A 136,306-nucleotide genomic window follows, 5' to 3' on the forward strand; every position below is an offset into this window, starting at 1 on the left:
TGCTGATGGGAAGTAGCGAATGAATTCCTTTTGCTTTGCTTCTGTGCACAGCTTTTTCTGTTTTTTATTAAATTGTGTCTATCTCAACCCATGAGCTTTTCCATCTTGTTTTCTCTCCTTGTCCTGTGGGGGAGTGGGAGAGAGAGAGGGCAGCTGGGTGGGCGTCTGGCAGCCAGTCAAGGTCAACCCACCAGAAGGTTCCGGACGCAGATTAATTTTCCTGGCTGCTTCTCTCCATTTCAGTTACTGCTGATCATAAAGAAAACAGATGATGTAAACTTCAAAGGCACTTTCATATGAGAATTCTCAATTTGATTCAATGCTGCCAACCTCAAACATTCAATAACAAGTGGTCCTGACTAAAAAGAAAGAAAACACTTCAGTTCTAACCTTTAAAGTCTTGATGTTTGAGTGCACAAGGATGTGATTTTAAGACCAGCATATTCTAGTTCAAGCCTGTGGCCCCACTCTCACTAGTGCCTGTTTTACATTCCTGCGTTTTGACAGGTCAACACTAGCCACTGTGCAGTCAGGAGGAGAGTCAAATGAGCTTCTTGATCTGACAGGCAAAAACAGGGACAATTTGTTCATTCTTGCAGAATATTTTGTTTCAAAGGTGTTTTGCAGCGTGTTTTGAATCTGTCATATGGTGGCTAAGAATGAGTGGATGATGAGGAGGTCTGCACAGGAGTCCAGTTTGTCACTGCAGCATTTCACACTGTGTGCAGCCATTCCTGTCAGCAGGAAAAAACACAGTCACTGATTTCTGTCAAGGACTTTGACCCTAGTACTTGTTTTTTTTTTTTTGCTTTACATTGTTTTATGCAAGTTTTAGACCCTTATTGTTGGTATCTCGGGCTTTTGCTGAATGATGATATTTTGAAGTTAGAGACACGGCTTTTGTTAAAAAAGAAAATGCACAAAATCGCCTCTGGACGAGTGAAAGCAACAAACTGCAATGCACAGGCTCGAGTGTCAGAGAATATGCATCTCTAGAAGCAATTTAGTTATTTTCTTACCCCATAAAATAAGTGACATCACTCAGAAAAGACTCCCTGTAGGGAACTTGATCCTTTGGGAAAGAGGATGAGTTAGTGATTAAAGATGAAATGCAAAGGTGTTTTCAGCATAGTGGCTGGTTGTTCAATTTTCTAATACAGTACATTACACTGTTAATGGAAACGTTGCTTTGCACCTTCTGTTTTTCTCCCAGAAGAATTAATTTCAGCACTGTTTGCATGCCAAGCATGCACACTCACAGCTGTGAGCTCTGGAGAGAGGGAGAAGGCACAGCTTGGACCTGTGGAGATAAGATCACATAGAGTCTATAACAAGGCTGGGAACGGAACCCACTGCCTTTGCCAAGTGACTTCACCACAAGATCATCTTTGCTCCTGCCCACAGCAACTGTCCCACACCATTGCAGATAGACCTCAGAAGCCAACAGACTGGGGGAAAAGCATATGGTTGTTCCGGTGTCCTTTGGGATATCTGCAGGGACAGGAGTTTTCTGTTCCATTCTGTGATCCAGCAAAGAGGGAAAAAACACTCAGCATTTCCTACAGAGCAGCTATCACTTCCAGTATGCTAATCTTCATTCCTAGCTGCAACCTGCACCCCCATACCTGGCAGGGTTCCCTCTGTTTCAAGGCTGCGTGTGTCAATTTTTCAGAAATAACACAGAGCAGGGAGGAACAGCTTTTAAATTTCAGAGAAAGAAGCAGGCCATGCATGGACATGGAAACACAGGCTGCTAAGTGTTTGGAAGCCCTTGGAGATAAAAGTACCACAGGAGTGCCACATGGCAGGGCTGCTGGAATACATACTGTGCTGCTGAAGTAGCTCACCATACATGCCAGTTATGGAGAGAGAAAATCGTGGAGCTAGAGACAATCACAGAGCTCATTAAATCTGATGGCCCTGGTATGTAATGAAAGGGGAAAGTAAAGGGAGTGAATTTTCCCACATAATAGAAACCATGATCCCAAGTACTGGCCATGCTGAAAGACCTGGGAAAAAATGCAACAAGGCATGTAAGAAGGACATCCTTTGGAGATCACTGCAAATGAAGCAGCTGCAGTTTTCACTTGGATTAGCAGTTGTGTCTTTGTGAAGAAAACAAGGGTGGAAAAGCCAGAGGAACACTGAGAGAGAGTTTCTGAAAGGACTGTAGGCTTGTACTTGAGAGAGGGAAAAGTGCCTCCTGCTGTGCTGGTATGTGCAAGGTACACAAACTGAAGGAATATCCAGCTCATATTTCTTCCTGTTGGAAGCAAACCACAGAGCTCCAGCTCCTAATTAAGTGCTCAGACCAAAAGGAGATCATCTATTTTCTGAGCACTTGGGTAAAAGTAGAGGGAAATCATATGACGTGAGGAACGTGTTATAAATGACTGAGTCCCAAATAGGATTACAATCAGAGTTTACAATTTATTAAACGAATAGAGGCAAGCAAACAGCGCTGGGTGCGCCGGGAGTCTCTGCTCCACCGGGACGCACACCCGTTACGTAAGGCATCTACTTTTTTATACTCCTAGGCTAATACATATTTATTACTACTTCTAAAAGAGGCAAGGTTATTATAATTGGTTTCCCGAATCCGATGTCGCCTGCTTATCAGTCTCTGTTACTTTCTCAGGGGCCGCTCGAACAGGGAGACAGGGAGGCTCATATTTTCCTCCTTATCTAGTGGTCCAGGGAGACAGGGAGACAGGAAGGCTCTTATTCTTCCTCCTTATCTAGTGGTCTCTTGGCCGGCTATCAGAAGTTACTGCACATCCGTGCAAAGTCAGCAGTTTTTCTCCGAAGAAATCCCTTTGTTCTTTTCTCGCCTAAACCCAGGCCTCAATGTTAACCCTTCAAAACCCCTTAGTGGCACGAATTGCTGGACCATTTCTTACAATTCCTCCCTTTTTTTTTTTTTTTAATCATCAATTCGTGTCTCTCCTTCAACCTTTGTCAGTAACAATTGGATTTCATCAGTCAGTTCTCGGGGTGTCCACTTCTTAAGCATCATTATCGACACGTCACCTTTTCTCTCCACTGAAGTCATCACAAATTGGGTGCTATTTATTACTCGCCGTATCAACAACGTAAAGCAAGGTATCATACAAGGTATAAACAATAATGTCATTACACCACATAAAAATAAAAACAGCATCCTTTTAACCCATGGTTCACCAGGCAACCATGAAAAGAAATCCCAATCCATACCCTTCCAAGTTTGTACTGGGACGTGGGCTAGCTTTCTAATTTCCTTTGTTATCTGCTTGACCACTTTTCCATTATCATCAATCTGTAGACAACAATTAGAATCGTTCAGTTTTCCACATACTCCCCCTTCTTCTGCTAGTAAATAGTCTAAGACCATTCTATGTTGGAATATAGCATTTCTCATTTGAGTGGATTGGTCAGCCAAAAGATCCAAGGCTGTCGCTGTTTGATTTGTTACAACTTCGAGGATAGCTTGCAACCTAATTATTCGGTTCAAATTATAAATAGGTTCTCGGGCTCCTGATATCAACTCATTTGGGTTCCAGGTAGCTGGCCCATAATGCTGTATGATTCTTTCAGGAGGCCATTCATCCTTTCCCCATTTTTGGGCACTATCCCCGGATAAGGAAGTATCAATAGATCGTTTTACTCTGTTCAGGTCATCATATAATCTTATTCCTAAATGATTTCCTTGTGTTTGTGACAATAAAAAGAACAAGGGTCTTATGTACCCCACATAGCATATTCCCGACCAGTTTCCGGGTAGCCTCTTGTAAGCATGTTTGCCACACACCCAATAATGTCTCTTTAGGGCCCACGTCCCGTTTGGAAAATGACCATCCCATCCATCTTTACCCTTTGGGGCGTGATAATACAGAGTGTCCTTGTTACCGAGTGGTCCTGTTACAATGTCTGCCCCGTTTGTACTCGTATATGCACGCTTCCAAGCTCCCACGTTGGGTTTCCACTTACAGTCACAATTCAGTTCTCTTTGGCGACCTGTCATATTATAAGCCTTTTTCGCCGTCCAATCTTGAGAGTGTGGGAAGCGCCTTCAATCATGGGGTTGGGCCCGCTTTCAGAGCTTGTGTTACCATTCAGCCCTTCAGGGTGATCCAGCTCCTGGAAAAACTAATCACAATTTTATTATGGGTTTAAAAGGTTCTCATGTTATTTTTCTCAGGACAAACTGATCTTGGTGTAGGAGAAGTCCGGTCGAGGCACTCTCACTCGGCGGTCAATACCCATAGGGGTTGCCTCCCTCGGTAGACCATACACGCCGCAGTGGAGGGTCCTACCCCGGTCTTGCCTTCTCCCTTTCCTCCCTTCAGCCTTGTCCTCTTTATCCAGTGCCCTTAATTCATGCAGAACCTCATTGCTGGGATATCAGTTCCTCTTTAGTCTCAGTTTCAGTTCCCCAGGAGTGGACTCAACCCTCCAGGCTTCGGTAGTTATTGGTCCTTTTATTCTGGATGCGTGGGTCCAACCCCTTTCTGCTGTTCTCACAGCTGTTTCAGTAGTAAGTAAAACAAGGTACAGTCCCTCCCATCGGGGGTTCAATGATTCTTCTCTCCAGGTTTTTATTAAGACCTTGTCTCCTGGTTGTATTTTATGAATAGCAAATCCTAAAGGTGGTGTCTGAGTCATCATCCCAATTTCTCTTATCTCCTGTAATCTCCTTCCAATGGTAATTATGTATTTCTGGATACTATGATCCTCAACTACATTGTTCCCTAGGGGCATCCCTTGAGAATAAGGCATACCATATAACATTTCATATGATGATAATCCAGTCTCACTGTGTGGTTTAGTTCTTATGTTTAAAAGTGCCAATGGTAAGCATTTCGTCCAGGGCAGCTGTGTCTCGATCATTAACTTAGCCAATTGTTGTTTTATTGTTTGATTCATCCTTTCTACTTTCCCTGAGCTTTGTGGGTGCCACGGAGTGTGGTATTCCCACTGAATACCTTTCAAGGGGTACATCCTTCAAATCTTTGTGGCTGGCTTATGTTCGATTATTTCCACACAATTGTGTTCCAACGGTCCTTCTTCTGGAACGGTTCCTAGAAATACTGCTGGATATAACAGGTTAGTCGTTTTCAAGGTTATGTCATCTTGTTCAGTTAGGATTGCCTGATATTTCATCATCCGGCTGGGTGATAAAGAGTGCCCCCCCCCTTTGTTCCAAAACGGTTGTTACCATATGTGGTCCAAAAACTTCAATACGTTTTCCCATTTGAAGGCAAATAATTTTCTACTATCTTTATCAAGAGGTATGCAAAAGAAGGCATCCTTTAAATCTATCACGGTAAACCATTTATATTTCTCTTTCACAGATGTTAACAATGTGTAAGGATTAGCTACTACCGGGTGAATATCCTTTGTTATTTCATTTACTGCTCTAAGATCTTGTACAGATCTATACTCGCCATTCGGCTTCTTTACTGGAAAAATTGGAGTATTGTATTCCGATTTACATTCTTCCAGAATCTGATATTTGAGAAATTTGTCAATAATTTTCACTATTCCCGTGCCTAGCTTCTATCTTAAGTGGATATTGTTTGATTCAAACAGGTTTGGCTCCTTCCTTTAATTCCACCTTTACCAGTTGTGCCAGTTTCGACTTCCCTGGTACATCTGTTTCCCGTACTGTTGCTATAACTGCATTTTCTACTTCTCTTGGAATATTAACAAAGGGTTTATCTTTGATCATTAGGATTTGGCCTACTTTGGACTCAGGTACCTTCATTATTAATTCTCCATCCTCAAAGGTTATTGTTGCATCTAATTTGGCTAATAAATCCCGTCCCAAGAGTGGCATCGGGCATTCTGGTACATACTAAAATTTATGGGTTAGTTCCTCACCCCCAAAACGCAAATCAAGGGGTCGTAAGAATGACCATTCTTCCTCTTTCCCTGTGGCTCCAATTATTGTAGTTGTCTTAGTTCCTAATCGTCCTTTTAAACTATTTAACACTGAATATGTTGCTCCTATTACATTTACAGCCTAATTAACACAGAGAAAGAAGCTCCCATAACCAACAAAAAATTCAAGCCTCTGTCTTCGTTTCCTAGCTTTATTTCAACTAGTGGACCTGCTAGGGTAGATGCCCCAGGTCCCCATCATTCCTGACTGTTGTAAGTTTGTCCTGCAGCCTAAGACAATTTCTTTCTGATATCAGGGGCTGATTGCCCTGGAAAGAGGCTAGCCAGTTGCCTCTCTCTCTCTTTTTTTTTTTTTTTAAGCCAGGTCCATTTTTTTTTTTTTTTTCATTGCATTTCAAAGTTGGTCCAGAAATTCAAAAATTCCATAAATTCCATAGGGGTTTCTTTTGGACCTTGTTGGAACAGATTCTCAACTCCCAATAGCCAATTTAACCAGATTTTAGTATTTACATAATTTCCGGGGTGATTAGGGTCTCAGTGAGGGGGTCGGTCAGGGGAATGCAATCGTTGAAAGTTCCCTGAGCGGTCCCATTGGCAATCTGAGCTCACACAGGAACTCAGGTTGTTTCAAGAGTTAGCTGCTTTTCTGTTTCCACGACAACTCTCTCGGACCCATCACGGTCCCCCTGCCCCAGAGGGCTCACACCCGCGATTTAGAGATCTCAGCCTCGGGTTGAGACGGAACTATTAACATTCCTACATCCTCCTTCCCTGCTCATTCAACTTCAAACAGCTCTGTTAAATACTACATGCCACACAACCTTTAACACCTTCAACAATCCTTTTAACACTTCCTTTATCTTTCTCCAGCCCGTACTTTTCTAATGCCAACACCAAAGTCTCAGTCAGGGGCCAACTTAATTCCAAACCTTTTCCCTCCAACATGCTGAAACAACATATCACTATACAACATTTCATCCTATTTTCCTTCTCTCCTCAAAAACATTAATTGCAAGACACTGTTATAGTCGATTGATCCATAAAGTGGCCATTTAGTTTATATAGTGGCCACCATTGATTGCAATACTTAGTGGAAGTCCTCTTGCTTTCTGTGCCCCCATTTCTAACAATATCCTTCCAATGTGCCAATATGCACCCAAGGAGGCTTTTCTTTTTTTTTTTTTTTTTAGGACGCCTTTTTTTTTGGATTTTCCCCTTTTCCTTGATTTCCCATTCCCTTTTATTTATTTATATTAGTTACTGTCCCTTGTTTCAATTTCCACGCAAACCTTTTTATTGCAGGTTTTTACTATCTTTTCCTAATCTTCTTCCCAAATGTCCCAATTCTCTGGGATTAAACTCTTCTTTCCACATACAAACTTTACTATTTCAGATTATTAATGAGCCCCATTCCAATCATAAATCCGCAGGACTTCGGAAAAACACCTGAAGCACTCAGCCTTCTGTCTTCTAGACAAACAATAACACCTTTTCCACAAAATTTACATTTCAATAAGACCGAATTTCAAGCCAAATGCTAATTTTTCTCATGCACTTTGTTAGTAAGCCTACACAAAACAAGGAATCACTCCTGTGTATCCGTCAAGATGGGGGTTTAAAAAGGTATTGAGGCCTAAATAAATTCGCTCTCCCCCTTTTTACCAAATTCCCAGGGCTCAGGCCCGAACCACCAAAGAAGTGACTCTCCGTTCTACCACTTTGATAATCAGTCAGCCCCCCTCCCCCGATACTTGGGAAACTGACCGAACACCACCGCGAATATACCCAAACTTCTAAACTGTTACTTAGATAATGCTCCCACCTTCCTCCTTGACACAGTCAAAACATTTAAGAACAAAACAGGATTACAAGATGCACCACCGGGGGTGGATTGTTAGGATATAGAGGTGGTAGGTTATCCAATGACTCCCATTCATCATCTTTTTCTTTTTCCTTTTTTTTTTATTTTTTATTTTTTTGTTCTCTTCTTCGTCAAACTTCTCGTCTGCTTTTAGTGTAAATATTGAGGCTGGAAAAGGACGTGAGATCCTGATCCATAATCCTGCATAATCACTTTCCTCCTGGCTAAAAGGTTCCTTTGAATTAACATGTATATTTAAGGCCTGGCAAACCCAGTCTTCAAAGGATCCGAAAACGGGCCAAAAGACATGTGGTCTTAAAGGCTCCTTTGGCCATTCTGTCATACAATACTGAACCATTTTTAATTTACTTTTTCCCTTTTCTGGGGCCCCTATCGTTCCAATTTCTAATCATTATCCCTAATGGACTTTCTGGTGGTATGTCTGGTAATTTGCTCCCTTTTCTCTGGTCCCGGGTCTTCAATTTTGTCTGACCCATCTAGGAATTTTACTGTGGCAATTCCTACAGCCCTTGGTTGCCTTAGTGAGAGTGTCTTGCAGGGGGTTTAGGACCTATCACCCACCCACGAATCCTATAGGAATCGCTTCGGTCCTTCACCGGCCAAGTCCCTCGCGGGAGATTGGAACCGCGGTTAGAAGACCTCCACAATCGCTTCGGAACTACGTTCCGTCTCAATCACACTCTCACGCACACAGGCAACCGAATCCCACCCAACCGAACGGTATACACATTAAATACTTACGACTCCGTCGTCTTCGTTCGGATCTTCGCGCGCAGAATTACGGGCAAAATATAGTGCTGCAGCCGGCAAAGGGAGCTCATAAAAAAATCTAAATCTTTGCTTGCCCTTATTCAGGTTCAGGATGGTGTTAGCCCCGACCTGACTCGAACAGGAGCCACCAAATGGTGGGGGCGCCCCTCCTAGATCAAGTCAGAATTCAGGAACCAAGACCATCCCGGACGAGCCCCCAATTGTTATAAATGACTGAGTCCCAAATAGGATTACAATCAGAGTTTACAATTTATTAAACGAATAGAGGCAAGCAAACAGCGCTGGGTGCGCCGGGAGTCTCTGCTCCACCGGGACGCACACCCGTTACGTAAGGCATCTACTTTTTTATACTCCTAGGCTAATACATATTTATTACTACTTCTAAAAGAGGCAAGGTTATTATAATTGGTTTCCCGAATCCGATGTCGCCTGCTTATCAGTCTCTGTTACTTTCTCAGGGGCCGCTCGAACAGGGAGACAGGGAGGCTCATATTTTCCTCCTTATCTAGTGGTCCAGGGAGACAGGGAGACAGGAAGGCTCTTATTCTTCCTCCTTATCTAGTGGTCTCTTGGCCGGCTATCAGAAGTTACTGCACATCCGTGCAAAGTCAGCAGTTTTTCTCCGAAGAAATCCCTTTGTTCTTTTCTCGCCTAAACCCAGGCCTCAATGTTAACCCTTCAAAACCCCTTAGTGGCACGAATTGCTGGACCATTTCTTACAAACGCTTCTGCTCTTTTCTTGCATTGCCAAAGTACAGCGTCCTAAATAAAGTCAGCAATTTTATTTTGTATATGCTCAGGACCAAACTGTAATCCCTCACCCAACATTACCTAAGTCTGTAGAGTTACCCCAGTGTAAATGAGATCATAACTACATATATATACAGCCATAATCCTACTTGGTTCCCATCAGCATAGCCACTATCATTGCTTTGTATAATGAAGAAAGAAAAAACATAAGAAAACTTGTTTACTGGCAAGTTTGTTTCCAGAAAGGCAATTTGCACATAGTTTTTACTTCTCTGTAGGACAAAGCTCTTAACACTGACAAATCAGAAACTTCCTGAAGTCAAAACCTACAGGCCAGAGCTTGCTCTCTTCACCTTGTATTAATCAGCAGATGTTGACTTGTGAACCCATCGATAAAGGTGATCAAAGCAGTGAGTCACCACCAGATGATTCTGAAGGTTATCTGGCAGCTTATCTAAGCAGCCTGGCCTTGGTGTGAGAATCAAAGAGATGATTTGAAGCTGAAATCAATGACAGAGGGATTGTGCAACTTCCAGCATGCCTGCGATACATCACTGATGTAACAAGAAATTGAATATTTTGCTTAAACGTGCAAAGTCTGCTGCTGTGAAAGATACAATGATAACAGTGTGGTCTGATCTGGTGCCCGGGTTCAGGAGCACATCACCACAAATCTCCTTACACCTCCACTCTGCCCTGCAGGTCCTTTTTTCAGAGCCACAGCCCATTTAACCTGCTGAGGCTGTTACCAACAAGGGATCGACTTCCTTTTGCTGTGAGCACCTAAAAAAGTAAAAATAAAGAATAAAAATTCACGTGAGCCCTCCAGAATTACCCCACGAGAAAATGATTAGGTGGGCAGCAGCTTGTGAGAGGAAGGCACAACGATCCTGTTCCCCCCAACCCGCCCTCTGCCGCCCCCCTCCCTGCTCCAGCACGCCTCCAACTGCTGCGTGGCGATGTTTCAGCAGCCTTTCTGCTTTCCACCACAACGCAGCCAGCCCGTTTTCGAGCAGCCCCGAACGTGAAACCCCAAGACACCCTAACGCAGCCCCTCCAGGCCGGGGGGCGGCAGCAGGGAGCGCCGTCCCCTCATGGCGGCCCCGCCCGCCGCGGCTGCGCGCTGCTGCCGAGCGAGGGCTGCTCAAAATGGCGGCCGGGCCGCCCCCGACCGCGGCCAAAGGGTACGGGCCCAGCCAGTTCGTCTCGCTGCCGGCCGAGCTCGACCCCGCCGACTACGACGCGTCGCTGGAGAAGCGGCGTGCCGAGGCCGAGCGCTTGGCCATCCGCGCCCAGCTCAAGCGGCAGTACCAGCTGCAGCTCAACAGCCCGAGCCCGCCGGCCGTCATCGTGAGTGTGGGGCGAGGGGCGCCGGGCATGGCCGCCCGGCCCCGGGTCTCGCAGCGGGGTCGTTCCTCGGGGTGCGGGCTGGTGCGGGCGGTGCGGTGCCTTCCCCTCCTCGCGGTGACCTTGGTGTCCTCCCTGGCTTCGGGACGGGGATTTGTAGGCCGCGGTGCTGCGGCGGGGGCAAATGGGGTTGTGCGACATGGGGTGCCCACCGCTGGACCCCTGGTCTGTGAGGGCAGGGGTTCAGTGTTGTCCTCCCGACACAGGAAGATCCTTCCTTGCTCCGCTGGGCCCATGCGAAGACGCAGAACGTCTACCCTACTTTCCGCCCGACGCCCAAGACGTCCTTTATGGGAGCTTTGTTTGCAGTAGGACCGATCCTCTTCTGGATAGCTGTCTTTAAGACTGACAGGGTGAGTCTGTTGATGGCACCGAGTGCAAGTGAACAGCAGGTTGTAAAACAAAGACTTTTCTGGGGATTTAATTAGTGGGGTCTCCTTGTGTCTAAGAATGCTTTATGCCAGTAAAGTAACAAGGGAGGGCAAGCTAGTGCTGAACCTACAATCCCAGAGGTGCCTAATAGATTGCAAATTCCTCATGTGGTAAGAATTCTGTATTGTACCCACAGATACAGGCAGTCAGTTTCTCTGTTCAAGATACTTTGTTATAATAAAGCTTTTCATACCACTGACTGTGTAGATTAATCATAAGAGACTACTATTTTCCGCTGTTGGCACGCTTTAGGTGTGTTCACGACCTAAACGAAGTATTAGGTACTACGATTAGCTACTACGATGGGGAGCTTATGGGTGGCAGGCCTAGCAAGGTCTCTGAATTGTGTGGCCATTTGTCCAGCCCCATGAAGCAAATGGGGAGGAGTACTTATGCTGAATACAGGGTCGGACCTCACCCAGATTTTTGAGCTTTTGGAAGGCATATCTTGCTTCTGTTCTGAATCCTGAAAGGTGGGTGTCAGAATCTGAGCAATAGTAGATCATTCTGAAGATACTTAGCTATATATGTAAGAAAATGGTAGGCAACTGGCAGACAGTGGCTGTTTAGATCAAATCGTAAACCAGGAAGCACCGATGTCAATTGAAATTAATAGAATACTTGTAATTAATATTATTTTATAGGATAAACCTGAAATACAGGTTCTAACAGACTTACCAAACATGTTAATACAGTTGCTTTTCAGACTTCAGTGTTCCTGCAGTATTTTGTTGCAGTGGTTTTGTTACGTATGCTAAACCACGTAAACCACGCTTGCGCTTAGCTAAAAAGTGTGGATTAGTATGTGAGTACTTGAAAATAAACCTGAATGTGTGTGAGGGACATCTAGATATACTTGCCAGGGAATACTTAAGCTGGAGTCTTTGATATAGTCTTCGGGATAATGCATCTTGCTCTATTCCAGTTCCTTTACTGATGTTTGGGGATTTTTCTTTGTTTTACAGTGGAATATAAAGCACGGTAGTAGTCACGCTTCTCTCTGAGGAGTGATTGTTGTGTGTCTGGGAAGGCAGCAGAGAAATTTAAACTGCTAAGTCTTGAGCATTTCTTCTGGATTATTCCAGCAGAAGTAGTTTGGACAATACCTTCTGTGTGCCATAACAGTATTCTTCTGTGGAATGGTACTTGACTGCAAAGTGAGATACAAATGGGCTGAAAGTGAACACGAGAACATTTAGGCAAGTTGCTAAGAAGTTTCTCCATAATTGGGTTTTTAAACCAGATTATTCAGCCAGAAGGAGGAGGTAGAGACTAAGTGTATAAGTTAACTGGAACACAGCTGGTTTGGTGAAAAGTACATCAGAGCACTTGGTCTGTGCTGGCCAATGAGAGGAGACTGATCTGCAGAGATCAGTCTGAGCATCTTTCCTAGCAGATAGGCGAAGGTAAATGCCTTATTTGTTTTTATTTTTGAATTATGACTGTTAGCAGAATTTGCGCTTATGTGATGCAATCTTCCCGTATTCCAGGCTGAAACATTAGAATAGCTTTTCTGTTAGCCTAGGCTGATTGAAGCTTCTTCTAATAGAATAATGATGTGTTCTCTCTTCCACAGGATCGTAAAGAGAAGCTTATCCAAGAAGGTAAATACGAGCGACCGTTCAGTGTTTTTTAAGTTGCTGGAATCGCAGTGCTGCTCTTGGGACATGAATAAGATGTACTGTATGCTGACACTTCTCCTTCATAAGAATAAATCTTAATTGCTCATTGGTTGGCTTGCATCTTTAATAATTACGGAAAGTACAACAGTGTGGGATCTCTATATCTAATACAAATAGATATGGAGAGGATGTCCTGAGCTCACCAGTTAAGTTCTTTGGTCTACATACAAAGGCTCCTTTTAAGCTGTGGAAGTTGCTGCTGTCAGAGCAGCTTGGGCTGAAGTTTAAAATTAGTAGCAGGCTAAATAATTAAGCAATCTCACTGCAGTTTCCTAAAGAACTATTGCTCATGTACCAAGTATTTCTTCTGGTGTTGGTTTAACTATGTAGATTGCCAAAATCAGATTATAGGTGACTCCTGTGGTATATTTTAATCATCTTTTTAGGAGCCTGCCTGCATGGTCTTTAAGTTGAGTTGGTTTTTCCTTTCCCTAATAAAATACAAGCCTAAACCCTGTATATTTGTTTATTGCAATAAACTTCTCACTAAAATTGCTGCAGCGATTCTGGAAATGGTGCCTGGGCATCATTGTGTTATATGTGACTAAGAGCATTTTCACTAATTTTGTGATTCTTGTGAGTGGAGGAGCAAAAAGTAAAGATGTAAGGCATTTTTGATTCCTTTACAGTATAGGAGCACTCCACTTATTTATTCCATGGCCCCTGGAAATAGGCTGTGAATTGAAAAATAAAAATACCGCATCATGCATGACTGAACCTTGTATCTGCAAAGATATCTTCTCTGCTTATTCTTACAAGAGCACAAATCTCTTCTGCTCAGGTCAACTGGTATAGGGCGGCTCTGAAATTGTCACTGTCCAGGGTAGTGAGACATGAGTGCGGAAAAAAAATCTTAATTCTGTCTTGAATTTTCACATGGCCTCTAGGTGCTGTCACAAACCAAACCACCCCTGTTCTTCAGACATTGTAAAGGAGTTTTTTTTTTTTCTGGAATGTAGAGGTCAATGCCAAAAATGCGATCTTACACAAGTTAAAACTCCTGTGTATGCTGTGAAAGCAGCCTGCGTTATTGACTGAAGCAAGAAAAGCTCTGGTGAGCATGCTGCCCTGCATGATTGGGATGTAAATACAGGCCATTGGAAGTCCCTCTCCATCAGAGTGAATCGATGAGCTTCTTCACATAGTCACAGAGCATCTGGGGTTGGAAAGGACCTCTGGGGGTCATATCCTAGCCTTCTGGCACAAGCAGGGTAACCTAGAACGAGTTGGCCGGGACTGTCTGGAAGGCTTCTGAGTATCTCTGGAGTACGAAGGGAGACTCTGAGATGTCTCTGGGGAACCCGTTCCTATGTTGTCACTGTCACAGCGACAGTGTGTTTACTGATGTTTTAGAAAAGGGTTTTAAAAAGTGCTGTTTTTGCTCTTCACTTTCCTGTCTGGGTCATGAAATACTCAGGCTGGGGGGGGCTTGGCGCTAATTGTGTGCAGCAGCTGCTCAGGACTATGGTCTGCTTTTTCAATCCCGTATGTGCTCCCAGCAACCCTTCTGCACCTGCCTATGACTCGTTCTACCTTAGCTAAAGCACACCCAGATTATTCTCTCTGCAGAACTGCTTCTAAAAGGTTGTCACAAATGATATCACAAGATACGGCTGTGGGTCAATGCGGGAGAGAGGCATCAAGACATGGAGAAAATAGTATTTAGGGAAAGAAATAATTGCTTGTCTGAGCATGCTAAATTAACTATCTTCCTGCTGCCACAAACTAATTTGATCTCCCAGGACCCATTTCCTCGGCTAATTGGAACTTGAGTTGCCACACATGTAAATTCTTCCTCGCAGCTGTATTTGTTTCAGGACGGTTGAACAAATTGTTCAGGATGGGTTGTAGATCAGAACAGCGCCTCTGGACTTTTAGGCCAGCATTTGGTTGGCGTGCTGCACCTGCCTCAGCCCTTGCCTTTGCAGACAGGAGTGCCTGATGCTACCTCCCTGCAGATTTGAACACGGTGCTTGGAGGAAAGCTGCCCTACTTTTCCCTCTTGCTATTTGCAGAACCCCCTGGGCTGTTTTCTTAGGAGGAAAAAAACATGCTGTGCTACTGGGGGTAGGGTTGGTGGTTTGAGTAAGTGATGCTGGGCGAGTAGGGAAAGGAAAGAGGTGTTTCCCTTCGGAAAATGGAGAGTGAAGACAGAAGAGTGAGTGTGCCTGATGGAATTTTACCCTTACTGATGTGTAACCACCCGTGTCTGCTTCAGAGGTGAGTCGGTAGCAAGAGAAACCCAAGCCTGCAGGTCAGTGGATCATAATTTATGTCCCAAACAGAAAACAAGTTTTTCCCTCTGCCTGTGAAACATTTAGACCTCATTTATCCCTGGGTCAGTCTGATTAAATCAACTTCTCTAGAACATTGAACCTCCTGATCATCCTCTTCGGAGCTCGTTATTTTAGAGTTTTCCCTTTAGATTTTATAATGTAATACTTTGCTCCAAGCTGATGCTTTTTTTTTCCCCCCAGGATCTGGTGCAGATCCAAATCTGGTGGTGGATATAGCTGACTGAATTTAGGTGTTACAGGTCTGCATTTCCTTCTTTTTTGTTAAATTGGAGATGGTATCTCTGGGGAAGTAGGAAGCATAGATCCTTGTGGTACCAAACGTAGTAACTGTTTCACGTCCTAGACTGAAACACTTACCCAAACCTCTTCTTAGTTTTGGCAGGCTCAACAGAAGAAATCAATTTCACCAGAAGATGAATGAGGAGTGTGAGTTGTGAGCAAACCAGTTCAGCGTATGCGCACAAGAGAGACAAATGGCTTGGTAGCAACATCTATCACATACCTGTCTGGATAAATTCTCCGAATCCTGTTTTGATATGATGAAAAAGTAGGTATGTGCTAAAGCAGAGGCCTGAGGGTTGGGGTGCCTGGTTGTGTGCCTGGTTCCTAGCCTATTTGGTTGGGGCTGCCCTTTCTGTCTCCACCCTGTGGAACAGGAGAGTGGCTCGGACTCGCCACCTAGGGCTGAGGTGTGAATGTTTCAGTGTTTTTTGAGGTCCGTAAAGGTGTGTCTGCACTTGGCCTTTCTTCCAGGTAGCTTCCCAGGAGCAAACGTTTGGGCTGGCCAGACAAGCCCTTTGACATCCGCTGAGCTGCAAATCAGCACTAGGGAGAGACATTGTCAATTGTAGGCAATCAAGTTGATTTTGAAGGATGGCTAGAATGAGATTGAAGAGGAAACTTTCCCTCACTTAACAGTGAAGCACTTTGGATTCTCTGACCTTTTCTAATTTGCAGAATGCTTTTCTGACAGTAAAGGCTCTTCTTGGCAACCCTCCACAGACCAGCAGGTTGAAATGCCCTGGAGGGGCATTTCCTGTAGGAGGCTTAGATCTGGTAGAGCCTTCAGCTCTGTTTGGAAAGATCTTCCCTTGCAGACAGCATTAAATGCTTCGTTGATCTCTAGCTTTTCCCTGTGAAAGACACGTCACACCATATATTCAGGAGGCTCTGGAGTGGTGACTGCCGCCTCGTATCCACCCAGGGTATAGCATTCACACCAACTACACATGGTGAAAGCCATGCAAGTATTTCAGCTTCGGTGTGTCACCAGGAGGGCTTTAATTGGGTACTTGAAAGCTAAGAATAGCGGTTTTTATTGCATTTCCCAAGTTACATAAGCATGATCATTTTGGTGGTTCGGTGGCTGCTGGAAATGCCATTCTTGGAGCACTCGTTGCCTGAGTTGGCTGTGCCACCACATGCAGGTACGCTGGATTTGCCTGTCTTTGGTCGTGTATCGCAAGCAACAGGTAAGTCTCTTTACTTGCGGTTGGGGTTGAAATGGCTTTTCAGAGGTTCCCAGCACTTGTAGTAGTTTTTATCTAGGCGGTTGGAGGTCTTGAGGCCCCATTTGGTAACAGCCATGCTGAGGGAAGATTCAAACATGAAGGCCTGGTGGGAACAGGAAAGGTAGATTAGGGCAAGAGAGTTTGAATCCAAGCAAAGGGGCTCTAGCACAAACAGCAGTACTTGGTCCAGCACCACCAAATTCTGCCTCCAGCCTGGTCAGTCTAGGGGGAGAAAGCAACTCCCAGCAGAGATGGTGAAATCTCTTCAGAGCTGGCATTGCAGTACTGATATTAACTAGGACTCTGCATACCCTGAACGCCAGGTTGTTCCAAAAGCTCTATTTCAGAGCCTGTTTGTGATCATCATATTTTAGGGGGTAAGAAAGGAGGACAGTCATGGTCTTGCCTTTTTTGCTCATAGGCTGAGACAAAAAATAAATCAATCAGCATGAAAATTCCCAGCCTCCTGCTCAGGCAACAATTTATGTGGGCAGATGATCAGAGCTGCCTGGCATCTAATGTCTCCAGAGGAGCTCCTGGGAGCTGAGCAACGTTGATCAGTATGGGGTGTGAATGCTGCAGCAGTTTGGTCCAAGCACTTTCCAACTTTCCTGCAAGAAGGTAGGCTGTACTTTGGGAGTGCCACAGTGGCAGTATACTGTGTTGGGTACAAAACCTTAGTGGCTCTCTTGGCTCCTTACCATAGTCCCTTCTGCAACCCTCTCAGGCTCCAGCTTGGCTTTGCTCGCCTTCTCGAAACAGTCAGCATCCGGCCCGTGAGGAGTCATCATGCTGTGCAAGCTGGCCCCTCCAGGCTGGAAGCCTTCCTCCTTTGCTTCATAGTGGCCTTTGATGAGCCCCATGAACTCACTCATGCAATTCCCTGTGGAAGGCATAGAGAAGAGGTTGCAACGCAGGAGGCGCACAGCTGGTGGGGAGCTCCTTGAAACCCACGAGCCTGGCAGGATGTGGAGTGAAGGTTCCTAAGCAGGGCGTCACAAGAGAGGACATCAGGAATCCTACAGGCAGTGCTGTACAGGTTTTATTCCACTCTTAATTATTTGGATTCAGAAACTGACAGCTCTCTGATATGAAAGTGCATTGATGTTGGTAGACCTGTGCTTTTCCTACTGCCTTGAGTTGCGTAAGTACTGAAACTGCATACAGACTCCATGGGCAACTTGATATTTACAGACTCAGATTATAGAGATCTGAAAGCACTGGAAAGGCAGTTCAGTGTAATCACTTCTGTGTTATAGGCACTGAGGCACAAAGCTCATAGCCTGCAGTCTGGTGAGAGCCTGGTCTGCTGTCCCAGGTCATAAGCACAAAATCATTTTGTTTGATGTTCTCCCACCACCTCCAGTCCAGCCAGACACTTCCAAAATTTATGCTTTTGATTCATGCAGGAACTGCTTAGTTCTTGATAGCCACTGTATGCCCAAAGACAGGGACCCAGATTCTGTCCTTCCCTGAGGAAGAATACTTTAAGCAGACCCTCTGAAACCAACAGTGACATACCACTAACTTAGCTAACGATGGCTAAATCTAATCACACAGTGCTTATTAAGTTATGCTCCCTGCTAAGGAAGTAGTTTAACAACTGCCATCCCAGTCTTTAGTAGACCTGATGTGACTAAACGTTATGGCAACTTCCAGCTGAGTGGTCTGATTTTTGCAAAACCAGAGCATGCTTGTGCGGCTCTGCTATATATAACCCTTTTTTTGCCACTAGTACAATATATGACTCTAGGACACAACCTTCAGGCACGTGGAAAGGTGACCAATAGAAATCAATATGTATGAGCTGCACGGCCACCTTTGTATCGAAATTGTTCTGGTGTCTAGAGGTGTCTGTTAAGATGGGAAATTTTTGGAACACTGTGTCTATAATTCACACGTGGGGTGAAGTTAAGGCATCGGGAAAACTGTGACTCTGAGTGCACCAAAGCTCTCTGAACACAGGCTTTTTACTGCACATGAGAAGTGCTTGGGGGTTTCTGGAAAAAGAACTAGACCTCTTGAAAAATGGTTGGAAGAGGAGAATTACTGAACAAGTGCTACTCCCACCCCAGAGCTGCTCTGTCCTGCATCTGCAGCGGTACAAGGTTCTTGTCTTGAGAACTGTTTGCACAGGTACTCTTGGCTCACGACATGGAGAAGAGGATGAGAGTTATCTCAGCTGCCTCTTGCCCCAGACTACGCAAGGCTTCGTGTTTGTTACAGCTTATAACACGCACAAATTTAGCACAGCTCTGCTGATGTGCAGCAACTTCATCACTGCAAACAAGTGATGTGCCTCACCTCTTGGGGTCTAAAAGAAGAGGTATCTGTGACCTGGCACTAGCCCGGCTGGTCAAGACGTGTTTCCACTTCACGCTCATTATTGGGAATGAAAGCAGAGGGGCAGGACAGGAATTTGCCTATGGGATTTACCACAGCTGCCTACTGTGCTTGCAAGCACCACTAATTCTGCCAGCCCCCAAGATGCTTAGAAACATGTCTAAGAAGCAGGAGGGAATGGCTCTTAAACTATGGATAGAGAGTGTGCAGAAGGCCTCCCCTCACTTCAAAGTGACTGTAGGGAGACCTTGATGGGGCCTTTTATCTGCTGACAGAAGGGCTGCAGGATGGGCAGGCTATCCCCAGACTCATAGGGCCTCATCCACACCCTGCAAGGGTAATCACATGTGGAGAACAGGATTTCTAGCATCCATTCAGTCTGACGGGTGGCTATGCTCAGTGACTACCAAAAAGAAACCACCTCTGGTGGTGGCAACCAAATCACCCCAAATGCAGCCAGTTCTCTGCGAGGGAGTCCAGTTCCTGACCTCTGGCTTTCCTAAATGCTGGAGGTACCTCCACCACCACCACCATCAGCTCAGGAGAGCCAGTTCAGTCCTTCACTGCAAGCCCAATCTCACCCTGCAAGATCTTGGTCAGCTTTGCATCTCTCAGTGCTTCTTTCCACCTGTGCTGTCGTATTTTTGTTTCTCCTGTTCTTTATGAGATGTTCTTAATGTTCTAATGAGATGCGAAGCAATTCATGGCTGGATGACAGGACGATTTCTGATGTGTCTGTGCAGTGCCAAGTTCAATATGCACCCGATCTCAGCGGGAGCCCCTTGAGTACAGACACATCCATCTACACAGACACAACCAGCCCATCACCTCCGAGTTTTCCGGAGGTGCTGTAAATAGGAACATCTTTGGTTTTGTTCATTTTCCAAGGAGGACTCACTGACTCCAAGAAGCTGTATGTGACCGTGCCAAGGGCAACAAACTGGGCTGCTTCTTCCCTGACCATGCTCTCAAATAAATGGACGCTTGGTTTTTTTATTTTCTGCACTCCTGTACTCAAGCACAACCCACAAAGAGCAGACGTACTGTGGTAGTATGGTGGTCGGAAGGTGTTGTTGGCCACCCCCCATCGCGGGGGGAATATGACAAAGTCAGCAATCGCCACTCCAGGACGGGTCGACTTGGCTGTCAGGACAGTGAAGATGGAAGGGTCCTAGAAAAAAATAAAATAAATTAAAAAGGTGAAAAGCACGAAACAGAGCAGGGCTCTGCTCAGGTCATCCCACTGGCAAATCTGACTACTGCAGCCTCTCCCAAGCCAAGGACTTCAAGGTAATTTGTTTTCCCTCCACTCTCCCCCTAATAGCTCAAAATTCCCTTTTGAGTAGAGGGCAGGGACATCCTACCAGAGGCTCTTTGCCTCACAGCCCCGCTGACTGACAAACAGGGAGAACAAAGGGCAGAGGAATTGTCACTCGCTTCAAGGATTTTTGAGGTTTCCAGTCCAGTAAAGTGATTTTCTGGGCTTTGATCCCAAAACCATCTTTCTCCTGGCAGATTTTTCCGGAGTTTAAACAATACTTTCTGTTAGTTGTCTCGCTAGAAGTGCTCCTGTCTCCTTGCACACCCACTTGCGGAAGCAGTGCCAGGAGATGGCATCGCTGCGGGCACCTCTCCCACTGGGCTGGTTTCCTTTTCAGAAGAGCTGCTCACATTGATTTTGGCTTTAGTTATTTTCCATAAGATCTAGAAATTATTGCAATGAAAGCTGCCAGCTCTTCAAATGAATTTCAGCGCTGGGCTCAGAGGTACAAGGGGAAGGAGCCTGTACAGTTGTAATAAATAAACCAAGGCAATAATTGGAAGCAAAGGTCTTTTCTCAGAGTTGCATGGTGCATATTGGCTCAGTATTCAGCCCTCTTTCAGGGCACAGAAATGCTATGCTAAGCCGCATAAAGCAGGTTAAGAAGCTGATCAGCCTCCAGTTCTGTCATGGTACCACTAAAGAGGTTGTATGTCTTTGCAACATCTTGTTTCAGGCCCAGAAAAACAAGCACAAGAGATTTCACACTATTTCTTATAGAACAGCGTATTGTTTTAACAGGCATTGAATCCCTGGAGCTCAGGGTGAATTTGGATGGTACAGCAACCACAAAGCATAGCTCTCCTTTGCCTAGCTCCAGGACTTACCGCGTGGTCAAAAGCAACAGAATTAATGACCATGAAGTTTTCCAGATTGTATTTGTACGGCGTGTAGTTCCCATGCCAGGCTACAACGTTGAAGGGGGAGAAATCCTATCAAAGCAATAGGGACAGAGTCAGAGGATTACCTCCCACAGCCCTCCAACTTGCTGCACATACGCAGGGCACTGCTCTTTCCCAAATTAAAAATGGGTTTAGTGCTGGTGAGAAGTACAGTGAGAGTGTGAAGCCCTTCGGGCACAGCCCAACACTGCGAGGACATGGTTTTCCTCAGCATTTCCACCTGGTGAGCCTCAGCCCTCCCTCCAGGGATCAGTCTCTGAGGACTTTTGGATGCCCAAGCAGTGCTTGAACAAGGTGGGCTCCAACACTATCATTTTGGTATAGAAAACTTGGATTTTCCCAGTGGACTCAGTTAGTTTTTTTCTGCTCAATGGGCAAGTGGAAACAGGGAGGCAAAGACTATCGCTGAGTCTTTGGGTTAACCAAATTTCCACAGACACGTTTTCCAGACCGAGGAGCTTCAGCTGGAGAGATGAAGAAGCCAGGAAGGCAAGGCCTCAGCCCTGCTACACTTCCCCCAGCAGGACGTCCTGGGACTACATGCATGATAGTGAGTTGTAGACCCCAGGTCATACACTGGTGGTCCCTTCCATGCCCTCTGTTCTCCTGGGGCCTCCTCACCTGCTGGGCTGCAAAGAGCTTGCCCTGGTACTTGCTGATCACCGTGTAGCCCCCCGGCACTCGCCGGTCCTCATACCACGCCACCGGCACCAAGAAGTCGCGTGGATTAGCCAGGCCATTGGCTCCTGCGAAAGAAAGAGAAACACCAAAAAATCTTTGGTCAAGGTGCAAACAAGGTGGCTTTGTGGATGCCCTTCTGCATTTTGAAGGACCTTACTGCTTCTTGGCACATCACGAAACCTGTGATATTCGTGTACTTTTATTGCTCCTACAAGTAAGTAATTGTAACACATCCTAGCATTTCAGTCCTTGCTCCCTTACGTGACTAAGACAGGTCTCCCTCTGTTCTTTTCTGAACAGGATTAGCCCTTCATCCTCAATTAAAGGCATGTAACAATTGGGAATTAAGCAAAAAATGGAGGATGAATTGCTTTCAGTTCCTGAACATCCAGCTGCTTGGACACTTAGCCACGCAGAGGCTATGAAGCATGTCGTGAGGGGGCCTAATACATTTCTGAACACTTGAAAAAAAAAAAAGTAATAAAATAAGGGCTAGTGATACTTATAGACTCTGGGCATACTGAGGGGTTGGTTGGTGCAAGGAGTGCATTTTCAAAGTGCAAAGCACTGTATGGGTGCTGAAGTATTCTTCTTCTCATTAGGATTATTGTTGCAAAGTGTTTTGAGTTTCTTGGATAAAAATGCCAGACATTACTACCTGCTGCTAAGGTTTAACAGTCAGTGCTTTTCTCCAGCTGTCATTTTTCAAGTGAAAAGTGAAGTTAGAATAAAATAAGAATGAAATACAAAGGATCTTGGTCTCTGAGGGGAAGCCAGGTAGGTGGTGAGAAGAGGAGCTCTTATAATTACCATCTCCTGAAAAGATTTACAGGCAAGCACACTCCTTTTCTTTTCTCCAGAAAGTAAATGTTATAACAGATTCCTGCCTTCTTCAGACTCAAAAAAAAGCTCCTTCCAACAGTGTCTGAAAAACTAGCTAATGGGAAAACTTCTTACCAATAGGCAGGTGTAACAATATCAATAATCAAGTGGAGAAGGCACAGGGCACAAGAAGCATGGTAAAGGCAGGAAATCCCAGTTTGCTAAAAGGAGAGCTGCTGAAAAACCTCTGTAGACTCAGAGCAGAAAGAGCATGGGAGAGATGCTGAAGGTTGGGTCGGTTCCTGCCTGTGGGAATGGCCAGCACCAGCTCTTGTAGTTATTTTAGCTCTTACAGGGGAAGTGAAGCTTCCCTGTGACAATCTCAGCAGCATTAACCAGGACAAGGGAGTAGGAGGTGTTTGCTCAGCAAGAGATGTCTGGAGGCAAGCCCTCCAGGGATGAGGAAGGTGAAGAAGCCCGAGCCGAGCACCCCAGGGGAGCTGGCTAGGAGATCACAGCGGGGTTCAGATGCTCTCACAATATCTTTGTCATGGCAGCAAGAGAGCGTGTCTGCTCAGCCTGTGACAGCTCACAGGCCGGGAAGCAGCTGGCAGGGAGGGTCTGTGATTGATGGGAGCCTCAGCCCTGTGCTGCCTGGAAGCAGGTCTGCCCCAGCAGCGCAGCGTGGAGACACGGGTGCGTTGCTGCTCTGAGCCTTGTGCTGCTCCTCCCACCCCCCCAGACATTAATTATGAAGTGGAAAATTAACTTAAAATGTTATTTTTCAAGCTACAGACAATTTAGCAAATCTTTCAAGTTCCTTAACCAGAAAGGAAGGTTTCGTCCACCACTGTGGTCCACAAGCAAATGTTAACGAGCTTTAATGAAGAGTGGTGCCTGTATGGGCAGCAGCAAGGTGCTCAGGTTGCACAGGCAAACACTGGCTTGTGCACACACATGGGCACTTTATTTTCCCTCCTTTTCATCTGGCGTTTCTGTTGCGCTGAGGCTCAGGCTGTGCTTTAGAAAACTGAGTATAGCCATGGGGATAGAGGTGTTAAGAGAGGTGGGGAGAAAAATGCTTGATTAAATCTGAAATGGGTCTTCAAGAGTATCTCTTGCCTCTGAACTCCACCTTTCCTTTTACCAGGTAAATTCTCTCCAGTTACCCCATATCTGTAAGTAGGGATCATCACTGGCGGCCTTTTGAGTTGCTTGTGGTAGGGAGAGGTTCAGAGTCAGCAGTCCAGACCAGAAGGTGGAAAAGGGGGGAAATGGGCCCTTCAGCCTCAGGGGAAGCTCAGGATGGCTGGGCCATCACAGCCTTTTGGAGGTTTGCTTGCTCAGTTGAGGGATAACTGTGCTAGGATGGAAAGCACCTTTGGGGAGGAGTGCATGCATGGGAGGATGGATTACACAGGAGATAAGAGGGTGGTTTGGGGCTGGTAGTTCCTCACTCTGTCCCTTTGAAATTCACTGTGGGTCTGATGGGAGATAGCTACCAATGGGTCCCAGGTCAGGCAGCTCAAAGTGTGCCCCATACACCTCCAGGATGTAGCCTCTGGTCTCTCCGAACACCTCCACGGTAAAACGCATTCCTTGCTGGAAAACAAAGGAAGAAACCAAGATCATCCCAGGACTTGGCTGGGTTCTTCTGGGTCCATCCAGCTGCCAGAGCTCAGCAGGGGCCATGCAGAGCTCAGGTTTTAGCTGTCTGCTTCAACACCGTGCTCTGAGCCCCCTCACCTCCCGGATAACACAGCCCTTACCTGGATAACACAGATTTCATTGGGCTCCACTAGCATCTTCCCAAACTCGGTCGTGATGAGCAGTTTTCCTTGCTGGGGCACTGTGGATGCAAAGTGCAGGTAGAGGAGGTGAAGCAACAGGCTGGCACTGGGTGTGACGGCTTGCAGGCCTTCCTCTCTGTCCCCCGAGATGGGGGCACGTATATTAGCTAGGGAATAATGTCTTCTGGAACTAAAGAGCTCACATTTTGACTTGAAAAACCAGCAAAATTGCAGAACCTGCCCTAGTATTTTTATTTCATGGTAGTGAGGGAGGTGAGCACGAACAACTCAGTAACTATTTTATGGGAGAAATGTTTCTGTTGGTGACCCCAAGGCATTTCTGTCCCTCGGTCAAGAAAGATGTAAGTAAATATCAGGCTCGCAAGGTCCTGATGCTGCTCAGAGCGTTTTTCTGCGTGCGCTCACTATATGTGCCAAGCTCAGCACTCATTGTGGCAGTCTGGTTGCCCGAGGCTGGTGGAGTGCGGGAGCTGAGCTGCCATGCCAAATCGTCCTGCACTAAAGCAGTGAAGGCGTCTCACTGTAAGCTGTTCAGAAATCCTAGGGCTTCTGTTTTCCAGAAAACCTCCACAGCGTTCCTGATACTGATCTGGGAAGCACTGGGGGGAGATCTCTGAGCACCAGGCTGGGAAAGCTGGGTCACTGCTCAAAAGCAGCATTGGGTTTTGGCATAGATGCCAAAAGCAGCCCTCTGAGCTGCTTGGGAGCCATGGGAAAAGCCTGACAGCCCAGCTGCTGCCAAGCCACCAGATCTGGATGGCACGCGGGTGAAGCCAACCCTCCTCAAGTCCCTGCAGCTGGCTGTCAGGCCCTGGCTCTGGAGGAGGAAAGAGGCAGGTGGGTGGCAACCCAGATATGCTCTGTGGGGGAAAGGAGAAGGCAAAGCATCCACTCACCAATCAGGAAGTCACCGTCTGAATTGTAAAGGCATCTAAAGAAAAAGAAGAGGAAGGTCACGATGTCAATAAATAAATAAATAAATAAATAAAACAGGCATTTGCACACACTGTCACAGAGTTACAGCATGGTTGGGGTGGGAAGGGACCCCTGGAGGTCACCTGGTCCAACCCACCTGCTCAATCAAGGCCACCTAGAGCTGGTCGCCCAGGACCATGTCCAGACTATGACCATAGCTGGGAAGTTTTGAGCTGGGAGCCAAACAGAGATCTCCCCTTTAGCACCAGAAATGCAACTCATGGGTCAGTAAATGCAACACGTGGGCAGGTGCTGTGAAATCAGGGAGGTTTGATGCACATGGTCCAGAACCAGGACCTCTTGGCAAGATTTTAAGATCTCCTTGGCAAGTTCCCTGCCTTTGTGGCCTTGGGTGAAGCAGCCCTTAGTCAATGGGTAGTGATGCCCACCAGAGGCTGCATGTTCACCTCCAGGGAGCAACTCCGGTCCCTGGGACAAAAGCACCTGGACCAAGCACAACCCCACTGGCCGCACCCCCGTGCCCAGCTCCCTCCTTCATCCCGAGCCTCCGGCAGACCAGCCCCTGACCTGTCGAGCATGGAGGTGTTGCAGACGAAGATGTGGACGGCGATGCCGTGGCGTCCTCTGGGCTCTCCGGCGCCACACAAGGTGTGCAGTCCCTGCGGGCAGACCCCCAGCAGCATCAGGAGTGAGCGGCAGGCAGCTGGCAGGGGCAGCCCCCCTCCTGCCTCATCCCATCCCTTTGCTGGGGCTCACCCCCCTTCCCACACAGGCACCTGCCTTGCCCCATCTGGCTGTGGCCAAATACGTTGTTGGCTTTTCTTTAAAATCTTAAGGTGTTTTTAGAAGCCCGGGACAAAGCATGGGGGGCACCCGGCTGCCACGGTCCCCCACTTACGCTCACAAAGTCCAGCTTGTTCTGGGGGGCTTTTGGGATCTCGAAGGGTTTCCATCTCAGCTAGGTCGCAGCACACAGAAAGCAAGAAGAGAACACTGGTGGTTATAAAGCAAATGATGATAATTCATAAGAAAGTAGACATACACACCCACACCCCTCGGCTTGCTGAGATAGCTTTCCCTTTCCTCTTTGCCTTGCTTAATTTGGTCTGCAGGTTTCTTTTGATTTATGGAGCTTTTTCGCTTTGAGCTGTAATTTTGTAAAATCATTGGCTGGCCTGTGTGGGTGCCAAGGTTTTTTAAAAAAAATCCTATTTAAAATCTGTCTCTTCCACTATTGCTAACAACATTGTCGAGAGCAGGAAATTTCAAATGATCTGGCTTTCCACAACCAAATTTCCCTGCTCCTGCACTCTGCGCTGCACCGGGCCATTCATCCCTCCATGACTCGAGCACGTTTCTGCATGCTTCCCCTCGTTTTCCCCACACCCAGAGCAGGCATATCCCTGCCCGCAGGACTGGGGGCTGCCAGCTGCACTGATAACTCCTCCCAAAGCCTGCTGAGACCCTCAGGCAGAAGATGCTGGGGGAGTCCAAGGTGTTCATTACCGCTAATAGCATCATCAGGGTCTCTGCAGCTCTTGGTTAACAGCACCACAGCTGAGAGCCCCTCACAGGTGGGATTTTGGTGCAAATTCACCCAAACATCCGAAATCCTCATGACGGGGCTGGCTTTTGGCCAGATCCTGCTGGCACCAACCACTAGAAATGTTCCCTGCACGGATGTGCTGTACCCCAGGTGAAAGTGCCAGTGGTCCTGGGCATCCAAGACGATGCCTTCTGGCTTTCAACTACGTGGCCTGGAAGGTCTTGGCATGTTTTTGGGCTGGTTCCCAAAGAAAAAAAAAAAAAAGCTTATAGAACTGTGTGTCTGTGCCAGCTGTTTACAAAAATTCTGAACTCCATGGACAAATTTTTGCTCAATTTGAAAGGAGTGAAAAGAGATTCAATCTCCCCATGCCTCAGAGACGTTTTTCAAGCCAAAACCAAAGTGTGGGGCCCCAAGTGACTTGTCAAGCTCTCCTTGCAAGCCTGCCTCGGGGGGAGCAGAACCACTGCCGTGCTGGACACAGCAGGTGCATCTGTGCACGAACTGAGACAAAGCAGGGGCTCATCGCTAATTAGCCAGCAGCACCCCAGGCCTGGCCCCCAGCTCTGCTCTCCAAAGCCATCTGCTTCCCAAATGATTCTGCTAATGACTGAAGCCTCTGTGGTTGGGAATTGGGAACCACTGGCAGCAAGGACACACAGAGGGATAACAAGAGGAGACACAGAAGACAGCAGGGAGAAAGGCTGAGTGGGGAAAAGAAGAGAAATAAATATCAGGAATGGAGGTGGCCTAAAGGGAAGCAAACTTTCTCACTGGGGAGTATTGAAGATGACGGTTAAGTCTACAGGTTAAATAGTAAGTGTAGTGCAGTTCCTGTATAACATCTTCATTTTCACTTTGGTCTCAGAGTGGGTCCTTGTTGGGTTTGGGTTTCACCAGTGCAAGAGCAGCAGAACAGGGGCCCTGAGCCAGAAGAGAAGTCCAAGTGGGTGCTTGGAACAGAGACGCTTTCAGTGTTGATTCATTTTCTCCTTGCCTGTCAGTCATAGTTTCCTTTTGTCACCTCTTTTTAGGCTGGAGAGCTTTCTTCAGCATTGGCATTTCTTGCACCCCTTATTTTTTCATCATCTTTGTCCTCTTTTATGTTTCGTGCACTGTATCTTTTATAATTCTACCATTGTCCTTGAGCAAGATTCCAAGTTTAGAGATTTTTTCCCATTGACTTCAACGAGCTGTGCATAAGACGCATCCATATGGTGATCCCTTTAGATGGATGACAGCGGGGAAAGCTCCTGAAGCGAGCTGGGCAGACCACAAAACACCACAGGGAGCTGAGGATGGGCTCTATGGCAGGCTGTGAGTGCTGCCGCAGCCAGCCAGCACGGCTGCAGCGAGATTCATTGGGGAAGGAGCACCACGGGCACCTAAATGCGAGCCTGTCACCGCTGCTTGGTCAGCGGTTAGAAAACATATTCCAGCAGAAATTGGAAAGTATTTAGACAAATGGCGAGGCTGCCGGGAGGCTGGAAAATGGCTAAAGATGATGCATCAAAGGGCAAAACCTGAGAGGAGCTGAAACCAATGAGCATGAGTTTGTGTTGAGAGGACGGCAGCTGGGGAGAGTCAGGTTAGCAAAGCCAAATGTCCCGGGGCTGGCAGGAAAGAAATCATGATTAAGGATGATGGTGGGGCCGTAACAAAGGAAGACAAATGCTGTGCCTCTCGAGAACGAAGCCTGATTTCCCACGAGGGCAGCCGAGAAACGGGCTGGCAGCCAGCAGCCTCCCCGAGAGCATGGGGAAGGAGGGGACGGGCAGCAGAAGCACAGGGCGGCTCAGCCCCATGATGAGCCTTTAGCAGGGGAAGGAAGAGAGGAAGAGAGAGCAGCCTAGGTGGTGGAAATGAGCCCAGCCCAAATTCTGCACCCCTATACCCATCGAGGGTTGTCCTCCCCTGGCCAGCCGGCGGGCAAGGAGCCAGGCCCCAGCGTGGTTACCTGGTTGGGGTCGGGCTCCACCTCGTCCCAGCTGTGTGTCAAGTGTCCCTCCTGCAGGGGCTGGAAGGGCTTGTGGCAGACCGAGGGCAGGATCCGATAGAGCCAGCTGCGAGGAAGGAAAAGGCGAGGATGAGCCTGGGGAAGAGGTTAGGTCCTCCGGTGGATCGAACCCCTACGGGCCGAAGTACAGATATATGCTGTTACAGCTGGGTAAATCTCTCTATGTGTGTTTACATATGCTTACGCTCACAGACAAGCATAGGTATATAAAAAATTAAAAAATACAACTTTTTGTGGAGCTTTCTCCTGCCACTGGCAAAAAAGACACAACCTGTGGCTGAAATAGGGCTATCTCTGGGGTGGGAAGCCAAGGCTACTCAAACGCAGCAGTTCAGATGGGGCAGGGATGAGCACAGTACCTAACTGAAGGCCTAGGAGGGCTTCAGAAGACACAGGGTCACAGCCAGTACCTGGTTTGGGGTGGGTTACTGAAAGCAGCATGCTGAGGCTGATTATACCCACGAGATCATTAACGAGCCCATGTGGTGAAGACCAGATGGAGGCAGCGCTGCAGGCAAGACGTTTGCTCCAGGGCTCCACAAGCTGGTTCCCAAATCAGTCATGGCTCAAGTAAGCCCGACACCAGGTGATGGTTTTGCCCTCGCTGCGCCAACCTCCGTGCCCCAACGCCCCCCAAAACGCCCCCCTGGCCCGTGGTACCTCCTCCTGTTGGTGGGACGGGGACAGGTGAAGGCCGAGCCCGAGAGCTGCTCTGCGTAGAGGCCGTAGGGGCAGACCTGTGGGTTGTTCTGGGGGGGGGAGAAGGAGAAACCAGCAGTGAGGGGCAGCCCCATTTGTATCATTTTATTATTTTTATTATTTATTACACCATTTTTAGTTTTATTTTGAACACCAAACATTCAGAGGGGCTGCCCCAGCACAGGGAAGCACCACGTCTGCCTGGCTTTTTCCCTTCTATGCACTAAGCATCCCTGGCCCTTCTGTCCTCTGCCCAGGGAGGGATGCCCAGAGCAGGCATTTTGGTGGTGTAGAGCTTCCTCCTGCCACTGGTAATTGTTGCCTGAGAGTGAGAGCAATCTGCATGGGATCCCTTGCTTTTCTGTGCAGCATTAAGGGCATGCTTTCCCCTTTGCAGAGCCGTGGGTGCGACTGGCACAGCTTTAACACCTCTGGCAAGTTCATAACCGAAGGACAGACACCTTCTTTACAGAGAACATGAACTAAACATTTTGGTTTAAGTATGCCAAGCACCTCTTTGCCTGAGAACATCAAGAAACAAAGGCATCTGCGTACCGCAGAAAATGCCCTGGTGGGACAGCCACACACCATTTCCTAGCCCACCTCCCTGCCAGAGGCTCTGGTTCAGCATCCTGTCCCCTGCTGTGGCTGGGCGGAGGGCTCACCCTGCAGCATCACCTGCTGCCCGGGCAGGTGAGCCTAAGGAAGAGGCAAAATGCCTGGCACGTAGCTCCCGGCCCTAAAACTTTGTCTTGTTGGCACGGGCGTGCAGCGGAGCAGGGGGATCAATAGCCCTTGTCATTTTCATCTTAGCCAGCACTACTGCAGATGCCAATCTTATAAACACTGCAGAGGAGAAAGGATCCACCCCTGGGACTGGAGATTTTTCGTCTAACTTGCGTCCAGGTTTTCTATTAACTCTTTCAACACCGAGCCCAAACTCAGCCCAGCTGAAGGCACCTCATTCGACCCCGGGGCGGGCACGGCCAGCCTGGAAATTTGTGCTGGAGTAAGGAGACAGGCGTAAAGGAGAGGAGGGAGTTTCAGTTCTTCAGGGCTTCCTCCTGTATCTGCAGACTGAGCGGGTAGCACCAAGTGGGAAGTGAATCTTTTCTTTAAAACAACCCAATATGATGTGTTTTAATCGACCTGTTCATGGCTGCAGGCGTTCCTGTCCCCTCCCTGCAGGGAAGCTGCCAAAGGTCAGTAACCCAGAGGAATCTAAACCCATTCCTGCAGAGATCTGCAAGCGTGAGCACGTCTCTGTGCCAGCCTTGGGCTTCTGCTCCGGCTCATCCCAGCGCCAATTCCCTCGTCCTCAGCGTGCCTGAGCCGCTGTCATTCCAAAATCCTTTCTGAGAAGCTGCTGCTGAGCAGCGGCAAGCCAGGCAAGTCATAACCCCCAGGTGAAACTTGGAGTCTCTCAAGTAACTTAAACATAGAAGGTATGAAAAGAAATACTCAAATCTGATTTTTGCCAGCATCTTATTATTCTTGTCCTGCATAAGGGAGGCTCCTGAAGACTTCTGTGGCGGCAGAGAGAAAGGAAATACATTAATTTAAAAAGAAGCCCAGGGAACAGATATTCATTCCACTCCATGTCATTTTAATAAAGCACTTTAACAAACGCAGTACCTGTCCCTCTGGTAAAGCTCCAGGACAGCGTGGATCCTCAGAAACGTGTTCGTTTCCAAACCCCGACATGTACTGTAAAATAAACCACACAACTCATCAGTGTTTTGAAAACACAAACAAAACCTCCCCAAACAACTCATCCATCCCATCCTCGTCTTTTCTTTTTTTTTTTTCTTCCCATACTCTTTGCACACATTGAGACTTTCCCCAAGCGATCTGCTTGATGCTTTCCATGCTCCATTTTCCCAGCTCCTGGGTTAGGTTCATTAGCTAACCGTGTGGCGGGCTAGGAGGCACTGACGGGATTTGCTCTTCTGTTAGGTCTACGTGTACATTTTGGTGACATTCTGTGGCACGAAGGCACTTGAGAAATATGCCAGATATCTCAGATATGGTCGGACTCCAGACCAACGGGGTGACGGCACAGGAAGAAACATGTCCCAGCATTACGGAGCGTCACCCAGCGGGGTCTGAACTGCCTGCCGTGGCAGCAAGCAAGAATTAGGGTGACAACCTAGGCTCCTCGGGCGATGTGTAGCTGAGGGATGTGTGGAAGGAGCAGAGCTGCCTGCCTTCCTGTGGCTGTGCTCCGAGGGAGGGCATGGCTGGCAGCTGCAGGACCCCAGGGGATGCTGCTCGCAGCTTTGCAGGGCCAAGGACAGCCCTGCAGCAAACCTCAGACATGCAAAGGGAAGAGGCAGAGCCCTCAGCTTCGCGTTGACAGAAATGTGAATACGGTCCCTTCAGGTCACGAAGCACCTCCGCCGAACCCTGCGCGAACGCAGAGGTATTTCGGCAGTGATCAATGAATGGCTCAGCCTCGTGGCCCGGAGAGAGAGTTAAATATTAATGCTCCCTTCTACCCTCCTCCTGCTCGCCTGCAGCCTGAAGGCGCTCGTGGTGTTGCTGAGAGAGGGTTTCTTCACTCAGACCTCCCAACTTTAGGTCGACCTTTTTTTTAAATTCTTTACTTTCGTTGTGTAAACCGCCCCCCACCAGAGCACAAATTGCTGCAGCCCCATCTCCCAGGGCATTTAACACTGGTAGATACGAGTTTGCACCAACGCTTGCCCTGCTCTCTGGGACAGCATCGCCCCGGGCAGAGCCTGACCACACTACTGTGGTGCCTGCACTGATGCCCCCAGGGGTCCTCAGCCTTCTGCAGGCTGCAGACCCCTGGAAATTTCCCAGTGCAGGAGACAGTTGGAGAGCACGGCTGAGCTCCCCTGACAAATGTGTGCTTTTCTCAGGTGCCTGTCGGGTATCTGCGAGTAAAGTCCATTCCCAGAGGGACCCGGGCTGGCCAGCAGCCCTGCGTGGCCCGAGCCTTGGTTCCTGTAGGATTAGGAGGATGTTTCTCTCCTTGCACACATCGCTGGGGCTCTGCTCTCCACCCGCTTCTGCGCAAAGCATATTGATATGCAAAGCAGCAGGTCACCTAAGCAGCCTTGGCAAGTGTAGCGTGCTGGTGCATTTCTGTCCCATTTGAAGGGAAATGCAGCACTATCTGGTGGGACTGCAGCACTTCCAGCTGAACCCAGGCCTCCACGCTGCATTCTCCTTCACCAGCACCGTAAAGACAGCAGGAGGGAGCTTTTTCCAGCAGGGCAATCTTGGTGAAAAGGGGAGGGAAGTGGGCAGGGGAGGATGCTTATTTCCTGAAATCACAGCCAGTGAGGCCCGCAGATTGCCATCAGCACAGCGAGGGGATGGTTAACGCATCTGCTTCGGAGAATCACCCCTGCCTGCAAAACACTCCAGCTTAAGGCAGGTGGAGAGCGGGGAGGGTACGGCAGGTGGCTTTTTGGGGAACAGGGTGCTGTGGTGAGGGCACAGAGCCCTGCAGAGCTGGCCTGCCCCGTTAGCTGCACCCCACCTGGGCTCCCCCACAGCCCCTTTTCTCCTGCTTGATGGCGTAGGGGAAGGACTAAAAAAATAAAATAAAAGCTCAGCACAGGGATTTGGTGAGGAAGAGTGTGCATTTGGGGGGTGGTCACATCCCTTTCATTGCTGGAGCCCCGTGCTGCCATCCCCAGTGGTGAGCGCAGAGAGAAGCTGCTGCATCATTGTTTGGGCAAATCATTTTTTCCCTGCTTAGGAAAAAATAAAAAAATCTTCAGGTAACTGCATTGGAGGCTGAAAAAAAAAATACAATTCCTTCTGCTGGGCAGGACTGCAGCTGCAGGAGGGGAGGTGGTGTCCTGACAGTGATTTATCACCCTGAGGTTTTGTCACTTCAGGGTTTTGCCTGGCTGTTCCATGTGGCTTTTCTCATTCACTCACTTTATTCTGTCTTCCCCTACACCAGAGGCTTGTCTCCTCTCCTTTCCCTCGAGGGTCAGTGCGAAAGATGACGTGGTTTGCAAAAAAAAAAATCTCTCACAAGCCCCCACGTGTAAATGCAGGGCTGGTGAGCTGGAGCCTGCTATTTGCATCATCACATTCTGTCTGGGGGGTACAGCTTTTGTCTTCTTCCTGATTTTATTTTCCTGGCGGTTTGTTTTCCAAATAAATCAGTGCTGAGAGGTGGTAAAAATGTCAGAGGGCTCAGATGTTTCATATGGAGGGAAAAACAGTGCTCGGGTCCAGCTTTGAGTCCAGCTGGGGCAGGCTGAGATGCTCCTAACAAATGGCTTTCCTTGTTCGCTGCCTCCAGAGAGTGGCCGCAGTGGCTGTGCCAGCCAGGGGGGCAATGGGGCTGTGTTGGTGCATTGCAACTCATCTTCCTCGCGATCAGCCCTTCTTCTCCACAATCAATCCTTCGTCTCCACGACCAACCCTTCATCTCCACGACCAACCCTTTTTCGCTGTGCCCAACCCTTGGTGCCCATGACCTATCCTTCTTCCCCATGACGCAGCACGGGGTTTTTAGTCCAAAGTGACCTTCTGCTGGGTCACTGCTTTCGCTCCACGTCTCCTCTCGATCAGGGACTATTTTGGTAATTGGAGAGGTGGTTTCTCTGTGAAACAAAAAGTTCTCTGCGGTGCTTTACTTCCACTTCTGCTTATAATTACTCTTCTTGTTATTTTGTTCCTGATCCCACAGCTTTTTATGAAACAGGATCTTAGGAATTCATCCAATTCCACCTTGTTTTTGTTTTGTTGCTCTTCAGTAAAATGGGAGAGATGAAAGCCCAGCGCTACATAAAAAATTCAGCAAAAATCATTGATTGGGATAACTGGGATGCAAAGCAGAGTGCTCGCAATGGGTGTCACGATCTGACCTATAAACCACAACCTTTTGCTCACCAGATTAGACAGCAGGGATGGGGAAAAAAATGCATTTGAAGTCTGAACACATGGGCTGCAAAATAATTAAGGCCCTTCTTCAAACGCTGCATAATATATTTCTCTATCCGCTGCTGCTGCGGGATGCAGGGAAGTGATAACCACCCCTGCACAAACCACACAGCACCATGTCTCAGCTCGGGTGGGCCAACACGGGCACACCCAACACAAACCCAAAAGGAGGTGGATGAGTACTGGGCCAGCAGCAGGGTGAAAGCTGGGGGTTCAGGGTCTGGCAACGGGATGCATGGCAAAATTTTACTGTATGAGGAAGGATCAAAAAGGCAGGACTCTTCAGAGATGAGTAAGACATACATATATTATATACACACCTATATAAGTAAAATAATGAATGTTGCAGAAGGTGGTGCAGAGCTGTTGTGTTCTGTCACAAAAGAAAAAGGGATGTTCAATGTGACAAAAACACAGCCTGTTTAAAATCAAGCCAAGGAGGGAGGTCTTTTCCCTCACAACTGCAAGAAGCCAGTGGAAACTATTGTTATATGGTATTGCAGGGCCATAAAGGATGGGAAATGTGTGCATGTACATATACGTATATGCATGCATTTTTGCACACAACCACATACATATCTAAGGGATATACTAAAAATGACAGCCCCTGAGTATGGGGAGCAACACAGAGGTGAGCTCTCCACCACCAGAGTGGTCTTGGGGCGAGGCCTCACCAGCTGCAGGGATGGTTTGGGGCAAATGTCCCCCATACTAAAATAGTGGGGTGCTGGCACAAATTGGGATTGCAATCCTATAAATGAACAATAAACCAACACCCCACCCTTCTTCCAACCCACCCTGTGCTGGGAGAGGATGATATGGCTTGCTGGGAGAAGCCAGTGCTGGATTTTCCAAGTGAACTGAGAAATTGCCCCGGGATGGAGCTGCTGCTTCCCTGGGCTGCTGGGGAAGATTGCAGCAAGGGTTGCAACAGCTGGGCAGATGTTAGTGGCCAGATTTCATAGGCTGAGGGGGAAACACCCCCTGGCAGCCAGGGCAGGAGGGAGCAGCGGAAGAACAAACACGGTGATGAAGAGGTCCTGAACTGGCCCTGACCGATCAAGGATGATTTCCAAAGGAGGAGAAGAGAGCAATAAAAGCTCATTCAGGTGAAGCATAGCAAAATCCTTTATCCCCAGAGAGCTTTAAAACACACCTCGAAACATAAAGAGGAGCACATTAAAACTAAATGAGACATGCTATCTCCGGCCAAAACAGCAGCCCAGACCTCAGCTGCACACCTCAGTCCCAGCCTGAGGTCATCCTACCACTTCATTGCCACCAGCCCCCGTCCAAAGGGACCACGTTTGGGTGGTCTGGTACCAAGCAGAGACACAGGGTGGGGTGCTGTGGGCAGGCAGCCCCACCACCAGTGTGCACGGCCCCTTACCTTCAAGCCCAGCATCCTGCTCCTGGTCCTCCTCCTCTTCTAGCAGGTGCAAACCCCAAGCAGATACTTGGCCAATGCAGCCTGACGTGGCTTCTTCAGGCACAGCCTACGAGCAGGTGTTTGTCCAGCAAGGGGGGCTGCATTCACCGAGACAGGCTGGCCGTGGGCTGGAAGTGAGAAAGTCCAAGGGAGCTCTCAAACTGTTTGCTCAGCCCAGTCTGTGTTTAATCAAACACCGGCCTTTCTGCCCAGGACCAATCCCACGAGGGATTTGGAGATAAGAAACAGGGGGTGAGGGGGACACTGATTCCTCACCGCTCCTTTTTCTCATCAGCTGCCAAACACGGGATCACAGTTCTCACACATGAGGGAGAAGAAAGGACAAGGCATTTAAGAACAAAGAAAAGACATTTTTGATTTTTTTTTATGAGCCTCTTTTGTAAATTATACCTCTGGCACTGTTTGTACATGACCCTCCAAATGAACACATTTGTTCATTTTGCTTCTGAGCCACACTGTGTCTGGTACTTAGGGGATAGAAAGGATCACATCCCTGCACTGGTGAAGACAGTGATACTTGTGAAACAGTGTGCGGCAACATTACACAACATTTTGGGGTGAAACAGGGGAGGATTCTGTATTCCCGACACTAGAGCTGGTGAAAAGAACTTGCAAAACTCTGAAATGTTAATATTTCAGGAAAGCTGTTGCTGAGAAAGAAGCAGAAGCACGCAGGTAGCAACAGAATACTAATGAAAACAGGGCTGCATTTCCAGAAGTTGCAGAAACAAAAACGAATGATTTAAAATAAAAACAACAACAACAACAAATAACTTTGAATTCTCTTCTCTCTTCCAAAAAATAAAAAAAGTAGCCATATCTTTTTCCTTCCTGTGGCCGGCTCTAAGGCTTGCATTGAAATTCAGATGTGACCCTGCAGTTGATGTCTCCCCCTCTCCTGGAGCACCCTGGAAGCCCAGAGCAGTTACTGGTTACCTCCTGCCGTGGCAGACAGCGAGGGCCCTGGCTGCAAGAAGGTCAGAGTGTAGCAGTTTGTCTTCTCCAAAAACACCCTTACACCACCCTGAATAATATACCAGGGACACTGAGAGCTGCTGCTGGTTAAGGTCTGCAGAGAAGGGGCTGCCTTTGCTTAGTGCCAGTTCTAGGCATAAATATTTCCCTGAAGCAGCTATTTGCTGTGACAAAGTGTATCTAGCTTTGCTGCCTACTTTTCCAGCACCAATGCACCGGCAAACTAGGCACATGGCTACAAACGAGAAGGTTGGGTATATGAAAACAGTGGTTACTGACTGGACAGAGGGAGAGCTAATTTTCCTTGGATGTCCCCTCTGGTCTTAGGATCCCAGGATCATGCAATAATTTAGGTCAAAAAGGACTTCAGAAGGTCCCTAGACAGGTCTTTGGCTTGAATCAAGGTCAGCTCTGAGATCTGACCAGGACTTTATCCAGTCTTGTCTTGAAGACTTCAAGGATAGAGACTGCTCAGCCTTACTGGGCAGCTTGTTCCACTACTTGATGTCCTCGTGGTCAAAAAGCTTTTGTTCTATGCAGCTTGATCTTCCCATGTTTCAATTGGTGGGAATGTTTTGGAGAGATGAACTAAGAAAGGAAGTGTCCCATCCTCTTTTAAACTCTTTGGGGACTTTCTGCCTGCTTGGGATCCAGCCTGACCCATTGTCTCCAACTCTCCTTGCTCAGGGACAGATCAGGGGCTGAGCTTAGCTCCTCTGATTTCATGAAGTTAGTGTTTTCGTCCCATATTCACCAGGAACAGACCAGCTAACGTGGTTGTACAGTATTAGGTAGCAGTGCCTAATTGACATTTGCTCTAAAACAGATCAAAATTTAACCATATTACAACATGAGTACACTGGCAACAAGTTCACCTAGGAATGTTGATCATTTTATTATGGCAGTACCTGAAAGTCTGAACCACAGACCCGGACTCCCTTGTGTTAGACTCTAGAAGAATATAGACATAGCAATCTCCAAGTTACAAGCCTTCTGTAGGTCTCTGTTATTCCTTCCATCTGACCACATGGCCACAAAGGCTCTCTCGCTACCCTGGCCTCTACCAGCTTTGCCATAAAAAAAAATCTTACCAGCACTATGCAATTCTCCAGCTCAAGGAGAGCTGGAAATAATTTAGTTCACCCTGAGTAGTGATTCATCATCGCCAAAGAAATAAAGTACCCAGCACCTGCCACCTACCCTTGAGACTCCTCTTCTACCAGACAATATGTAAGAGTAGAGTTCTTCTCACATTTCTGACAGTGAAGAATTACCCATTTGACTACAGTTGTGGAAACTAAAGTTGCAGAGTTTCAGGGACTTCACGATTCCCTGATTCCCTGATTCCCTTATCCCTCCCTGAGCCATGCAGCAGGAGAGGTAATTTTAGCTTACGGTCCCCTTCGAGAACCTACGTTACTCTTTGCTCACACCTCTTTACAGTTCCCGCTCTCTTGTCTTGTCCTTGTGGAACAGGCAAAAATAAAGGTCTTGTTTTTTAACTGTGGGTAGACTTACTTCCTGCTTGTTCTTGCTTTCTTCTCTAAAGTAAGGAAGGACATGCTACGATCGCATTACTCACTTGACACGCTATGTAAATGTTTCAAAGCTTATTAGGTTGTCTAACCTTGCTTTTCCATTTCGTTCAGGGAAAAATATAACTTAATGAGATGCTGTTGAACTGACGCTGTTGGCCTTTGTGATTTATTGACCTTCAAATTATATGAAATGCACAAAAGAAGGATTCTTAATGCTTCTGGGATGTTTCTGACTTAGCCCATCACATTTAAGAGAGAAATCATAAATCCATGCTGACTACTCCTCGTCATCTTCTTGTCCTTCATGTGCCTGGAAATGGTGTCCAGGATTCATTGTTCCCCCACCATCTCAGGGATGGAGGTGAGACTGGCTGGCCTGTAGTTCTCTGGAACTTTGCCCTTTAATGTGAGTATTAAGTAATGGTCAAACACCGCAATATGTTGCATGGAGAGGCTGTGTATTCTCCAGCTGTGAAGATAGTCAAAACCTAGCTGGACACGGTCCTGGGCAACCTGCTCCAGTTGACCCTTCCTGAGCATGGGGGTTGGACTGGATGATCTTAGGACATCCCTTCCAACCTCAGTGATTCTGTGATTCAGCTTTAGCCAACTCCCTTAGTTTCAACCAAGTTTCAACTCCCTTAGTTAGGTGCATTGACTCTTACATATAGATCTTATGAAATATTAAGTATAGAGGTACTTCATTTACGTTATAGCAACTACCCTTTTTGCTATATGAATCATAAATATGATTCATAGTCACAGTGAATTGCTATCACATAAACATGATTCATAAACACAATGAATAACGGGTGAAAGAATAAGCCTTAAAAGCGTACAGTGTCTTCTCAGCTACCTTTCTGGGTTTATGACTTCTGCCTGTGCATGGCTCCATGTAGCCTTTACTCCAAAGAGATTCCAGCCAAAATTTATGACAAGACCCAAGAGAGATACGTGAAGAAGAATGTCACCAGTATTGGCTGCCTCATGATGTACTTGCGTCTCCACGGTACCTGCATACCAGCAGCTTACTGCCAGTTTACTAGGTGAGAACTATCCTCATAGGCACCGTGAGGTAGCTTTGCAAAGATATGCAAGGAGCTCATCTACATCAGAGAAGCAGAATGAGAGGAAGCACCAAGGGGCTTGCTTGAAAATGTAACAGCTTGAAAACGGCATCTGGCATTCAACATTTCAACGTGAATGGAAGACGGGGAGAATGGAAAAAGCCTTTTAAATAGAAGATGAGGCAGCTTATATTTCACCAAATAGACAAAGGGGACTCAAATAACTAGGCTTCATAGCATGTACCTTAAAAGACCTTTCATTTCCTGATGAATCTCCTTCAAGCTCAGGGCATTGAGGGAGTGAACGGTCTGGAAGAAAAGGGAGGGAGAGAAAAGGAACTTTGTTTCCCTATGCTCCCCACTACTATTTTCCTGTGCAACGTCGCATGACAGAGGCAAGGCTGTGTGATCTTCCGTGTCCCTTTACATTAACACTTGTCTAGCATGGTGTACATTTTCCAAGAGTAGGGCCTGCACCTTCTTAGGTTCCCATATGATGCCTAGCACAGTGCTTCCCAGCAGGAGCTGCACTCTGTCAGCACTGCTATGATCACTGCTCACCATCACTTCTTGTAGCAAGTGGATGTCCAACCCCAAAAGCAAAGCTGTTCTGTCCTGTGCGTGTAGATCTGAACCTGCTCACAAGACTTGGAGAAGGGGACTGGCATGAGCAGAGCCTGCTGGGCACATGCCAATGCAGCGGCACAAGGCAGCATGTCACTGGTGCAGGCAAAAAGCCCTGCCAGAAATCCAGTGCGACAGCTTCAACTGGATGTCACACAACAATCAGAACCACAGCAGACGTCATCCCAGATGTTTTGAAATGCCTGGAGATTTTCCTCTGGTAACCTGCCAGATTTGGCATGCATGTGCAATGTATGTAAGAGGCAAGGGAGAGACAGGTCCTTTCTGACCTGGCCATGGACCTGTTGCAATCACCTATTGCTTTTCACAGTGACGTTATCTTACTTCCAAAATGACCAGTCTCTTCTCCTGCCCACCCTTATCCAGCCAAAATGCACTAATTAATGTATACATTTATTAATCTATTCATTCATTCCTGTCTCTGTGATCTCATCTTCCCTACCATGCATTTTTTTCTGCTATTTGTTAACCTTTTACACATTGCCAAATCCTACAGAAGTTCTCTAGAGCAGCTGCCTTTGTTTATGTGCTAGTATACTGCCTAGTACCAGGGGATTTAATCCTTTCTTGGAATCTTTCATCATAATATAAGGCAATAAAACAATAATATTTACATTTTTTTTTTATCACTGCCAACAGCTCTGTGGCAAAAAGGGCTCTTTTTAATAACATGTACTTTTTTTTTTTTTTTTGTAGAGTGGCTGTTATGAAATATGTCCTTGTCATTTTTCTGGGACCATTCAGCAGCAGATGTCAGACAGGTTAATTATTATCATTTATTTGTGCAGGAAAGGTCATAAAAGTTGTCTGCAGCAGAGAACACACGCTCGTTGTCACCAAAAAACAGATGCTGCATGGAGAGAGGCTGGAGAAGCCACCTGCTCACCTCGTTGTGAAGCTTCTGCCTTCAGGCTAGTAGGACCACTTCCAGGAGTCGGGGGGAAATTCAGTCACCTTGGACTTTTCTGTCCTTCCCCCTGAACAGCCAAGGAGGGTGCTTGTTTTGGACAGTCACTGAATTTTGTGATCTGACTTTTTATTCCTCAGGGGTAGGACAGCCCATCAAGCCCATGTAAGCTGCAGCAGAGCAAGCCTTAGGAAGAGAGGATGGTATCAGACAGCAACATAAAAAACTCTGAGCTTAGTCCTAGCTTTCAAAGCTAGTAGGTCCTCTCGTACTTTAATAAATCTTTAACCCAAAGCCAGTAGTCCATTTCCACTTTGTAAATGTTAACTTTCAGGCCAAGGGAATGTAGTGGTGTATGGGTTAATCACACACCGTTTTACTTCATGCCCCTTCTCCTAGTCAGAAGAAATTACCGCTCTTTGGCTTGGATTGTTCACACAGCACTGACTTTCATTTGGTTGATCTAGTCAAGAAAGAGCTTGTATTTTTATTTATGAATTTGACTTGTGTTTGACATCTTGGGAAAAATCTGTGCTGAGAGGGAATTTGCCCATGCAATTTCAGTAGGTATTGAAACAGAGTTTCTGCACATTGATAAGCCCAAGGGACACAACAAGCTGTATCTCAATGATATAATGTCGAAGCAGGGAAAAGAAAACATATCTGTACTTAATGTTATTTGCAGCAGAGGATGGCTAAGCAGCTAAACTGTCAGAGCTAGGTTTCACAGTCTGTTTGGAGAGCACAGATAGCTCTGATCATGTAAACCAACCTCCTAATAAACATTCTGGGGGACTTTTCCTCAAAGCTGTGCTAAAGCGCATCTTTCGAAAAACTACTAATTCTACCCCCAAAAAAACTCCAAACAATAACGAATCTGCTTCCCTCCATTAACTGTTCCAAGCACCATCACTCTCACTGTTAAGAAACCACATCTGCAAATACGGATCTAGTTTCAAGACCTGTTTAGACACAGGTTCTGAGAATCACCGTTTATTGTAGTGCTGCCTGCACAGCTGCAAAGCCCTTACTCTGATTACATTCCCAAGACTTCTTCACTGGGTGTTCTGGTGTGCCATAAGGAGCCACAAAGGGATCCCATGCCCCATTTTCCCCATTTGCTGATCAGATGCTAGAATAAACCCGTAGTAGTACAAGCATATAACATTAAGAACAATACTTCAGTTTGTAAAGTCAGCATTTTGGCTATCTGTTAGGCTCTCACTATTTTAGGAGAACTTTGTAGTTGATTGGATGATTGAAATTTAAGAGGATCGGGACTGATTTTGTCCTCCTTTCTCCTCTTCCACCTAACATCTACCCAATTTTTTTTTTTTCTTCCAGTGTCTGTCTGAGGACTTAATGCACGGTGCTGCAGCAAAGCACACCCTAAGGAAAGCTTTACCTCTGAGCACTTTCTGGTAACTTGCCAGCCAGTGACAGGTTCATCAATAATGATAATAGCTTTTTGTCAAAGAAAACTAGCGCACTAAGCCACAGACAAGCTCAGCCCTATAAAAGAATCAAAGAAACTGGCATCCTCTTAAGGAAAGCGAGACAGGAACATGACTTCTAATGGGAAGAGCTGGCTAACAAAAGAAAAGGAAATAGAAGGATTAAGCTCTCTTTGCTGAAAAGCAGAAGCAGCCCTTCTCTCAGCAAAGCCTGTCACCTCCTTATCAACTGAGAAACGATGATTCGAGCACTGACTTCACCATACCGAACTGAAAAATCTACTGACTGCAGGCTCCGACACAGTAGTTTGTATCTCGTTTGTGATAAATGGAGCACATTACAGCTGCCTCTGCAAATATTATTGTTATATCAATAATGAAAATTGGTATTAAGGTTGCCCCCAAACCCCCATTACTGGGTAAGTTCAAAATGCTTAAAGCCAGTGGCACCTTTGCTACAGATTGCTGCAAAGAGCAGGCAATCCTGTTGCTACTAAGCCAAAAGCATACATTGAAGAGTTTAAGGTTACTGAAGATACGGTTTTCCTGTATTTCTGTTTGGAAATCAAGAGGGCAGCTTGGGGGGGTTTCCATAATTGGGACATATTTGTGCCCTCAGTCATTCACCTGGACATAAATCCACCAGAAAACTCTGCGAGCCCTCTGGGGAGAAGGGAGGCTCTCTGCTCATTTGCAGTACATTTCACCTGTGTCTGCGTCGAAGTCTAACACACCTCAAAAGTACACGCACAAGCCATCCTCCCTGACGCCTTAGACTGACTGAGCATTAGGTACACAGTACCTGGGCACATATTTCTGCCGAGAAAATAACAGAGAGAGGGAGTAGCTCCAGTTTAAAGCAACTGGGTAAAAGCGCCCCAATGTGTAATGTGTGCGCCTATGACACCACAGATAGATGGGAGGAGAGGACAAGGGAAACGGAGGGAGGGAGAGATGTTGGGGGGAGAGAAATGCAAAGAGCCAGGAGACAGAAAACAGGTGATCCAGCAAGAGAGACAAAGTGAGGTGGAGAGAAATCCCACAAACAGGTGGGAAGGGGAAATCAGAGGGTGCAGGAGTAGAGCACAAAAAGAGGTGGGACACAGAGGGGTCACACAGGGGAAGGAATTCACACACTGATCTCTGAAGTGGACCTAGCACTTCTTTTAGAAGTAAATGTAACTGTGTTAACATCCGTGATTCTATTACACATCGCGTTGTCCTAAAAGGAAAATAATATGCATGATTGGGGTAACCTGATGAGATCTTAACAAATAAGATACTCAATCTGGACTGGAGACCTGCGTGTATTAAAATAACTAAGACGTTAGATTCATGGCACTGCGTTAACGAAGGTATGAGATGATCACTGCGCCCTAGCTTGTGAGACAAAAAAATAAAATAAAAAAAACAGGGCTGGGCTGCATGATGAATATTTGGGAGAAAGATGAACAGTTTTTTTTAGTGACAATTTAAAACGGATGTTCAGACAGTTTAAGAGAGAGGTCAAGCAGAAGCACAGAAGGGATGGGGCAGTAAGGTTAAAATTGATTAAGAGAACTGGGACGGTCATTCCACATCACTGGATCCTGACGCTTCATATACACCACCGCCAGCACGAGATTCCATCTCTACACACAACAGCATGGGTACAACTATGGTGTGGTGTTAAATTAGTGTCACTTGTGTATGGATTGATTACCTCTGATTAAAACAAAGAGAAAGATGCACCTGATCACACACTCCACCTACTCTGCAGGTTACTGGTGCCTAAAAGGGACTATGCCAATTCCCATGGCTTGTCTAATTTATTATTCTCTACCCATTCTGCACTGCACTATATTTCAGACAACAGAAGCTACCACTCCAAACTAAAACAATATGGAGATATTTAATGAGAACTAAAGTGTGTGTCTGCCATGCAAATGCAAAAACCACAAAACAGGGATACTGCACTTATCCTAACCCCAAGCACAGGAAAACCATGAAATTCAGGGATTATAGAATCATAAAATCATAGAATCATAGAATATCCCGAGTTGGAAGGGACCCATGAGGATCCTCAAGTCCAACTCCTGGCACTGCACAGGTCTGCCCAAAAGTTCAGACCATGTGACTAAGTGCACAGTCCAATTGCTCTTTAAATTCAGACAGGCTTGGTGCAGTGACTGCTTCACTGGGGAGCCTGTTCCAGTGTGCAACCACCCTCTCTGTGAAGAACCTCTTCCTGATGTCCAGCCTAAACTTCCCCTGCCTCAGCTTAACACCGTTCCCACGGGTCCTATCACTGGTGATTACAGAGAATAGGTCACCTGCCCCTCCACTCCCCCTCGTGAGGAAGTTGTAGACTGCGATGAGGTCCTCCCTCAGCCTCCTCTTCTCCAGGCTGAACGGGCCCAGTGCCCTCAGCCGCTCCTCATATGTCTTCCCCTCTAGGCCCTTCACCATCTTCGTCGCCCTCCTCTGGACACTCTCCAACAGTTTAATGTCCTTGTACTGTGGTGCCCAGAACTGCACACAGTGCTCGAGGTGAGGCCGCACCAGCGCAGAGTAGAGTGGGACAATCCCTTCCCTCGACCGACTAGCGATGCCGTGCTTGATGCACCCCAGGACACGGTTGGCCCTCCTGGCTGCCAGGGCACGCTGCTGGCTCATACTCAACTTGCTGTCAACCACAACCCCCAGATCCCTCTCTGCAGGGCAGCTCCTCAGCGTCTCGTGGCCCAGTCTGTACATATAGCCAGGATTGCCCCGTCCCAGGTGCAGGACCCGGCACTTGCTTTTGTTAAACTTCATGTGGTTGGTGATCGCCCTGCTCTCCAATCTGTCCAGATCTCTCTGCAAGGCCTTTCCACCCTCATCCGAGCCCACAACTCCTCCAAGTTCGGTGTCGTCGGCAAATTTGCTCAAAACACCTTCTAGTCCTACATCCAAATCATTTATAAAAACATTGAAGAGGACTGGCCCGAAAATGGAGCCTTCAGGGACCTCACTGGTGACCATCCACCAGCCAGATGTGGCCCCATTTACCACAACCCTTTGAGCCCTGCCTGTCAGCCAATTGCTCACCCATCGTATGATGTTTTTGTTTAGCTGTATGCTGGACATTTTGTCTAGTAGGATCCTATGGGAAACCGTGTCAAAAGCCTTGCTGAAGTCCAAAAAGATCACATCAGCTGGTTTCCCTTGATCGACTAGATGGGTGATCTTATCATAAAAAGAAATCGAATTTCTCAGGCAGGACCTACCCCTCATGAACCCATGTTAGCTGGGACCAATGACTGCATTGGTCCCAGCCAACATGGGTTCATGAGGGGTAGGTATTATATTTAAACATAGCTTGAATATGCTAATATCCCTAACTTGGCCCCGATGAAATGCTACAAGAAGAAAAGTAGGTAAAAATACTTGGGGGAAAAGAAAGTGCTTAAGTGCTTTATAAAGTAATCTATTCTAATCTGGGACCACAGATGCTGAAACACTGTAATCATGGTCACATGGGTCTGCAATCATTTTTCAGGGCTACTGACAGAGAACAGCACAGAAATTTAGCCTTTGCCCTTTAGAATTATATCCAAATGACAGATTTCTAAAGGATTTCAGTGCATTAAAATTAACTGTATTGAAGTTTAGATTTATTTATGGCCTGGCAGAGTTAAGGGTGGTGATATCAGAATAAATGTTTTGACAACACAAAACGGCTTGGAACAACTTTGTTTCTCATTTTCTTTAAGTGAAACATCCAGACTAAAATACAAAAAGGTAAATTCTTTAATTCCCAATGTATCGAAAGCACTACAGTTTGATAAACAGATACATCAGAGCCATGCCTCCAGGGAAGCATCCTTCACTTTGCAGAGGAGACAGCAAGACTGACCATGAAGTCACTTGTCACACCATGCAGCAAGTCAGTTCAACAGTGGATGGAAATAACCTGGCCTGGACGATGAATATTTGGGAGGAAGATGAACACAGCTCTTTTGGGTGACAATTTTAAACTGGTGTTCGGAGATTTTCAGGCCAGACTGAGTTTTATGGCTCACAGCTGGATGAGTGAGCCCAGACAAATGTAGCTCAGCTCCAGCAGGAGCCACAGCCTCAAGAAAACTGTCAACCTGCTAACCTTCTACTGCTTGCCCACATGCTCCGTATTTTTCCTCAGTACTGGTCCTTTATCTTCTCTCCCTTCTACCACAAGAGTATTTACTTCTAATTTGCCCCTACATCCTGATTGTCATAACCTTCAGTCCCACTGACACACAGGACCTATGCATCCTGACCATCACAAGGTTTCTCACACTATGGCTTTGTTTCTTCTTTGTGGAGGCTCAGGAGTGAAACACTCAAACACAGGTAAGTTGCAACTAGAGCTTACCCTACAGCATGCTAAGCAATGCTCCTTTTTTATTAAGTGAAGAGCAAAAGCTGCTTTGGAAAGCTGCTGCTTCCATATCAAAGACCTGTGCAACCGTTGCTTCATGCAGCACCTTCAACTGAACAGCCTTCCTTACTCTGCAACACTCAATTCTCTTAAAGCTACAGGGTGAAGGAGAAAACAGGCCTAGCTTTCTTGACGTCCTCTACAGCTCCTTGGTAACAGGAGGGACTTCAGAGCTCCACGAGACAGAATCTGACCTTGAGAAAATAATTTCAGCTTTCATTGTCAAAGAAAGAGAGACAGACATTCGTGCTGTCATGAGCTGCATAGCTCAGACATGAGTTTTCTGCTAACAATATTTTGCTACCTTATTTTCCTTGGCCATAAAGTAAGTGTAAACTAATAACGTATTTCATACAGGCATCTAAAAGCTTAATGCACTCACATTTGCAAATGTTCTGAGACCTTTCTGGAAATGGCCTAAGGAAAAGTAAAGTATCCATATTTTTAGTAAGCTTGACTGGTGCACCTAGCTGTCATTTTTGTCCTGATTAGTGGCAATAGGCAGCTTTCCATTTATTTCCAAGCAGCTGCTAGGGAAGAGCTGCAGGCAGATGTAATCTGGAGACTGCAGAACTCAGCTCACTGTCATTTTCACACCAGCTTTTTACTTTCTCCTACTTCCATTTATTATTAATCTGTAATTATATCTAACTCCAGCTCCTAGTTAGCCTTTGCCAGAGGCTTAACCATTAGCAGTGACTATGAGAAACGAGTGGAAAGGAAAGGGAAAGAAGAAACTGCCAGGAATCAGGCTTTCACCACTCCATGTAATCCTGGGGAGCTTGGGCTATTTTGGAAGCAGCTTCCACAGTAGATGAGACCACCCCAAGTGGACAGTCCTGTGTCCTTAGCACTAAATATGAAAAGGAAACATCTTATCAAATAACTTACTTTCTAACCATACTCATTTTACACTTTTTAAAGGGCTTTGTATCCCTTTTAAATTTCTATCCATTCTAATTCAGCACTGGATGTTCTTATATTTCGTGTTTTCTGAACCTACTGAGTGTTCAGGCTCAGTAAGACCATGTCGCATATGTTCCACATAAGCACTGTATAAGACCACACTTTTTCCAGCATGTTTCATTGTATTGCCTTTTAACTTAAGAACAACAAGACACTCAAGTTTGAACAGAAAAACAGGAGAACCCGATTCACTTTTTCCTCTCCAAAGTAAACCATTTGAATTTAAGCAGCAGAATTAATATCACTTGTTTTCCACTTGTGATTTTTTTAGGCTTCGAATCCTTTTTCATCTCTCACCTATTGCTTTTATCCCTTCTGTTATATAGGGCTGAATAGTGCGTTTCAGGTAAGACAACACCATTCATTTAGTAATGGTGTTCTATTATTTTCCAGACCATTCCTTACCCGTTCTTACATTTTGCTCACTTGTTTTGTTCACTTTACTGCAAATGAGAAGCCCATTCAGTGTCATCTTTCTGTTAGAGGTAAGACGAATGAAATTCAATGCAAAGATTGTCCATAAGCTTCCAAAATAGAGAAAAAGATGTCAAATATATGTGCTATGCATGATAGTTTCCCACAGCAGTGTGGGAGGCACTGAATTTATTGCACACTTTCCCCAAATGTTCCCATATCTCCAGACGGCCTGCAATCCTAAGAAAGACTCTACGTTTCAAATTAGATTTCTGGAAAGTCTTCAAGTCTTTTCCAGCAAGAGTAGCTTCGGCAGTCTACCCAGCCAAAGCATGATTTCATTTTATTCTGCTTGACATAAGAATTATTGTCTTTAAGCATCCAGTGGGAATGGGAATGTGGTCAGAAACTCAGAGAAGTCATCTTCCACTTCTCCTTCAATGTTCAGTCGTAATGAAGGCTCTTCAGCGTTCCTCCTCCAAACCTCTTTCTTTCCGAGAAGCCAGGAATCTAGAGACAGAAAAGATACGTCATCAGAATCAGCAGGAGCTCCCTCTAGACCATATTCATGCGCCTGTTACCAAGCCAACTGCAACAATGCATTCCTCTTCCACGCTGTCTCCAGAATCAGGACTAAAATGCTACCTTACTGCGAGAGGAGCACCATCAATTAAACAAGAGGTAAAACTGGAGCATAGATCTTTTGTCCTGTGGCTTTTGTCCTCAAGGCTCTTTTGGCAAGGTTTAAAATGAAAGCCTTGATTTCTCGGGAAAATCTTAAACCAGTTAATTAAAGACTCCAAAGTCTGTATTTTGCCCCAGATTCAAATGCATAAAAGAATCTCTCCTCCACTCATTTTTGAAACTGTAAAATATTATTACTACATTCCATTAAACAACTGTTGATACTTAATGCTGTCTAACCTGAGACAGCAGTACTTCACTGGTAATTGAAAGTACAGTTTTATCAAATGGTGAAGGCTTAGAGAAAGCCATCAGAATAGAAATGGCTGCAACAATGCAGAGGATTAGCACTCCTATTTTCACAGCCTATCTGTATATACTGCTTACACTGTGACAATAACTGCTTACAAAAAAAAAATCTACTCAAAACCATCAGAAGCTTCTCTGGCTTAATGGTATTTCAAACATATTTGCAATTCAGTGCACCCTGAAAGAAAGGGATACATTGGTCTCTAATACTGTGTTAGATGGCTGTCCTATTGGTGGCTTCACAAAACGGTGATAACAGTCCAGAATAACTTCTATGTCTAACTACACATAAGCAGAAACAGCAGACTCAGTAAGCGCATCCATATTCTGATAGGAGATATAGTAAATTAAAATGGAAGGGGTTGGCCAACCATACAGATCATGCCAGAATACGGGCATGTATGGATGATACGGGAAGAGAATGTAATTCACAATACAAAGCAGATTGTGTAGGTTACACACCTCACTGGTAAACTGAGGAAGCTAATGAGCTTATTCAAAATAAAAGCCCACTACAGAAACACAATTAAATTTTAGTTAGGATTTTCAGACCTAAAACACAAACAGATATGCAAGGTATTCATCCAAGAATTATTTTGTTCAAGCCTGAAAAGCAATCAACTCTAAGAGAAGCCAGGCAGTTTTGCACACAGGTTCAACTAGTCTAAATTGCTCTGAGAATTCAAAACAGGAAAAATGAAATCATTATAACTCAAAAGTAGCAAGACACCAGAGCTAAAAACTTAGTTGCTTTAGCATTTTTAATATTAAAATCAGTAATTAAGAGTAACAATTATTTATTTATATGAGATCTGATTGAGGCCACTGCTACAAGCAATTTGAAACTTATCATTCAATTCATCCTGAGGAATTCTATAATAAAAGTACCCCAGAACGCAAGTGATTGAAGAAACCTATTGTAGAAAACCCAGAAACAGATTCATAAGATCTACATTAAACAGATCACTTCTGCTAATAACTTCATGAGGTTACATTGAAATCTCCAGTTCCAATTTGGATTTTGTCTCTTTAAATATGACTGCCCTCTGCTTAAGATTTGTTTTAAGCTTTAGAGCTGTTGTCAGAGAGGCAGATGAAAGTAGCAATCAGCAGGCTGTAATCTTTGGCATGAGGCCATAAGGAATATAAAGTTAATCTCTGGATAGCCACTAAAAGTGATCAAATAAGAAAACAAAAATCTTACGTCATGCATCAAAGACAACCAGCGCACAAGCAGATTTCTGCATTAAGCTATTATCCCCATGAAACAGAGACTTCCTTTCTCTAGGATGAGAGGAGGAGAGGAAAGGGGAGGAAAAAAAGCAATCTTGCAGAACTCAAACAGGAAAAAGCAAATTTATTACTAAAACGCGTAAGAACACACTCATAGGAAGTAATCAGTTTGTAATTCCAGATTTTTTTTTCACTAGCCGTAAGGGGCTTCAGCACAGCTACACTTTGTGATACATTTGATTGCATTTCATTGGTGCTATTCACTCTAATTTGCAAGCACCTCACAGATGTGATGAGTGGAACCTCACTATTCCCTATATGGAAGGCAATGCATGGAAAAACTGGGGCAACAAAAACTTGAAAGTGACCTGCCCAAATCAAGAGAGTCACTTCTCTTGTTCTTCACCAACTGCACTGAAAACAGTTCATTTAACCGTTTAGGAATGAATCACATGCTGGTATCATACTGCTGTTTTTCCTGTGGTTCCACACGCTCTATGATAACTACCTGTACAAAGCATATAATGCTAGTTCTAGCTGTGCAAAAATGCTTTTTCATTGACCTTCAAGACAGCATCTCTGGCCTAAACATGTAAACAGGCAGCTTGAAGCTGAGAGATCTGAAAGAGATCTTATTTGCCCATTCTACCTCTACTAGGTTAGCATACTTACTGCACTGCTGATCACATTACAGACACATATTTCAGCTGACAGAAGTCAGGCATTTTTCTTCCTATCCAAAGCAGCTGTGCTCCCACAGATTTAAAAACTCAACAACCAGCATAGATTAGCATTTAAGTCACACGAAGCCCATGGTTTAAAAACAGCCTCCATCAGCAGTTCACATGACACAGGGAAAAACAAAACAAAAAAGTATGAAAAAACTACAAACCTGACTGCCATCTCTTAAGAAGTATCTCTTCTCTATGACCTGGGGAAAACAGTGAGAGAATGATCTTAGCAGGCACAACATATGCATAACCTCAGATTCTAACCAACGCTTCACACCTGAGCACTGAAACTCATGACTAACTGGGGAGAAGTCTGAACCCAAGCCCCTTGCCCGGGACCTATTGCTTCAAGTGCAATGCTCTGTTACACATAGAAGGAGTTACCACCTCCAGTCATTCCTAGTAAAGTTGGGTTATCCTCAACTTCTATACACCTAATTAAATTAGCCCTCGTTTAGCAGTGGGGGACTTTGGTGTCTCCTTGTTGCATTGGAGGCAATGTTATTCCCACCCCTCTCTGCAGGTGCAGAGGTTTTGAGCACTAGCAGAAGCTCGTTCTGCTGTTGCCCCCCAGGCATTAGGTGATGTTTGACACAAGGCAGCCTTACTTGGTCTCTGAGAATGATGCACACACTGTCTGTGTCGAAGGGCACCTATGGAGCCAGCACCATCAATCTAAGAATCAAAAAGCGACCTGTCTCACTTTGTACAGTCTGCACCCTCCTCCAAATAAAATCCAGGCCAAATTTCCTCTTTTTAAAGAATGATCTGTTACAGGCACTGATCTGCTCCACAGGGAATGCAAAGTGCCTTAAAGCACTCCTGTCATTTTCACAGTAGGCCTTGATGCTCTCCTGTGCAGAAGAGGAATGTGCAAAGTTTCTACATTCCTGAAGTTTGCTTTAATGAGGAGCAACAGAGCTCACCAGAGTCCTGTAACTCCCCACATTACTACTTCAGCACACTGCAAGCCCTCTGGCCTGCCAAAAGACTCCAAAAGCATATGCAGAGTGTCTTTGCAGAGTTGTGAGTTCTTCTGCATTGCTCTGTATAGATCAAAAATCAAACTTTCAAGTGAATCAGCTACTTTCCAGTGGTCTCCAAGAGCAGACCAGTCTTCAGCTTGCCCATACCTAGCTTGAACCAACACAAGAAGCAGAATGTGAGAGGAATACCTTACTATTGTTCCGTGATGACATCAGACAGTGTTCAATATATAGAACAATAAAACCTATCTAATTGACTTGACTTACCTTATCAAAAAATCTGCTTAGCTTGACAGCGTTGGAAGAACCTGCCGCCAAGTAACGAGGATTGGTGCAATCCTAGAACCAACAAACCAATCACACGGAAATCAATGCAAGGAAGCCATACACATGGAAATCAACATACCATTTTCCCCCAAACATGCACATACAGTCAAGCTTGCATGGTGATATGTTTTGAATTTGAGACCAAAACAGTGTTGGTAACACCAATGTTGTGGCTATTGCTGAACAGTGCTCACACAGCATGTAGCCTTTCCATTCCTCACATCGCTCCACCCGCAAGCAGGCTGGAGGTGGGCAAGAAGCTGGGAGGAGACACAGCTGGGACGGCTGACCCCAGCTGGCCAAAGGGACATCCCATACCACAGGACGTTATGCTCAGCCATAAAAGCTTTGGGAAAGGAGGAGGAAAGCAGTGATGTTAGGAGACATGCCATTTGTCTTCCCAAGTAACCACTATGCATGATAAAGTCCTGCTTTCCTTGAAGTGGCCGACCATCTGCCTGCTGAGGGGAAGTAATGATTGAATTCCTTATTTTGCCTTGCTTGCATGCACAGCTTTTGCTTAACCTGTTAAACTGTCTTTACTTCAACCCACGAGTTTCCTCACTTTAATCCTTCTGATTCTCCCCCTCATTCCACTGGGTGGGAGTGAGCGAACAACTTAGCTGCCTAATGGGGTTAACCCACACCACACATATATACACGTGTTATATATACATATACAGAAATAAGTAATAGGGTCTTGACGTTTCATTCAAAAATACTTTGGGTCAAAACCAAGAAAGGGAACATTTAAACCCCAGCCATTGATTCCAAGCTTCGGTGACCTTATCTAACCCCCTCTACCTCCCTGTAGTGAAACAAAGGCTATCATTGCATCAAGTAACTGAGACAAATGATCAAAATGTGCATGACTCCAGCACTACTGAGAAAATCACTAGAAGCCCAATTTTTGTAACAACATCTCTACTTAACAAAAAAATCAGAATCACTCCCATTTAAAAAGAAAAACAACATTGGTGACAAGGATACTAACCAAATTTATCTCTTCAGCATTGAAATCCTCAGCCAAGAAAGCTGTTCTGGTCAAAACTTCATTACGCTTAGTTTCTGGGATCTGGTCCAGCTTAGTTCCTATTACCAGCAGTGGAATCTGGTTATCAGCAAACTGTTCACGGTCATAGTCACTGTTGAAGGAAATAAATACAATCCCGAATGGAGTGATGGTCATCTAAGTGGGCACAGGGGCACCATCAGATTCCCCAACCCTTTCAAGTAAGTGTAATTTACGGAACATTATTTATTTAAGTGAGAACATGCTCTATCTGTAAATTAAGGAAGGGTTTCTACATCTAACGCTCTACACAGAAACTGAAAGAAAAGAGAAAAAAACATGATTGGATTTCTTCTCTGCATAGAACTGCAGGTCAGAAAAATGCTAGATAATTTACACAAGCAGGAAAGAAACAGGAATTCCAGTACTGTACCAAGCATACATGGCCATCAAAGACAGAGCAGGAAGCTGGCAACTCTGTCTGACCAACCAAAGTTCCTTAATATAGAGTTTTTAAGGTAGGGCAATGAAATAAATTGCAACTGTGAAACACATTCCATGTTAAAGCAGGTTGAATGACACTTCTGAGGTGTCACATTACTAACTTCTTCCAGAGAAGGGCTACGAAGCTGGTGAAGGGCCTGGAACACAAGTCTGATGAGGAGCAGCTGAGGGAACTGGGGCTGTTTAGTCTGGAGAAGAGAAGGCTCAGTGGAGACCTCATTGCCCTCTACAGCTACCTGAAAGGAAGGTGTGAGGAGCTGGGGGTTGGCCTCTTCTCACAGATAACTAGTGACGGGACTAGAGGGAATGGCCTCAAGTAGCACCAGGAGAAGCTTAGGCTGGAAATGGGGAGACATTGCTTCTCAGAAAGAGCAGCCAGGTGTTGGAACAGGTTGCCCAGGGAGGTGGTGGAGTCTTTGTCCCTGGGGGTGTTCAAGGAAAGGCTGGGCGCTTAGAGACATGGTTTAGTAGGGTGATGGTTGGACCAGATGATCTTGGAGGTCTTTTCCAACCTTATTGATTCTGTGATTCTATATTTAAGTAAAGGTAGCCACTACAAGCTGAATACCAGCAAGCTTTGATTTGGATATGAATAATGATCAAAGATAGCCTATATAAAATTAATAGTATTTTAATTAAATGTCATTACAAGTCCAAGTTCCAACCATTGCCCTTAGGATGCCTTTCATTTTTACCGAAACCAAACCTTACAGAAAGTAACTTTACAAGTAATAACAACTTGATCAAGTGTTTGCTAAGGGCCTGAGCATCCGTCCCTGACAGAAGTGAAGCTTTTGAAAATTAAAAAAGTTGTGAAAAATCTTTCTGTAGAAAAACTGGAGAAATTTTCAGTTTACATAATGCAAACCCTGTCTTTCCCTTCTCCCATGTTTCTACAGAAGCACCTGTGCACCAGCACAGGCATAAATAATTGATTCTTCCCCAGAAAGCTGCCCGTTGCATTCCTGCTCATGCATGTGGTTTATCAATGATCTGAAAACCTCCCTGATTATGTGTATAACGGGAGCACAGAGATAACAAGAGGGCATACTTGACAAGATGTTGTAAAGCTAATTATTAAAGTGCTCTTTATGCAGCGTTCTTCAAGCTCTTTTTTTTTGGCACACTCCTGAAATCACTCCCACCCCTCAAAAAGTGAACTTCCTTGGTCTGGGTGCATTGAAGGGCAGGGTTTCGGAACAGAGACCAGCCATCCCATGATACTTACTGTACAAGTGCTTTGCATCTCTCGGTACAGACATACAAGCCTTCAGGTATCAGGGAATGGACCTACTCTCACAGAAGCCTCAAACAAATGAAAGACACAGTAAACATCTTTTTCCTTAAAGCAAGATCTACTGTTTGGGAAGCTACCAACAGAATGGCCTGATCAGCAGTGTGAAAAGAAAAGAACAGCAATATTCTTTGATACTCCCCTATTTTTTTATTTCTTTATTAAAAGTTCAGACACACCAAACATTGTGTGGTTTTCAAGTAGCCTTAGGGATGAACAAAGACTTCCGTAACAGCCTGGAATTACTGTGTCTTAATCGTGCACGTATGTTTTTCACTCACCCATTTGTCACAAGAACTCCCGTTGGAGCAACATCTCTGTTGAGTGCTTCCAAGGTCCAGCGATACAAATTCTGGGATGATTTCTTGTTGGTTAAGTCATGCACTAAAATTATCCCTGAAGTGAAAGAGTAGGTAGCAAGATGTTATTTAATGATACATATTTTTTTCTTATCTTCAGAAAATGACATCTGCAGGTTCCTAGATATCTGAGAATCAAGAAAGAGAAGTATAATCGGTAAAATAAATGAGTAAAGCTGACAATATCAGGATGCAACTGTTTTTTTAAAGCTGCTTATCATGTATTGAATAAGAGCTAAGAGAAAAAACCTCATGAAAGGAGGAAAAGAACAGCCATCTCAGGTTTAACCCATAAGAGGTTTGCAGGCATTCCCTGATTCTGCTTCATTGAGTCCTAAGGATACCCAAACTCTACCACTGCAGCAGAGAATTCAGCCTTTCTCTGTTTTGTGTAATTAGTAAACATTTTTTTTTGTCACACCATCTAAGAAGTCTAAAGGCTGTTTCTTTTTTTTTTTTTTTTTTTTTTTGAAGGGTTTACAGAGCACTGTTGCTTTCCTGCATTTTCAAAAACTGATGCCAAGTACCTGGGGAGGTACCCAAGGGGAAAACAGACAAACTTTCACGGTCCACCAAAAGGCTACTAGTTAAATATGAATTAATATGATGTCATGCATTATAGCTTCCGTCATTTTTCATTACTACAATCCTTCAAAATGTAAATTCTGAAACAGGAAAACTGCCAGACAAATCTAGCTGTACTATTAACAGACGCCCACTTCTGACCACAGTTCCTAACTCAATTACCAACTCCTGCTAGCAAATTTCTTCTATTTATTCGCACCTTCTGCAACCTGTGGAATGCTCCCACTTCCTCTAGACTTTAAACCATCATTAATTCAAGGACAAAATGGCATTATACCTTTTATCTTCATCGGGGGTTTGTTCTCAAAACACCTCACACCCCACAGATGTAGAAAACGTTAATTTAATGTTTATTTTATTATTTTTAATTGTAATTTTTTAATTCTTTCATTTAATCTCAACACCCAAAGATATCACCCACTGTATACACTAAAAACAAACCACATTTCCACACGCATTTTCTGCCACCCCACGTCACTGTGCACAGAGACTCACTGCTATGAGAGTTCCTAGCATGTCACAACCATATCCCTACTTCGAAGCATTTATCTCAGTAAGGGCATAAAAAGGCAACTAAACCATGTGCCCATCCCCAGCACAGTGAGAAAAAGCATGACACAACGTAACCTGGCCTATGGCAACAGACTGAGAGGCATTGCTGCATTGCTGTGAGAAACATGCCCCACCTCCTGACAGTCTTCCCCAGCTGTGTTTTTGATAGGTCAGTTCCCTTATCTGTTTCACTGAAAACTTACACAGAGAGTTGCACCAGCAGAAAAGACTGTCAACATCAAGGAAGAGTGGACAGGACCAATGACCACTCAAGGATACGTTCCTCCCACATAAAGGTCTGCGAGCCGCAGCCTTGCTGCATTTTCATTGTCTTAGACTACCACAATCCATGCAGCGGAGGCAGGGACACTGAAGCTGAAGATCTGTGATCAAATGAAGAGTAAACTGTATCTGACCTCGAAACAACCAGGTCTCCCTGACAGTCTGCACAGACACTGCCACAACCAAACATTAACCATCTTTTGATGTCAGGTTTTTCAGATCACCGCAAGCCTAGAAAGGACATGCAGTCAGGCAGAGGGAACGCATTCATCTTCTCTTCTTACATCAGGTCAAACTGGCAATTTGTGAGACAAGCTCTAATGAAAGAATTTATCTAATGAAAGAAACCAGAGCCAAGGCTAACTACCGACGCCAACGGTTTTCATACGCGAGCTGGCTAATACTATCTTTTGGGCAGTGGAGATAAATAACTCTATTTTAATAACTTCATCAATTATAGCTCAGATACATAACTTTGAAATTTCATCTCCTAATGTGCTGTTCTAGGATATTTCCAAGTCTGACCCACACAGGCTGGCACACTGTGAATTCTGTGTCAAGAAGAAATCCATCTTTTTCATGTACCAACAAGGCTTACTTTGTGAGCACAAATCAACTCAAATCTTATTTAGAGAGGTCTGGTTAACAATATAAGTAAGAGATACCTACACACAGTTTTCCCCCTCGAAAAGAGGAAGAAATAGCTACTTAAACAAGCACAGAGCAAAAATGTTTATTGTATGGCTTAACTCATTATTGAAGGTCCTCAAATTATGAGGAACAAAGAATCACAATATTTGAGGCAGATTTTCAGAAGCGGATGTTAATCTTGCATACATTGATTTTTGGTGAACTACTCATGGATGCCAAAAATAACAACTGAAATACTGCACTATTATGTTTATAATCTCTTATTCCCTACTTTAGTGGTTCAGATGAACCACCAGACCTTTAACTCAGTACCTCAAAGTCAGGGATGCCATCCTTTCAATGGAATAAAATATTACTTTCCATCATCAGCAAGTTGCAAGATTCAAGTACTAAAAAGTAACTTGGCAAACTGGATGAGCAGAGGGCAAGATGGTTATCAGAATATTGCAATCTTATGGAAGAACAGTTCAAATTTGTCAGAGTGGGATATAACTATCAAAGTTCCTACCATAAATTCAAGTTCATACCATATCATAAATTGAAATGTTTCTCAGCTATAGGTTTTGGAACTGAACAGGCGAGAAAATATTGATGATATTTCTGTATGTCTATCAGGCCTGGAAAGGTGAAGGCAGCCTTTTATGTCTGCAAGCATAGCTGGAAAGGACACCACCACAACTTCAAAGACTCCCTATTGCACCAGCTGCACAAGACTGAAGGGAAAGGTGGACGAAGCTCATTTGTACAGGTTTGCATAAAATAGCTTTCCAGTTTAAAACTGAATCCATAAATTCTCTCTAAGAATGGCATCAGTTTCTTTCTTGTATAAACGTACTGGAATCAGAAAAAAGAACAGGATAGCCCTCAGCCAGACTTAAAGGAGTCCTGCTCCAGAACCAAGAGAGAGCTCTTAACAGAAAAAGACACAGAAAAAAGATTTACACCAAGCAAACTTACCATTCAGTGAGTTATAAAATACTGCTCGTGTGCTTTTTACACTAGTGGCACTACCCACTGAACCTCCAACATCCCACAGCTCAATATAGTACGTCTTCTCTTCCGGAGTCCCTTCTTTGTAGTCATGGATCTAGTGGAAAATTCACATCATACATAACCACAACATCACCTTGTAGAAGTTAAGCCATACAATGCTTTCATGTTCAGGTGAAATACTGCACTATTATGTTTGCAATCTCTTATTCGCTACTTTAGTGATACAGATGAACCACCAGACCTTTAACTTGGTATCTCAAAGGAAGGGATGCATGGATAGAAATTTGCAAATTTTAATATCGACAGAATTTCAAACCTTTCAAGTGGGAAGGGACTGGATGGATTGAGTCAAGCGGTGGCCAGTAGCTATCATAGTTCTTTCTCCCACGAGATGGAGTTTGGCAAGCCAGCAGGGTCAGTTCTTTCCGCCCAGATATTAACAGACTTTACGCCTCATGGTGTACTTAGAAAGAGTGCGTTGCTAAAGCAGATGTAAAGACAAGGGCATGACTTCTTGTGCTTGTTAAAACCTATGTGCCTGGTAGTACTGCAGGACTAAGCGTATTGACACACTGGATTCCAACTCACTGCATCAATTTCCTCCCCAAATTCTCACTGCCATCTCAACTGAATTAATCAAGACCAAATTTTGGTTTACTCCCCAAATGGATTGCCGTGTTTCTTCCCCCAGATTTTGGAAACATGTTTTGGAATTCTTTGAGGTGAAACCCATAGGCAATAACATGGGACTGCTCCTAACCTATGTCACAGCATTCCAAGGAGAATGCAGCAAATTATAAAGGATGAAAGTGTTTATTGCTATGCCACGTAGGGCTGAAAGCTTCTTGATGAAGAACCTCATTCCTCTGCAACGAGCAGACAGCACAAGAGGTCACGCTCTGTACCCTCCAAGTAAAACAAGTTAACGCTTTTTTCCCCAGTGGGTTGGGCTGACAATTTAATGGTGCTCTGACTGTTTCTTGGGTAAGTCCTGTGCCTTCTGACTTAACCTGGCCACTGGGCAACCTGCAATGCGCTGGTGGCCGCAGCAGCCAGGAGCTGCTGTGAATTCACTCTTAGCAACCTCCTCTTCTTATTCAGTGCTTTTTGTTTCAAAGGACTGTTTTCAGCAAAACAAAACCTTGAAGCACAGCTCTTCCTGAGGTGGAAATGAACACAAAAAGGGTGAAAATAAAAGCCGTGGCCCTTCACCCTTTAAACTCCTTCACCCTTTAAACTTTTACTTAGCGAGGGGCCCAGCCCGACACCTACTCGGACGTCCACCGAGCAGCCCACCGTCCACGACGGGTTTCCCAGCACCTGGTTGTGGCACAGCAGGTGCACGAGCGACGACTTCCCCACACCTGCAACGGCACGAAGAAAACGGGCCCGGTCAGCGCCGGCACCCAACGGCCGCCGGTAACGGCCCTAACGGCCCCAACGTCCGCCGGCCCCATGGTGAGGGGGGGACAGCGGCTCACTGCGCATGCGCCGCGGTAGCGGGCGGGAGGGGGGGGGGGGGCGCCCCGGGGGTGGGCGCACTCACCGGAGTCGCCCAGCACCAGCACCTTGACCCTGTCCAGCGCGGCCATCTTAGTCTGCCTAGCAACCGCGCCGCCGCGCCCCGCCTTCTCCCATCCGCCTGCCAATCGCTGCTCGCGCCCTTTCGCTTCCTCTCATTCCATTGGCTGGCTGTTGGAGGAGCCGGCGCGGTCCTCGCTTCCGATTGGCTCCGCTCGCCCGAGGGGGAGGTGGGGGAGCGTGCGGGCCAGGCGCCATGTTGTGGAGGGGCCGGGCGCCATGTTGACGCGCCGGGCGCCATCTTATCGCGCCGGGGGCGCAGGGCTCTGACGCGGCCGGCGGAGGCGCCGCCCGGCGAGGAGGGAGAGCTGGCAGCCGCAGGAGGTCAGTGCCGGCCCCGGGCGGGCCTCGCCGCGGCTCCGACCCGTCCTCCGGGGGCCCCGCCGTCGGCAGAGCCCTCCCCCGAGGCTCGGGGGTCGCCCCCCTCAGCTGGCTGAGCGCCTGCCCCCGGCCCCTGCTTCGCCTCGGGCTCCCAGCCGGCGCCCGCCTCGCTTCTTGCGGTCTCTGTGGTGGTTTTTTTTATGTGTTTTTTTTCTTTTTTTTTTTCCCCTTAATTTTTCTCTTAGGTTATCCTGCTGAGCCCCTCGTTCATCTCGCAGGGGGTCTCCGGAATGAGGTGTTTAAAACCCCACGTGTAACAGAATGGGGAGGGTAGGATGCAGCGTAAGGGGGTTTCTGCTGAGCTCGGGTCTGTGTCTGTGCGCTGGGTCAGTGCGATTTGGGATTTGTGACATTTCTGGAGGCTGAGGAGCAACCGGTGATGCCACAGCTCTGGAGAGTCAGCAGCCTGCTGCTGCCAGAAGGCCCATTTCTAACCCTGTTCTGTTCTGTCAGGTTTGGCCATTGACTGAGGCTGTGTCGTGCAACCATTCAGTTCACTAGGTCAACGAGATACTTTGTGCATTTATTTTCTTCTGGCCTCACAAGTTTGATGCTTCCCAGAGGAGTAGGGGAGCATCACACCTCATAGTGGCAGTGAGCTGTTAAATTTGCCTCACCTGCTAAACTTGTATTATCACAATTAGCTCAGAATAAATAAGAAAGATCAATATAATGAAAAAGGTGTTCATCAGCGCATAGTTAATGTACAACTTAACCAAATACAGATGATTTAATATCTTTCAACCATGAAAGGGAATTTTTTCTCTGATCTCTTTCCTGCCCTGGCATCCTCTCACTTCTGGCTCTGTTGCTTGTCAGACTTTTCTACTAGCAGATTCGGTCAATTGCACTGTTGAAAAGCAAACCTAGCAAAAGAAAAAGAAGGATATTTTCCTGCCTTGAGTGCTTTAATTGGTGCACAGAAAGGTATTGCAAGTGGCAGAGCTGGCATGAGAGAAGACAGAGCCATGTGCTTGGGACTGGAGCAAGTATCTGTCTGACAGGATTAAGGAATGATAGGAGTTTCATTCCTATCTACCACTCCCTTTAAGGTGCTACTTACATGTCACATTCATGCAGGATACTTTAGGAAATTCTTCCAAACAAGAGGCTATAGGAATTAAAGCTAATCTAGTATCTTGTAATTATTTAGTTTCTGCTTCTTTATTGCTTATGTCCACAGAATATACACCTGTTTGATACACCCTGAGAAACTAAAACTTTTCTGAGGCTAATACCTTCCTGTATTATTGTTGCTACTTTGCGGAATTCCTGAAACTCAGGCAATATCACTCGCAGCATTTCTCTTGCTGAGAAGCATGGTATTCCAGGTCTCTTGAATACAGGGTACGAAGGAGGATTACTGCTTCCATCCAGTCTGAAGCTTACCAAGAAATGCTAGGTTAAGCCCACTGAACTCTAGTGTAATCACAACTTAGGTTTGATATTTTTGTAAAAAGCTCTTTTTTTTTTTTTCCATTCTAAGAAAATGAAAGCCTTACCACTTGATGATGAGGACCAATTCTGAGAAGTCTCAAAAATAATAGATGTACTTCTGCTGGTATACGTTCAAGTAACAGTGTAGATTGTGAGTGTGATGTCCACGGTTAAAATGTACTAGTGGCTGCACATTGGAACCCAGTCAATCTCATCTCTTTTTGCCACCACCTGGTGAAGGCTCGCTCTTCCATATCCTTAGCCATGCTGCCTTCTGTCTGCTTTGCATATGCTCTAGTCTGGCAACATAAATTATTCAGTTTGGGAACTTTTCCCCAATGCCCTCCGTCTGAAATACCCTAGGTTTTCACTTTTTATCAGAATTATTCACCTCACTAAGTAAATAGCTAACTGTCAGCATGGAATGGGGGCTGGGTTGTAGCTGAAGGCAGCAAAGGAAGAGGAAGACTTCTCTCTGTATAAGAGAGAATAATTTGACCTAAGCTGTGACAGAAAACTAAACCTTCGTTATTCTATCTGCCAAGTGTCACCTTCAGTTAACAGCGCACTCCATATTGTCTATAGGTGCAACTGTAAACAGTTTTTTAGTGGTAATATTCATCAGAAGTACTTCTGAATACATTTGTTTGTATATATATATATATGTGCATGTAGGTATTCCTTTAATTTATTGATATCTTGCTGTTATATGAGGTGTAGATGACGAATGTGATGAAGAATGCAGGCTCAATGTAATTCTTGAATTTCTGCATTCATGGTCTGACCATGTTGCCTTATGTGAAGTTCTATATATTTTGAGTGAGAAGATTAGGTGAAAATGACCTAATTTTAGCCAGGCTTTTCAACCTTTCTGTGTGCAGCAGCACAGTTTTTCATTAAACGTAGTAAGCCCTGTAATACACGTGGCCACTTGTTTTCAGTTTATGGAATGCCAAAAACAAGGGAGGATTTTAGTGAAAGCAGACTGTTGTGGGTTTATTCCTTCTCTAATACTTGAGGGCAGGTAGGTTTTGCAAACAAAATTAATTACTTCACATCAAGATAGGGCAGTGATCCTGCAGTCTGCAAGAAGTGGTAAGCTTTTGGTGAAACGTCAGAAGACTTTAGGTTTGGAAGTTGTGTGTTATAAAGGCAGTTCCGGATAATAGGGACATGTTGCGCAGATCATGACTGATGCCATTTTCTGTGATCATAGAATCACCTAAGCTGGAAAAGACCTGCAGGGTCATCAAGTCTCCAACCATCAGTCTGACCTACCAAGCCCCATCAGTAAGCCATGTCCCTTAGTGCCACATCCACACATCTCTCAAATACCTCCACAGATGGGGTCTCCACCACTTCCTTGGGCATCCTGTTCCAATGCTTGATCACCATCTCCCTGATTCAATTCTTCGTAATGTCCAACCTAAACCTTCCCTGGTGCAACTTGAGACAACAGCTGAGGTTACTTTGCACACAAATTTAAAACCTTGATGGCATGTTTTCCTGCCATGGTCCTGAAATTCGTGCTTTCCTTCTCTGTGCTCAGGAAGATTCAGAATCACTCCTGTCAGTTCAAACCCATCATCTTCTGAAAAGCAGTTTTTAATTTTATTGGAGTTGGAGATTATAAAACTAGACTTGGAGTTTGCAAGTGACTGCTGGAGTGTGACCTGGCATATAGGAGCTCCCAAAAGCCTGTCATACTTAACCACATACAAAAGCAAAGGACTCTGTCCTTGTCATCTGAGTTTGTAAAGCTCAAACATAAATTACAAGATAGGAAGTTAATAGGGACTGTTTATGGTGAATGATTTGCTTGAATTAATGAATCAAATAATAGGCTGATGATAAGTTCTCCAGAATTCATATTTTGGACAAAACAAAGGTGTTTTTTCTTATTTTTTTTATGAAAAAAAATCTCTTGTGATTTAAGTCATTGCCTACAATTTTTTTTTTTCCTAGCAAATCAGCAAAACTTGGTCCTGAAATTGTTAGTGAAAAATAGCGTAATTTAAATTATGTTTGGGGGATGGGGGCTGATAGGAAGCAAGTTTCCCTTCCCAAGTGAGAATGCTATGTCTGATAGATCCTCCTAGCTAAACCTGTAACTTTGAGTTTTCCTCCAAAAGAGATTTGGGGTGTTTTTAGGGGGTTGCATACCCCCAGCGAGTCTGAGGAAGATCCCAGTTTCAAAATATTTACATTACCAGATTTATGAACAGTGAAACTTAACAATTTTTTTGTGTGTGGTAAAGCTCCTAGTGGAGTCAATATAAGCCTCAAAGTTATATGCTAAAACAAGGCAATGATCATTTGCAGTATTGGATATAAATTCAGGTTAATTCATTGGCTGAGTTGCATTTTCATAATTTGTAGTTCTAGTTTGATCTGTTTTGTGGCTTCTAGGCATCATCTTTATAGTAGTTGTCCTCTTTTGTCTCAGCTTTTGTCAGGAAGAAAAACAGATGTAACATCCTTAGCATAATTCCTGTTAGAGTTCGCAAAACTCCTGTTATGACAACATAGATTTACCTCCTTCATGTACCCATAATACTGAATTGTATTCATGCAATTACACAGAACAGTTCCCTAATAGTTACTTCTCAGTGAAGTCTGTTTATATTTTGAAACCATGTTTCTGAACATCGTCCTGTCTAGTGTGCTTTGTTGGTGGTGCTGCAGATGCTTATTGCACAGTCGTTCGTCTTGGCCACTGGGTTTCTTTTTTTTTCCCCCAATAATGTTCCTTAATGTTTGTATGTTGTTAAGGGCAGTACAGACATCATTGCAAAATGGATGCACGTCCATTTAAACCTTGTTAGAAGTTATCGTATTTCTTTGCACATGTAATTAATTCACGTTTGACTTACTGCTTTGATGGGAGGTGAAATCACTGCTTAAGAATGCAGAGAATGTCCTTTGCTTTTGAATCTTAAAATTATACTCCTGTGACATTGGATTAACATTTGTGAGCTGGATCTTGGCTGGTGAAGGGTAGTAAGGATTTGGAGTTCGTGTGCTGTGGCCTGACATTCTTCATGGTGTGGTGACATCAGCTTCTAAAGAAATAATGCTAGGTCCTGGCCCGGTGAGTTCTGGCGATGGTAATACACTTTCATACCACTGCCTTGTATCACATCACTTATGTGAAAATATAATTAAGAATGCTGTTGCAAAATACATCCTTCATCCAACGATATGGATCTTGTTTGAGGCCTAATGCCTGAGTGACCAAAGACAAGGGCTCAATGTCATGTAAAACTTGTTTGACCGTGTGTCCATACTGATGCTTAGAGCTAAGTTAGATACGTTCAGCATTGTTGACTTTCATGTAGCAAAGCTTGGCCAGGGTATTCTTTGACAGCTTATTTTCTTTAATTTCCTTAAAGCTGACACTAGGCATTTTTTTCACCCAAAGACTTTCTTTTGCAGGATTTAGAATTTAATCCTTGTTAATCAACTTCCTGAAGTGGAGTTTGATGGGGAAGAATGGTTTGTGGTGTTTACAGAATGCTTGTATTTCCGTGTATCCATGCCTGGAAGAAAACCAATGTTACACTTGAGACAACAGCTATTACCTGAGGATAGAGGGGAGTTGGATGTAACTATAAATTTCTAGTAAAGGAGATGAAATAGTATGAAATAATTGGGTGAAAACTCCTGGCCCCACTAGATGGAGAGGAAAAGAAATCTAGCATTTGGCACTGAGAAATTGAATTAAATCTTTCCCTTGGTTCTCAGCAGTAGTTGAAAGTACATAGTCTTAAAGGAGGTTTTGTTTATTAGTGCATTGTATTATTTGTTTATTAGTGCCTTTTAGGTCTAAGTGTAAGATTCGAGTGCATTATTCAGGAAATTGTACCTTAAACCTGTTGGAAAGTGGCTGTGGAAATCTGCAGCTGTCTTATCAGTGAGATTTTTTGCAGAGAAAATGCTTCGCATCAACTCTCAGGCGATGTATCCAGAGTGAGATGTGCTTGCTTGGAATCATAGAAACCACTTTCTGCTTTTTTTTTTCCTCCTTTTAGTAACAATTGATGTTCTGAATTTCACTCTGCCCACTAAAAGCTTCATTCCCGAGCTTTTCTGCAAGGACTTCTTAGGGGGCAGTGAATTGATCAGGAGGGAGATTTTTGCTTGTTTTGAGGATCAACATTTAGAAACCTTTTAACTTCCAAAATTTGTCTCCTTAATTCACTTCTGGGGTGCCAAGCATGACTTAAAGTTGATCTTTGTATTAATGTCATTCCGTGCCTAAACTTTGAGTAAGTAAAATTAATCAGTTTAAATTAATAAAAGCTTCTGGCTAGACTCTGCATGGACATAGTTTTGTAGTGTCTGTACATTGCTGGCAGATTCAGTCAAAACCAAGGTTTAGCTCTAAATGATGGTAATATTGTCAAATACCAACAGAATGAAATTGATTTTCAGGCACAGTGTCCTGTGACTGTATTCAGGTTGACTCCGGCTTCTTTAAAAAAAGGACAGTGTTTTCAGTGCTGCATGGCTAACTCATCCTGGGGCATCCTTGATTACTGACACTTTTATCTTTACCTAGTTTAATGCAAAGCTCCATTAAAAATGGCCTTTGTGTGAATTAAACCATAATGCATGCAAAGAAGGCAGACTCAAGAAATACGTGCATCGTGGCTAATTCATGCAGGGATAAACAAAATTGAATTTCCTTGAAGGGAAGTTGGAGCTGGACATCCAAGCATTGTTTTCTGTAAGCTATTCTCAGCATGCCATCAAACAGACAGCAGATTTTGTTAAGTTCATTTCGGTTTGAACACTGTGAGTAACACTTGGCCTTAAGACAGAGAAAGAGAAAAGCTGAGGCAGGAAAGTGTTTTAAAAGAAAATAATAAACGTGTTTTTTTTTTTTTTATTCAAATGGCAACAAAAAGCAGTGCAGCCTTAATTTTTTCAATAGTAAGCTCCACAGTGCAAAGCCTGATTGCTTTGTAGTTGCACTGGCCATTACCCTTGAGAGGAACATACCTCAGTGTGCAGAGGAGGGTGGGGGTTGAAGAGAAGTAAAGCTTCAATGGGTAAGGTTGCTTAAAGGTTTTGAGGGGGAAGCATTTCTATAAGTGATAACACATTTGTGAATAGACTTAGATGATGGAAGTGAGTCAGCAGCTGCTGGGTAAATGTAGATGCTGGTTGCTAGAACAGTTTGGGTTGGAGGGGACCTTAAAGACCACCCGGTTCTAACTCCCTGTCATGGGCAGGGACACCTCCCACCAGACCAGGTTGCCCAAAGCCCCATCCAGCCTGGCCTTGAACACCTCCAGGGATGGGGCATCCACAGCTTCTCTGGGCAGCCTGTGCCAGTGCCTCACCAACCATCTGAGTAAAGAATTTCTTCCTAATATCTGATCTAAATCTACCCTCTTTCAGTTTAAAGCAATTTCCCCTTGTCCTATCACTATACTCCCTGATGAAGTGTCCCTCCCCAGCTTTTCTGTAGCCCCCTTTAGGTACCCCTTTAGGTAGGAAGGCCATTGTAAGGTCTCCCCAGAGCCTTCTCTTCTCCAGGCTGAACAACCCCAACTCCCTCAGCCTGTCTTCATAGGAGAGGTGCTCCAGCCCTTTGATTGCCCTTGTGGCTCCCCTCTGGACTTGCTCCAACAGCTCTGTGTCCTTCGTGTGCTTGGGGCCCCAGAGCTGAACACAGCATTCCAGGCGGGGTCTCAAGAGAGCAGAGTAAAAAGGGGAACATCGCTTCCCTTGCCCTGCTGGCCATACTGCTTTTCGAGCAGCTGAGCATAAGTCTGGCTTTCTGGGCTGCAAGTGCACATTGCTGGCTTATGCTGAGCTTCTCATCAACCAATACCTGAGGTCCTTAGCAGAGCTGCTCTCAATCCATTCTCCACCCAGTATTTGTGCTCGGGATTGCCGTGACCCAGTTGCAGGGCCTTGCACTTGGCCTTGTTGAACTTCATGAGGTTCGCACAGGCCCACCTCTCAAGCCTGTTCTGGTCACTCTGGATGACATCCCTTCCCTCCAGCATGTCAACCATACCATAGAGCTTGATGATTTCAGAGAGATGTCTCAGTGTGGGGAGTATAGCAAAGTGCTGTAATGGTGTTTGCTAAAACAAAAATATGGGTTTTGTGATAGTGATGCAAAACACAAGATACTTACCAGATTCTTTCTTCTGCTGTCTCTCTCCCCGTTGCTTTATTTGACACTTCAATGGTGGGGAGGTACGTGTTCAGTGAGTGAAACATCTAACAAGTGAAAATTGAGATTGTCATGATTTTGCTGTTAATGACATTAGCTCACAGATTAAAATTAAAACGAAGAACAAACAACTTCAGGTGTGGTCGGTTGTTTTTTTGGTTTTTTTTTTTTTTTTTTTAGTTGAGGTAACCTTTTGCTTAAGAAATGGTTATTCATTCCCAAACAGCATGGAAGGCTCTTACTAAAATAGTCTAGACCAAGGTTTATTTGACGTTAACTGGAAGTATGAAGCCCTGAATGAGTCTTTCAAAAGTGCCTATATGTTCCATGCGTATTTTGGGCCCTTTACACATGGAAATTCAAGTTCATTGACTGGAAGGAAATTCTTTTATTGCCTGCAGATGTATAGACTTGAAAGAGTGGAGAGAAAATGCACAAGACCTTCTCATGAAATGACAATAAACCTTGCTCTTTGCCATATGGAATTGCTTCCCATTTTAAATCCACTGGACAAATGGATTCCTTCAGAAGGGTCACTGCTATTCGTTGCATGCCGCAATTTGATTCTGGGTTATGTCTGTGGCAGAGGTGACAATATGAGGAATTCCTCGCATGATCTGATCCTATGTGTTAATCCTTGTATGGCACAGAAGTATGCAGTTGATATGACTAGTTGTGCTACTTTATGTTGAGGTAAAGAAAAACGAAGTGAAAATACAGTATTTCGAAATCACTGCCTTGTCACAGCACAGTAAGTTCATGAAGTATTCGTCTCTTAAACAGATAATCTTGCCATGTTCAATATGTCTTGATTTTTACTTTGCATTACACGTGGGCTTCTAAGGTCTGAATGTGAGACTTAAAATGTAGGATCAGTCCTGTGGAAGGACATGTGTGCCCACCTGTGATGAAGGCTCAAGTGGTCTGTTAGGTAGTAATTGATAGTGGTAATAGTTTTCATGCTGCAGACTGCTGACTAAGATGTATTTATCTGTCTCTTCTGATGGGAGCTTTTGTTTGAATGTGTACCAGTCTGTGCTAGCAAGCTGTCCTCATGTAGTGTTGCTATCCAGTGATGTCTGAGAAACAGAAGCAGGCAGGGATATTTATAATGTGATGAAGTAACATGAAGTAGGGCTGTAGAACTATCCCACTTTCTCAGGCCACCTGAGGTCCTTTTTTGCTGTAGTCTTTCTACTTCTACCAGGACACAAGTCTCAGCTGATCATGAAGCTGTCTACTGGAGCTCAGCATCAAGAAAGTTTTCTTATTCCAGCTTTGAGTAGAACTGAAATCTGCTGAATGTTGTGGTAGTAATTTGTGTGCTTTTGTTTTCCACCATCCTGTTATGAATTAGAAGTACCACTTCCAAGTTCTACTTCTGTAGAATAGATATTATTAACATCTAAGGGGAAAGATCAGTGTTGGGGAAAGGGAAATGAAGAGCATCCCATCCTTTTCTTAGCTGTAAGAAAGATGCATGAAAACTGCTAAAGTCAGAGCACTAGTTAAGAATCCATATGCCTTTTTTCATTGCAGTATACATGAAGCTCAAGATCTGAACCTGCTATGACTGACCCAGACGTCCTCACTGAGGTCCCTGCAGCTCTCAAACGCCTTGCCAAGTATGTTGTGCGTGGGTTTTATGGCATTGAACATGCTTTGGCTCTGGACATTCTCATCCGAAACCCCTGTGTGAAGGAAGAGGACATGTTAGAGCTCCTTAAATTTGACAGGAAGCAGTTGCGGGCTGTCCTCAACACCCTCAAGGGTGACAAGTTCATCAAATGCAGGATGAGGGTAGAAACAGCTCCAGATGGCAAAACCACCCGTCATAACTATTACTTCATCAACTACCGCCTGCTGGTTAACGTAGTGAAGTACAAGCTGGACCACATGAGGAGGAGGATTGAGACAGACGAAAGAGACTCCACCAATCGCGCCTCTTTTAAATGCCCCATTTGCTTCAGCACTTTCACAGACTTGGAGGCCAACCAGCTCTTTGACCCCAGGACAGGTAAGATATGGTAACAGTGCTCTGGCTTTCTGCTTTGTTAGTGCCAGGCTTTAAGGAAAGTCTTAGGATAATTCTCCTGAGGTTGGCAGAAGATCAGGATACTGTTTCTGCATGTGGTAAGTGTCTGAATACCAAAGTACTGTAAAATGTTGCAGAAAAAGAATGTCGTGTTTTATTGCCCTACTGGTATTTGTTTTGGTAATGGTTACAGTAGTTCTTGTAGAGTTTGTACAGGCAAATAGCAATCTTGGTAAAATGCTTGTAGATAAGCTGAGTGACAAGCAGTAGAGAAATGGAAGTCTTATCCCAATCAAATTCAAGGATGAGTAAGGCGAACTGCCCTTTTTGGAAGAAGGTGGCTTTTTGGTATAACCTGGTCTTGCCTTTAAAACTGCATGACTTCTTTTTTGCAGAGAGGACACATAAATCACTGAGTTTTGTATGCAGGAAATTTGTACTGTAGATATGGGCATGCGGGGAGTGAACTGTTACTGTTTAATTTGCTTCTAGCCATTTCATTATGCTGTACAACCTGGCTTCCCTAGTGTAAACCATTCTCACAAAAGTTAAATTAATTCCAGACTTGTCTGTGGTTGGGAGTAAACATTTTTTTTTTCCAAGTGTGTGCCTCAGTGGAGGTGTGTATCTGTCTCACGCATATGAAATCAGAGTCATTTCTGGGTGTCAAAGGGGCTTCTGTGCTAGGGAAGAAAAGGAAAAACACCCGCACCTGATGAGATCCTACTTTTCCTCTCTAATCTGGGTTTATTCTGGGGGGAAGACAGGGAACAGAGGTTGGGTGTCAGGCCTCTACCTTCTGAACTAGTTTCTCGGTGCTCTTTAATGTTTCCTTTTAAATTCTTTCTCCTATGGACAACTTTTATTTTTTTCAAGTTATGTTGCAGTGGATTGTGTTGGCCACATGCCTCCACTGCCCCCTGGAACTTCCTCTTAGAAAAGACCTGAGACCCATTTGGGTCTCTCCCTCAGAGGACTCTGGAAAAGGTGTGTGGAGGAACCAAGTTTACTGGACTGTTCCAAGGATGCCTTTGGCCCTTAGTGCTGCGCGTAAACCTCTCCCACTCGTGGACGCTCATGGCAGTACAACAGCTGAAGGGTAACCGAAAGCCTTATGAATTTCAGTCAGGGCTGACCTGGGCTGCAGCCACATTAATAAAATGTTGTGAATCAAAGTGCAGGGCCAAAGAGGTCCATGAAGCAGGTAGAGCATGGAAAGCATCCTCTCTGCTAGGCTAGACCAGGCTGCACTTGTCAGCTTCCCTTCCTTATCAGTGATGGTAAGAAGGTTTTGAACCTCTGTGCCTGTAATCGTTCTGTTTCGATTTGTGAAGTGTGATTTGTGAGCTCTGTCCGTACCTTGGGTTTGTAGTGCTCTTCAGTTACCACAGCATCTCTCTCTGTCTCTCAGCTTTAGCAGTGGTCTATTTTGTATAGGTTACCTATAGGATACAGGCCCTCAAATGGAGGTCTTGCTTCAGATCTGTTTTACTCCATTTGTGAATATAATTTCTGAAATAATTTTGAAAAAAAAAAAAAACCACACCATGAAGACCACAAAACAACACCTACAAAAAAAAACAAACAAAAAAAAGTGGGGCAGACAGCAGTTTTTGTAGGCTGTTTTTTTTTTTTTTCCCTGTAAGAAGTTACTGAGGACATGCAAAAGCTAATCTTTTCCCAAGTCATATTACCTATGTACTTTACTGGGAAGAAGTGCAGTGCTGTACTTGTGCTGTGTTTGTGTCTTCCCTGTGCCTAAATGTTGGGAACTTAACTTGTCTGAGAATCTCTGGCCATCTTCTGTCTTTTCTTCTGCTTTCCTGGAATTCAAAGTTAAAAACTTAGAGCATTTTTAACCTTCTATGCCAAGTGATGTAAGCAATGCAAAATAAGTTCAGTTAATGTTCTGACTGTACTTGGAGAACTGGTAATAAAAATTAATAACATTTATAGCTTTCATTTGGATAAATTCTGCTCTTAGTGAAATTGAGATGTAACCAGTTGCCCTTATGCAGGTAGGGTTGTGCATTACTGTAGAGTCCTGCAGTGATGACTTGGAAGTTGCATCTATCTTTCCAGGCTTTTCCTGTGTAAGAAGGTGAATAACCTAGAGTCCTGCAGAAGAGAGTATTTTTGTGTATATAAGATTGGACTTGTTTCACACAGCTTATTGCAATTAAAAACCTGTAGGAAGAACTTTAGATTCATGAGGTTTCAGGTTTGTGTTCTACCTATTGACCTGACAGCAGGCTTGTCAGGAATTGCTGCAGACTGGCTCCCTGCGCTGAGCTGACAGTTCTCACCCACTTTGAATGTGTTGAGATCTACAGAAAGAAAAAAGCGAATGCTATATGAATGAAGTGTTACTTTGAGCCTTGTGTTTCAGATGGGTTGACTGAGAAAGGAAAAAGATTGTAGTCTTCCTAGAAGATCCTGTTACGAACACTTGAAAAACTGATCGTTGCCTTTTCTTTGCGTCACCAACTGCTGTCTGACCTGTGCTCTGATATTTCATCACTTTGTTCTGCATACATGCTAGCAATCATTTGCAGTTGCTACTGCGATGAAGCCTCATGCAGGTAGAAAGCTGCAGCCATTCCCTTAAACAAGGTAAAGGCCCTCTCTTGAGGCAGAGATGTAGAAGAAAAAGATTAATTGAGTAACAGTAAGAAAAGTCAAGTGTTAAACGTGTGCTGTGAATAACAGAGCCAAACTGTCTGTTTCCAGACCTGGGCTGACAACGGACACTGACATAAGGGACACTGGATTTTCAAGTGCTTCACCTACAGATAGGATGCTCTTTCATCTGGATCTTCCACAGACTTTGGGGAAGATTTTTCTTCTTTATGCTTTTAAGTGTAGAAACTACAGAAGTTTCTGTAGGGCAGTTCCTGAAATTATAGAGCAGTCTAAGCCATTAGATGCTATCGTGTGGATTGGTTTTTAAAAAAAATCTCAGAGGTTTGAGTATGTACAAGTATGTTCTGTGGAGGGTGGGAGGGGGGATCCAAGGAGCTGCATTGTCTCACCCAGTAGAGGGAGCTGTCTTCTTTCCTCTATACATGCCGGCTTGGGTTGATTAATTTGTTGAATGTCACAAAAATGGAAATTATTTTCATGGATATGTGTTCTGTAGCATGATTAAGTGGGCCTGGTTGAGGAAGATCTGTAATGTATCCTGTTCTCGTACCCTAATCATATTTGTAAATCTAGTGTAGTGTTGGAGTTGCCTGTCAAATTCAAGGTCAGTTTGAAAGAAACTATGTGACTGGAAACTGGAATAGGGAGAGTGGGGCTGAAATGAAGGAGTGAGAGAAACGAGATCCTGAAGTGCATTACACTGGCTGATACTAAGCCATGGATTTCCTTATGTATTCTAAATACTAAACTGTATCAAGATATCCACCAGGGTAGCAAGTGAATTTAACATTAGAAAGAAGATACAGGCTAAATAAAGTAACTTTTCTGTTCTACCTTTGTAATGCAACTTTTATGCAGTCTTGTGTTTTCTTTCACTTCTGTTACTGTGAAGAATAGTCTTGATGTTAACAGTGAATGTAATTACAGTTGGTCTCTTCCATACATCCAGACATAAGTGTCCTTACCATAATGTTCAGTTAGGTAAGACATGAATAATAGTGGAAATAAGAGTATAGAAGGTAAGTGGGTAACATGAATTGGAAATATGATGCTGTTGGGATGTTTTTAATTGTGGCTGTACTTACTAGAGTCTTATTGGGAATGATAGCAGCTGAGAACTTACCTGCACTTTGCCCTCTCCCAGTTTGGGCCTGGTTTGGACCAAATGAATGACTTTGGGTATGGCTACCCTACTGCTCCTGAAGGTGCATTGCAGTAGTAGTATACTGCGTATCCGAGTCTTACTCTGTGTGCTGATATCAAATGTAATTTGGGAAGAATGTATTGAAGGTGGCAACATTAGTTCTCTAGAAGGGGAGACAACACCTTGAATTTCACTTTAACGGCACTTGTTTTACTGTCACTCATGTAATTTGTGTACTTCATGACAGACTTGCATATAACGTTCAGAGGCTGGCTTTCTTATCACGCGCACTTTATTATCACATTCAAGCAGCGTGCATTCAGCTGAGCTTTTGTATGACTTGGGCCCTGTTATTGAGATTGGGAATTTGACCAGTCCTTGATTTTTGCCTTTGTCTTGTGTGTACATTTCTGGAGCTACTGCCTTCTTCTTCTGAGTACTCAGCTCCTTGCTTCATCCCCAGTGAGCTATTCAGAACACATCTGACTTCTCTTCTTGTTCTGAATTTCTGCTTCCTCAGGCAAGTTCTTACACTATCTTCAAATCTTCCTGATCTGATTCAAATTGCTTCTGAGCCTGTTCTTTTTTCTTATGTTCCCCCTTCTCCCTGTTTTTTTTTTGTTTTTGTTTTGCCTTGCCTTTTTCTTCAGGAGCTCACATGTCCATTTCTGGTATATCTCTTTGTATTCTCTCCCTTTCAGCCATTAGAAAAAAAAATCCTGAAGAACTATTCATTCCACATATTCATGCTATGTAGTGAATCCTATATTTGTTCTTTTTGCTGTTGATTCTTGTTCTTTAGGTTGAATGATTTTTCAGAACAGGCACTCAGGCTAGCTTCATCTGCCCTGTACTGCCATGTATGTGTTATATCATATTACTGCTACAGCAGTTCACAGCTTTACCTGCCCAAACCAGGACTTAGCCTTTGTAAATTGTTATACCAGAAACTTTCCCCGAAAAAGGAACAGTTGAGAGCAATTCAGTTTGAGTAACGTTACATTCTCTGAAGATTTTTCTGTCTTTTCGTTAGCTTTCCAACTGTATGTAAACCCTTCTGTGTGATTTTTCTTGACTTTACAGGCACATTTTGCTTTTCTGTGCTGCCACATAAAGCTTTTGGCAAATACCAACAGAGGGAAACTGCCCATACTCTGCTTAGTTTCACTGTTTCTATTCAAATTTCTGGCAAAAGCTGCAGGAGTACTCCTGTCACCTTTACTCTGCTTCAGAATGATAAAGCCTGGAGCTACAGGGAAAGAAAAACTGAGAAAAACATCAGAATTAATGCAGGGTTTTCTGAAAGTAAGAATACTCTTCAGAATGCCTTACAAGGGATGTGTAGATTGTATCTGTAACCTGAAGGGGATGAGTACAAGCTGGATGCTTTTTCTGAAGTACCCTTTGGTCCCACTGTGGGTCACTCAGCTTGATGGAGAAATGGGTGACAGTAGTGCTGGTGCTGTGCTGAACGTGAGGGCTGTAAGGGCCTCTTTTTTGGAGGCAGAATTAGAGACTCAGTGGAGCTGTTGCCTGTAGACTGATGGCAAGTTGATTCCCTGTATTCCAGATTGTCTTCTGGCTGGTGTGCTGTCTCTTTCCAGATTGTCTTCTGGCTGGTGTGCTGTCTCTTTTTTTTTAATCTATCTGATAAATGCAAGCCCATATTTATAGTATTGATAGCATTTTTGTCTGCAAAGGACATCTTATTATTAGAAGTGCAGGAAATAGTTGCCCTTCAAGTAACGGTTATCACTTTAACTTTTCTTTTGGCTTTACAAATTGAAATAGATAACAATAAGATCTCTAGGATCTGTGAACGTTGCAAAACCATTTGCAGTGATATCCTGAAAGCTGGACAGCAGTGTTCCTATCTTTTACTCTATTAACTTGCTGTTCTTTTGAAACTGCATGTTAATAGCATCTGCAAAGTGTCATCCTTATGGGCATGGCCATCTGTTTTTCAGTTGGATCAGGAGCACATCTAGAATCCTGTTACTCGTGTAGTGTTTCTACAGCTGGATGCAATTTGAGGGAATACTATGTGGGCCTGCTTGGTGTTTTGGCTCCGTTGTCTTGGTTGGAGTGTTTTTTAAAACAACAAAAAAAACTTAGGAATTTCTTTGGGTACTTCTGTCCAGTTAGGTCTTTCTGTGCTCACTGTCTGGCTCAGCCTGTGCATAGTAGGACAGGAGGAGGAACCCTTTCAGCTTGGAGCTGCCGAGGTTGTACTTATGAGCTGTAGTAGAAATGGCTCTTACTAAGAAGAGGACAGCATTCCTCTCCCAGTTTTATACTGAATATGTATTAAATCATCTGGCACTCCTGAACGATCATTAATTTGTCTAATGCTGTCCATTTTTTGGAATGTTTAATTTACGTTTTCAAGAGAGGAATGTCTTTCACTGTTCAGAAATTGTTACATTATTTTTCATGCAATTGGGCTAAAAGCAGCCAGCACACTGAGATGAATGAGTAACTCATGGTGATCCTCTATGTAACAGCAAGTGGTTCTGAAGGTGCTTTTTTTTTTTTCAAGATACTAGATTTCTCTCCTTCTCTAATTGCAAACCCAGGTCAGCAGGAAGGGAGAACTATAGCATGAAATTCAGTTTAATGTTGTTTTTCTGTAATGCAGCACATCAAATTTGGAATTTGGTCGACACATTTTAAATGACAGAAAATTTGCTGCTTAGACTACGCCCGCGAAATACACGCATGTGGACAATTCTGCATATACATTGCAGCCTGTGATCAAGTTGCTGTTTCGCAGCTGAGGGAGCTACAGCATTGCCGTGCCCTCAGAGCACCCTGCCTGCTTCATTCTGCACTGACACCTGCTGTGCCCTCTGACAGAGCTTATTAGCTTGTTTGCCATACAGTGTGCTTGAAACTGCTGACTGGGTCCCTGGTCTCTCTGCATAGCTGTGAAAAAGCTATTGCCTTTTTGTTTTTCAAATGAAGACCTGCAGTGTGTTTTCTCCCCAAGTGCTGCTAATTGGGCAGAGGTTGGAGGCCCCGGTGCATCCATCCCATACTGAAAGAGGTCTCGCAGCGCACGTGGCAGGTAGGCAGGGTGCTGGTGCATTGTCAGTGCTGAGAAGGCGTAGCAGTGCTATGCTGACGGTGGTCAAAACCAGTAAGCTCCAGTGAAGTAACAGCAAAATGGAGTAGGCATCTTTGTATCAATCTTTCATGAGTCTGTAAATACGTCTTATGACATTGGGAACTAGGTGGTAATGGGGCTTTCCTACCAAATGCTTCGTTGTGTAGATTTCATTAGCTTCAGTTCAGCTATTTGCAAGTCCTAGAGAGGGAGGTGGAGTGGCGAAGTAGCTTTGGTCATCTAGTATTTCTTCAAGAAGAAATAATTTACTTGAGGGTTTTTTGTTGCGTTTTTGTGTGGTTTGTTCATTTTCTGAGTTTTCTGCATGTATCTCTCTCTGATACACCAGAGCTGTCTGTTTTCTAGGGGAACACACACAAACTGCTTGCCCACCTGACAGTAAGTTCTGAAGGTGTCTTTTGGAGCCACGAACAAAATGCAATTAAAAAAAAATGGATGTAGAAGTAGTCTTGAAAACATTACTAAGCTGTACACAAACTCTAGAAGACAAATGAAAGATGCCTAGACTGATTTCCTAAAGCCAGTTCCGTGTCTAGAGGAGTTCTGACTTGTTTTGAGTATGGATTATAAAAGAGCTTTACTTTTATTTATTTTATTTTGGATGAAAAGTAGGTCCTCTGTAGGCAGAAGTAGAAAGACATCGAGGCCCTCAATAACATCCAGAGGAGGGCTATGAAGCTGATGAAGGGCCTTGTCTGAAGAAAATTACTGAGATTTTTCTCACAATTACAAGTCCCATGAGGAGCGGCTTGAGGGAACTGGGGTTGTTTAGTCTGGAGAAGAGGAGGCTCAGTGGAGACCTTATGGCTCTCTACAGCTACCTGAAAGGAAGGTGTGGGGAGCTGGGGGTCGGCCTCTTCTCGCAGATAACTAGTGATAGGACTAGAGGGAATGGCCTCAAGTAGCACCAAGGGAGGTTCAGGTTGGAAATGAGGAGACATTTCTTCTCAGAAAGAGCAGTCAGGCATTGGGACAGGTTGCCCAGGGACGTGGAGGCGTGACTGTCCATGGTGGGTGTTCAAGAAAAGGTTGGACATGGTGCTTAGGGACATGGCTTAGTGGGTGACATTGGTGGTAGGGGAATGGTTGGACCGGATGATCTTGGAGGTCTTTTCCAACCTTAATGATTCTAGGATAAGTAGAAAGCATAACATCATGGGTTTTGCTTCAAGTTCAGTTGCTTCTTGCTGAAGGAGGATGTCTTTGGAGGACCCAACATACAGTATGTGTAGTGAAGTAATCTTCCGTTCTTTGATCTTTTCTTTCAGTGTCTGAATTTGAGAATAACCAGAGGAAAAGTGGTTATGGTGTGGAAGAATGAAATCTCTTACCCTTTTGAGGGGTGGGAGGAGAGTCCTTCTCATGCCAATCCGGTATAGTGCTTTTAGGTTGTGGTGTTTTTTGTGGGTGGGGTGTGTTTGTTTTGTTGGGGGGGTTGTATTTTTGCTTTTTTATACTTGAAAGGAATGTGTTTTTTTTTTTTTTGATGTGTTGAAAAGAAGGTCAGAGTTGGTCCTTATTGTCACTCAGTTCTGTGCTTAAAGGGTATGCATTTGAACCTTAATCTGTGAGCTCGAACAAATATCCTTTGCTACTAATCTGTTACACTGTCTGAAAAATTAACAACTTCCCCTCTGGCAACATTCAAGCTGTTCTTTCTGTTATCATGTCAGTTCAGACTCGTTTTCCAGCTTACGAAGAAATATCAATTGCATGAATGAGTGAGAAACATGGGGTTTCTATAGCGATCTGATCAATTGTGCTGCGGGGGTGCCAATGAGAACACAGTTTCTCCTAGCCAGTTTCCAAAGCAGCTGAGTATTGTGAGGCACAAGTTGCTTGCAGAAGCATGCCAAATGAAACTGCGGCAGGTGTCCTGATGAAATGCTTGATAACTGGCAATAATGCCATCACCGTACATGCCAAACATACACTTCTTGCAGTTGCAATCCACGTGTGCCCTGCCAAATCACAAGATCTGCCTCCTTTCATTTACAAGAATAAGCATTATTTATGTCCCGACCAGATTTGTTCTGGGTCTTAAATGTGGAGGATGGAGTTGAGGTCACTAACAGCAGCCTCGAGTTAAAAGCAATATTGAATTTGGTTTTAATGGAAAGCTGCTGGTTCCTTCTACCCCTCTAATGTTTTGGGACAAGAAATTGGACAGCTGATTTTCCAAAGAGTGGGTGACTGCTGTGAAGTTGCGTGTGCTTGCGTTTCAGATAATGCTGATGTCAGTATCATCTATGGAGAAATACAGGCACGGCATTTGGGAGACTTGTCCAGAGATTTCAGAGTGAAGTATGAAGTTCTAAAGTGAGCTTTCTGTTGAAAGGGAGCTTAATCTTCCACTGTGCCTGAAGTTATTGCATGTTTCAGAAAGCGTAGGTGTATTGGAATATTGTCCCAGAAATACTCTTTCTGACCCTGGACACACTGTCTACCAGGCAGCCCTCTCAAGAGCTCTGTGGCTTGGAGTTTCTACATAGATAAGGCCTAATCTGCATGCCTATGGCAAAATGACGTTTGAAATAAGGTGGTGGGAGGCACACAAGTGCAACTTCTGCTTAAGAATCCTTTCTTGCCCACAGACTACATGTTGGTTGCCATTGCTGTCTTTACCCAGAAGTGCTAAAACTTGCACAACTGAAATGGAGAACCCACTGCGTATGCCAGCATTGGACAGTCTTGTATTTAAACTACTTGAAGGGACAAAACTGTTCCACAAGCAATGGTGCTCATTCTGTTTCCTACTAACTGTGTTTTCTGAGGAATAGTTGCAGTTGGGATAGCGTGTGTAGGTAGTCTGTTCGTTGCTTTTTTTTTCTTTCTTGAGTTCCATTACAAAATAAAGCCAAAAATAACGTAAGGCTTAGTATTGTTGAACATGCTGCTAGTCAGTTATCAGCTCTGAACGTGAACATTTCTGTCTGAATTTGTTCAAAGCTTAGCACTACCAGTAACAGTTCATGAAATCTACCTTGTCGTTGTCAAATAGTGTAAATTTCTTAATTTCTGTTCCAGAAATGCAGAAAAAAGTCCTCTTCTGTCACCATACAGCTGCTCATAAACACATTCCTCGCTGTATTTTTCAGTCTTGCTTTAACCATGGTAGTGATTCTGTGTAGCCTTCATCAGTGACTTCATGTGAACGTCCTGCGGCATATAAGATTTTTCTCTGGAGAACTGTCCTGCTGCACAAAACAACTCTTACTTTTGGAAGTAATTACCCTTTTCCCTGCATCATCCCCCACAACTGTGGGCTGAAATTAAAGCAAAAGAACAAAACTATGCTTGGAGCCTTCATACCGACGTATTTGCACCACCACTGTCCCCCGGGAGAGTCAAGGTTCACCATTTTCTTTTTCTCTCGTCCTGTACCAGATTATGGGTCTATGTGCTTCTTCCTCATTCTAATTACACTCCTTTTTAATTAAAATGCTTTTCCCATACTCTCCAAAAAGGAGTAGAGGAATATTTTTTCTGTTAATATGAAAAGATGTGTTTGGGCTTGGTCTTTATGCTGTTAAGGTCTCAACAGTTAACAGAAATAGTTGATATATGAAAGAAAAAAAATCTGTGTAGCCGTATTGGCTATGTAGATAAGAGAATTAATGATTTTGCTGCTGGAGGATCAAGCTTTATTGTCACCTGGAGGTAACAGAAGCTTTTTTGCTTCAGAAATGTGAGATTTGGGAAGGAAGAAAGATGAAAATGAGAGTGGGAGATTAGGGGGTGGCAAGTGCAAGACAATATTCATTTTAGAAGATAAGCAATCCTTTTGCTGTTCCACCCCAATGTGCTCTTCAGGGAAAAGCAACAGTAGCAAGAGGCATGAAACCTATTTGGTGAAGATTTGCATTTCAAAAGGATTGGCAAGGCTTTTAATTCCCTCCATCAGGAATGGCCAGGAAAGGCATTTCATCAGAACACAGCATCATGTCTTCAATGATTAAAGGAAATCTGGGAGTCGGAAGGAAATAGGCAGCTGCTTTGGCAGAACAGGAGCAAGCTCAGTAATATAAAATAGCTCAGATAAAGCCCATCTGAAAATGGATCATGGAAAAAAAAAAAACTTCCCCTTCACAGTCAAACATTTTCTTCCTCTGAAGCTGTTCAGTAGTCTTATTCTTATTCTCCTGCTTGTTCCTGAGGAATTTAATGTGCCTAATTTGCTTCTCGGTTGCACTGACGTGTGGTGCTAAGGCAGGCTGTCTTTCCTGTGTTACTTTCGCTGTTGGTCTCTGCTAGTGTGGCCCAGCTTGCTGAGTTCAGGCTGAGAAAAAGGGTTAAACTGCCCTGCTTCTGAGCACACTCTTACTGACAAGAAGACAAATGCGTTAGCAGTTTTACTGCAAGACTGAGTATGAACTCTAATGTCGGTGTTCATGGGAATATTTGAATACTGCAGTTTTAAGTTGTGAAGAGATCATTAGCAACTTCTGGATATAATTCTCCAGAGTCAAGAGTAGAGACTTGCGTTTTCATTTCCATAGTAATTGCATTCAGTTGGTGAAACTGATTTTAAAAGGTGTTTGCTTGCCTGTCCCCACGCCTAAAACAAAGCACATGTACACCGTTGCAGTGAGTGGAGGACAAGGTTATAGCTTGACCATAAAAGACAAAGGATTAGGTGATTTGTGATGCTTCACTCAACCTAAAATGGAGAGATGGCTGTCTTAATTGTTCTCTTTGCTTTACGATCAAGATCATAGGAATAAATCACATTTATTGTTGGGAACAGACTACATCAATTTTAAAAATCCCCATTTTTATATGAGAAGTCAGTAACAGTTATAATTAAGTTGGCTGATATATATACACAAATAGTCTTGTAAAATCTTTAAAAATACATGTTGCAAAGAAACTAATGAAGCAAGAGGAAAAAGGAAATAATCCTCACCTGCTATATTTGGTTTTATGTAAGCTAAAATTTTCAGAAGGTGCTGTTTCTGTGCAGAAGGGCTGTTTCTGTATTTGGCTTGATTCTTTTGGGCATTTTAAGGTACTTAACTCAAGGCAATCTGTGTGTGCTCAGCACAGTTAGCATACATTTTTTACGCATATAATTTTTTATGTAATGACTGAACCTTGGGTGGCCACACCAGAATGTTTCTGCCAAGGTGTGTGTTCAGCCTGCACCTCATCCTTCTTCTTGGCCAGGGGGTTTGTGGCTGGTAAATGTCTTGGTGGTTCATCTTAGTCTGCCTGGAGCTGAAAGCCGTAACTTGTAAAGCAGACAGGAACTTGCTGCTTTCAAGGAATGAAGGTCACCCTGCAGTTTAATATTATCTCTGAAATTAAATCCTAATCATGTCAATCTATTGTACATTCGGTAGTCTTGAGTGTTAAGGGTTTGCTGCCTTGTGTTATCAACTCTGCAGCGGTGACAGTCTCATCCAGGGACAAATGGCTTCAGTTGTGAAAACAGAAGATGCAGCAGAGCCTCAGCTTGACCCATGCCCACATCAGCATGCAGTCTGGGGATCCTCCTAAATTTTTCTGGGGTGGCTGTCATTTAGGTGCCACAGTAGAAACTTGCAGATCAACACACTGGGCATGACCTCCAGAGTTCCCCCTTCTACCACATTTGCATGGCTTTATAACTTAACAGTTAAGGTTTCCACGTTCAAAAATGGGAAATATTAAGACACCTTTCTTCATGCTTGCCTGATTTCTCTGGTTAGACTGACAGCTTTACAAGCAAAGTTTTTCTCAGTACGTCTTTTTTTTTTTTTAGGGCTCCAATTCTATGTGACTGAGCCTCTAGATCCTACACAAGTAGAACTCACGTCTTAGAAATACCGAGCCTCCACTAGTCTTCAGCACTGTTGTAAAATTTCATCTTTGTTGTTGATATTTAACTAGAAGACAAAATGTTTGCAAATTTCTCAGATTCTTTTCTCTCTTTCTGTCTTCTTTTGGATTAAAGAGACTTTGGGGCAGAAATGAGTCTTTTACGCTCTGCTTCTATCCTTTTGGAGTACAGCTGATCCAGCTGATCAGTTCTATCACAAATCCAGGTTCACTGCTGGTCTTATTACCTGTAAAGGAAAGGAGTCAGAGCTTATTTCTGTTTCAATTTTAGGTACTACCTCTCTTATATCAAATAAGGTGAAGTATTAGTTAAATCTGTTCACAGTGCATTTCTAACAGAAGGAAATTCACATGCCTCCTTGCAGTTGTGCTAATCCTACTTGCTCTGATGGAAGTGTTTATGGTACTGAGGATGAGTATATACTTAAGGAGATGAAAGGCAAAAGGAAGTAAACAACACATTGGGCCTTCTATATGGAACTCGAGAGCTGTGAGAGCTCAGATATTTGTAATTAATGTCAGTATGTTTGTTCATAATCAGTTCTGGAAGGAACATTAAGACCCTGCAAGCTTCTCAATATGGGAAGCCAGGAACATCAGTTTGAGAAATGTTTGAGAATTCATTTTAGTAGGAGGGGTTTTTTTCTTCAGATCACTGACTGAATCAGAATATGTGACAATTTCAAATATGCATTTGCTGAATTTTTTTTTTTGAAGGCTATATAAAATCACTTTCTTTAATATATGCCAGTGTTTGCATGCAGGTATGCAATACAATTTCTCAGTGTCAAAACATTGATTCATCAACTTGTGATGACTCTTCATTTAAGAACTGCTGTCAGCTGTGATGCAAAATCCTTCAATACATCTTTGATATGCTTTTTATTTTTCACATTATAGCAGTTAGAGCTTGAAATTGCTATCTTACTCAGAAGTTACCTTGTTGGAGAATATCTCCAATGGTACAGTCAATCACAGGCACTCACTTTGATCTTGTCCATGTAGGTCCTTGTAAGTGTCCTGAAATTTCAGTGTCTGAAAAATGAAGTTATGACATACCTGTCTTCATCCCTATTCTGTCAATCTGAAGGTGCCTTTATACAGTTTATAACTACTTTTCTTTGGCAGTATGGAAGAGAAGGTGCTAGTATAGGTGAGTAATACAAAAGGTGCGATGCTTTGGACTTCAGTAAACTTCATCTGGTTGACTTCTGACAATTTCTGTAGTTTATAAAGACAGTTTTGCATTCTAATTGTGATTTATACAAAAAACCTTTTCCAATTCTGTCTCATTAGTACATTTAGTACGTTGCACATGTGTATACTGTTCTACTTCCAAAGTCTTTAGTAGAAAGTATGAAATTAAGTGAACCAAGGTAGACCCTTGAAATGCCCTTTCTGGCTCACAGCAAACAGTCTGGAAATGGTGTTCTTCACCTTTTATGCAGTCATTTTATGATGAATTTATCTGGACCACATTTCTTCAGTTTCTTAATGAGTCTACGAGATGGTTGAATGTCCTCCCTTCCCCCCAGTCAAAATATTTTGCTTCCCATTTCTCCTCTTATCCTCTAGCACCTCTAAAACTTAAGATTGGGTTCACTCTTTTTCTGTAATAACCTATATTCATGCTCAGTGCCCTCTATACCAGTAAATTCTTTTCTGTGCTTTGGCCTCCAACTTCCAGTTTTCCTCAAGTGTCATGATGTGTAGCCCCTAATAAAATAAGCCATGAACCTTAGGTCTCCTCCACCCTTCCCCAGATCTGAATGCCGCTTGCTGGGCTTGCTGCCATCGTAGTTGGTTATTTCTGCTTTAGCTCAGGGCATGTGCTATTTCTCACTGAGCTGCAAGAGAGTACCTAATCCTTTTTGGGGGAGGGAGGAAGATAGAAGGCCGTCTAGAGCAGGCTCCAGATGGGGCCTGTGCAAAGCAATCCATTGGGGGTCATGAAGGAAATATTTTTCTATTATTTTTGTACTATTAATAAAATAAATTGTGTTAATTTTGGTTTTTATTTCATCCTTTTGAATTTTTATTGCTTTTTTACATTATACGTAATCTGTTAGTCCAGTAGTACATGTATAAAAATTCAAAATTGGTTCACGTTAAAAAATAATAAAATTACTGATGGGGTGAGTGATCAAAAAAAGCTTGGGGGACCAATCTAGCATATTTCTGGAGCTTCAAACGTCCTCCCTTCCCTTCTGAAAGGAACTTGCCTAGTGTCAGGATGTTCATCTTGGATTTTTGTGTGTGTGTTGGGGGGATCCAAAGCATTATCAATTTGTTATTTAAGGGTTGAATCAGACTCCAGATTTGTTTTTGAATTTGAAAGGCAGTGTTTGGGGTTTTTTAGAAGATTTGTGTGGTTTTTAATAAAGTACCCTGATCTTTCACTGACTGCTTTTGTCCAAAATCTGAACATTTCTACTTGCTTTCACTGCAATTTTTTGTCTGTCTTTCCTTGATCCTGAAGTAAATTCTTTATAAGTGCTCAATGCTTTGTTGAGAAATGGAGAGACGCTTCTCTTGCATCTTTGATCTGTATTGCCATGTTTTTGTGACGTGCATCAAGCAGACAATGAACAGATGAAATGGGGATGGTTATGACTTTCAAGTGATGAACTGTCTGAAAGTTAGTCCTTGGAGCGCACAGAGACGGATGCCACTAACTTTGTAGTGCTGTTCTTCATCTTGTACCCAAGGAGAATTAGGAGTATTCTGGTTTGGGATTGCAGAGATAACAAGTGATTGCTTTTGTGCCTGCTTCCCGTAACAATCTCTGTTTTTCATAGTGCATCAAGTGACTGGTGCAGATGCCAGCGGAGCGAGGTTACGTGGTTTGGGGTTTTGTTTGTGTTTTTATTCTCTGTTCGCCTCATTTAGTTGTAGCTCTGAGGCAAAACATCCCCTGGTCCCTGTGTGTTCACATGGAACCAGAACGAATTGCTTCATTCCCCAGCTCGTAGTGGATGAGGTAAAATTAGTCTGAAAATATGTAGAGAAGTCAGAGTTTTGTTCAAAGGAAAGCTAATGCAAAAGTGTAGAGAGGATCTTGGATTGAGTAAGTGGGGAAAGACCCTTGATCTGAGTGGGAAGAGAAATTCTTGGTCCTTGCTCCATAAAAAGAAGTATATTTAACAGGAAAATAGAGAAGTACTCAGGATACCATTTCTATTAGAATTTTCAAAAATATATACATTCCAGGAGGCAAGACAGAACAGAGAAGAAAATTTACTCCCTTGAGACTTGAAGACGTTCAGTTACTGCAGTGTGGGCATGTAAGATCTAAACAGACAGTCCTGGAGCCTTCTGGCTTGGAAAAGAGGGGACGATTGATACTCAAACATTAGGAAATCAGCAATGTTAGGGTAGAGTTGCAGTTTTATTTACTCTGTGCACGTGCATCCAACTCTGTGTGAACGCCATTTCTTAAAACATGCAATATATAGTAATTTACTACACATTAGTTTACTGCCTTGTATGCTGTATCAGACAGTGCATGCTTGCACTAAACTATGGTGGTGGTTTCATGCTGATGGGCAGCTGAGCTCCACCACACCCCTCTCCCACTCCCTGTCCTCAACAGAACAGGGAGGAAAAAATGATGAAAAGAAAGTTTGTGGGTTAGTGTAAGGACAGGGACATTACCCACCAAGTACCTCCATGGGCAAAACAGACTCATTACAGGGAGACTAATATAATTTATTGCATATCACTAGCAGGTTAGAACAGTGAGAACTAAAAGCAAACTGAAAACACCTTCATCTCCATCCAGCTTCTTGTACTTCTTCCCCCCAAGCAGCACAGGGGAATGGGGGCTGTGGTCAAACCCTAACTCTTTGTCTCTGCCACACCTTCACGGTCCCTCTCTGCCCCTGCTCCACGCGGGGTCCCTCCCACGGGATGCCATCCTTCCCGAACTGATCCTGCGGGGGCTGCCCACAGGCAGCAGCTCCTCAAGAACTGCTCCCACATGGCTCCATACCACGGGGTCCATCCCCCAGGAGCAAACTGCTCCAGCACGGGTCCCCCACGGGCTGCAGCTCCGGCCCGGGGCCTGCTCCTGCAGGGGCTCTCCATGGGCCGCAGCCTCCTCCAGGCCACATCCACCTGCTCCACCGGGGGCTCCTCCACGGGCTGCAGTGTGGAGATCTGCTCCGTGTAGGACCCATGGGCTGCAGGGGGACAGCCTGCTCCACCAGGGGCCTCTCCACAGGCCGCAGGGGAACTGCTGCTGCCTGCCTGGAGCACCTCCTGCCCTCCTGCTGCACTCACCTTGGGGTCTGCAGGGCTGGTTCTCACTCCTTTCCCCCAGCTGCTGTTGCACTGCAGCTTTTTTCCCTTTCTTAAATTGGCTCTCCCAGAGGCCCAACTAGTCACTCGTGGCTCAGCTCTGGCTAGGGGAGGATCCCTTTTGGAGCTGGCTCCTGTCTGATGTGGGGCAGCTTCTGGATTCTTCTCACAGAGGCCACCTGTGCAGCCCTCCCTACTACCAAAACCTTGCTGTGTAATCCCAATGCCAATGCTTTCATGTATAATAAAATGTGCTGGCATTTACTGGCAGCAAAATGAATGAATTAATTAAAATCCCAATAGTTGTGTCAATGTTCTTCTCTAAAGGAAATAACTGGCAGTGTTACAATGAAGTTTTGTGAAGTTATTCACATGTATGAATGTACATATCCATCCAACTTCTGTGATGCATTTGTAATTGGTAGTAACTTGGTGTGACAAAGCTAGGAAGAGGCTGAGTTGAGACTCAGTTGCCGCCTTACAGGTTTTCTCTGAGGATGAGTTGTTATCATTCTCCTCCCCAAGTCACAGTTGGAATCTGTAAAATCTTTAATCTGCCTCTGCTGCAAAATACCGACTGTAGGATGGCATTCTTCATTAGTTATTACTGCTGAAATAAGAACGAAAGGCAGCCCAAGAAATTAATGCAGCTAACATTTCTCCTATTTTGAAGACTTTGGAAGGAAGCTAAAATTAGTCTCAATGTTGGTTTTGCTTTAAAACACCCTTGCAGAACATTGGATGTTCCCTTAACACAACTGGATAAATGAGAGAGAATTTCCTCCTAAACACAGGCGCTGAAACTGGACAAGGTATTCATCTCCCCTGGCTGGGTGTTTGCAGAGCAGGCATGCACACCTGAGCTGGTTACCCAGGCTTTCCGAACACCCATGCGAGAGAGGCACTTTAAAGGACGGCTTGGCACCTGCTGAGGCAGACATTGAATCTGGTCAGAAGTGGTCTGTGACAGAGCTTCTGCCTCACCACTGCCGGTAAAGGGAGCCCTGCTGACCAGTGAGGTAGCCCGTATGCTCACGTCTGCGCTGTAAATGTCTTATGTTCAGTGGGAAGAATCCTTCCTAGCCGTCACAGGCACCAGATGAATGCTAAGCCTGCCAATTTTGTTCTAAGACTCTGGAGGACCTATTAAAGCGGCACATGTTAAAATCAAGCTCACATATGGTCTGATGTAGTTAAACTTCTCTTTTGTATGGAACAGTCCGATCCGGAGAGACATGGAGCTGTTGTACAAAAATAGTAGGTTTTGGTTTTATTAAAAAAAAACTACGCATTTAAATTTTGTATTTATTAAAAATAATAAACACTATATAATATATAAAATAATTAACCTACTACTTTATCAATGACTGGCATAAAATATATTTATTATTCTACTCTGCTTATTCTGATTTGTTAACCTGTAGCAAACTGAGAGCCCAGATATCTTGGCTTAGATTCTGTTGTTTTCAGCATGAAGGTAGCTTTTGGTGCCTTCTACATCTGTACATTTTTATCTTCACCCTTGAAACATCTTAAAAGTTTCATGGATCAAGAATGTTACTGGTTTGTTGTGTTTTTTTGTGTGTGTGTGTTCTTTTTTTTTGTGGTGGTCAGTTAGTCAAATTCAAGCTGAATTAAGCTCTCTTTCAGCATTCCTCCTAAGTGAACACACTAGGAGCAGCAGAAAATGGGATGATCAAGAACCGTGTGTAGGAATCAACCTGCAGTCCTCTGTTTTTTGTTTTCAGCCTGTTTGTGCAGGAGACTAGGAAAGCAGGACAAGAGTATCATGAGATGTTCAGTGCTGAGTCATGCACGAAATATTGTGTTAAAGTCAAAAACATTGCTGTGACTTTAAGTTAAACAGGTTAGCAGATGGTCTGTATCAGTCATGTGTAATGTGCTGGTGCAAGTGTTTGCTATGATTCCAGTAAGAAAGGCACTCAGACTCGGTGAGGTATTGATTAAAATGTCATTTATTGGAGCTAATGAGAAAGAAAAGGAGAACAGATAACATTATGTCCCTTGGGATGCTGGGAACCCCAGGTTGTGCGGCATTGGACAGATTTCCAGTAGGGCACCACATGGCGTGCAGAACCCGGTCTCTTCACCAGCATTTTGGTCTTCAGAGTTCGTACAGGATTTTCTTAGAAGACAATTTCATTGATCACTTCTGCTGCTGAGCAAAATAAAGTCTGAATTCAAGCATGCAGTTTAACTGTAAGATGGTAAGACAAGGGTAGGCACTGGTGGTGTAGTCGCTGGTGCAAGCAGGAGCTGCCTTCAGAGTCCTCTGGTGTGATTCACTGGCTGTCCCTTCGGGTACTGTGACCTGGGCTTATGGCTTTCATCAACAGCACAGTAGAAAAACATGCTAAAACTGGAAATTTGATGATGAAAATATAGAGAAGAAAGCCTAAAACAAGAGATGGAGCATTTGTTTGTGGAACAGAACAATGATGCAGAACCAGATTTTTCCAAGGAAAGCAATTGTTAACTGTTGTTATTTATCACACAGCCCTCAGCAGTGGCAGAGAAGTTCTGCTTAAATTTTTCCTACCAGGTTATCTGTTTCATGTTTGTTGCGGCTTTAAAAGTGTTGTGTTTGTTTCTGCTTTGAAAAGTAGATGCAAATACATTAGGGAAGGAGCAGACAATAAAAGATCTAACTGCCTTTTAGTGTATGTTGAGAACTACTTGGACTAGGAGAGAGAGCCCATCACCCCATTCTGAAGCAGGATAAATTTAACCTCCGAGGCTAGTACACTCCAGTACTCCTTATCCTCCCTTTTTCTTAATATCCTAACCTAAAGTTTTCTCACAGAAAATGAAGAACAGTTTCACCACTTCTGTTGCTTTAGTGTAGTAAGTACCCCAAACTTGCCATGCACTACCTTCTTAAAACCGAACAAGTCAGTCTTGCCCATTTTTTTTTCCTCATGAAGCATATGTGTTAAACTGTCACTTTGTTCCCTTGGAGTCATTACAGTATCTGAAGCTGCACTCTGTTTATCACCACAGGTGGTCATAGGGCAGAATAAAGCAGGATAACATAGCATTGTCTCATGCTTTACATGACATAGTTGTTAATATACACAGCAACCAGACTTTCTTTTGCTGCCTGCAGCACAGCACTGTTGATTCCTGTTCGTTTTGTCCTTCATTGTGAGCCAGAGATTGTTGCGGCGTGTTGCCTGGACAATTAGCCCTTTCTGCTCCCCCCCTTTTTTAAAACCAGTACAGTATCTTCTACCTGGCTCTAATGAGTTTCATAATGTGGATTCCAGAAGTTTCTTCATTTGGATTAGCATTGCTGTCTCCCAAAGCATTTTAACCCTCCTCTGCCCTCTTTTTGTTCATGGAATTTGTTTATCTGCCAGTCCCTAGAAATGTTAGCTATCATCGGGACCTGAGCAGACGTTGAGTAGGGTTATCCCAGCTGATACTTAATTATTGATACGTACTCACTGAGAATATTTTTCAGGTGTGCATCCTCTGTGTTGTCAATTCATCTTCAGCCTTTTTTCCCCGGTTTGCTTAGGAGGATGTTTTGCAGGACAGCCTCAGCAGTCTTGCTAGCATCAGTGCCATCCCATCTAATAGCTGCCTTCCAGCACTCAGAAGAGATGACCGACACGGAGCCAGGCTCTTCACAGTGGTGACTGCTGGGAGGACAAAAGGCAAAGGGTGTAAATTGAAACAAAAGGGGTTCCAGCCAGGTATGAGATGGAGCTTTTCACTACGAGGATGGTCAAGAAGCGCAGCAGGTTGCCCACAGAGGCTGTGCACACTTGGAAGTGTTCAAGACAAGACTGAATGAAGTCATCAGCAGCCTGGTCTGATCGCAGAGCTGGATCTGGTTTGGGCTGGAGGCTGGGCTAGAGACCTGCAAAGGTCCCTTCCATCCTGAGCCACCCTACGATTCTAGTCTTTTTCCCATCCCTTGTAGCTATTCTTTTTGCCCTTTGTGTTTGTCCTTCTGAAATTCTTGTTCATATCGCAGGGACTGCTTTGTGCAGCTCCCTGTTTTCTGTGGGGTAGTCATCAGAGCTTGCTGAGAGTACATGAAAGGTGTACGGCACATTGCACCAGCAGCACAAAACTTCAGGCTCCACCTGATTTCTTTCTAAGCCTGTATTACAGCCTGACATCCGTTTCCAAATGCATCGTATCCCTGCAGTCTGCTGGTGGCATCAGCACTTCTTAACAGTGGCATGGCCCCAGTGAGTCTGTAATTGCACTGCTGGACCTGAAAGAGGGTGTGATGGCAGCGAGCAGGGTCCTGCAGTTACTTGATGAACCTCCTCGCTGCCTTACGACTTCCGCAGGCAGTTCTCGCGTCCTTCTGGTGGCTCCCAGCTAGCTTCTCGTGCTGATGTAATGTCTTGGTTCTCCTCTTCGAAGGAAGTTATGGATCACGTCCACGCGACATGGGATTTTGTAGGCTGAAACTGACTGCCATGGCAGCATTGCTCCTTTGGGATGGTGCCTGTCTGTAAGCACTGCAAAGCTTTAACCATCCGTTACTTTCAGAAGTGAACCAAAGTGACGAAGAAAGCTTTGATGTTGAAATCTTTCACAGGTCTCAGGAAATGCAACATACATCGCCTCCCACTACTCCTGCTACCGCCATGCACTGTCCCACATTATCGGACCTGCTGAAAAACTAAGAACAGTGGGGCGCTCTGCCCGCTGGGGAACAGGCAGCTGCCTGCCCCTGCGGAGAAGCAGCAGGTCTTGGTTCCTCAGATCCTGCGCTCACCCATGTGTCTCCTACCCAACGCAACGCCTGGTGGCACAGGACCGGACCCGCCACCATGCCACCACCCTTCAGCACATCGCCCCCAGGGGAAGGGTGCCGTCCCTGCCGCACCAGAGGGAGCAGTGGCTGCTTAAAAATAAATCCGAGAGCAGATGGCGAGGCAGATTATTGTTCATCCTAGGGCGATGATAATGATGTGCCAGCTAACTGCTGGTTGTCTATCAGAATTAATCAGGAGATGTTGTGGCACATGATCAGCGAAGCCACTGCTCCCCCTGGGAAAAGGGAAGGAAGAGGAGAGAAGCAGCTCTGTAAAATGAGTTGTCAGAGATGCAGTTGTCTCCAAAGATAGGAGAAGTTTCCTGTGAAGGGGAGACTATTTAAAAAGAAAAGCAGGAATGTTCTTAGGGTTTTGTTTTATATATGCACGCATGCTCTTTTATATAGCTGCACTATGCCTAGCTCCTAAAAAGCAACTGGGTGAATGTGATCACTTTCTCCTTGCTTTTGTCTCACTGGAATTGTAAAACATCTGAAATGAAAACATTCAAGAGGTTTATAAAACCTTTATGGATAGTAGCTGTATAGATAGCATGAACCATGATGCATGCATATACTTGGTTTGGATTTCTGGTCTGTGTCAGAGGAAAGGACTCGACACTTGCTGTGAGCACTTCAGAAGCAATCGCTCCCTGTATACCCACAAAATAAACTAGGCAAAAGCTGACTCAACCCATTGAGCTGAAAGACAGTAACAAAGGTAAAACTCCAGAGTTTTCATGCTTTAGCAGTCTGAAGGGTAGTTTACCCCTGGTGTCTTTCTTTATTTTTTTATTTTTTTAAACTGTTTGACCAAAGAGGTTAATGAAATGGTATAACAATTAGCAGATGTCGTGTTTTGTTTCATCAAATTAAGAAATAAAATAGGGAGTACCTTGTGGGTTGTTGTTTCTGTAATGGAAGTCAACAGTAAATTCAGGTCACTTAGATGAGCTGTCAGTCTATTTTATTAACTCAGTAAAATTTATTAAACTAAATTTCTTATTCTGTGTCTTCAGTTTTTGTTGTCCAAGCTACTTGTCATGGCACATCTTTTCCTCCAAAGATACGTTTTTCTGGGGTGTGATTTATGGAGAACTTATGTTATTGTTTCTGAAGATGATTCAGGTGATACATTAAATACCTCATTATCTAAGGCTGTCAAGCATGGACAGTCTACTTAAAGACCACATTTTATACAAACATACATCGTGAGATACAAAAAGTGGGATGAAATTCTCTTTTTTAACTACTCTTCTTTCCTTTTATACTTTTTAAATGTTAGCCTAGTTTTAGGTTGTTAAAGAGAGACTTGCCATGTCAAATAATCTGAGGGCTTTGCCTGTACATAGCAGTGAGTGAAAGGCAAGGCTGAATTAAGCTTTTTTGGCTCTTATTTTTCAGGTGATCAAATTTGAGGTGTTAGCAGTAAGGGGAAATCACCCTGAAGCAGAAATAAGATAGAATGACATGAAGAGAGGTAATCCCTCTGGACTCTCAAAATTTGCAAATGTCAAGGAGGCTTTTTTATTGCTTTGCCTGGCATTACTATAAGCTTCATCAATATATCTCCTCAACAGCTCCATGAGCGAGACAGCAAATCACCAGCAGGTTATCTGAGACAGCAGGATTCTTTAGGTCAGAGACATTCTTAAAACACTCCTGATGCCAGCAAGTCCTTTTCTCTTGCTTGTGTTGCAGATGATGAAATAAATAAGTTTACTGGTTTATCTCTTGTTAGGTATAGGTCAGGCTGAGCTGGAAAATTTGTCTTGTGGGCTTTATTTCTGATCTATTCTACTGTGTGCCGTTGTGGGAGGGCCAACTCTTAGTATTTTACATCTCTAGCACCTGAAATTTCCCATCTTAGTTGTCTCTTAATAACTGAAATAATCTTGGGAATTAGTTTATTTCAGTGTCTCTGCACTTCCGAACTGCCTTTTTTTTTTTTTTTTTTGGCATGCAGGTTGCTAGAGTGAGACAGTAATTTAAAGTTGTGTACTCAGGGGATGGTCTCTAAATCTTAAGTATTTGGATGCAGGTAGGAATGGGTGGTACACATACTCTGCAGCGAGAAGATTCCCATTTCTTCTGGTCAGCATTACTCATTTTTACCATGAAACCAGCGATAAGAGATCACAGTGCAGAAAGCAAAAATTGCCCTTAGCTGTAGAAGGTTTTTCCCCCTGAGAAGAGCACTAATTGAAAACATCCCCCCCCTTTCTAAGTACGAAGTATAGGTGAGAGTGACAAGAATTTGGTCTCTGAAGGGTTGTTAGCAGAAATGCTTAGTTTTTAACATGTGCCTGGGGCACTACTGCTGTCTCACCAGACCATGCTATCATTTTAGTTCATTTCCCTCACCTGCGTAGGCCCGTGTGGTTCTCATTGCGTGAGTCAGAAGAAAAGGGATAGGTCAGGTTGTTCTCTGGAAGGTGAGAGAGAAATCCACCCCCCCACTCCCATTGTGCTTCTTTCTCTGAAACCATCTGAGAGGTAGCTACCCAGACCTCAGTCCAGGCTTCTCTAGGGGTCCTGCTCGGTACCACGGGCCAGGATTGTATTCTGGACACTGGTCTTATCTGTTTCTGCTGTACATTTCGCCCTGTAATTCCCCTCCTAGTTTCTTTTTTGGGGCATTTTGGTAGGCCTAGAGTGTGTTAGGTTTCGCTGGTGCTCCAGGCAACGTCCTGGAATCTCTGCGATTCTGTCATTTTGAAACTGCCAGCTTTTTTCTCTCCACAGTAATTCTGGTACCTTCCTACAGTTTGGCGCTCGGCTCAGCCCCATGGTGCCTCTCCTTCCATTTGCTCTCTCTTTCCTATTTAATGAGAAAATGAGGTCCTCTCGCCAGTCACTGCTTTGTGCCACGAAGCTGTCAGGGCTTTCAGCACTGTTCCCTGTTGCAGCGATGGTCAGTAAGAGAAGGGGTGGAAGAAGGACAGGCAGGCACCGAGTGCACCATCTTTGGAGGAAGCTTTCCCATTTCACTCCTTTGGATGTCACTAGCTCAGCCGTAATCCTTTCCTAGCCATGAGAGGTGGCCCTTTGCGTGGCATGACTTGGAGCAGTTCTGGCTGCCTCGTTGGAAGTGCCCTGTTTGCACAAGGTAGGGAGAAAAATAATTCATCAGAAAGTGAAGAGCAATAGTACAACTTTCGGACAAAGGAGCTTTTAAAAGGCATTGCATTAAGAAGAAAAAGAATGGTGTGGGGGTATGGTGGTACAGAACAGCTAAAGGTGCAAAAAAGAGTACATGGATATTCCAATTTTCTTGATTATAGGACACACATGAGTTTTAATGTCATGAAATATGACAAATTAAAAAAAATTATAAAAATACTCTGTAATGCAGCAGAGTTAGCAGGTAGGAATTCCAGGCAAAGCATACGTGTGCACATGTCAGAAGGGGATCTGTTGCCTTTTGAATGAGTGAGAATACAAGGTAGTTGATAAAAAATGCTAACTTGCATCATCCTTTGTATTCCCAGCAAAAAGTGCATCCCAAAAAGTCAATTGGAGAGCGATACCCATTCTTATCTCATGCTGTTATATATTGTGGCAGTGCTGGGGCACCTTTCAAAAACTGCAGGCTGGGAGCATGATCTGTTACACCAGTAAATAGCAGATAAGGTGAGTGCTGCCTGTTAGCTGCTCCAGACCTTTAGAAAGGAGGATAACGTGACGTCTGCTCTGCTGATAGACTGGCTTTGTTCTGAAGTAACCAGCATCTGAAAAAACTGCTTTGTTCTCGTGAAGGGCCTCCAAAGCCTCTCAGAAAACAAAAAGGGAAAAGCAGACGGAAGAGCAGCGTGTCCTTTCTGTGCTGGCCCATCTTGCAGTGCCATTGAAAAGAGCTGGAAACAACGCACTGGCGCAGAGCTCACTGTCTTGCTTCCTCCTCCTTGGTGTTGCCAGCTGCTGCCATCAGGCTTCCAAGGCCCGCCGCTGCTTGAAGCACTGGTATGGAAATGCACGCTTATGACATTGGCCTGTTGGCTCAAATAGTGCCTTGGGACGATGGTTTAAGTATTTCATTCTTGCTCTTTGTTCTTAAATAGATTTCTGGTGGGTACATGAGCAGATTTGCATGAAATGCAAAGCCTCAGCATCCCTTGTGTAACCTTCTTTTCAACTGGAATTTATTATAACGAGGAGAAAATGACATTTAATTTATTTATTTTTTTATTAATCTTCATTATTCTCTGTTGGAGGTCCTCACAGCTTTGTGGAGGAAAGTCATGCAGTAGGGAATTTTCCTTACCGCCTACTAATTCTGAAAACAGTTTGGAAGGAAAAATTTTTGGTTATTGGCATTTCTGAACCATCTTCTATTGAAATTGTTGCCCTTTTTGACTACAGGTGGCACAGGAGGTGTGTCAGAGTTGTAAATCCCTCTTCTCAGGGAATATGTTGCTAAAGGGATTCAGTAGTTAGAGCAAACGTGGAAGAATAGATCTCTCCCAGAAAACCAGAAGTGCCGATGTGGGTTGACAGATTGATCTCAGGCATGGGAATTATTTCATGTTTGCCGTTGCCTGACACAGGAGGCTCTTGAATGAGTCTCAGGACATTTCTCTGCTTCTTTTTCCTTGTCCCTAGGTGCTTGAGATTTTCAAGGAAGAGAAATGCTGTCCTTACATATTCTAAGGTGTTGCCAAGGGTATCTTACCTCAGCAATTCCTATTTTTATTGTTAACAGCAGGGTTCATTTTGTGCCGAGAGGGTCCAGAAGAAGTGCTGGACACTATTTTTGGCCATCTGTAATAACATTCTAGCAGCACCATTTTTCCAAGTTATGCCTAGGATAATGTAACTGCCTGAGTAAAATCCGCTCTGCAGCTTAACAGAGAGACCTTCTGTTTCCAGGACTGCCAGTCCCTCAGTTTTTATACATTTACACAGTGCTCTCAGGGAGAATAAATAATACATGAACATATGCACCAGCTAAGTGAAATTTCCTTCTGATTGTAGTGAGACACTGGTTGATGGCAATTACAGAATATATTTCCTTCACCATTTGCTAATACTGCTGTGTGTCTAAGAGTGTGCCTTTATCTCCTTTGTTGTCCTTGTTGCCACAAGTTGCCATCTTCTTTTTATTTTCTAAACAAATCGCTTTGATCGTTCTTCGTATGTTGGAGAATTGCGGTTTTGAACCCTCTTGAACACGTGTCTTGCAGTATTACCTCATCTGAATCAGAAATAGTGCTACTGCATAAGTGCCCTTAAATGCTGTGTCTGCTGTATCTATATTACAGTAATAGAAGCTTTGAAAAGAAACCGATTGACATTAATCCCAAATGAAGTGTTTACTCTCTCTTTAATACCTGGTGGGCAATTCACTACTCTGAATCCATATTAAACAAGAAAAATGTTTAAGAAGCATTATTAGGGCTCAAAATCAGGTACTCAGAAGTCAGAGCTGTACCTTGGTATGCATATATTATGAAATGGTGTTGAATTGTATGATCAAATACTGTTTTTTAAACTTAGCGAATTCCCAAAATAAACCTTGTTTGGAGGCTGATTTGGAGGAGAAGTATTTGTACAGGAGAAGTATTTAAGACTGCTTCCCAAACCTGTTGTGCGTGTGGGTTAGACAGAGAATGCTGTCCTGAGGAGCAGGGGAACAATCCTCGCTCTTTCCCAAATTCACACAAACCTGTGTTAAAACCTTAAGGCCTGGTGCTGAGAAGTACTGATCTCATAGCTCTTAACTCGGTGGGTTTTGTGCTAGAATATGTACATACCTAGGAGAAACTGGGTCTAGATTTGGCGTATTTAGTGTTAAAAAGAACTTCACTTAATTTTTGGTTCTTGATTTCCCATTTGTGAACTGGAGATAACACAACTTTCTTAGGAATTCAGATGATACAGAAAAATTCACAAAGAATTTCAGATTTGAATTCAGGTGTTAGGCATATTATTTGTTGCTGGCCCCATTTGCAGCTGAACTAAATGCACGCTCCACACACGTCCCTGCTCATTTGAGGCAGAATTATGACATGAAAGATGTTTTTAACAAATTTCAGTCTAGGGTCTGGCAATAGGATGTGTCAGGCAGCATTTAGTATTGATTGTTTCTGTCCTCTCTGCCCATAACCCGAGATGTATGTACCTGGTAGTACCTCTTCAGAAGAGGGGGAGAGAGAGAGGAGATGCTGTGCTTCCCTAGCCTGCTACTAAGAGAGTTGTCAGCTCTGGGGGACAGGCTGCTGTATTTATCACCAGCCTCATCTGTCTTGTGTCTCTGTGGTTGTAGTGCCTTTCTGAGAGGTGCTGCGCGCTTGGCTGCCAGCTGCAGCCGCTGCACTGACCCTGTTCTCCTGGCCAGCACCTGCACGCCGAATTTTCAGTTCTCTGCTTTCAGCCATCCCCAGCCTGTTCTGCCTTTGCTCTGTCACTGCGTCTGACCAGCGTTAGGTAGCTCAGTTGCAGTCTACCTTGTCTTCTCTGCAGCTAAATGTTAAAGCAAACTTCCTCAGACTGTTGGGATAAAGCCTGCTGCATTTTTGGTTTCAATGGCAACACTAGATGTTTCACTCTGGAATTTGGGTTACCAAATCTTCCCTAAACGGTGACTTTTCCTACACGTGGTCCACTGTTTGTACCAGAAGAAGCTTTAACAGTAGCATGTGCTCTGGACTGACTGGGGTGTCCAGACAGGACTGATAGAAAAACGAACACTTTCTGTGTCACATTTTGCAACAGAGCACTGCAGTCAGCCTTGGGCTGTGGCATGTCCTCAAGAGCTGGAGATCCAGTGGACCATGAAACCTGTCTTAGAAAGATGAGATGTGGCGTTACATTTTATATAACACACTGCGCTCTGTAATTGGCTTTTTAATGCATTTATAGAAACATTGAAATACTTGCAGAGAGAATAGTATTGCTGTGGTGTTCAGGAGATGTTTATTTGGCATTTTTTTCAGTTCTTTGCCTAAAGCAACTGGGTTTTTGGAAGTCATATGTGAATATAAATGTACTTGGGACTATAGGTCTCCACTATGGGGAGAAAAGAGAGATGGGGCCAGGGAAGGCTAGGCGATAAAATTGAGAGGAGACTCATCTTTCCTTGGGGCAGGAACGCCTTTCCCTCTCAGACACATCGAATTGGTTTCTCATTGAGATGCTAAGGATGCTTTAATGAAGGCTGAGCAGTCCCTTCAACTCCAGGAGTCACCAAAGATGAACAGCTGCTGAAGTCTAATCTGCATCATCATTAATGCAGTTAACCAACAACTGTTTTAACAATTAGCTCTGTTACTAGCCTGGTTCATTAAAGTCCTTAAAAGTCTCTTTGCTTCAGTTTAATCCCTCAGGTTGCCACTGCTCGGAGGTGAATGTCCTTACATCCTAACATGGAGGTTGTTGTGGTAAATAACGATCCAGGCCTGCTGTAGCCACTCAACCTACTATTTCTGTCTGTAATGATTCAGGAGAGAAGTGCCTTTAGGTGCTGTCGTAAGTAGTCCTCTAAATCCTGAAAATCAATGAGAAATGAAAGGAACTTAATTATAATTTGTACTGACAGCACTGCCTATTACTTAGGGTGCTAAGTATTGCCATCAAATGAGCGTGGATTGTTTGTGGAGGGAGGGGATAGGACTTGCTCTGATTTTCCCCTTCCCTTCCCTTCCCTTCCCTTCCCTTCCCTTCCCTTCCCTTCCCTTCCCTTCCCTTCCCTTCCCTTCCCTTCCCTTCCCTTCCCTTCCCTTCCCTTCCCTTCCCTTCCCTTCCCTTCCCTTCCCTTCCCTTCCCTTCCCTTCCCTTCCCTTCCCTTCCCTTCCCTTCCCTTCCCTTCCCTTCCCTTCCCTTCCCTTCCCTTCCCTTCCCTTCCCTTCCCTTCCCTTCCCTTCCCTTCCCTTCCCTTCCCTTCCCTTCCCTTCCCTTCCCTTCCCTTCCCCTCAGAAATTTGTCAAACATTTACTTTATGCTGAGGTTTTCCATTCTGTGCATCCACCTGAGCTTAAACTGCGTAGGAAAAACTCATCAAAACCAGTTTGGCCATTTTAAAGAATGGGCTGAGAAAGCAGAATAGGAGACAGGAGACATGTATATTCCTTTGCCTGTGCTGTAATGTTCTGAATGACAGGTTTTGCTGTGAAAAGATCTTTCATCTTCTGTCTTGAAGCAGGAAATGGATTTGATGACAGGCCAGGGCTCCTATTAAGCAGAACTGATGGATCAAAGAGCATAGGTCAGAGAGCTGTGGGAGTGGGAAGAGGCTGGTACTGGAAAAAGCCACCCAGGGAAAGAAAGTTGGACAGGGAGGTCTGAGAAGTGAGAGACTATGGAGTCCAGGCTGAACAAGCAGGACGAGGTAGGCCAGGACTTGCTAGCAAGGAGAACAGGACCATCGAAGTGTTGGGAGTGGGAAGAAGCCAGGAAATGGGATAGGGACACATGGGAGGAGCTGGCTGGGAAGCCTCGGGCTTGGGGCTAACAGGTAGAGTAGCAGGATCCCATAAAGCACATTTCTGTTGAGAAGCCAGAGCAGGACCTGAGGTGTTTCCATCTTATCACCACATGTTGCCAGGAAGAAAGATGGCAAGACACCCTGCTTCCGCCTGCAGCTGATCCACGCCGCGCTAGCAGGTTGTCGTCTTCTCTGTTACTCCATTCAGTCAAATGACAGAGGGCTGTGAGGAGCAGAGGGCTTCGCATCTGCTGATGAACCTTGCAGGTGTCAGCACAGCATCACTTGGTGATAGGCACCCATCTGGTTCCCTGTTGGTAGGAACCTAGGAAGCTCTGTCCTTTCCTCGAGATATTCGGTAGTCCCTTTATAACATCACATGAAGCACTCAGGGTTAGGAAGTGCTGAAATTAATGTTGCTTGCACATCCTATAACATTTTCTCTACCACGGACTTTTTTTCCAAAACAATTGTGCTTTGCTCAGTCAGAAAGATGAGCTGTGTGCATATAATGGACTTTTTCTCTGGTTTGCTGCAGAAGAACTAAAAACGTGTAAAAGTCAACCATTTACTGGAAGAAGATGGCTCCAGTAGCCACAGGAACATGATCCGATGACCCTTCAGGTCAGCTGTGTTTCTGTCTTGTCTTGGACTGGTCATTTCTAGGTAAATTTCTCTAGGGCTGTCATTAACTGTTTTTCCTAATTCATTTGAGATGCCTGATTCTGGACCCTGGAAGATAATGGGTAAAAGCACTGCACGCTTATTGCAGAAACAGAAGTTCATGAGAAGCGTTTCTTAGGCATTACAAACCAAGTACCGCTCAAATCTGCAGATGCTGCTGAAATTTTGCCATCTGTGCCTTAGATCACCCTCCATGTAATTGTAATAATGCTTCTTCTAAAAGAAGCTTGTAGGAGATTTTGAAAATAAATTACCTTAATGTTTTGTGGTTGCAGTCAAGAATAAAGAACTGGATGAGGATGAAGGCTGGAGTAGTAAAAATGAGCTGAAAGATTTCAGTGAAGTACAGTGTCGTGTACCCAGCATCTACTGCAAACGTCTCCTGTGAACATGGAGCTCATCAACTGGAAAGTGCAGAGGAAGAAAGGTCTGGAAGCACTGCAAGATCTTGTGATAATTGAGGCAGCACTTTCATGATCTTAAAAGGTCTCAGTAGTTATTCCAGAAGCACTAATGCCATTGGGCTTTTGGGAGATTTCATCTGGAGAGTTGTATACACTGCAGCTTTTCCTGTGTAGCAGAAAGGTGAGAGCAAACTGCAGAAAGCGTGTAATGAGCCTGAAAACGTGGTCAAACGAATGGGTGGCCACTTTTATAAGGGGAAGAAGAATGTGTGGCTTATTTAGCCTTGCAGAATGAAGGGGGAGGGGATGAGTAGGACAGCAGTTTGTAAATATACCTGAAGGGTTAACAAGACGGAAGCTAGCTGAGGTGAGGTACGGTTTGCAGCGCAACAGCGAATAGGTTTGAAATGAATGGGAGTAAATTTAGGTTGAAAATTAAAGAGTTTGTAAGTATCAGAGTAGCGTGAGTCTGGGACAGTGTCCCAAAAGACAGAGTGGAAGGAAGATGCCTTTGGGCTAGAGATGAAGTTGGATCCTTCCAGGCCCTGGCACAGGCTGCCCAGAGGAGCTGTGGACGCCCCATCCCTGGAGGTGCTCAAGGCCAGGCTGGATGGGGCTTTGGGCAACCTGGGCTGGTGGGAGGTGTCCCTGCCCATGACAGGGAGTTAGAACCGGGTGGTCTTTAAGGTCCCTTCCCACCCGAACCATTCTGTGATCCAGCAGAAGACCTTCTTTGTGTCTTTAACATCCCTGGCCAGATTCAATTCCAGTTAGATGTGTACATATGTGACGAGCCAAACTAACACAGTGGGATCAGTGTTAATTCTGATGTCTCCTCTCTTCTGGAAGCTCCTCTTGCACCATTGCATTTGTGCGTACAGTCGAATTAGAGCAGATGTAGCACGCACGTTTGGACACTGTGCTTGTAACGTGTGTGGGTGGTTGACCTTTTCCTTCTCTCGAGTGAAATCAAGTCATTAGGAATTAGCTGCAAATATTCTGTCCCTGTGCTTCAGAGCTTGAGCTGCGTTAATCGTAGCACGCCTTGGGGAGCCAGATTACCAGTGTATCAGTCCTTGAGAGTCAGGGAGCAGATGAGGAGATCCCTTTCAGATGGCTGGTTTTTAACATGCTGTCAGAGAAGTCTGCTGTGTGCCTGAGCATGGAACAGCTAGGTGTGTGTGGACAGAAGGGGATGCACGTGCTCTGTGTTGATACTTCCAAGGTGCAGGGAAGCTCCGGGTTGTCTGTTTGCCCTGGCTTATGCAGCATATTTGCATGGAAAACTGTCAGTTGTGTCCAGGCTGAGGGAAGAAATACATCACTGGAGTGGGAACATGGCCATTCTCAGCCTTTGGATGGGCTCCACTTCATGTCTGTCATATGCAATACACATTTGTGAGGAAAATGTGTCACTGCTGATGTGATGTGCCATGTCATAAAAGCTCTGGTGACATTTTGTGACCTCTTAATGTCTAACAGAAGAGGTTTGCAACACATAAATGCCATCTGCCATGGCAAGCCAACTTCTCGGTTCTCTGATCACATATGCCTCTTATGAAATGCTGCATCACCTCAAAAAAAAAGAGCATATTAATGGAGGAAGCTTGTCATTTCACTCATTCCCAGATTCTTTACATAATTAATCTATTAACTTTATTTTTTTGCTTATGAAGAACCCTGAGGGGTGGAAGTTGCAGCAAATCCACGATAGCTTCAGGAGTCCCGTTTCATTAGAGCTGTATTTATTGTCTGATTTTTTGGTCCTGTGAATTGGAACCATTCTCCCCATGGTTTTAGTCTTTAGCAAATACTTAGAGTGTTCACAAACGGACATGCGAAAAGCATGAGCTGTCTCAGGAACATACAGCAGGACTTCGGGGTGTGTGGTGAGGGGGTAGGTTGTAAAAAGAGGAGAGGTTTCTTTGTTAGCCTGTGTTTGTTCACTTAGTCCGTTATGGGAACCGAGATGTGCTAATTATTTTAAATTGATTCAACTTGTGCCAATTTGTCATGCTGATAGCTTCAGATGTGGGATAAGGAGACCAAACTTTGGCTTCAATTTTTGCCGGGCTGACAGCTTATATAATTGTTCCGTTCTTGAATCAATAGTGGCAATTTTTGCAGGATGAAAAAGTAAGCACAGTGTTTTGTGCTTGGATGGGAGAGGAGAGCACTTTATTTACTTACCCTTTATGTCACATACTGCAGTTGTTGGGTGCTTTAGCATTTAGAGAGATGTGACAAACTTTGCAAAGTGACTTTTTTGCGGGAAGTTTGTACATGTTACACTCTACATAGACAACACACTTGGATTAATTTACAAGTAACAATGAGCAAAAGCTATTTCAGATGGTGCCAACATAGAAAATTGCATTTCTGCAGACTGTGGTGAGAGGCAACAGATTCTGCCTCCTGTCATAAACAGTGCTTTTGTGCGTTTTCCAAGAACTGTGGAAGCATTGTCTAGCCCTCACAGCCACCAGTGAAGAAGTTAGGTCTGTTTTTGTCACTCTGTTACAGGCAGAGAAGGAGATACACTCAAAAATGAAGTGACAAGACCAGCAAATCCGTGAAAGCAGCAGAACGAGATACCAGAAGCCCTGGCTTGCAAGCCTGTCCCATTACGTCATGCCCAAGTGCCCTGGGCCAACCCCATTCTTTCAGCTGTATTTGTACCTGGTGTCAGTGATACAGCAGGCTCCCGTACCGATGCTGACACTGATTGTTAGACAGAAACATGCCCTTTCCCTGACGCAACCTGTCCTTAGTCTCCCTGTTAGTAAAAAGACAACTTTTTCTTTCTTCATTAGGGTACTGAGAGATGATACTAGATGTGTGTAGGTGCCACGGGAAGGATAAGTTAAAAAAAAAAATCACACAGGGCCAAGAGAAATCCTGAGGTGTGAGCACAGCGTTTGCAGACACGTAGCTGTGTCCGGCATTTGTAAGGACAAGTCATTCCACTGTGCCGCTCCCCTCGCAGCAGACCATATGGTGAGGTCCTACTGCGCGTGTACTTCCCTAAGGTTCCTGCTCACAGATGGAGCAACGAAACCGAAAGGCCTGCTGTGCAGGAGTTCAGTAGGGTGTTTTTTTTGTAACTGCATTGCCATGCAACCGTTTCAGTTGCCTTTGTTTGACCTGTTTTTCTAGCTCCTGATGAGGTCTGTAAAACAAGCTTATTCTCAGTTGCCACTCATACAACTGTTAGCTTACTATTCTTAATTTCAAGAAATTAATACGGGGGTGAGGAGGGATATGCTTTTGCTACTCCACAGTAATGACTAGTCTGCGTGCTTTGGCCGTACAGCAGAAGGAGAAGCCATCTTTTTGCAGTAATTCCAAGGTGAAAATAGTTAAACTAGCAGTTACTGCAGAGTAGTTGGTGCAATGTAAAACTACACCCTGCTTCATTGTGAAATTGAATTGTTCGTGTGGCCTGGGAGATAGCGATGTGAGTACCTGGAGCAGATGATATTTGAACTCCTCGGAGTGTAATGTGAAGCTTTTTATCACAGTGCAGCCGTAGATGACATTTTAAATGTCTAGCAAGAACGGGCGTGAGATTAGGAAATGTCTCAATAGTGGTACTGTAACACATCTGGGCAAGAAGCTGTACCCCAGTCTGGGTATCACTGGGTGACATCAAAGTGCTTGTTGCTTTCTTGTCTGCTTAAGTAATAACCAGGTACACTGTGTGTGGGAAGAGATTGTCAGAGTGAGAAAAGCTATTTAGCATTGAGCAAAGAAAACAGTGAAGCACCCTTGTTTAAAACGCTGCACAAAGAGCTGGGCTTGTTGCTTTTCTCCTGATGCTTAGCAACTTTTTTCATTTTAGGAACTTTCCGCTGTACTTTCTGTGAGACTGAAGTGGAAGAAGATGAGTCGGCAATGCCCAAAAAGGATGCAAGGACACTCGTGGCAAGATTTAATGAGCAGATCGAGCCCATCTACGCGCTGCTTCGTGAGACAGAAGATGTTAACTTAGCCTATGAAATCCTTGAACCAGAACCCACAGAGATTCCTGCCTTGAAGCAGAGGTGGGAATGGGCCCTGGTTTCTCTGACTGCAGTGCTTCCTCATACCATGTTCCTCTGCTCCGTGAGGTTTTCCCAAACCTTCTGCAACCTCTGGCTGCATTAGGATCTTACTTGTTCTGCACCAAGGGCGCAAATGAGTGACAAATTCACCAAGGAATGTGTGGTTTATAAGGAGATAAAGGGCCACAACCACTTTTTTACTAAACCAGGCAGATTACTATTCTTCTGGTCAGTAATCTGCATGCAGTTTTCTTTGGTGTGGTACATGAATCACCTGCTGCTTCCTTTGCTAGTATATATTCCAACCCCTTGCCCCAGTATTTAAGAAATGCAAACTGCAGCCATTTTGCAAAGCTCCACAGGTGCATCTAGTCTCCAGAATGTATTTTGACCACCACCTTGCTGCTTCACTCTCATCTTTCTCTCAAACCCTTGTCTTTTGTTTATTCCTTTTGCTTCCACACAGCTTTTGAAAGTAAGCTAACTGTATTCTACACTTCGTGTTTCAAATCCATATATAACAAAACTTCTTTTTCTGATTTTCTTCTACTTGTTACACAACTCTTTTTTGGGGGGAGTCCACGTTATAGTCAGAAAATCTTTAAAATGTTCCTGCCCATGGGAAATGACACTTTCTTTCAGAACATTCCTAGCTGTACAAAAACAGATGATGTTTAAATAATGCAGAAAGATGTGGGGAGCTGTCAGTTTTGTCAGCTATGGTGAAATGTGATGCACTTCTCTCTGTTTTAAAAAAAATAATTAAACACACAAGAAAAAAATCTGTACCACGGGGAGGATGGGAGAAGCATTCCCACAATTCCTTGGGGTGCTTGGCTTTTGTTAATGGGAGAGCAAGCAGGATACTTTTTTTTTTTTTTTTTTTTACTTTCAGGCTAACCTTGAGAGAGAATGTTCATCATATATAGTAATGCTGGACAGTTTCTAATTAATATAATAAAAAATTACTTGTCTCTTTCTAGCCTAGAATATAGCTGATTTTGCTCATCATTCTGATAGAAAAACAGAAGCAATATAGGGAGGGGAAGAGATTTTTCCAAGGTCATTCAACATGTCTTTGTTGATATGGGGAGGCTTTGAAGCCTTTATTCCCAAGCTGAATCACTAAATTTTGCTTTAAAAACCTAGTTCTGTAGTTTGTGTAGTAGAACCAGGATAACCCCACCAAAAAGAGGGTCATTTCTCAGTCTTCCCATGGCTACCTTATCTCAGCGCACAGGAAATTAGCACAGCAGAAGCCTGGTGCAGTCCCATGATTAAATAGCAGCACCCACTTAGTTGACTCTTAAATACTTAAAAAACATTGTAAATGATTAATTACTCTGAGCAGGGAATGACAAAATAAATAGGCATTTTTAAATCCTTACTTAAGCACAACTTGCTTCAGCACATACAATGATTTAATTATTTATTAACTCTTATTAATTCAAAGCAGCTAATTGCATGAAAGTGCTGCTGTGAGATTTTTTTTAGAAAGTGCCAAACCCTGGGTTATTTATTCTCTCCATTTTATGGAGCCTTGAGTTTCTGAAATCATTGACGAAACTGGCATTTGATGCTCCTGAAACAAACAGAAAAGGTCACAAAGTGCCTGCATCTTCTTTTTTTCAGAGACACAGGCAACTCGTGTTTCCAGGAGGGTGGTAGCTCTAACCAGCTGCACTGACAACGTGTAGTTGGCATTCACCTGACAATGGGAAACTGGTCACATCTTCATTTATACTTTTCTAGGAGACAGTTAATTTTCTTAACCTTGGCAGAGCATTAGTTAGCACCAGAGGTTTCAAAATATACATGCTTTACCATGGTATCCTAAAACAGATGAATTTTACTATCTCCTTCATTTTCTTATGTCAGAATAACATGATGTTATATAACGTAAATCTTTGCAGAATTCATTTTTGTGGTTATGCTATCAAGGACCATGGGTTGTTTCCTATGAAGCTGAAGCTCTTAAGAGCAGCTAAATGAAAAAGTGCTTTATTTCAAACACAGCACAGAAAGGAGTTATCCCCATTTTACAAGACCTTTTATTAATAGCCTGGACAGGATTGAGATGAAGATTTCAAGTTGTTTTCCCATTGCACAGTGTGGTTTCTGTGGGCCATACCTCAGCTATGTCAAGGATTATTTATGTCACCTTTGAAGGCAGCTTAACCACTTAGTAAGCGATTTCCATCAGGGTAAAACAACAGAGCAAATGTAGCCAGATCTGGGCCCCTGAACTGCCACTGTCTGCGCAGGGTGGCCATGCGATGCCTAGAACTAGGAGAAAAATGCATCTTGGATCTAAGAGACAGAAATTACTGGAAGAGTGCACTCCCTCCATCTGTTCTCTGCTGCCTGTATGGCAGCTTGCACGTCTGGCCCTTTGCTGGTGCCTGATCTAGGGTGTTCAGCCTCATCCTTTGGAACAGGTGTGCTGAATAGCAAGGTCTCTTCTTGCAGTAAGGGATGTTCCGCTGGTCACGCAGTCTTGAGGTCATCCACTCCTAGCAGTACGGTGAAGATGCAGTTGCACAAACAGCGCAGTAAGTTGAGACATGTTTACAAAGCTCACTGGGGTCAGAGAGGAGATAAAAGCTGTCTAGATTATTCCATGCAAGTGTGACACATTGCAGTAGATGGTTTAAAGTAATTCATATTGTAGGTGTCTCTTACAGCTGTTACCTTCATCTTTGAATTGCTCCTGACGTTATGGAATAAGTGTTTTGCTACTAAATGATACTGCGTAGGAAAAAAGTCCATTTCAAATACACTTACGGGGACCTCTGTGCAAAAGTATTAGGCAGCTCCTGGCACTACCGAGTATTTAGCTGTCACGCTGCAGTCATGGAGAGGCAGAGGCTGGGGGAGAGTTGCATTGTGTATCTTGTGAGGAAAGTGGATTACATAAAATTGTCAGGGAAACGCTAGTTACAGATTTCTATTGTGTGGGAAGCAGAGCGGTGCTTTTCACAGAACACATGCCTGTCTTGGAAAACTGAAAGGTACCAACACTTGAAATAACGCACTGGGAAGAAGGTCTCTGTGTGGTTCCTTAGGTTATATAAGCAATATACAGGCACAGGTCTTTCCTTCAGCCCAGAAAATCAAGGCTGCTGGGAAGCTTTCCTGGTGGGGCTGGCTGTGGGAGAGAACCAGCTATTGTGTGGACACATGCTAACACAAATATTGTGAAGTATTTTGTGAAGAGATCCCAGCAAACACACTATTAGGAGGTTGTGAGTAGCCCTGAATCCAAACAGAGACTGAACACACCGGTATTTTGTTTATGGGGAAGAAGGATGATCACCTGCCTCTGTATTTCCCCCTCATGGTTTACACCTAAAAACTGGGCACACTTAACTCACCAAGCAGTGGTTAAATCCATGCTGAATTAAAAAATTGCATATTGCTCAGGTCTCCAACTGCAACCTTATTTTCAGCTTCTCCGTTGGAGGAAAGGTTGTTGGGCAGATAGCAGCAATTGAACCGTGCGTGCTCACAACTTCTGTCAGCTCAGCTGATAGCAGCTGGCAGCAGAATGAGGACACTGCTGGAATCCGTCATTGATTTCCTCTGGACAAAAGGAGGGATCCAGGCAGGGCTGTTACCCATGAAAAGCCTTAGCAGCCTCAGCCATTGGCAGTCAGATGACTGAAACTGTATGGTATCTGATAGGGGTAAAACAAAATGCAATTTTGGAGTAGAGGAACAGTCACCTTTGGCTTTCCCCACCTGGAGAGCAGAGTTTCCATTCTGCTGCTTTTCCTGATCAATACATACGTAGCCAGAGAGTGTTTTCAGCTCATTGCCATCAGCATGCAGAAAATATTCCACCTGATGTCCTCTTTCCATCAGATCCAGGCAGATCTGTTTCCTCTCTTCGTCAGGCTCCTCAGTTAGAAGGGAGCCTGGAGGAAAATGTGCTGGCAGCAGCTCCTCTCAGAAAACAAAGGAGTGCTAGACTTTGACTGTCCTACCCTATGCATCAGTTATCACCTTTCTCTCTCTGGCTTTCCTGCTGTGAAGACAGCTCTGTCTTCTCTCTTCCCGCTCCCCATCACCACACAGCCCTTTGCCCAGCCCCAGTCCTCTGTTTTGAAGGTATCCTCTCAGCTTCCTCCTCTGCTTTGAAGGTGTCCTCTCAGCTTTCTCTTCTGCCTGGATCTCCCACTCCTCCCAAGGCTGTCTCTGAGGATAGTGCAGATCTCCTGTGTAACGCAGGAGATGTGACTTTCCAAGGGCATTGCAATTCACAATTCAAGCAAGAGTTTGAATGAATTGCATTTTTCATGGAAAATTAACTCCTTCATGAGCCCTGAGACTAGTGGTTCACAGATCTGAGCATGCTGGGTCTCTGAGCCAATTATCTGACTTTAAATTTTAGTACTGGAATTGATACAGTATGGTATTGAAGCAGAAGAGCAAAAAAGAGACCAGATACCAAGCACCAGATGATTGTTTGACTGGGTTTTGCTGCTGTGACTTTTATTTCAGGGTATTCTGTAATGGTATGATTGTTTTTAGATACATGTATCAGCAGCCTTATTGTTACCTCTTCTTTTCAGCATCTGTTGTAGAAGCTGCCATGACCTCATGTAGGGTTTCTCATTAGAGGTGCCAAGGTCCCAAAATCAGCGAGCTGGTGTAGGAATTCCTGGCACCACCATGAAAACGGCAGTTCTTTCTGCAGATCGTGGGAGATAATCTAGTGTGTTACAATGCTGGCCAAGAAAGGGCTCGTTCTGAGTGCTGTTTTTCTCTCTTTGACTTTTACATAGCAAGGAACGTACAGCTGGTACTGGTTCAGGGACAGCTGGCCTTACAGGCGGACACCATCGGGAAGCATGGACTACAAAAGGACCATCGTACGAGGACCTGTATACCCAGAACGTTGTCATCAGCATGGAGGACCAGGAGGATATTAACCGGTCTGCGAGTGAAGGGAAGCCAGCCAGAGAGAGGCCAATTTGGCTCCGGGAGAGCACGGTGCAGGGGGCTTATGACCCTGATGAAATGAAAGACGGTAAGGAAATTCACAGAGCACAAGTGCTGCTCTGCTTGTGTGACGCCCTTGGAGTGCTGTGAAAAATAGGTTCCCTCGTGTGTGTACAGCTGTTGCTCCCAGCACTCCAGATTTTGTCTGCTCCCCTCTGCTGTGCAAAGCACCTGTGTGTAGGTAGATATAAAAAATGCCAATTGATTAGATCCAGGATTGAAATGTAGGTCAGCAAAGCTGAGTTGCCCACAGAATTGTATGTGCTTCTAAAATGTTATTTATCTGTTACCTCTTCCTGTACCCTTAGTAATAGATGTTCTTCTACCTTGAGAGTTTATTGCTTTTCGATGAGGTCTTTCATCTAGAAAGCTGAACCCCAATAGGACACTGCAGGAAAATAGCATTTATTAACATTTGGTGACTCTGAAGCCTACAAAATCTACCAGCAGTGTTTTTGTGCTCCCAGTATCCTTCTTGCCAATTATTTTTCAAAATGTTTCATGTGAAAAATATGTCAGAAAGAAAGCTTCTGGAAGCACAGGAGGAATGTCTGCCACAGGTGAGTCCTTACTGCTTTCTATCTGTTTTTAGTTTTCTTTGCCTTTATTTTCATTCATGTCGAGGTCAGGTTGTTGGTTGACCATAGTCAAGATCTTGTAGTGACTAGAAGAAACGTTCTGCATTGCTAAGTTTGCTACTTAAGCATACACACTAAAAATGGGAAATAGAGACCTTTTATCATTGGTGTGTTAGTGAATCAATAGATAAAATCTTCCAAGTCACTTGAGGATTATAGAATGACACTGTTGGTGTCCTAGGGAGAGAAGACGGCAAAAGGGAATCATGTGTAAGCACGAAGCCCTGAAATCGTTCCTTTCCCAGTACCCAGAGAGGAGTGGAGTACTCTAGGTATAGTGAAAATAAAGAAAACAGATGTGAAAAAATGGCCAAAAGATACCTGATTATGTTGCTTGCATGTAGCATCTTCAAAACAAATGGATCGTAAAACATTTTCCAAATAGATTACACAAAGTGAGGTGATTGAAGGAACCTCCTCCTGCATTTTGTAGCAGATGTTGCTACTCAGGAGCCATGTTGAATTCTCACCCTGTTTTTCTGCTAGACATTCAGTCCACATCTTCTTTTAAATTGGTTCCTTGAGATGACTTTTGGTGTACGCAGCATAAATGTTTCTCAGATGCTGCTGAAGGATGTTGAGGGGGAGTATATGTCCTTGGAGCACAAAGGCATCACTGCATAACCTCCAGCACTGCTGGAGATCGAAGAGGGAGCTTGTGGAAATAGCCTGAAGTTGTTGTTGGAACACATTTCTGTGACTATTGGACGATATAAAGAGGAAGGAAGAAAACTTGGGACCATTGACAGTAAGCATTCACTGCATGGATCTGCCAGGAACAGTTCTCAAGAGCAGGAGACAGCCCCGCTATTGAGCCACGAAGTTCAGACTTTGTGGAGCTGCCCTGGGCTGCTGTTGCTTCACAGCTCTCCACACGATGAACTGTGATACTGCTTGACAGAGATGGTCTCCAGTAGCCTCCCGTGCTCTGCAGTCACAAGCAACGAGCTGAGCACCAGGCTGCCAACACAATGCTTTTGTTCTTACTTTCTTTCAAGAATTTTGCCAGTGTATTAAAGGTAGTAGTTGCAGCCACCACTTGTTACTACAGCTTCATTTACAATAAAAACATGAGTCCCGTATAGTTAGGGATGGGTCTTTAGGCCTTAATTATACCACAGGAAAGACTCCCCTGTCTTTTTGTGCTAAATGCAGAACTTACTTTAGTTTACCTGTTTGTCAGCGTTTCTTCGTCTCAAGCAGGAACAAGTAGCTAGTGCATTTTTGACCCTGGAGGGAAATGCTTGGATGTCAAATGCCTGGATATGGTGCTCAAACGATGAAAGCCCAGGGATTGGAAAAGAAGTCAAGTGGTGTTAATGTAAAGCCATCCACCTCAGTTCCAGCAGTTGTTTGTATGCAGCCTGTTTCGGTGCAAGACAGCAAGTTTTCCATGGGGAATCTGTTGTACTTTTTAGGCCTTTTTTTTTTTCTACTTTTCTTTCTTTTTTTCTTCATACAGCCTGTAGGTTTATTGATGCTGGGTGGACTCACAGTACTCTCAGCAAAAGTGGCATTGAGAGAAGTTTTCTTCAGAATGCCACTTTTTGAACAATAGTTTTATCTTTTGAGTCTGTAAGCTGCAGACACCCTGCCTACCTGGACCACAACAAACCCTCTCAGCTATTGTGTAGCCAGGTTTACTGAAACAAGAACAGAGACCTTGCATCTGCCGGCTAGGAAAATGCAGTCCCCTTCAAATAAGAGAACAAAGTAGGGAGCCAGAGAGACTGGCCTCGCCGTTGTGGCTGGGCTGTATTTCGGGTTGGAGAGTAGCGGCAGCTGTTTTAACACAGCCCTGCACGCTGTGCTGCACAGCGTGGCTGCAGGCTGTGAGCTTTATCAGCTTTGCAGGAGAGATCCTGCTCGTCGCACCATGATCCTCTAATGAACTTTTCCCCTGCAACCCCGAGCTTACCAGGCTCTGCTGCTCTGAGCGTGGTTTTATAACACACAGTTTCTGCCTGGATCCATCTGCTTCTCCGTCTTAATCAGTATAGATGGGGAGCTCAGCAGGGCAGGGCCAGGTTTTGGCTCTCTGTTTGTGGTCCCTGCTGGGAGCTCCCCGTGGTCTTTGCCGTCAATACGAGTCCTCCAGGCTGTGGTCATACCACCTAGAAGCAGAGACAAAAAGACAACAGGCTGTGCTTGTTCACATGTGAAACAGCGCTTGGGGGGGGGTTGCTGGATCTCTGACAAGCTTCATCAATAGGTGTGTAGTTTGGGTATGTGGAAGACCACATTTAGATCCTAACGACTGCGTTCTGCTCCATAGTGTGGAGACTGCTTCAGTCCAACCGAGGGGCACCTGAGTTTGACACCTCTGGGGAGTGTTTTCCAGGTGCCTGTCCCTCATGCACTTGTCTTCTCTTGTGATGAGCTCCTGATGTGTTCCCAGCTGGGAGCTGCTGTGACTGGAGCTCCCACCTCCTAGGAAATGTCGGTACTTGCTCTGCCGTTAAGAGAAACACTTCACTCTGTCTTTTAAGGCAGAAGAGGAGCTGGCACAGAGAAGGCTTCTGACTTGGCCAAAGGTGCACGGTGGCAGCAATTACTTCGGATCCAGAGAGCCTTCAGGGCCAGCACCCCAATCACTGTGAGGAAACTCTCATTCCCTTCTGTCTCTTTGCAGGGGGCCGGGATCTGGACACCTTCCAGGAGCGTGAGGAGGGCCGGGCAGCTCTGGATGATAACGAGGAGGTGATGCGTGCCCTGCTCATCCACGAGAAGAAGACACCCTCTGCTTCAACGGTCACCGTTGGAGGTTCTGCTCCTCTCTCTGGTGCCAACGCCAGTGACTCCGAGAGCGAGACGAGCGAGTCGGAGGAGGAATCTCCTCCCCGCCCTCCTGCCACGGCCACCACAGCGTACGGGCTGGAGGATGAGGAGGAGGATGAAGAGTTTGAGGTGGTGGCAGAGGACCCCATGGTCACAGTGGCTGGGCGCCCACACACTTACAGCCAAGTGAGCCAGCGCCCCGAGCTGGTGGCCCAGATGACACCGGAAGAAAAAGAGGTTTACATAGCCATGGGGCGACGCATGTTTGAGGATATGTTTGATTAACTGCTTCCTGATGGGGCATTTTTTTTTTAAATGATTTTTTAAAGCCAGAGACTCCCTTGTAAAACAGAAGACTAAAATGCATCTTTCCTCCCCTGTGCGCAGGGACACTGGGGCTCGGAACTGCTAATCTCAGGCATCTTGCCCACCAGAGAGGGGGAGCAGGAAGGCTGCATGTGCCAAAACAGGTAGGGGAGGACAAGTTTTAGAAGTGAGGATGCTTGCAAGGTAAAAATTTTAGGGTTTTAGGGTTCCCTGCACACAGGCACTGGTTTAACCCTCTCCAAGGCCCAGTAGCTGCCTCCCCCAAGTTGTTTTGGGTTTATTTTTGCTGCAGATTCTGGTGAACTCCATGTCCCTGCCCTCAGAGGACGTAAGTGCTCCGTGGTCTGATCAGAGTGCTCTGCAGAGGAAGGTGTCAGTAATGTTACAGCCCGGTGAGGAGGGGAGCAGTGGTCTGCTGGTGGGCTCGGGCAGGGCTTGCGCCTGACCTCCTGCCAGCAGCCACTGGCCACGGAGTGGTTACCGCTAAGCAGCCCCGTGGGCAGCAACCTGTTACTTTCCTTGCTCCCCTTCTCTTCTTAGTCACTCTCAGCACCTCAAGGTCAGGTGGAACTTGAAACACGCAGAGTGAAAGCCTTGGCAAGCACACACAGTCACTTTTTGTCAGTGTAACAAAAGCCCTCCGTGCATCTGAGCTGTCAGAGCGCTCTGACTTACCAGGAGATACCTTCATTCTCCAGTAGTGCTGCCTGTCACTTCTGCCTCGCTCTGTCCAGCCTCCAGTGTTGCAGACGGTTCGTGGCGGGCAGGGCTGCAGTCAGGCAGCACCAGAGAAATAGCATAGCTAGCTTTTATTTGCAGTCACACCACGGTTGTATCATTTTAAGAGGAATTATGCAATTTTAAATTCTGCTTTGGCACGCTCTCTTCCTGCAGAAAAACATTTACCTGTGCCTGCAGAGCAATATCAGATTTGTAACGTTTTCTCTATCAATTGAAAGTGTTGCTTTTTTAAATTGTTGTGTTTTCCTATCCGGCAGGACAACAAAATGATAAAGGAATTTTGTGTTTCAGAGGGTAGGGGCAGTATTACGCGCTGCTCGGTTTCCATGGGCAGCATAAATTTGCTGTTCATTGAGACTGTAAATCTGTTTTATACTAACTATGCTTTCTAGGTTCTGCTAACCATGTAATGCCTCCTCTGTGGTTTTATTTTCAGTTTCTTGATTTTTGAACTCCCTCTTTTTTTAGTGTTTTAAATTTGCTTTTAAGTCATTTTAAGGTGGAATAAATAAATAGAAACTTGTTCCCTTTGTTGTCTTCCAGTTTGTCACGTGTCTAGTCAGAAATGTAGTTTGCCTGTCATTTCGATTTACTTGATTCAGGAAAACAGCCAAGTTGAGGCCCTCCTTTGGGGTAAGGACTATTTGAAATCCCACATAATATCTCTGCTCCACATTGTTTCTCCTCACCAGAGCTTACCTGAATGCCTCCTGTTACCTTCCTCACTTGCAGGAAAGATTCTTCATTAGAGTGGTGCTTTCGTGGGCTCTTTTTGATCAGAATCCATTCCTTTCCACCTTCCTCTGGGGATGTGTACTCTAGTGAAAGAGGTCTCACAGACTTTTGTTCCTAGTTAAAATGGTGCTATTGCATAAGATGGACTTCTGGGATCCAGTATGAAGCTTCTAGATGTCAAGCCAGACATAGCTGATAAGTCAGATTCAATGATCAGCAAGCAGAAAAAAAAGTTCTTCACCAATTCTGTCTAGAATTTAATTTCGTTGAATTCAAGGTTAACCCTGGAGAAAAACAGGTCAGTTTACAAAGAGCCAAGGATAGAATCTGAGAACTAATCCCAAATGCAGTGCAACTACTCATTCTCGTAACACACCAGCAGTTTTTAGTCTGCAAAATCAAGCTGTAGGTTTATTAGCTTAAGTGAAGAAATCTCGGTCCCCTTCCCTTCCCTTCCCTTCCCTTCCCTTCCCTTCCCTTCCCTTCCCTTCCCTTCCCTTCCCTTCCCTTCCCTTCCCTTCCCTTCCCTTCCCTTCCCTTCCCTTCCCTTCCCTTCCCTTCCCTTCCCTTCCCTTCCCTTCCCTTCCCTTCCCCCTTCCCTTCCCTTCCCTTCCCTTCCCTTCCCTTCCCTTCCCTTCCCTTCCCTTCCCATCCCGATACTGCACATATATCCAGTATAGGCATCTGTGAGGTGGGGGCTATACCTAATAAACACTTCCCACCCCCTGCAGCCGAAGCAGGGCAGGGCACACATGCCAGAGCAGGAAGAATGGCCGCTGCTGGGAGCCCAGGCGTGCCAGGCAGCAGCTGCCAGCAGGCTGGTGCTGATGCGGGGACAAAGCCATCTGTCCTGAGGAAGGCCCGGCCGTTTCCTCTGGCTGCTGGGCCTCATGTGTTGCGTTAGCACTAATCGAATAACGCCGTGAGTGGTCCAGCTCTGAAGCCTTCCTGTGTGGATGTTGTGTCTAACCCAGTTTCTGCATCTGCTTTCAGCCTAAAGTGCATTTTATCTGATGAGCGCGCTCGAGGCCAGGGCACCGCCGTTCAAACAGGAAAGAAAAACTCATTCCTCAAGCTGCTCCTGCTCCTCTCCCCAGAGGTCCCAGACACCGGTGCCTGTCGCAGCCGTGGGAGAGCTGCCCCTGCACCCATCACAGGGCAGGGAAACCGCAGCAGGACAGCATCTTCACAGGCCCAGCACAGAGCAGCCACAGCAGATCATGAAGGTGCTGGTGAGGGAGAGGATCGCTGTCAACACTGGAAAACAGGAACGCTTTAATCTTTTCCACCAAGTTCCCGAAAAGCAGCTTCCACCATCAGGGGGTCTGTGTCCATCCAATTCTTCCTTCCCGTGTCACTGCCTCCTTCAAACAGATCAAACAGGCTGCAGCGCTGTGAGAGCCGAGGGAGTTGAAGATCCCCCGGAGGAAGGGTGGAAAAACAGCATCACCTCCTCCCCGAGACACCTAAAGAGCACTGGCTGCCAGGTGCCTGCAGCAGCAGGGTGTGCTGCTGGGGAGTCTGATGGGCAGGGGGGAAGGCAGGCAGCTCTGCTTGGGGCTCTGCCTCCTGCTGCTCCCCGTTGGAGGGGAGAGAAGGTTGTGTCCGGACTCAGGCGTAAGGTAAAACTTCGATGGAGGTGGAAATTTTACGAGCAGGTGGAGGACACCAGGCCTGAGGGCTCTGTGCTGAGCAGGTTGAGGAGGAACGCAACGGCAGCCCCATCCCTGAGTCCTGCGGTGCTTCAGGGGCTTGGGCGTGGTCCCTTGGAGGAGGGAAGTGTCATGAGGTGCCGCAGAAAGTCAATCCGAGCCGAGAGCAGAGCAATAGCGGCCGGGCCACCCAGGGCTGAAACCCTATACAGCCATACCTATGGCACAGCTATTTTCTCCCAGTTACCCAGTGAAATCTGGGCTTTTTCCTGTTCAGGATACCTAACGAGCTGCCAGAAGGTGGCTGCTTATTTAACGTCATTAATTAGACTGAGAGAGAGAATGAACCTAATTTATATCTAAGCAAAAATCAGATTTTGGAAGCTCCTGCTGTATTATCAAGAAACACATTAAGGGCAGTGAATATTTGTGCAGCCATCCTGGAAGCAGCAGACAAAGAGCCTCTGAACGAGATGCTTTAAATATAATAGGTATTTTTGCTTAAAATATGTCCCTGACCTAAATATAATTTGATTTCCATCCCTTTGAACAGCTCGATGCTAATGAGCCAGGCAGGGATGGCAGCGAGGAGGCTGAGGCAGCCGCCGCACGGGAAGCGGCTCAGCTCGGCTGCAGCGCGTTGGAGACTCGGCGCCTGCCTGCCCTTGGCACGGCTGCAGGAGGAAACCTCACACTGCCCACCTGCAGGAGCAAGCAGGGATCCAGACTTAAAATCAAGGTGGATCGGATGCTGTTGTGTGAGCATGAATGTCTCTGTACAAAAAAAGGTGCATCTGGCAAGGAGGAGAAAGGGGACGGTGCCGTATGGATGTGATTAAAGCCCTGACGTGCTGCTTCTATTTATTTTTCACCTAGAATCTGTACTGCCAGCCTCTCCCATCCCGTTACTTGCTGAAAGAAGGAGGGCGAGCAGTGGTAATTTCGCAGTGAGCTAAATGTGAGCAGCGCTGAGGAGTCTGGCTCAGTTCCACCTGGTAAGCCAGTCCTCCTGCTCGGAGACATTTTTCTTCTGCACTTGTGACAATGGAAATCCGCCTGATCCAGCGTCAAACCTGCCAGACGCTGTTAGCAGGGGCACTGCTTTTCCCATCTCCTCTTGGCATACGCTGCAGGGAGCAGAAAGAGGAGGACGTGGACGGGCTCAGGGACAATACCAGTGGGCAACGCCAACAAGGCCCCCTGATGTCCTACGCTGGGGGTGCCCTCCTGGGGAACCAGCCCCAGGCTGGTCAGCCCCTTACCCTCAACTTTGCTGCTTCTCGAACTAGGTATGATTTGGTAGGACTGGATTTGATCTATTTTTTTTTCCTTTTACCCTTGTACTTTTTGTCCCTTCGAAATATTTTGAGTTGCTGAATTTGTCATGATGTTTCCCTTCGGCTTCTAACAAAAAAAAAATATATTTTTTTTAATGCAAATTAGGCTGTAAAATCTTTTTAGGGAGACATATCTGCTCTCCTTGCACTGTCACCATAATTATTCTTTCTTTGCCGTACAATACTTCCTTCCAAGAAGATGTGCTTTGAACACCTCCCAGCACTCCCAGTGATGTCAGGAGATGGAAACCATCCCCATTACAGCGATGAAGATCAGAGAGAGCTGATGCTAGAGGGAAATAATGCCCTTTAGAAGATGACGCATCTTGAGAGAAATTTCCCTTTCGCACACTCTCCCAGGCCACATGGGTGCCATACACAGGCGAAGAAAAACACAATGTGCTGACGAGGGCCTCGGCTCGCAATCCTCTTAGCCTGGTGTATTCCCCTGCCTCAGAGCCCATTAGGAAGCGAGCGTGCCTACCTCTTGGATGTCATACAAGGGAGGTTGCGAGTGAGCAACCGATTTCAGCAAGAGGCCGTGGGTCCACCTGAAAGACCTGGCTGCTCCTTTGGCCGTGCTGGAAGATTTGGTGTGGGAGCACCGTGCAGCAGTGGGGGAGCTGCACAAACGAGCCCCACGCCACGTTAAAAAACACCGCCTAGTCTGAATGTTTCCTCTGAGTGCGGCGTTATGGATGTGTATGGGAAACAAGTGTATGAAGTCACGCCGGGGGCTTACCAGCCCTGCTGGAGCTTCTCTCCCTTTGGGAATGTTAATAGGCAAGGCATTTGGTGCAGTTTGGGTAGGAGCTGCTGTCAGAGCAGCAAGTAGTAGCTGAAGTTTTTGTTAGTCATTCTTTGGAGACCATCTGAAGTCCGTAATAGAAGAGTTTATCTTCACAAATGACACACGTAGCAAGCTGCGTGGATTTTTCCAGTAAGACGGGCATCAAAAGTCTCACATCTGCAGTCCTCTCCATGCTTTGTTTTTTTTAATTTTGCATTTTTACCTCCTCACACAGTGGGCACCAGCATCACGGATGCACCAGCGGGCCCGGTGCTACCACGAAATGAACTCTGGCTTAGCGTAGTACTAATGGGCTCCTTGTGGGATCAGTAATTTACAGGCTAATGGAGTCCTCCCAAGGAAAGTTGTGAGTCAAGCCATCAGAAATACCGAAAACAAACAGAGTAAACACTGTGCCTGAAAGTGTATTTGCTCATGTGGTCAACAACAGTGCACAGGAGATGGCGTTGCAAAGAGCAGCGCCCTGCTTGTGGCAAGTGCCCAGAGTAGTTTGAGTCCGTAGTGGACACCAAAACTGCTGCTTGTCCGTCTTGGTTATCATAAGAGCATTAACACTGGCAACCGGTGTTGGAAAGGACATAAATCTAATCTGCATCGCTGAAGATTCATGGAGCTCGTTAGGGAAGGAGACGTGTACTCCATGGTCTGATGGAGCTGCTGGTAGCTTCTCCCAGCCTTCCCCTTGTGTTTTCAAGAGGGAAAATACAAAAAGGTGGGTTTGCCCTTAAGCAAATTCAAAAAAGACCAGAGATCTCCCAAAAAATCTCTGTTTTGCTGAGAGAACAAAACAGATGATACCCAGGCCTGATGCTCCTCCTCAGCACTCCTCTTCCCCGCCTTCAGGACGGAGCATCCAGACAGCCCCCAGGCGGGCAGGAGGCAGAAGAAGAGGCAGAGGATGCAGAATAGTTTTGGCACAGGGCAGCGAGTGCATCTGGAGCTGGGGTCTCTCCTCTCCAACCCACCCCAAGGGTTCAAGTCGTACGGGGCACACGGGTCCACCACGGCACGGCTGCGTGTGCGGGATGCACACTGCCCATGGAAGCGGAGAGGAAAATGGAGAGGTACCAGGAGAGCAATAAATGGGGCACTTACCTCCTCCTTAATCACAGCCCGGCCTTCAGGAGGCCTGCAGGGAGATGTAATGGATTAAATACAGGTATTAAATGAAATCTTGGAAATGTTTCCCTCACCTGAAAGGACTGAAGCTGACGATAGCACAGAGCTCTCCCAGGCTGCTGTCAGGGGCAGCTGAAGGAGCGAGGGCCATGGTTATTTGTATTCCAGCTGTGGGATTCAATCACTGAAGGGTTTTGCCCTCTCGGTGCCGAGGCCAATCCTGAAATTTCCTGAGTGTGTTTGTTGGCAATCCGAAATGGACGCAGCACAGTGCTCCTTCTCAAGTTGCTTTTAGCCCGAGGAGAAGATACATCTGCATTTCATTTTGCTGAGGGTGCTACGAGTATTGCAATGCTTTCTGGCTCCGGGGCTGAGCCCCAGGTATGAGACCCATTAGCAAAAACCCACCGCTTTTATTACAGCTGAAGACTAAAGCAGCATGATAAGAGATATTTCTCCAGATGCCTTCATCAGTTATTGACACAAACTGCATCAAATCATTCAGGGGTGGCCTGAAAATACAAGTTTGGGTCTCTAGGTGCCCTTTCATCAGAAGAAGGCTCTGAAATATGTGGCTGAAGATGAGGAGTGGTCTCCATCCTGGTACCACAGGCAGCTGAGTGCAGATGGGATGCACAATTATTACAGAATCATGGAACGGTTCGGGTTGGAAAGGACCTGAAAGCTCATCCAGTTCCAACCCCCTGCCATGGGCAGGGACACCCCCCACCAGACCAGGTTGCCCAAAGCCCCATCCAACCTGGCTTTGAAGCACCTCCAGGGATGGGGCACCCACAGATTCTTCAGGCAGAATATCCCAGGTGATCTGCAAGACTTCGTCCCCTGCCTGCACTGCCAGCACTGCTCCTGGAGAGAGAAATCCAAATGACTGGTCGGGTCAATGACAGCATATTGTTAATAATATATCTCAGTGCATTTTTCCTCTCTCCTTGCTTGCACTCGCTCTGTGGTGACCACCATGCAGGATATATTGGCCAGCAGGGATTTTCGGAGCCCCCTGGCTCTGTGATGCTGCACTGGTGTGCTCCTCCTAACAACCTGACCCCAGGTCCCCGTAGCATCATTCGCACAAACTCTCCCCAGAAGGATTGTTTTAGCTGTTCCCCAAACGCTGCTGTCTTAGAGGTGGAGGCCAGCCCTCCTGCCACAGGGCAGGGCAGTTCAGAGCTGGGAGCTGCAGAGGAGAGTATGGGGAAAACAAATGCCATAAACCCATAACCGCCAGAAAGCCATGCAGCTAGCAGCTTACGCCGTGTGATTTTTAGAGCCCATCAGAGCTGAAGACTTGCTTTATGACTAAGAGAAAAAATGGCATTTCTGACCACTGAATCCTTAAAAATGTTACAAAAAGCAGTGCTTTTCATCACTCTGGGGGGTTATCCAGAATGTGTGAGCGAGCCCTGCCCCTCACGTGGCTGTGATGAGCTGGGTACCAGGGGTCATTGGCTTTCTCTGGTAGCAGTAGATGGGATGGTTGGAGCATCTTCATGACGTGTGGTCATGCAGAGGGCAGCTCTGCCCACAGCTTAAACATCTCCAAAACTAAGGTTCAAGTGCTGTTGGGCGAAGCTAACACGTCTGGTGGGGGAAGGCACACAACGTTAAATGTTATCGCCATTCCAACTATTTTCTCAATGTAAGGCTAAATTGAAGTAACACGCTTCTTAGGGACAAATCAGCAGCCATCAGGCTAATCAAATTGGCATTTAAAATAACACAAGTAGAAAATCCTGTTTAGCCAAGTAATGATGCCAGTCGTTTTATTCAGCCACTTTCACAAAATAAAGAGAATCCTTCTTCTTTGAATTCTGTGACATTATTAGTTTTCTCCAGCTCCTTCTCCCTTTCCTAGCTCACTTCCCCATGCTTTCGGAAGGTCACCGGCTAGGAAGCCTGCTTCCCACAATCCTCACTTAAAAATGAACTTAAAAATGAATAGTAAATTCATTCATCAGGTATACACAACCATTGTCATCTCATCTATTTACTTTCTGCTATGGGATGTCCAAGGATACATAAAAGTTGTACGTGCAAAATGCTCTGGCCTTCATTATTTCTATACTCTAAGCTGGAGGCTGCTTGTCCTGCCCTGATGCCACAAGTGCCAGCTGTGGTCTGGACCATCAGTCAGCCTGCACTGCCAGGGGAAGAGCAAAACCCTGCCTTTCTCAAGGACATACTAATTCTTTCATGCTGTAGAAGACTCTCTAAGCCAAAGGTGTCCCCAGGCACTTCGTTCCCAAGCACTCCCGCTGCTTCGTCCCCAGGTGCTTCGATCTGCTCAGGCACTTTGGAGCTTGTGGGAAGCCACGGCCCCTGCACCCACAGGGTGTTGGCACAGCTGCCTGCAGGGAGCTGAAGCTGAGCATCCCCGGAGGGAAGAAGGGAGCCTGCAAAGCCCAGCAGGCACTGGGTCATGGGTCCAGTGCTGCTGCAGCCTTCCTGAGCCAAGCCTTTGCTCTGCCTCCTTTTGTCATTTTATTCCTGAAATTGAGAATCGTCCCTTCCTTTGGGCTCCCAAGCAGCAGTTCTGCCTTTGCAGAGTTGTGATAGCTGGCATATGTAAAGGTGTGTTATTCCAACAGGTGCTTAGCGTCATTATCTTCCTCACCCACCACCTTTTTCCTCCCCCAGACAACATTTGGGCTTTTCTAACCACCTCACAGTTTCATGCACAGCTGATTTACCTGCTTCCATTTCTAGAACCATCTTCTTTCTGCCCAGGAGTCCCCAGACTCCAGAAATGTTTTGACCCACTTATTTTGCTCCATACTAGACTCCTCTGGTTTTTATCCCGAGGGGAAATTTGCCCTCTGCTCTGGTCCCTGGCTGTGCCACCACCTCCACTGCCATAGCGTCAGGGAGAAGTCCATGGGCAGAAGGTTTCCTCAGAAGATCTCCATTGTCAATGGCAGTAGATTACTATCCTGCAGGCTCCCCCATCACGGAAATGAGAGAAAACGAGATGTGCTCCCTCTGTGCTGGGTGTGGGGGTGGGAATTAAGGAGGCAATCACTGCACGGAGCTCTGAGGTACGAAGTGCTCGCTTGCTGTGGCTGTCAGACAGCCCCTGTGGGCTGGCACAGCTCCACGATATCCAGCCCCATCCCATGGGAGCGAGGCAGAGGAGGGGCTGAGAAACCTGAGCGAGGAGCACTTCCTACAAAGACATGAGCCCATTAAAACAGGGAGCAGGGACAGTTGCCAGAGTCACCGCATGAGGGTCATGCCTTCCTCCTGCAACCAGGTGAGAAAGAGTTGAAGAGATGCTATGGGCTTGGGTACCTCCAGAGAGGCCAGACACAGCCAGGCCAGAGAGAGGTTTTCCAGGAGAAGGGGGAAGGCTGCTGGTCAGTCCTTCGCTCTCTGGGAGATGCCAGAGGACAGGTGGTGGCTGAGTTATAGATAACCTAAATTTAAATAGTCACAGGCACAATGTGTAGCACCTGTGAGAAGCCATCATCAGCCCTTCCAGTGCTGCTGGACACCACAAACCAGGACTGCATGAGGTAATAGCTACAATTACAAGCACGTGCATTGTCAACATTTGTTTTTTGGTTTTTTTTTGCATTTTCTGCCCTGAAATTCACTAAATGATCTTCTGTTCCTCTCACCCATGCAGTCCAAAGGGTCTTGCTGGTGAAATATTCCTCTCTCCCCACTTTAAAATGACTGAAGTGGAAGGTACGTATGTTACTGAACTTCCTTCCAGGTGTCTGGCAATTTAGTTAATCCCAAATCACATTTGAATATCTTCTTTGACGGAGGCAAGATGCTAATCCACTTGCATAGGAAAAGGCACATGAAGATAACTGCTTCTGGGTTTCTTTTAGAATGGGAAGAAGGTCTATCAGGCGGCAAGTCGCTCCATTACATATTTCTGATGAATTACTCTTTTCATTTTAATCCCATACAATGATGATGTAAACTGACGTGCTTTTGAGGATTTTGGCCCCTGGGTTATTGCTGGATGAGGTACGATACGTACCACTGGCAAGTGTTTGGCGTACTGCAGGCTGCCTGGCTGTACTTCTCACCAAAAGTGGCAGGAAACGCTTTGCAGGATGTCAGTCCTGAAATCCTGCCAGAAGGAGACAGGAGCAAGGAGGTACCTGGTTCACCAAGTGACTGCGTTTGCTGTGGGACTGAGCCCCGGTTCCCAGCCCTGTGTCTCCTCAGCAGCCACATGCTCACGGCCTCCAGGCTCCCTGCTCTGTGCCAGCCCTTCTGGAGGCAGCTTTCCTGTCCTGGAGCTGAATATTCGTCTTCTAGCCAGCTCTGCTAACTGGTTAATACCCAACCTGTGTCTAAATCAGATTCCAAGTTCAAACACAGCCATCACCAAGGACATAGCTGCTGAAGAGGCAGAATAAGAAATAGATGCAAACCAGAACGTCAGACAAACATCCTCAGACTTTGACACATGAGATGTTTATAACCCAGACTATTTACAGTAAGATGTCAAACATAATCTGAAGATGAACAAATAGTCTTGCAACTAAACGAGCAGTAGAAATAACAGCAGCTAAAAACATGTATGAGATGCCTCTGAGCCTGGTCATTTGAATTACAGCTTAGAAAGGATGACAGAAGTCTGACAGGCTCAGTCCCTTCACTTCCCAGGTTGTATGGAACTGCATTATCAGGCAATCTAAAAAATAAATACACAAAAAAAAATCCAACCTGATTTGTTTTCTGGTGTACACAGGCTAAATCCCCTTGCCTTGATTCTGCCTGACCTGCAGGGTGTCCTGATCTGTCACTGCTTCTGATGGGCTTTTCTTCTAAGTAAGCTGAGCAGAGAACTTGTCACTTAGAAGTCCTTACTGGGTAAAGCTGGATGTTGACAACAGTCATTGCAACCTTGAAATCTTAAGGATTGACTCTTTCTGTATATCCTATGCATGGGGGATATCTTTGAGCAGACCAAACTGAAAATGCCATGCCTCGTTTTGTTTGCACTCACAGCTCAATTGCAAAAGGCAAATTCCAGGCAAAACACTCCTAAGCTGAAGGTGAGGCTGTATGCATGTGTATATATGCACAAAACCATGCATACATATTTATATATCTAGAGTATTAAATGACTTGTACCAAAAAGAAATGAGTGGCTTGCCTCCAAGACATTCTCTTGCAGGAGAGACAAGGTGTGGAATAGTGTGCCCTTACACAGGGTTGTCTTAGCTCCTGTATGCATATACAAATGAGTTAACTCAAGGCTCACCTGTCTTTAAACCTTGTGCAAAGCTGTCAGGCATAATGCTATGGCTTTGTAACTGTGATTTATTAGCACTGGAGTCTATATGCTGTCTTGAGTCTAAGTAATTTTACCGGGATTTGCTGCTAAAATGCATGGTGTTGCTAGTGCTTGCTGGCAGAAGGGGTTCATATATTCTGTATCAAAATACACATGTTTGAATTTCCTATCTCCATTGCTTGATTAATAGGCAACCTCAGAAGGTGGCCAGAACATTTCTCTTTTGATGAGCTCTGCTTGCAAAGCCTGAAGGTGGAGGTGGGGAGCAAAATTGAGTCTGCGATCATGCTCTTGGCAAGGGAGCGCAGGCTCACAGCCTGGGTACTACAGCATCAGCAGGAGGCAAGTGTGTCCAATTCCTTTACAGGATGTGATTTCCATGCTCATCAAACAGTGGAAACTGGAATAAATAGAATTAATGAGCTCTTGGACCGTTGCAAAAAGTGTCGGCAGAAGTTCCTAGGCAGAAGCTGCACTTTCCCACTCCGTATGCTCTTAAAGGAGATACTACCTGTGAAAGGGAGGACAATCCCGCTTGCATTCCACATTTTCTCCAAGCATCTCTTGCATCAAAGGCTTGTGAATAAATGAAGGGTGCGACTGGAAGCAAAGGTGGGAAGGAAAGTGCATCTCTCCCACTGGAGAGAGGAGTGCTCCAAAAAAATCCCTGCTGAGCCTGGTGCCGCTCAGCGCTGTTACAACTGGAGGCACCTAAACTCAGTGCAATAGTGAGGAACTGCAAGAAGGGTTTCGCCATGTGGTAAGGTGAGGAAAACAACTGCTTAGCCACATAAAGCAATAAGAGCTGGTAGAATGAGCAGGGAGGGAACAAACCAACCCCAATTGTGCCTGCTTGCTGCCTCCGCTGCTTTGGAAGACCAGTGTCATCATGGATCACCCTATGAAGACTGATCAAAATTCAGAAGGGATCATAAAGGGACACAGAAGTCTGGCAATTATGAGGAGAGGAGCAGGATCTTGTAACAGCTGTGCACGTGCATACCTTGGATTATTGGCTGCTGTCCTGCAAGTTCTCCTCACCTAACCTCAAAGGGACATATTGGCACTGTGTGGTGACAAAACCCACAAGAGTCCCGTCCCTTCAGTGTTGTTTCCCCAGTTCTCACCCAGGGACCTGCCCTGTCAGTTTTCAGCCTCGAAACCCAGGACATTTTAGGGGAGTGTTATGTGCTGAAGCCACCTCCCTTCCTTGCTGAGGGGAATGATGGAGCTGGAAGGACCCAGCCATGGGAGCTCATCAGGTCCCTCTACGAGGAAAGACTAAATAGATTAAGACCGTTGCCCAGAAAAACAAACAAACAAACAAATAAGAGATGATGAAGTCCTCAGAGGAAGCATTATTCGCTTGCTTATGCAATTTCACTGGGTGCCTCTGGTTCTTGGGTGATCTGGGTTCTTGTGTGTCACCAGGAAGGGCTCCACAAAGCCCTGTGGAGCTAATCACCGGGGGGGGGTGGTGGGGGCAGAAATCATAAAGACGTTCAGAGAGACTCGAGAAAAATCAGCAGGTGAAGTTTGCTCTTAGATATGATGCAATGTTCCTTAAAGGTCCTTGCAACCCAAACAATCCTATGATTCTATGATTCAGGAATGTTTCTTTCCCTGTCGCCCTGTTCTTTTCACTCCCTTGTAAGCTTCTTCCATTAATTACTGATTAGACAGGCTGCTCATCCCAGTGATCTCTTGCTTGCACACAATAAGGCTGTTTTAAAGTTTAAAATAAGGAGACAAGAGGCTCTGTCCCTTCCATTTTTGTCCTCTGGGGAGCTGGTAACATCCCTGGTGACGTAGCTTTGAGCACTGGGCTGCTCATGGGACTGTGGGCCATGGCTTACAGCAAGGTCTGGCTTTCCCTTGTGCACAATGTAAGGGGGAAGATTTTTCTCTGCACGTTACAGAGCTTCTGTAACCCTAACACCACCACCGACTGCCCTCCCCTCAAGAGCCGAGATGTGGGACTCAGCCTCCAAATCCCAGCCCTGATGCTGGAAACACCTGCTACTAAGATGACAGCTATTCACTTGTTTCACTGAAAGATACAGTCTTCATCGTAATTGAAGGAGCTAAAAAAATATTTTTTTAATTAATGCTATTGACAGTTTATGGAAGAAATGCAATAAGAGACACCCTTAGTGTGAGACTGAGATTAAACCAATTTAAAAATTACTTTTCCCCCTTGAAAGAAAAACTAATTAACTCAGAAGTGCTGGCAATATAACAGCTCTGAATGGTGAGTGCATATATTTAGTACTTTGGTTGTCCAGTTATGAGAAATGCTAGGGGATAGGGTTTATAACAAGTATATTATCTCCTCATCAAAGAGATGTTTTTTTCATCTGAGAGAGAGTCCAAGCTCACAGAAAAAGTCAAGCTTTGCACAAGCCATAATTAACAGCAAGGATGTGTACTGGGCAAAAGAAGTGGCTGGAACTGGACAGACGATTATTTCTCTCTGTGTTTAGGAAAAGATTTTTCAGAGTTGCATTTGCTGAGATTTATCCCAATTTCTTATTCTGGTGTCAAAGACTCCTGGAAGGAACAGAGCAAACTGGAATATTTTACCTGTTCAAAAACCATTAAAAGTCCAATTTCAGTGCGCTTTAGTTATGTTTTGTGAGTCTCCTCAAGGTTTCCTATTCTGAGATAAAACTTCTCTCCTTGGTCTTTGGTGCTTTGGGAAGACTTACTGGATCTCTTAAATAAATACGTATCTAAATGGTTCTGAGCCAGGTAAAAATGAAGTGTATGTATGTGACTATTTAGCAGAGGCACTTTGTATGCCGTCCTGGAACAAAGGCTTGGTAAAATATACAGATTTGCTCAGTACAATGAGAAGAAAACTTTCAACCTCTGTGCTGCAGTGATAAAGTCACATCTTCCCAAATCACAGAGAAAAGAAATGGGGCTGGGCTTGCTAACAGTAGTCGCACAGGGGAAGAAAAAGCATAATTCAGTAAATGAAGTTCAGAGTCACAAGCTAATTGAAGCTGGAAAGGTGCTCTAGAGGCCACCTAGTCCAAACCCCGACTCAATGCAGGCCTAATTAGAGCAAGGTATTTATGGCTTTGCCAGCTCCAAGGATGGAGATTTTATGACTTCTCTGGGCAACATTTCAATCTTTGATGACCCTTATGATGAAGCAGCTCTTCCTGCATGAAGTTAGAATTTTTCACGTTCCACCTTGTGCCTGTTGCCTCTTCTCCTACCACAGTGCATCTCTGAGAGAAGCCTGGCTCCACCTTCTCTGTGCCTTCCCATGGTAAACAGCACTAAGACCTCCCCATACCTTCTCATCTTCAAGGCTGAACAAACCCAGTTCTCGCAGCTGAGCAGCCCTCCACTGAGCTCCATGCTAATATATTTATCCATGCTAATATATTTCGGAGCAGAGGCTCTGAATGGACACAATACTCAAGATGCAATGTTGAGAATGAAAAACCTGCTTCTGCAACTGGTGTTTCCTACCCAGTGTTAGCAACATGCCCTGGGTCTCAGGATAAGTCCCAGCTGTCACAGGTCCAGGCTCTGAATAGCCTATGAAGTGCAAATGATTCTGGGCATGGCTCAAACCATAGCAAAAGCCATGAGGAGTTGGGAGCGTAGGGTCACCCCTCCAGAGCTGGGGAGGGAGCCAGGGAGGGCTGATGGCAGCGGGAGATGTGGGTTTCCTTGGGCTGGTGGCTTGCCCCACGTTTATGGAAGTTGAGCAGATTCCCTCTGTGGCATCGAGTGGGCAGGTGAAGGGCGAGGGAGCAACAGAGCTAACAAGGTTTATCATGCAAAGCATCTGCTGAGCCCAAAGCAGAACTGAAGAAAAAAGCAAGGGACCGAGGAGCAACCCCCCCACCATCACCCCTCCACCGTGCTGCAGTGCTGCTGCTGCTGCTGGCAGGCGGCAGGATATCTTCACGTGGCTTGGAACAGCTTGTAAAATATTGTTAAATCACTTAAAATTCTCAGGGAGATTTGGATTAAAGTGCAGACTCTCAGTGCTTTTACTATTTATATTTGTGACTGGTGGTTTTTGTTGTTGTTGTTTTTTCCCCTTGGTTATCAGTCTGTGACTTTTCACGTATTTCTGTCACAAATCACTCACCCCAATCATTGTGTCTGAATGGACAAAGGCTGAATTATCAGGAGCAACTCCGATCCCATTGCTCATGACACACTGGGGTGGATTGAGGTGGGACTCTTCTGCCCAAATCCATCCCTCGTCCTCCAGTCCTCATGCACTCTGAGACGCCCCAGCATTACAGCTCTGCCATTTTGCTTAGTGCTTGGTGCTGCCCGTGTGGAGGCACAGGCGGCGACCCCACTGCTGATGAAGGGCTGAACATCTTTGAAGAACTGCAGCTCATGTTAAGTCCTGAAGGTCAAGCACAAATCATTCAGAGAGATGGAAATCGGTGCCTCCTGCCACCAAAACGCTGACAAACTCTGCTACTTGCAAGCAGAAGTGTCCTGAGCCTGCCAGAGGCTACCTGAAACTTTCTAAAGACAATTTCCAGAGTTCGGCTACAGGCAAATCATAGTTACAAGGAAAAATGTTAGCATAAAAAATATGAATGTCGCTTTTGAGAAAACCCAATTAGATTCCCCAAAAAAACACAACCTGTAATGCTGTGAGAGGCTTTTTGATTGCAAGTCCATCTTAATAAAGACAGGAAGTGAAGTAGCAGCCAATAATAATCATTACAAACCTTATTACACAAAGCAAATGTGAACAACAAAAAGTCTGATACCCATGCACACAAGTCACCAGCTGGGAAACAAACAGCTGATGGAGGAAGATAAAGCATTAACAAAAAAAATCCTGGGTTTAAGGATTAAGGGCAATAAGGCATTATTAAAGGATACCGAGACCTAATGAAATCCTTACTATAGTACAGGAAAAAAGGATTCAAAGGGGCCTCTTGAATCATCGAATCCGCCTGCTATCTATCTGTAGGACAATGTCATACAATCTTCTCCATGAAAATACTGATGTTAAAGAGGTTCTTTTTGTACCCAGATCCCAAGGAAGGGGTGGGGGTGGGGGGCATCAAAACCATCTTAGAACTGGATAATCCAGTTGGTTATAACCTTCTTGTGATTTCATACTTAGGTTTGTTTGTCGGCATTTCATACCCATTTTCTTGGGCAAAAACACCACTCGTCAGGTTCAGCAACTTCTCTTCCCATTGTTAGTCCCTGTAGGTCCAGTGCTAAAGAAGGCAGAGTTCCTAATCATGGTTCACATAAAGAAGAAATATTCACTGAGTATATATGTCCTGTATCTGGAAAGAAAAGGGATGTGCTCATTTCACGGGAATGAAAAAATGTTTCCTGTCTCCTCAGCAGCAATGGGGGACATTAAATAGCAACAACCTCAGCAACATGCACGTCTGGGTAGCAGAAAATTTGCAACAAGAATATTGAAAGAAGTGCCTGAGGAGCTTCCACTGACAGTGATTTGTAAAATACATTGAAAGACAAGGCGAGCTACAAAGGACCAGCAAAGTGCTGACATTACACTGTTGATTAAACAGGGTGAACCAGGGTTGTCCTTGGAAATCGTGATGTCCTGGGCACTGCTCCCCACGGAGCACACACACAGGACGTTGTTGAAGATTGTGTCTGTGCAGCCAGTGCAGCAAGTCTGATGTCACATTGGTCCTGTGCTAGCCAGGGGCACGCCAGCAGCTTCAAACTCTGAGTCTACACCTAAGAATGGCACTGTGATGACCTGGATATCCCAAGTCCAATTAGCCTGAAACCAGACCCAGACAAAATCATGGCTAAGCAGATATGGGAGGTGAGTAAATCATTAATGAATAGAAGCACATTCAATGCCAGTCAATGCCCAAACCTATTTTCTTAAAAGCAATCAATGAAACCTCTTATAAAAATGAGTTTCATGTTTATCTGATTAAGGTAAGGCTATCTTTATAGATCAGAGATGTCCACTTGACAGTTTCATGTGTCCTTCTGCTTTAAAAATAAGAGCAATAAGGGATCAGTATGGCCTGTACTACATTGGTGAGATTAAAAACTATGTAAGAGCTCTCCAAGTAATTGTCAAAGAGAAAGAGCTTGGTGAGTTTTTTTATGGGAACCTCAAGTTCAGCCCAAAGAAGATCAAGAACTGACTTGGTTGTGATCTATAAATGCATTTCTGGGGGGAGCTGGCTCTATCCTCTGGCTAAGCTAAGTTTGTAAAATAATGTAGCTCAGACTGAAATTACACAGCTTCCAGGTCAGAAGAAAAAAAGTTTTGCATAAGAAGAAGCTGGCCACTAGACCAGCTCGGAAAGGTGCACAGGTATCTTTCCATCTCAATTCAGTTTAATTCCACAGTTTACAGGGATGGTGTCAGCTCACATCACGGTACCTGCATCATTACGAGCTTCTCAGCCCACGAGCTACTCAGCTCCCAGACAGCCGAGCACCAGTAAAGCACACGTTGCGGTGCAGGTGTGCCAGTCACTGCTTCTAAGCTTTGTATTTTTTTCTCAGTGGTGTATGGTGCAGCCATTGACCCCAGGGGCAGGTGTAACAAAAATCTGTGATACCTCTTGCAAGAGCAATCACCTGATTCTTGCCTGTGTGCACTGTTTTCAAACACGTGCTTGTGTTATTTTCTAGCAGCTGCTTGCAAACATTGCAGATACACATTTGGATTTCATTATCTGATCTGTTGCAAGGGAGTCACTCGGCTAGCTATTCAAGCATCGAACCACATTACTTCTGGCACTGCAATTTCTGCCAGGTTACTTTGGGAAAGGAGGAATACATTAGCAAGCAGTGAAGGAGAACAAGAGCAGACCCATGGATCAAAACAGCTGGAGTTTGGGGTGGGCAGCCAGAAGCTGGTTCGGGGTAATGTTACTTTGGACCCCTAATGAATAACCATTAGTAGCTGGAGTGTTTCAGAAGCATTTCTGGAGCATGTCTTTTGCTTCCATTTCAAGTTGAAGGAATCTGTTTGTGTGCTTCAAGGCTGTTCCACACTGCAAGCCAAAGCAGGAGATGGAGGCCAACTGGGAACGTCTCATCAAAAGTGCTTGCCTAATCTAAACTAATGTGCTGAAGCTGACAGCCCCACAGGTGCACCCACTTCTGTATGCAGGAGGCTAAGGGAGCTGAATATTTATGGCTATCAAACTGTGATAACTACCTTTGCCACATCCTTTCCTTATGGGGAAGCTGCTTAACACAGAAAGTGATTTTTCCTCCACGTCATCACAGACGGTCGTCTGACTTTGTAAGGGTGCCAGACACTTGTGTCTGCTGTTACAGTGGTGGAACTCCTGCTCCTCATCTCGCCATGGCTGGTAATTACCTGGGGAGGACAACCTTGCTCCTTCTCCTTTTTTTTTTCTCACCTTAAAGGGTGATTTGAACAAAAGGCATGCAAATATTGCATGGCCTTCTTCATTCATTGGAAGGAAATACAAATGCAACCAGAAGATTCTTTCTTGTATGTCTGACCATCTCCGAAAACATTGAATCTTAGTATATAGAAGTGCCTGCTTTTAATGCAAAACCAGTGCTGTGCATTTTTTCTCAGAATTTGATCCAAAGCCTGCTGAAGTCTGTGGAAACTTCTTTCATCTTTGATGGGCTCTGAACAGCCTCAGAGAGATGCTTCCCATAACCTCAAGCATACTAGCTTAGATGTACCATGATAGGAGGATGTTTTTTTTCAAATGCCCACAGAATTAAGGCATAGAGTGCAAGACAGAGAGCATGCAAGAGAGACCTACCTACCTTCTTGTCTTACACATTTCAGCAAAACAAATAAAAACATCAGTCACGAGGTACAGGGTTGAGTCTACGAAGCCCTAAGCACTCTTGGAGGTGATTGAAAGCTCTTACCTCTCACTGCCCGCTCTGAAGAATCAAACATCCTTCAAATCCCTACGTTTAGCGGGGCAGGAAGCCTGTTTTCCTAATCGCTATCTTCCTGTCATCAGTGGCTTTGATTTTCTTTACTCTGTTCTGTTTCCCTGAGCAGTGTGTAGCAGGCAGGGAAGGAGAGTGTCTACAGTATGCGAGTCTAAACCTTTCTGTTGGCTTATGACACAGCATGAACATGCTGTAATAGCAGGGATTTGTGTTTATCCTCAGAATTTCATTTCAATTCTTGTTCTTTGTCTGCCTGTCTCTTCTGATATTCACTGGACGCAAGGAAATGATATTGCAATAGCCATTGATATGTCAGGTAGGGATGGTTACTAGCAAAATAGAGATGATCAAAGGATGACACACTTCACGTGCATGAAAAGACATTTTAATTATTCAAAAGCAGCACTGAAGAATCTACACCCAAACAGAAGTGCATATTGTGCGTCTTGCAGGGTGCAGGGCTGCAAGTCCCCTCTGCAGAGACTGCTTGAGAGAGGGCAGCACGGGAAGAAAACATCACAAATATGAATGAAGTTTTTCTGACTGTAAGCATGGATTGCTGCTTAACATCACTGTACATGCCAGGTTGCAGGACCACATCCCCTTGCCATAGCTGACTCCCTGTGTGCTGTGGGACACAAAGCAAAACTCCAGTCCCTCTTCCTACCATGAGGTTTCCTCCTTACCTAGCTTCAGCTAGCAGCTTTCTTCAGGTGGGTCAGCCACCAGTGCCCATCTTCCCCTCTGTCTTGTAATCTGCACTGAAAAGATCATGGTCTCTTAGTATCCATTTTTTTTGTATGCTACTATTTATTATTTAAAGCAGTGCCTGTATTGTTTAACTCACTGGAGCATTTTTAGGATAGGGTTTCCATGAAACAGGTCATGCAGCATCACTGTGCTGGGCTGTGGGACAACAGCACTGAGGGTGGCTCCCTTCTTCGCTAGATCTTCTGCCAAACTGCCCACACATTTCAAAATAAATGCTCCCTAACATTAATCATTCTTATATGCTTTTGAAGTGCTCAAATATATGCACACGCATGTCTAGGTGTATATTTCCCTACTTCTGTGGTATGTGGCAGGAGGGTGTGATCATCTGCTAGATCATCTGTAGGGTCTTTTTCCCACTGCTTTTCTCCCCTCCATACCTAAACTGGCCACTTTCTACTGCAGATAGAGCTACCTGTGTTTGATAATGTGCATGCCCAAAGCAAGAAACAATATGACTTAACATCCCACGAACACTGACTCTGTCCTTCAGCATAAAATACATTTGCTTTTCCTCATGCTGGGGGGAGAGCATCTCTCCAGGTCTCCTCCTCCCCTTACAGCAGCTGCTATTTTGACAGGCTGGCTGCTCTTTCTGCTGATCCACCCTGGTACCATTTAGTGACGCCAGCTGAATTTTCGGTCTTAGGGATCGAGGGCTGTAGGGCGAAGTATTTATTTTGTGCCTGTGGTTTGTTAGTGTTTCTCCGACTTCTCCCCATGCCACTCCTCTTCCTCGCATTCTCCATAGGTTTGCCAGAGCCCTGGGCTATGTGTGCTCTGCAGATCTGTTTTCGTTCCCTGTCAATTATTCCTCCTTGTTTACGGTAACGGCTCATATCACATTTTATTACTGTGGCTCATGTGCCTTTCACATCCTTGCTTTCAAAACACCAAATTTATTCTGAAATGCGTCTGGTTTTCAGTCTAGCTCCTCATGGTTTCCTAAACCCAGGGGGATTTTGTTTTTGGTTTTGCATCTATTTTTTTGCTTGATGCAGCTGTGTCCGTGTTTCAGGATGATTGCTCAGGTGTCTGTGAGAAGCACAGGATTTCTCCCTCTCTTCCCTTCCTCCTTCCAAGCCTTTCTGCCACCCCTGCCCCTCCTTTCTCATCCTTTTGAACCCTAAGTGCTGCGCTCCCTCGCCAGCCATTGTGCCGAGCACAAAGATGGGATGACTGGGGTGTGTGAAAGTGCTTGCCAACTTA

The 136,306-nt window shown here is 44.9% G+C and overlaps 4 protein-coding genes and 1 long non-coding RNA gene across 6 annotated transcripts; 2 read left to right on the forward strand and 3 right to left on the reverse strand.

Moving 5' to 3' along the window:
* Positions 1 to 2,405: 2,405 nt before the first annotated feature.
* LOC125179961 (uncharacterized) lies at positions 2,406 to 10,407 on the reverse strand. The gene is made up of 2 exons (XR_007158106.2): positions 10,325 to 10,407; positions 2,406 to 10,066 (listed from the first exon to the last, which is right to left on the reverse strand). It is a non-coding gene; the product is annotated as an uncharacterized lncRNA (long non-coding RNA).
* NDUFB4 (NADH:ubiquinone oxidoreductase subunit B4) lies at positions 10,390 to 12,853 on the forward strand. Its single transcript, XM_013196443.3, has 3 exons — positions 10,390 to 10,633; positions 10,897 to 11,043; positions 12,699 to 12,853. Exons 1-3 carry the CDS (start codon positions 10,433 to 10,435, stop codon positions 12,756 to 12,758), a joined length of 408 nt encoding a protein of 135 aa, XP_013051897.1. The 5' UTR covers positions 10,390 to 10,432; the 3' UTR covers positions 12,759 to 12,853.
* A 3,530-nt stretch (positions 12,854 to 16,383) lies between these two features.
* Positions 16,384 to 36,194, reverse strand: HGD (homogentisate 1,2-dioxygenase). Its single transcript, XM_013196362.3, has 14 exons — positions 36,016 to 36,194; positions 31,326 to 31,397; positions 29,652 to 29,740; positions 28,932 to 29,037; positions 26,327 to 26,386; positions 25,996 to 26,087; positions 25,389 to 25,423; positions 24,451 to 24,530; positions 24,184 to 24,283; positions 21,800 to 21,924; positions 21,104 to 21,208; positions 20,000 to 20,126; positions 17,314 to 17,495; positions 16,384 to 16,715 (listed from the first exon to the last, which is right to left on the reverse strand). Exons 1-14 carry the CDS (start codon positions 36,028 to 36,030, stop codon positions 16,584 to 16,586), a joined length of 1,320 nt encoding a protein of 439 aa, XP_013051816.3. The 5' UTR covers positions 36,031 to 36,194; the 3' UTR covers positions 16,384 to 16,583.
* A 10,215-nt stretch (positions 36,195 to 46,409) lies between these two features.
* On the reverse strand, positions 46,410 to 60,665 carry RABL3 (RAB, member of RAS oncogene family like 3). 2 transcript variants are annotated; one of them, XM_048047658.2, is made up of 9 exons: positions 60,531 to 60,665; positions 60,257 to 60,348; positions 58,949 to 59,078; positions 55,844 to 55,958; positions 53,747 to 53,897; positions 52,693 to 52,764; positions 52,048 to 52,114; positions 51,601 to 51,639; positions 46,410 to 48,992 (listed from the first exon to the last, which is right to left on the reverse strand). In XM_048047658.2, exons 1-9 carry the CDS (start codon positions 60,574 to 60,576, stop codon positions 48,856 to 48,858), a joined length of 849 nt encoding a protein of 282 aa, XP_047903615.1. In that variant the 5' UTR covers positions 60,577 to 60,665; the 3' UTR covers positions 46,410 to 48,855. The 2 variants fall into 2 exon arrangements, with proteins under 2 accessions (XP_047903615.1, XP_047903616.1); XM_048047659.2 differs by lacking the exon at positions 52,048 to 52,114 and having other exon boundaries at positions 60,531 to 60,660.
* An 84-nt stretch (positions 60,666 to 60,749) lies between these two features.
* On the forward strand, positions 60,750 to 116,016 carry GTF2E1 (general transcription factor IIE subunit 1). The gene is made up of 5 exons (XM_048047657.2): positions 60,750 to 60,889; positions 70,116 to 70,593; positions 105,797 to 105,998; positions 110,786 to 111,030; positions 114,273 to 116,016. Exons 2-5 carry the CDS (start codon positions 70,146 to 70,148, stop codon positions 114,701 to 114,703), a joined length of 1,326 nt encoding a protein of 441 aa, XP_047903614.2. The 5' UTR covers positions 60,750 to 60,889; positions 70,116 to 70,145; the 3' UTR covers positions 114,704 to 116,016.
* The last annotated feature ends 20,290 nt before the right edge of the window (positions 116,017 to 136,306 follow it).

This window comes from Anser cygnoides, chromosome 1 (assembly GCF_040182565.1).
Source record: "Anser cygnoides isolate HZ-2024a breed goose chromosome 1, Taihu_goose_T2T_genome, whole genome shotgun sequence".
NCBI lineage: Eukaryota > Metazoa > Chordata > Aves > Anseriformes > Anatidae > Anser > Anser cygnoides.

Bases quoted from the DNA above. Each gene is read 5' to 3' on its own strand.
- NDUFB4 (XM_013196443.3), top strand. From the start codon at position 10,433: ATGGCGGCCGGGCCGCCCCCGACCGCGGCCAAAGGGTACGGGCCCAGC. The intron at 10,634-10,896 runs GTGAGTGTGGGG...CTCCCGACACAG, and splicing joins CGAGCCCGCCGGCCGTCATC to GAAGATCCTTCCTTGCTCCG. The intron at 11,044-12,698 runs GTGAGTCTGTTG...TCTCTTCCACAG, and splicing joins CTGTCTTTAAGACTGACAGG to GATCGTAAAGAGAAGCTTAT.
- HGD (XM_013196362.3), bottom strand. The intron at 26,088-26,326 runs GTAAGTGGGGGA...GTCTGCCCGCAG, and splicing joins ACAAGCTGGACTTTGTGAGC to GGACTGCACACCTTGTGTGG. The intron at 24,531-25,388 runs GTGAGTGGATGC...TTGCATCCACAG, and splicing joins AGACGGTGACTTCCTGATTG to TGCCCCAGCAAGGAAAACTG.
- RABL3 (XM_048047658.2), bottom strand. From the start codon at position 60,576: ATGGCCGCGCTGGACAGGGTCAAGGTGCTGGTGCTGGGCGACTCCG. The intron at 52,765-53,746 runs GTTAGTATCCTT...TGTTGGTTCTAG, and splicing joins ATGCTGAAGAGATAAATTTG to GATTGCACCAATCCTCGTTA. The intron at 48,993-51,600 runs GTTTGTAGTTTT...TTCTGTCTCTAG, and splicing joins TCTTAAGAGATGGCAGTCAG to ATTCCTGGCTTCTCGGAAAG.
- GTF2E1 (XM_048047657.2), top strand. From the start codon at position 70,146: ATGACTGACCCAGACGTCCTCACTGAGGTCCCTGCAGCTCTCAAACGC. The intron at 70,594-105,796 runs GTAAGATATGGT...TTTTCATTTTAG, and splicing joins GCTCTTTGACCCCAGGACAG to GAACTTTCCGCTGTACTTTC. The intron at 111,031-114,272 runs GTAAGGAAATTC...GTCTCTTTGCAG, and splicing joins CCCTGATGAAATGAAAGACG to GGGGCCGGGATCTGGACACC.